Here is a 121896-nt window from a genome sequence, read left to right as displayed (position 1 = left end):
TGGGCTGGTCCATGAGGTCACGAAGAGTTGGAGACGACTGAACGAATGAACAACAACAACTACAGTCATATGCACAGGCCCAGCGCGCGACAGCACAAAGACAACAAAAACCCGATGGCTGAACTGTAAAAGGATGCAATTTCGTGACGCGCCCACAAGATGGCGCCAAAACCCCACATTGGAGCCGCAAAAGGCGCTTCTACCAAGGGTGCTGTTCTCGTTGTGTCCACTGGAGGGAGGCAAAGAGAACGGCCAGTAGGGCATTGCAGTGCTGCTCAGGAAGAAGCTCATTGGGAGAACTAGCCATCTTCTGCGCTGCCTGGGGATAATGGGGACTGATGTCCAACACAAGCCCCTCAGGAGAAAGAATCAAAGGAGGCTGAGCCATCAGCCCTCCATTGTGACGGAACTAATAACCAATTATAACAGGCACGGGCAAACTTGGGCGTTCCAGGTGTTTTTGGACTTCAACTCCCACCATTCCTAACAGACTCAGGACCCTTCCTGAGGGCCTGAGTCTGTTAGGAATGGTGGGAGTTAGTCCAAAACACTTGGAAGGCCCAAGTTTGCAAGGCCTACCTTATGAAGAAGCTGATTGGCGGCTCGCGGTAGGGGCGGGGCCTGTAGCTGGCCTATCCCGAGCGCTGCTTTTTGCGCGCGCCTTGCTGAAGAAGGAGCGCATGCGCCAGGGGAGCCCGCTGATTTTCTTTTGCCGGTGGGACAAGGTTGCCATTGCTGCGTGTCGCGGACTTTCTTCATCGTCGCGGGATGTGGGCCGGGACCGGTGAGGGAGCCGAGAGGAGGGAAAGCGGGGCCGAAGCAAGGGAAGGCTGTGGGGGGGGAGGAGGAGGAGGAGGAGGGGGGGAGGGGGCTTCTTTGAACATGTCTGAACTCAAGGGAAATAGTTGAAGCCCTCAAAGGCTTGAGGCCTAGATGTCGGGAGGATGGAGTGCCCCTCCATTGAAGGGCCTGCTTGAGGTCTTAGGCCTGGTGGAGGGGTGGCTTCTCCTTGTGCTCTTTTCAGAGCAAAATACTGTGATTTGGGGCCTTCTGGGAATTTTAGTTTTTGAAAAGACTCTTACAGCAGGCATGTATAACTATTATACTATGATTCTATGACAGGCCTGGGCCAACTTGGGCCCTCCAGGTGCTTTGGACTTAATAGTAATAATAAAACTTTATATATATCCCCTCCCATCTCCCCAAGGGGACTCGGGGCGGCTTACATGAGGCCAAGCCCAACAACACATCAGTAAAACAAGACAGCAAGCAAATAAAACAGTACAATTAATATAACTCACATATAAGCAATAACACAAAAAATTAAAAATGTATGGCCATAAATAGATTAAAATTTTAAAATAAACACTACGCGAACAGAGGTAGGATGTCTCTAAGCAGAAGGGTTTTAAAGGATAATGTAGGAGATCAACCCAATGGGTAGTTAAGGTGCTTCTGAGGACATTTTGCTGGGAATTGGTCAGAGCAAGGCATCCTTTAAGCGGCTGAGAGGGAAAAGGAAGGGGCCTGAGGCTGTTAGGAATGGTGGGAGTTAAAGTCCAAAACACTTGGAGGGAGGGCACAAGTTTGCCCATGCCTGGTTTAGAGGGCATGCTTATCAAGTTTCCAAATGACACCAAATTAGGAGAGATAGCCAATACTCCAGAGGACAGGATCAGAATTCAAAATTACCATAACAGGCAGTGACAGACTTTGTATTTCTAGGTGCAAAGATTACTGCAGATGCAGACTGCAGCCAGGAAATCCAAAGACATTTACTTATTGGGAGGAGAGCAATGACCAATCTCGATAAAGTAGTGAAGAGTAAAGACATCACACTGGCAACAAAGATCCGCATAGTGAGGAAGACCGAGCGAAGGAAGATAGATGTTTTTGAACTGTGGTGCTGGAGGAAAGTCCTGAGAGTGTCTTGGACCCTGAGAAGACCCAACCAGTCCACACTTCAGGAAATAAAGCCCGACTACTCATTGGAGGGAATCTATTAGAGGCAGAGATGAAGTACTTTGATCACATTTAGTGCCCAGATCGAGGGAAGTCATGGTGCTTCTCTATTCTGCTTTGGTCAGACTTCACCTGGAATACTGTGTTCTGGTCACCACAGTTTAAAAGAGATATTGACAAGTTGGAAGGAGGGTGACTAAAATGATTGAAGATCTGGAGACCATGAATCCCTATGAGGAGTGTCTTGGAGAGCTAGGTATTTTAGCCTGCAGAAGAGAAGGTTATTTATTTCCTAATGGAGACTCAAAGTGCCTAAAATTACAAATCATACAATTAAAACCCACAGAAGCAATAAAATAGAAATAACCGGACTTTAAAAAAAAACATGGTAAAATCACTTAAAAACCTGTTACTCACGTAACATAATTGTAAGTTAATAAATAATTTTAGCATGTATATTTACATTTGTGTGTTGTTTTTCTTGCCTGCCACCTGAGATTTCTGTACAGAGGGCATGCTATAAATATTTCAATTAATAACTGAATTCCTTTGCCCAGCTCTTGATGTCGCAGGTGGAAGTGTGACATCTGGCCTGCACCCATCTGCCATCTGTCAGAATGTGCAGTTGGTACTGATGGATACACTTTAACCTGTTTCTGATCTATTTCCAATTTGCTCCCTACTCTTAAACCCCAGAGACTGAGAAGTATGAAAGTAACTTTGCAGCTTTGCCCTATTATTTTTATCTTTTGAATTTCAGGTGGCTATGACAGTGCATATGGGGGAGGAGGAGGATATACACAATCGCCTGGAGGCTTTGCATCCCCTTCTGCGACACAAGATGAAAAGAAATCGGTAGGTTTCAAGGTGCAGGTTATGACCTACAAAGCACCTATCTTTGTGACTGCATCTCCCCCATGAACTGGTGTGGGTCCTTAGATCCATTGGGGAAGCCCTCCACTTGCTCCCACCATTTTCACATGCACAGTTGGTGGCGATGAGGGAGAGGGCCTTCTTGGTGGTGACCCCACAACTTTGGAACACCCTCCCCAGGGAGATTAGGCAAGCCCCTACACTGTCCTCCTTTCATAGGGATCTGAAAACCTGGATGTTCCAACAAGCATTTGGGAATGACTAGTCTCTACTTATAAATGCCCAGTCCCTAGTTCTCCAGATAGTACTCTGTTCTCGGCACTTTTCCCAATCCCCGACCTTATGCTATGCTGTTTTGCACTATCCCATGCCCAGTCCTTTTTATAGCCTGATCAGGTCCATCTCAGTATTTTTAGTTATCGTTTTTTGTCATTCATTTTTTGAACGAGTCTTAATGCTGTTGTTTCATACCTTAATGTTTTACTTAATTGTGTTTTTATCTGATTGTTATGCTTTGCTATGTTTTATTTTAATCGTGTTTTTTGTTTTAATGGATTGTTTTGTTTTGATGTTTTGTGGACATTTTGTCCTATGTTTACGCCGCCCCAAGTCCCTTCGGGCAGATTGAGGTGGGGTATAAAAATAAAATTGTTGTTATTATTATTAGCTTGCATGAAAAAGCCAGGACTTCTTTTCGAAATGGGAATGGAGGTTTTCCTTTGAAATAGTTTTCTTTTTTTCTGAAAGCATGGCCTTATAAGATGTTGAGGCATAAAAATAATTCCTTTTACGGAATAACATGTTTGTGTTATTCCACTGAGCACAACACATTAGTATTATTTGTTTTCAGAGTTAATTGTTAAGGGTGACTGGAAGAAAACAGATGGGATAAATGTTTCTGAAACTTACGTAGTTCTCATAATTTTACAAAAATATTGACATAGCTTTTTTTTGTTATCCTGGATTATTTGCTGGCATGTTCTGGCAATAGCTGCCACTTTTTGTTTCTTCTGTCTGATTGGATTTTTTTAAATTCTAAGATATATCAAATCAAAAGCATATTTGTTTTTGTGACTCATGCAGTGCTTTGTGGAAAATTTTTCCAGTAGTGTGGACATCGGCAGCAGGATGAATATAATGGCTGCTCTCTGTCCCACCACCTTTGTAGGTGCAACTGGTAGGGACGAGAGGCAGGACCTTTTCAGTGGTGGCCCCTCGACTATGGAACTCCCTTCTAGTGGGATTCGGTCAGCCGCTTCCCTCTTGGCCCAGCATAATTATCTGTGCAGTACAGTTGGAATTGGCCCTGGATTGATGAATATGATTATTTGATTATCTGGCTTTGGATCTATGCACAATAGTAATCTAATATTTACAAATCCTAACACCTTGCTGTATATCTTAAGAATGTGGTTGTTGTTGTTGTTTTTTTAAGAAACCCTCATAGAAAGGAGTGGTGCCATTTCAAATCATAAGGGCTTATCTTTAGTTCTCATTCAGGAATTCTCTACAGCTTTAGTTAATTGTTGTGTGGATCACTTGGTTGCATCTTGTCCAGTGATGATTATTAAAAATACAGTATTTCTGATATTCTTGTGTCATTTTTCTTCTGCTTCTCTTTTAAATTGATTTAAAACCTGTTCTAGACTATGTGTTCTTTTGATAGAGGAAGTAAAGATTTTGAGTTTTTATATTTCCTGATTACAGAGGACAAGATCACAAAGTATTATTCCTTGTACAGTGTCTCAGTTACTTTCAGCTGAACAAGTGGATGATGCTTTCAGGGTCCGAGAAGTTGAACTTTCACAGGTAAGCATTCTCCTTCCCACACTATTATTTATTTATTTACGACATTTATATGCCGCCCTTCTCACCCCAAAGGGGACTCAGAGCGGCTTACAAGTAAAAAGTAAATACAATATATTATATTATTATCATAGCACAATATTAATATTATATATTACACTGTACTATAACATTATACTGTAATATTATTAGTAATATTACATTTAATATAAAATATGTAATATACTATGGAATCAATGGGCCTGGGGAAGTCTGTGTATTGTGCTAGCCATCTGGATTCTTCTACCAAAGAGGATTAAATTGCAGTAGTAACATGTACACTCATTTATAAATCAACCTCATGTATAAGTCAAGGGCAGATTTTGGGTCCAAAATTATGGATTTTGATATGATCTGTGGATAAACCAGCATCTCCTTGCCCATACATTCAAAAGGGTAAGAAGCATTTTCACAGCAGAAAGAGAAGATGCAGTCAGTGTTTCTTTTAGGTTTTCCTAGGAGGGAATAGTTCTTTTTTATATAACTGCTAGCGCTGACCTGTGAATAACTTGAACCAGGATTTGGGGGCTGATTGTTTTGACTAAAATTTCTAGACTTATACATAAGTATATAGGGCCTCCTGGTGGCGCAGCAGGTTAAACAGCTGAGCTGCTGAACTTGCTGACTGGAAGGTTGGCGGTTTGAATCCGGGAGTGGGGTGTGTTCTTGCTGTTAGGCCCGGCTTCTGTCAACCTAGCAGTTCAAAACATGCAAATGTGAGTAGATCAGTAGGCGCTGCTTCAGTGGGAAGGTAAAGGCACTCCATGCAGTAATGCTGGCCACATGACCTAGTAGGCATCTACGGACAACGCCGGCTCTTCGGCTTAGAAATGAGATGAGCGCACTACCCCCAGAGTCAGACATGACTAGACTTAGGGGAAACCTTGACCTTTATTTACATGCGTATATACATAATATAACATGCAGAAAGCAAGAGTTTTAACCTGAAATTGTTTTTTTACAACACAGTGTGAGATCAATCAGTAACTGGTTGTATCTGGGTTTATTTCTTGAAGGTTCTTATTGTGGGCATAATCAGACAAGCTGAAAAAGCGCCAACAAACATTCTATATAAAGTGGATGATATGACTGCAAGCCCAATGGATGTGAGACAATGGGTTGACACAGATGTAAGTATCTGCTGGTGTTTGTATGGTTAAGGAGAGAAGCCTATGTGGTGTATTGCTTAGAATAGGGTTTGTTAAACGTTTCCACTTGTTACCCCTTTTGGCCCAAGGAAATGTTTATGTGAACACAGGTATATCGGTACATAAAACAGGTATAAAAATCAAACATTTACTGATAACAAACAGGGTGATTTTCCTTTTTATGAAGTACAGCTGAAGCATCTTCTGCAAATTCCCCTGTAAACACTGCACAACACATTTGTGTACATCTAAAACAAACACTAGGTGACATACAGAAAACTTTTTAGGACCCCAACATTGAGCTAAGGCAATCCCATTTTGGACTGAGACCCACAATTCAAGAAGCAGTGGCTTCAAAGACATGAGTAGTCCTGGGAAAGGTTCTGATCCTTTCTTGATCATGAATCTCACAAGGTCACTAGGATTAATTCTCTGATAACATAGACTGGATATACACTGCCCTATATCCCAGGATCTGATCCCAGATTACTTGCCTTGAACTGGATTATATGAGTCTACACTGCCATATAATCCAGTTCAAAATAGATAATCTAGATTTTATATGGCAGTGTAGAAGGGGCGTAGTTAGAGCAGCACTTGAAGTGTGTTTTGGACATAAAACTTCAGAAAAGTATTACAACTGCAGGTGGCTATGCCACGTGAGTGAGTCTGAGATTTGTAATCCAGAAAAAGCTTTCCAACTTTAGAGTTAGAGATAAATGTGAAATAATTGCTCATACTGTTTATTTCATATTTTCTGAATGTTTACATGTAGAGATATTTAATGTTCTAGGAAATTAATATATTAGCATTATTGCTAAACACAACAAAACTATTACAATAGTTTCTCCCATCTTTTCTTTTAAAGGAAGAAGGCAGTGAAAATGTTGTGGTACCACCTGGGACATATGTGAAAGTGGCTGGCCATCTGCGATCTTTTCAGGTAAGAGTAATAGAATTGAAGGATTTGAGAAAGAAAGGTGCCGTTTAATATTCAACATGTTTGCTGAAGACAAGATTATCCATCACCCCCCCCCCCCCCTCCATTCCCCATAATTAATGCAGATGAGTTTTTGCCATCCAGAACCTTTCCCATTTTCTGTACAATTCTTTCAGGTTATGTAAATGGGAAGAATAGCACGTAGTATTTTGCTCTTGTGAAATATAACCTCCTGATTAAATTGAAAGTAAAACACATCTTTAATGAAAATAACATTTCTTGATTTTTGTTTATCATTAAATAATTTATTCTTTGAGTACAAGACTTGTTTGATGTTTTGTCTTATGTCCGTTATAACAGGCTGCGTTTTTTATTTAATTTTAGTTGTTAAGTCATAATTTGTTTTTATATGTTTGGTTGCCAAATTTCGTTACTATGGATGTATTGTTGTGTTTGGGCATTGAATATTTGCCTTTTATGTTTGGAATCTGCCCTGAGTCCCTCTGGGGAGATAGGGTGGAATATAAATAAGTTTTATTATTATTATTATTATTGTTATTATTGCTTCCAAGACCTAATAAGTCTTCCCATTTCATTCACATGTACAGTCCCTCAAAAACTAGTGTTAATCCTGTTATTAGAGACAATTATTGTTTCCATATTTTATATAAGGACGCCATTTTGAAAGATAAAGGTTTCCCCTGATGTTAAGTCTAGTCGTGTCTGACTCTGGGGGGTGACGCTCATCTCCATTTCTAAGCTGAAGAGCCAACGTCCGTAGATGCCTCCTAGATCACATGGCCAGCATGATTGCATGGAGTGCCATTACCTTCTCGCAAAAGCAGTACCTATTGATCTACTCATATTTGCATGTTTTCAAACCGCTAAGTTAGCAGAAGCTGGGGATAACAGTGGGAGCTCACCCCGTCCCTTGGATTCGAACCGCCAACCTTTTGGTCAGCAAGTTCAGCAGCTCAGTGGTTTAACCTGCTGCACTACCAGAGGGCCTGACACCATTTTACTTCCCATTATATATCTAATGGGATTTAAGCATCCATGGATTTTGATGTGTAGTTAGAGCAGTGTTTCTCAAACTCTGCTCCTCCAGGTGTTTGGGACTTCATTTTCCACAATTCCTAACAGCTGGTAAGATGGCTGAGATTTCTGGGGGTTGAAGTCCACCTGGAGGAGCAGAGTTTGAGAAACACTGAATTAAAGAAATAGTCAAATGAGTGGAGGGAAGATGGAATGCATTTTTTTTAAAAGACACTTGTTTCAGATTCATTATAATTTTTTTAGAATGCAGTTAGTAGCTTCAAAAGATAAAGTGTTATTGAACTCTGAAGGTCTATTGAAAATCAGAATGTTGGAGTCAATGCCATAGTGCTGAACTCTTCGGTTTTCAAAAGGAGAATGTGAGAGGAAGAAAGGTTTCTTTTGGACATGGTCAGTGATCTCAAGGCCTTACAATAGAGCAAGGTCCCCTATGGAAGCAGTTGCATATTTTTGTTAGAGGAAGATGGTCCAAATTCAGTTCAAGGTTGTGGAAGCTTTGTGCATATAGTGCTTTTGTGCTCAGATGCATGTTGGTTGTACATTTACTTCACATTCACTGCCTTGGCTTAGTTGCACAACATTGCCATTCAGCACAAAAAGATGTGCAGCATGCTTAATATGTAATTATGCATGTGGGATTTTGTGCTCTAATAATAATACTTTTTAATGTATTGCCTGTGTACTTTTGGCTTGAGGTGGGACATAACACAGTCAAAGACATCTGTAAAAGCACATATGTAAACACTAATGCAGACATTCACTATTCGGTCCTTGTAAGCGGCTGAGAGGGAAAACGAAGGGGCCTGAGGTTGTTAGGAATTGTGGGAGCTGAAGTCCAAAACACCTGGAAGGCCCAAGTTGGGTCATATCTGGATTAGAATGTTTAGAACTCATTTTGTAAATAGTAATTGATTGACTTACTTTCTGTTTCCTTTCTGACAGAACAAAAAGAGCCTTGTTGCTTTCAAGATCATGCCGCTGGAGGACATGAATGAGTTCACTACACACTTGCTTGAAGTTGTCAATGCACACATGATTCTCAGAAAGGCCCAAATGGTACGTGTCAAAACAAGGCACACTCTGAGCTTCCCTGAAGAGCAAAACATTGAGCAGAGGAAAGCTTTAGCTCAAGGGGTTATACTGTTACAGCTAGCTTGGATCTAATTCAACTAACTTCCAAAATATTAATTTAGACCAGTGTTTCTCAACCTTCCTAATGCTGCGACCCCATAATACATTGCCCCATGTTGTGGTGACCTCTAACCATAAAATTATTTAATTGCTACTTCATAACTGCCATTTAACTACTGTTATGACTTGTAATGTAAATATTTGATATGCAGGATGCGTTTTCATCCATTGGACCAAATTTAGGACAGATACCCAATATGCTCAAATTTGAATACTGATGGGGTTGGGGGGATTGATTTTGTTATTTAGAGTTATAGTTGCTGGGATTTATAGTTCACTTACAATCAACGAGCATTCTGAACCCCACCAATGATAGAATTGGGCCAAACTTTCTACACAGAACCCCCCATGCCTTGAAGGGACTCGCTAGCATGAGCCTCCCTCCAGGCTCGCATGCTCTTCCTCGCCCGCACATGCACACCATGCTGCCATGCGCTGAGCATGCCTCCTCTCTCCTCCCCGCTTGTAATCTCAGAAACAGCCCTCCTCTTGGCTGGGAGGCTGGCCAATCACAGAGGAGGAGAGCTTTTGGTAGGAGGATTCCCATCTGTTTCCAAAAAGGAATAGAAGAGCAGGCGAAGAGATCTTCAGTCTTCTCAGTCAAAGGGATTCCTAAGACCATCAGAAATATATTTTCTGATGGTCTTTGATGACTCCTCTGAAACCCCCAGGGGTCCCGAACCCCAGGTTAAGGAAAGCTGATGTGGTTCTTCTTCAATGCTAAAACTTAATTTCACATGTGCAAAATTATTGACGTTAATGATTATTTCTTTTTTCTGTATTTCAGTCTCCGAAGATGCCAGAGTCACTTCCTATGCAAGGGATGGGCAGCATGTCAAGCTATGGAGGAAATGATTCCATGCCAGCGGGCGGACTGACGCTGCATCAGAGTCAGGTAGATATCCCAGTGACAACAAGTCAGAATATCCTGTCTTGTGTTCTTACTTTGTGGGGAATGCATAGCATCAACACAGTATTGAGAGAGTCAGTATTTATCCTAAGTCCCACTTCATGGATTTATTTAGTTGGAAGTAACATTAGATTTAGGACTGAGAATTGCCAGCTCCTGGCTTTGAACTATTTGCTCTCCCTATTGAAGCTACAAAAGCAGGCAGACACTGGTCTACATTATAATTCATAGATAAACTTTGTCAAAATCCTTGATGTGTCCAGCGTTTTTTAAAAGCAGGCGACTGCCATGTTGCTTTCCTGTTAAAGGAAAGCAACAAAGAGTTCCAACTCTTTGGAACTCCCTTCCCAAGGAAGTTAAAACAGCCCCTTCCTTGATGTCTTTTAAAAAGCAACTAAAGACCTTCCTGTTCACACAAGCTTTTGAAGAAGACAATTAGTTGTAATGACAGCAAGGCTAATTTTTATTGAGTCATGTTGATGTTTACCATCTGTCTTGTTGAGTTGGCTGCAATAATTGTGTTAGACAAATGTTTTTAAATATGTTTATTTATTTCTTATTGTAAATTTGTTTTTATAGGTTTTTTACATATGCATATTGTTTTGTATGGTCTTTTATATAATGTTGGGTCCCGTTTAGGGAGAAAAGCGGGATATCAATGAAGATTAATTATTTTTATTATTATAAAGAAGAATAACAGAATAATGTCCTGCTTGGTCCATACCCTAATAAAGGTTTAAACAGTAATAAAAACAGTAAATAAGAATTATTGTTATTAAACCTGTTATTATAATATATAAAAGGCTTCTGTTTAAAGCTGCAAGGAGAAAGAGGTAATAGATGTATTATATTATTTCTGTTTAAACCTTATTATTATACAGAAGAACCTTAAATTGCCTTCTCAGTTTGTGCAGACTTAACTGTTAGATGTCCCTTTTCTTAAATATGTCAAAGTTGTATGAGATGAAGTTGATATATTTAGAAATGTTGCCTTTTCTTATTTTTTTAATCATGGTAGCTAAAAGCTTAAAATAATTTTTCGTATATTTTTAAAGAATGTTCATCCTGATAACAGGAGAAATTAATTGCATCCTTTCACTGTGAAATAAATGGTATAATGGGCCTTCTGCTAGGCATTGTTCACAAAAGTTTTATTAGGCCTTTTTGTTTGGTTTGATATTGTGATATGGCCTAGTATTGTGATATGGCCTAAGGGCTAATAAATAAAATTTATTATTGCTATTTGTGTTTGAATAACACTGTCTGAATGTTTGCTTTTTCAAGGTCCTGAATTTGATTAAAAACTGTACAACGACAGAAGGGATAAGTCTTCAAGATCTGAAATCCCAGTTACATAATATGAATCTGCCGACACTGAAGTATGTACTCAAAATTAGCTGGAACTTCTTAAAAAAGAGAGCTGCCCCTTTACTTAGTGTCATGTATCTTCCTTCAGTAATGTCACACCTAATGGAGATTGCCACTCTAATCTTCAACTTCCAACCAGCCTTTTTATTGCTATTTATTTTATACTGTTTTATTTATATTATAGCCTTTTAAAAATAGGCTATAGTATAAATAAAACAGTATAAATTAAAAATGCATTTGAGGAAAGTTCATCTTTTCTCATTAGAGTATTCCCTCACTTATTGCAGGTGATCCGTTCCAGGACACCCCCCCCCCCCCCCGCAATAAGTAAAAATCCGCAAAGGACGCTCTGCCCACCTGGTAGCGGCCTCGTCCTCTTCACTGAGTCTGCTGCTCGCCACCTTGGAGGCCTCTTGGGCAAGTTGTTGGCCTCCGAGGCGTTGAGCAGCAAACTCAGTGAAGAGGATGAGGCCACTGCCAAGTGGGCCCAGGGTAAGGCCTAGGGCCTGGCTCCCCCTCCCCTCCTCCTCTTCCTACCCCCCCCCCCCCCCCCGGTGCTTATTGCAGACCCAGAAACAGCAAGTTCACAATAAGCGAACCGCAATATAGCAAGGGAACACTCTATGTATATTTGGTTGTATCAATAGCGTTAGATGAGTATAATATTCCATTTGCTTTGTGTTATCATGTGAGACCAAAAGTGAGAATAATAGTCACTGGCTTTCTCTCTTTCAATTCAGTGCATGTGCAGTTGGCCCTTGGGATCCATTGCGCTTTGGATGCATACTGTTTTCTTTTATGTGCCCTTGGTATCCATTGCACTCTGTATACAAGCTGTTTCCTCCTATGAATATCGTAATTGTGGGATGCTGAAGACCCGTTATATACCATGGTGAACTAATAAGAAAATAGCTAAATCAAAAGTTTGCTTTTAGGAGGGATATTTTCAAGCCAGCAATGGTGGAACATATGAATTCAGAATCCATGAATATGTAGGGTTGACTGTATAATCAAAACGGACCCTAATGAGCACACACTCAACATAGTCAAGTTTCAGTGGAATTAAGAGCAAACTCATTAAAAAAGCCATCTTGGGCCTTAAATATTAAGACAGTTTGGTAGTTCTACCTCTTCTCCCCATTTCAGCTTCATTCACACTAAAGAAAAATATTTTGTGTTTGAGGAAAGGGAATACGCAAACCATAAAATACAACTATATTATGTGGAAAAACAAATCTTTCCTCCTTTTTTCTCTCCTTCCATCCAGGAAAGCTGTTGAGTTTCTTAGCAGCGAGGGACATATCTATTCCACAGTCGATGATGAGCACTTTAAATCTACAGATGCCGACTAAGTATTAGTTCCATAATAATGATTGCTCTGTAGTGGACTGGGATCATGATGGTTGCATCGGGCCTAACAGTATTTCTGAAGGACACTCTTACAGACCAAGTGGATTCAGTTTAGAATAGAGTAAAAAATGATGCATATGTTGACATCACTTTGGAATTTTATTTCAACTTCGGTTTGCTTTAATAAGTACAATAATCAGAAAAAAAGAATTATTTTTGATCATACTGAAGAAGCGCGTTCACTACTGCATTTCAGTGCACAGTGGCCTTATTTCGAGAAACCTCTGATACCTGAAATAAATATATTTTTTGATGTTGTTTTGGTCTTTTTCCTTTGCTGGAGAGAGTTGTTATTGTTTAGATGTTCAGTCACTTCCTGAACGAACGAACCACACTCCAAGGCAGAGAGTTCCACTGCTGAACAGCTCTCAGGAAGATCTTTCTCATGTTCAGGTGGAATCTCCTTTCTGCAGTTTGAACCCATTGTTCCACATCCTAGTCTCCCTGTCAGCTGTCGCCACCCCCAGCTCCTTCAGCATCAAGCCAGTCAATTCAAGGATTACATCCATCCATCTTGCCCTTGGTTGGCCCCTCTTCCTTTTTCCTTCCCTTTTCCCCAACATTATCCTTTCCAAGCTATCGTACCTTCTCTTATGTGGCCAAAGTACTTCATCTTTGCCTCTATTATCCATGCCTCCAGTGAGCAGTCAGGCATTATTTCCAGGAGTATGGACAGGTTTGAGGTCCAAGGTACTCTCAGAATTGAATAGATAGGGAGAGTATACAGTCCTGCCGTACTCCTTTCTTAATCTTGAACCAGTCTGTTGTTCCATGGTCTGTTCTTACCGTTGCTACTTGGTCATTATACAGATTCCTCAGGACACAGACAAGGTGACTTGGTATCCCCATACCACCAAGAACTTGCCACAATTTATTATGATCCAGATAGACAGTCAAAGGCTTAAGAATAGTTTTTTAAAAAAACAGAAATAGATGTACTATGCAATTATTTTACATAGCTAAGAGTCAGTAGGGTGCAGTCATGCTGGCCACATGATCTTGGAGGTGTCTACGGACAACACCGGCTCTTCGACTTAGAAATGGAGATGAGCACCAACCCCCAGAGTCAGACATAACTGGACTTAATGTCAGAGGAATACCTTTACTATAGTTATAGATGTGCCGCAAATTCATAGTTTGGGTATCTACTTTAGATTTAATTATCTGAACATGGGCAATCCTGCTTTTTATTAGTAAAACATCTGTTTGCTCTTAAATTGCTCTTTGTAGTAACTACTGTAAACATTACGAGCTGCAGAATCAATAGGCTTTGCTTTTCATCAGCAAATTTTTGTGCAGACATGGAGACACTGCAATTGTGCATGATATGTACATAGCTATTTGCATATGTATTTGCTAGGGTGCAAAAATGTCATTTTAAAATCCATTGATTCTAGACTTGAAATGTAACTAACAGGAAAGATTTGTATTTTAATATAACTGCAGAAAATGAGTGGTGCCAAGCACAATTAATCCTTGTAGTTTTGAATTAGTCTTCTATCTAACCAAACTTGCTAAAAGTAAAACTCCAGCATGGAATCTACATATTTTATCATTTTCCTTCATTTGTAGCTCTTTAATGTGACAATGTGTCTGGGATTCTGAATCCCATTAAGCAAGGATCCTTCACTGTTTTCTCCTATTGAGGCCTAGGTTCTGTAAAGTTGAATCTTTCTTACTTCTAGATTTCGCTTTACTGATTCAGGGACCCATAATAATGAAATAAATTCTTCTCATGGTAAAACCTAGAGATGTGAAGGATATCTGCAAACTCCTGGTGTTCTGAGAACATTGGGACTTTGGAAAGAAGTGTTTCAGTGTTTAATAAAAGTTCTTCCCATTTTGTGAACAATTCCTTTCACCTCTTCATTAATTTCTTCATAGTCGTGGTCAGGATCATCGGGGAAAGCTATGCAAGAAAAAAAAGTCATTTAAAAAAATTGTGACAGTGATGTACAGTAATAACTATAAATTTCAAAAATCCGATCAAGCAGTAAACAACCAAATGCTTAAACAGGCATATGGTGACTTGAGAAATGTGGGGAAGAATACAATGGCTCTTCGAAGAAAGGTTTTCTGAACCAAGACTTGGAATCATAGAGTTGGAAGTGACCTTATGGGCCATCCTGTCCAACCCCCTGCCAAGAAACAGAAAAATTGCATTCAAAGCATCTCCAACAGATGGCCATCCTGCCTCTATTTATATTTATTTATTCAGAACTTTTATATCCCGGTCTTCTCAACCTCCGCAGAGGGACTCACATTGTCTCTGCTTAAATGCCCCCAAAGAAGGCGCCTCCACAACACCCAGGGGCAGAGAGTTCCACTGGTGAACAGCTTTCACAGTCAGGAAGTTCTTCCTAATGTTCAGATGGAATCTCCTTTCCTGTAGTATGAAGCCATTGCTCCATGTCCTAGTCTCCAGGGCAGCAGAAAACAAGCTTGCTCCCTATGACTTCCCCTCACATCTTTATACATTGTCCTCATTATGTCTTCTCACAGCCTTCTCTTTTGCAGGCTAAACATGCCCAGCTCTTTAAGCCGCTCCTCATAGGGCTTGTTCTCCAGACCCTTGATCATTTTAGTTGCCCTCCTCTGGACACATTCCAGCTTGTCAACATCTCCCTTCAGTTGTGGTGCCCAGAATTGGACACTGGGATTCCAGATGTGGTCTGACCAAGGCAGAATAGAAGGGGTTGCATGACTTCCCTGGATCTAGATTGACCAGTGGTTCTCAACCTGTGGGTTCCCAGGTGTTTTGGCCTACAACTCCCAGAAATCCCAGCCAGTTTACCTGCTGTTAGGATTTTAAGAAGTTGAAGGCCAAAACATCTGGGGACCCACAGGTTGGAAACCACCGATCTAGACACTATACGCCTATTTATGCAGGCCAAAATCCCATTGGCTTTTTAAGCTGCTGCATGACATTGTTGGCCCAAGTTTGACTTGTTGTCTACAAGGACTCCAAGATCTTTTTTACATGTACTGCTGTCGAACTAGGCATCCGCCATTCTGTATCTTTGCATTTCATTTTTTCTGCCTAATCCTTGGAGCATGGAAAATAAGATGAATTTGAACTCCCAATAAAGCAAATACAATATGCATCATTCACACCTGGTGGGATGAACCTGATTGCAATGTAATAACAGGTATAACCTATTTCAGAGAAATAGACTAAAGAAATGAGCAGCAGCATTATATATCAAGTTTTACACCTGTGAAGATAAATAATAGAATCCTAGATTTGGAAGAGATCTCATGAGCCATTCAGTCCAACCCCCTGCCAAAAAGCAGGAAGATCTCAGTCAAAGCACCCCTGACAGATGGCCATCCAGCCTCTGCTTAAAAGCCTCCAAAGAACGAGCCTCCATCACACTCTGAGTAGAGATCATTGTGTAAAATGTAGGGGGAGAGAAGTAACAAGGATGCTAATGTGTGCGTCCACTATAGAAACCCCCAGCAACTTGGATGTCTTCCTAAGATGCAGAAATGAGTGATGTAGTAGTAGATTTCAGTTCTCCTAATATTTGTTGGAAGCCTAAATCTGCCAATAATATCAGGTCCAACAAATTCCTCACTTGCCTTGCATTACTTCTGCCAATTCTAGATGAGTTACATCGCCCAGATAGTGGAAGAATCACCCTATCCAGTACTGGATAATCAGGTGGAAGTGGTAGGATCCTTACGTGGGAACGACCATGTTCTGAAGTTTGTTATAAAGCAGAAAGGAGGAGCCAGACATAACCAGACACACATTTTAGACTTTTAAGAAGGTGAATTCAGTACACTGGGAAATACTGGGTGTGATCCCGTGGTCAGGAATACTGAATGAGAAGGAAGTTCATAATTGCTGGGAGTTTCTTAAAAGTGGGATATTGAAGGCACAATTTCTAACAGTTTCAATTTTTTGTGTGTCAGGAGTGACTTGAGAATCTGCAAGTCGCTTCTGGTGTGAGAGAACTGGCCGTCTGCAAGGACGTTGCCCAGAGGACGCCCGGATGTTTTGCCATCCTGTGGGAGGCTTCTCTCATGTCTCCCGATGAGAGATTTCTCATCCTGTGGGAGGCTTCTCTCATGTCCTCTCAGATTCAATGAGGAGGGAAAATTAGTATTGCAGAATTGGTACTTGATCCTTTCACAATGCCTGCAAAGTAAGCATCCCTGTGTATTCACCCCTAGGTTCCATACATGGAGAAAGCACAGATAAGAAGGGATGTACAGTGTGTCGTCATCAACATTGTAGCCCATTTGTCCATTTAGCTCAATCTTGTTTCCTTTGACTATCAACCTTTAAGGTCCCAAAGCACCAACCACTTGATTGCTTTGGCTGCTCACTTTGGAGCCTTTCATGTGAAAAATGCACTATACTGCTGATTTGGCATCCTTCTCCTTACTTTTAATCTTTAATAAGGTGTTATTTTTATATATTGAGTGCTCACAATTTGCTTGCCCTGTAAGAGATGGAGCTGATCATACCTGTCGGTTTGCAAGGTATGGTAGGCTTCTGGGGTCTTTCAGGTCCATATACAATGGTGTACTCATTTGGGTCGATCAGGGCAAGGTGGTCTACACTTCTTGATTTTGGTCCAAGAAATCTTGCAGAATCTTGAGATGTACTGAACTGGCGCTGGTACAGGAAAATAGAACCACAAGGTAGATTATTATAAGACGAATCACATTCAGATATGCTGTCTCCAAACCAGCAGAGCCACTCTTGCATTTGATTTCCCACCTTGCCCTAACATACCACTAGGCACGGACAATACATCTTTCCAAAGCTATCCTATCAACTTCTATGGATCTGTTCCAAATATTCTTATTTTGATTTTTTGTTTTTCTTACCAATGCCTGGAATTTTAATCTTATTTTTGTAGGCCCCAACATTTTGATAGGCTCTAGAAAGTGTGCTTCAAGTGACTCTGCAAGTAGTGATGCATGTTCACAGATGGTCAGTAGAAATCTGTTGTGTTTCAATTTGATGCCATTCCCAGAAGCCCTTACCAGGAAGCTGCTCCATTCAAACCTGCCTGCTCTCTGTCTCTTGATCAAGGCTTGTTGTGTCTACTTTAATTTCTAATATAACAATAGGAACCACCAGGATCATCCTGTGAAAATACGCATACTGTTGGAACTGAGTAATTCTGAGCCCTGTCAGCCCAGCTTACTGTTTACCTAAGCAGTTCAAAAACAGTTCGAGCTGTAAGTAGAGAAATTAAGTACCGCTAAAAAACAAGCAGGGGAGGTATTTTATGACACCATAAAAAAAAAAGATCAGAAAATGCCCGGTTACCAAAAGGAAGGAGGAAGTTCTGATGGCTCTTCGTCATAGAGGATGGAGCGACAGCACCCCCTGTGCCTGGATTAGAACACAACCTCCAAAGGCGCCAAAAAGCTAGATGTCAACACAACATACCTCCCTTTTGTTTTGTCTGTCTCTGTCCTGTCTGTCCAAAATGGCATGGAATGTTTGCTGTGTATGTGTACTGTGATCTGCCCTGAGTCCCCTTGGGGAGATAGGGCAGAATATAAATAAATGAATAAATAAAATAATAATAACAACAGTACTTTATTTGTATTCCACCCTTCTCACCCCGAAGGGGACTCAGGGCGGATTACAGTACACATACACGGCAAACATTCAATGCCGTTTTTTGGACGGGACAAAGACAGAACAGAAAAGAGGTATATTGTGTTGTATTGACATCCCGTTGAACATCCAGTTTGTTGGTGCCTTTGGAAGTTGCTAGCCACAGGGGGGTGATGTCGCTCCATCCTCTATGACAAAGAGCCATCAGGACTTCCTCCTTCCTTTTGGTCACCAGTATTCTTTGATCTTTTTCTTTATGGTGTTGTAAAATACCACCCCTGCATTAGTGGTACCTAATTTCTCTAATCCTAGCTGTAAGCTGTTTTGGAACGGCTTAGGTAAACAGTGAGCAGGGCTGACAGTCAGGTGCTCATGCCGACCCAGAGCTTTCAAATTGCAACCTTTTGGTTGACAGATCTTATCATTGCTGATGATTTACCAGCTGTGCTAAAGCCCCAGCCCCCAAAGTGTTGTTGTTGTTCTTGTTCTTGTTACTATTATTATTTGGAATATTAGGACACAGCAAACAAGATCACTATGCTGGCTGTTCTATTGGATCACACATTGGACACTTCCCAAGTGTCTAGGACGATGTGATGTATCGGTGAATAATACGTGCAGATCCCAGTAGGGTGGCCTTTTGCAGCTGACCAATGGTAATTTTGTCAGCGCCGATTGTGTTTAAGTGCAGGCCAAGGTCTTTAGGCACTGCACCCAGTGTGCCGATCACCACTGGGACCACATTATTATTATTATTATTATTATTATTATTATTATTGAGTTGATGCAGTCTATCCCATGATTTCTGAATCAGTATCCCAAAGAACCAAAGAACCAAAACACCAAGCATATTTTTGGTTGGGCTGTGTAATCACTTATTTAATCTATGTTTTAATTATTTAAAATATGTTTATTGTATTCAATCTTGAGATCCTCACTTGAGAGTATATTAATACTTTAATAAATCAGACCATCTGATAGTGTTTCTGCTTTACTTTGACATATCTTGCAGCGACTCCACTTTCTCCGCTCTGCCCCCATTCCCCTTATCTCATACCTTAAAGGCTTCTTCAGCTTTTTCCCCTTCTGTGGTCTTCTGGTGACGCCTTTCGAGTGTGGAATTCATTCGCTTCGGAGGTCTTGGAGGTGCTGCTGCGTTGTTGGGCAACTGCTTTAGCAAGTCATAATAAAAGGTCTCGGTCAGCTCTTCTACGCTGGGAATGCTGCTGGGAGGTGTGGCTCTCACTGGCCCTCCAGTGAAGAAGAGAGACATGTCCAGCCACTTGGGTGGGATTTCAAAGATGACATCTGGCTCATTAGCCAAGCTGACTGTTAGAAAGGCTTCTTTGATCTGGGTCTCCAAGGTAAGAACCGAGCCGGTGCTGAGAGGGTCAAGAGCACCATCACCAGCAACAAGCTTTACCTCGCAAGGCAGGCGGAGATGTTCAACTGCTTCAGCAAGTGTATATTTCCTCTTGTCACGAATATCCTCCACAAAGCCAGCTTCCAAGAACAGGGGCAAGTGAATAAACTCCCTGTCCTCATCTCCATTGTCCCGAAGGCACACCAATGTATCCATCACTGAAGGGCTCCTGGCGCTGACAAGGCTCTGCAACTCTAGCCGATCCCCTATGCTTAACAAAGGACAATCATCATCATTGCTTTCGCAGTCCTTTGTGACCACTACTTGCAATCTCTTGGTTGTGGCTAAAGCGGGGACTAGCTCTGAAGTAGAAGAGAACTGGCGTGGATACTGACGGAAACGGCCTTTGTAGTTGCTAGAGATAAGGAAATGGCCAGTACGGCCCTTACTCTTCCGGGAAGTGGCCAGGATCTTCCATGATGACACTTGGTTGTGAATGTGAATCCTACAGCCCTTATATAGGTAGGATATCCAGTCGCTTTGGAAGACAGGCGGGCATTCTGGAGCCCCAAGGACTTCAGCCTCTACTGGCAACACTTTGTCCATAGTCAGGACTTCACTCAGCATCAGTGGTTTGATGAAGTGGATGTGCTGAGACTCTTCTGTGATGTCAATCACCTCAACATCCAGCATAGAGTTGATCTTCACAACATCATTTCTATCTGGAAGGAAAAGTGCCACATTGTTGAGGGTTATTGAGGGCAAGCTGGCCTACCCATTAGGTCAGTGTTTCTCAACCTAAGGGTAGGGACCGCTGGGGGGTCATGAGGGGGTGTCAGAGGGGTCACCAAAGACCATCAGAAAACAGTATTTTCTGTTGGTCATGAGGATTCTGTGTGGGATGTTTGGCCCAATTGTATTGTTGGTGGGGTTCAGAATGCTCTTTGATTGTAGGTGAACTATAAATCCCTGCAACTACAACTTCCAAATGTCAAGGTCTATTTTCCCCAAACTCCACCAGTGTTCACATTTGGACATATTGTGAATTCATGCCAGATCTATCATTGTTTGAGTCCATAGTGCTCTCTGGATGTAAGTGAACTGCAACTCCAAAACTCAAGGTCAATGCCCAACAAACCCTTCCAGTATTTTCTGTTGGTCATGGGAGTTCTGTGTGCCAAGTTTCATTCAATTCCATTGTTGGTGGAGTTCAGAATGCTCTTTGATTGTAGGTGAGCTATAAATCCCAGCAATTACAACCCCCAAATGACAAAATCAATTTCCCCCAACCCCACCAGTATTTAAATTTGGGCGTATTAGGTATTTTGTCCAGTGAATGAAAATACATCCTGCATATCAGATATTTACATTACGATTCATAGCAAAATTATAGTTAGGAAGTAGCAACAAAAATATTTTTCTGGTTGTGAGTCACCACAACATGAGGAACTGTATTAAGGGGTCGCGGCATTACGAAGGTTGAGAAACACTGCATTAGGTAAAGTGAGGTGGGCTAGGATTGCAGGAGCCCAGTGTTTGAATTCCTGTTCAAACAGGGAAACCCACTGGTTGGCAAGTCATACTTTAGAAGAAAGCAATAGTAAACTTTAGCCACATACCTCTTACCAAAGCAATCTGATTTGTGAGAGTAAGTTTGAAAATGCATACAGCTCCAATAAAAACTATGGGGAAAAAGTGCATACACAATACAATGCATGCAAATCATATTTGCTTCTGTCCACTTTCTCGCAATGCATTTTCATTTTTTCATTTTTTTTAATGGTCACTCTACTCACAACTCAAATGTAATTCAAATTGTCACTGTTTTAATTGCCTGGTTTGCTTTTTTTTTTATCTGAGTTGCTACTGACATTTGAATATTTCTGTATTGCCCTTTCATAATATAACATTGTGAGGCAAGGCACAACAATATCGCACAAAGAGGAATATACAATAAAACACTTAAGTTCAGCCAGCGTCACTAAAGGACAGTAACATTCCCAAAGAGAGAGAAAAAAACCCTTGAACTAATAATAACACTTCCTTTAACATATTGTTGAAGGTTTTCATGGCCAGAATCACTAGGTTGTTGTGAGTTTTCCAGGCTGTATAGCCATGTTCCAGAAGATTCTCTCCTGATGTTTTGCCTGCATCTATGACAGGCATTCTCAGAGGTTGTGAGGTCTGTTGGTAACTAGGGAAATGGGTTTATATATCTGTGGAATAGCCAGATAAGAAACAATCAGGGCTCGCTAATCACCTTTCAACAAAGGATTCCCCCAGGTGGTAAGAAGCCAGACCTTGAAACTGCTAGGCCATTCAATGCTAATCAAGGTGGCCAATTAAAACATTCACTGCTACCTCAAACAGAAAACAGTTATTTCTCCCACCCTGGACATTCCACAGATATATAAACCCCATTTCCTAGTTTCCAACAGACGTAACAAAATTTCAGTTCAAGAAGTAACCCACTTCATTAGCATAATGCAGAGGCAATTATGTCGATATTGAGGGAGAATTTCCCTCCCCTTCCTCTTCAGATGTTGTATCTCAGACAAAACAGTTGATGTCACTTCCTGTTGTCATCATTGCAACATAAGGTTATCAGAACACTAGAGACAATTCCTATACCTTGCAAGAGGGAACCTCAACAGGTGTTACGTGGTTGCATGAGAAGCAACCTCTTGCTGTACTTCTCTCTTCTGCATAACCATTAATTTACAGGAACCACTTCTGCATAACCATTAAAGATACACAAACCTCTCCAGATTTCAATCTGGCAATTCTATAGCTGTGGAGATCTTCCTTTCCATCAGATTGCATGACAGGAAGCAGAACTTTGAGTTCTCTTTTCTCTCCAGAGGTAATTCCTGGCTCCAACCATTACTTCCTTTTTTCCCAGTTGCTGCTCTGATTTAGAGCCTAGAGTATTTTAACCATATTTTATAGAAATTTCTACAATTCATATAAATTGCCATGAGGCTGTGACAAACAAAGGTAAGTCCAAATATTCCGAAAACAAACATGGAACAAAGAATAGAGCCTTAAATTGCCTGAAACCTATGGCCCCGAAACCTATGAGGATAAGGAAGCTCTCCCGGCAAAGGGCAGGTTCAATCCTGCTCCTGATCTTCCCAGTTTAGAAGATGTCTAGTTCGTCTCATATACTTACAGTGCATTATTGCTTCGACTTTATACACAGGATACATTTCAAACTCGCCGCTGCCAATTTCAGCACACTTCAGTTTCTTCTGCCATAGGTGTTCTGATTGCAAAATTTCTTGGAGCGTGTAAAGCTTTTGCTTGTAGCTGGCCTTGGAGAAAGAGCTTGTGGAGGAGAAAAGTTTCTTCTGCTTTCGATACGGAGGGTCTTGGCTGGGTTCAAAGAGACCTAAAGAACAGGGATTGCAAGAGCAGAGAGTTCTTAATTTCACTTTCAGAACTTACCTGCTGAGGTTCAACGCTAGCCACATTATCACACCAGGGTTTTAAAGCAGGCAGCCCCACATTTCTGCCACCTGCAGAATTCTGGGAAATGTAGTTTTCTGGGAAATGTAGTTTGAATTCTCAGCGACAGAGATCCTCACCTTCCCAAACTACAGAATTCTGCAGGCAGCAGATGTGTGAGGCTGCCCGCTTTAAAGCTCTGGTGTAATAATAATAATAATAATAATAATAATAATAATAATAAGTTATTTATTTATTTATTTTATTGTGTACAGTATTTGTATACCGCTTTTCTCAGCCTGAAGGCGACTCAAGGAGGTTGGCAACAATTGGATGCCCCAACAGACATAAAAATACAATTAAAACATTTAACATAAATATAAAAAACCATACAAAACTACTAAAACACAACAAAAACTTAAATCATCAGTGTCTCCTTACTATGCGGGGAGGCAAATTTAACTAATTTACGAGGCCATAAAAAATCTCCAGCAAGCATGCAAAGAATGAGGAAGTACTTCATTAGTGTCACAAATGGTCGGTGAAGGAACAGCTCCCCTGGTGGCCAGAATACCCTCAAGAAAGGCTGGAATGGTAAATTGCCTCTGTGTCTGTTTATATATGTTGTGTGTCTAGGGCATTGAATGTTTGCCATGTATATGTACATTGTAATCCGCTCTGAATCCCCTGCGGGGTTAGAAGGGCGGAATATAAATACTGCAAATAAATAAATAAATAAATAATCATTTTCCAGTCGCATCATCCAGTCATTTCATAGTTCCATATTTACCTGTCATGCTGCATTTGTGAAAGCTTGCTTGAATTCCGCTCTATCTCCCCAAGGGGACTCAGAGTGGATTACAGTATACATAAATGGCAAACATTAAATGCTGCTGTACAATGAACAAAGACAAACAATACATCGACAGAGGCAAGGCTTCCCTCTTTTTCATTTCCGGCATTTGGAGGCTGTGCTTGACTCAGCCATGGGGAGGTTCTGTTGTTTCATGAGGAGCCTGTTGTCCATGATCCAGATTGAATTGCCAGCATGTCTACAGGGGTGCCTTTTACCTCCCTGCCACAGCAGTACCTATTTATCTACTCACATTGCTGTTTTTGAACTGCTAAGTAAACAGAAGCTAGGGCTGACGGCGGGAGATCACCCCAATCCATGGCTTGAACTGCCATGGGCTTGAACTGACAAGATTTTCTATAGCTGGTGGTTTAAGTCGCTGTGCTATCCACAGCCCCTACAGTTTTCTCATAGGACGTGCTGAGAAAAACACTGACCTACAGAATGCAAACCATCAGAAAGCTCTATAGCAAGAGGGCTGGTTCAGTTTTGGTGTCCAGACTATAGCTTGAAAACAACCTGAACAAATTCCTATGCACACTGCACATATCTTATTTGCAGTTCAAAACAAATGAAAGAACAATACAAATTTTAAAATGAAGAATTAACCAACATAAACATACCTAGTCTTTCAAAGAGAAGTGTGGGCCTGCTTTGGGCTGATGAGATAGTCAAGTTAATTAGAATTGTTGTTGTTGTGCACCTTGAAGGCATTTCAAAGTTAGACGACCCTAAGGCTAAGGTTTAAATAGGAGGTCAGGTAAATTACATTGGAGGGCCACATTCGGGCCATGGGTCTCAGTTTGGGGACCCCTGGTCTAAACTAATATTTTCTACTTCGTCTATCTGCAACTTTCCAGCTTTTTTCAGATATGGATTATTTTTTTCCTCATCTAATGCCAAAGGCTCCCCACACCCAGTCCTTTGATCTGGTGCCAGTGACTGAACCTGAATAATTTTAACATAAGACACATTAAGCATGTGCACAAAATCCATACCTACCGTTTCTACCATTTGTTTCGTGTCTTCTATTTTTTTTGGAAGCACAAACAGGAAGCCCCTCCCCATACAAAAATTTGCTTGACATGAAAGCCTGCATCCAAACTTGCCTCCTTGCCTTGAAAAGAGAGTGCATGTGTGGCAGGGCGTGCAGGCAGGCCCAGAGCACACCTGTAGCTGAGCACATCTTACTCTAGAGCAGTGTTTCTCAACCTTCCTAATGCCGCGACCCCTTAATACACTTTCTCATGTTGTGGTGACCCCCAACCATAACATTATTTTAGTTGCTATTTCATAACTGTAATTTTGCTACTGTTATGAACTGTAATGTAAATATCCAATATGCAGGATGTATTTTCATTCACTGGACCAAATTTGGCACAAATACCCAAAACACCCAAATTTGAATACTACTGGGATTGGGTGAGGAATTGATTATGTCATTTGGGAGTTGTAGTTGCTTTCATTTATAGTTCACCTACAAAGAGCATTCTGAACTCCATCAAAGATGGAATTGAACCAACCTTGGTACACAGAACTCCCACAACCAACAGAAAATGCTGGAAGGGTTTGGTGGGCATTGATCTTGAGTTTTGAAGTTGTAGTTCATCTACATCCAGAAAGCACTTGGGACTCAAATAATGGTGGAACTGGAGCAAACTTGGCAAGAATACTCAATATGCCCAAATGTGAACACTGGTTGCATTTGGGGAAAATAAACATTGACAGTTGGGAGTTATAGTTGCTGGGATTTATAGTTCACCTACAATCAAAGAGCATTCTGAACCCCACCAACGATAGAATTGGCCCAAACTTCCCATGCACAACCCCCATGACCAAGAGAAAATACTGTGTTTTCTGATGGTCTTTGACGACCCCTCTGACACCCCCTCGTGACCCCCCTAGGGGTCCCAACCCCTAGGTTGAGAACCACTGCTCTAGAGTAAGAGAAGCTCAGTTGCAGTCACTGGCAGGCATGTGTGCTTTCTGGGCCTGCCTGCATGCCCTCTCTCACACACAGTCTTTCCAAGGAGAGAGTGTGTGTGGCATGGCGTACAGGCAGGCCTGGAAAGCACGTGCGCCTGCCAGTGCCTACAGCCGAGCACCTCTTACTCTAGAGTAGAAACAGCAGGTGCCAAGATCACACACCAGGAAGTGGAGCCAGTGAGTGGGAAGCCCCCCTCTGTAATGGTCTGATTTTTGGGCCTTGAAACAAAAGAACCGAAAACAACCCTCCCAATTTCAAGAGGCTTACAAATAATGGATCGGGGGCGTCAACAAAACTTTAGCCACAAAACAGGACAAAGTTTACCCCTAATGCGTATGTCTAGTATGCATTTTGATCCACATATCTGAGATACGTAACATGTTGTGGAGCAGTTCTTACATCTGAGTCAGAGCATTTGAGTGGGTGGTGCAGGGACTAACCCTCTTCTACCATGAGAAATTGTTGGGGCTGAAGGTCTCAACCATCTCTGTACAGATGGAGTGGTTCCAATCCAAATCAGAGTCCATTTGTGTTTATTTTTGACTAAAAGGAAAGAGGGACGGTTTGAACATTGTCTTTTTTACCTTAGCCTTGAGTTAAAACCTAGTACAACCACGGATCATGTATAAATACCTTTAAAATTCAGTGGGAGTTCAAAAGTGTGCCCATCGTTCACATTTTTGCAGGTGATATTCTGAAGCTGAACATCCACAATTTTCATCAGATCTCCTGTTGACAAACAGCATTCACTGCCTGATACTTCATAAACAGATCCTAAAGAGAAACCAAAATGCTTATAAATGCCTCAGAATAAAAAAAGATAAAAGTTATTGACATAAATTAAAAACAGATATAATTTCTATTCCCGTTTAGATCAAATAATAAAACCTGTTGAAAATGTAATCAAGATACAGGTTTCAAAGTCATGAATACAGGCAGTTCCCAGGTTACAAACAAGATAGGTTCTGGAGGTTTATTCTTAAGTTGAAGTTGTATGCAAAGTACATTTTTACTCTGCAACTCTGGCCAAAAATCAGTATTTTTTTAGCTTTGGATCACATAGGGAAGAATTAACACCTCTGTGGGGCTTGTTTTGCTGTCTGTGGTCCTGTTCAGAAGATTTCACCTCCCTTTCTGTCCGTGTGAGAATTGGATTGGGAAAAATGTGACTTGTTGTGGAAAAAAGGATTGGCGATAAAGCTTCAGTGGAAGTTGTTCATAAACACCAGGAGCTTCAAAATACCGCAGCTAAACCGCTCACTGGTGCTGAAACACTTCATAGAATCATAGAATCAGAAGAGACCACATAGACTTTTTTTTTTAAAAAAATGGCTTGTTGTGGAAACAAGTTTTGGTGAGAAAGCTTCAGTTGAGACACTTTTCCCTCATGATAATAAATCTTTCAGGATCAAATTTCCCTTCCTAGGGTAGATTTCTCTCTCTTCCTGTCGTCTCACTTCTGTTCATAAGTATGAGCTGTTTACAGACATTATAAGCGACTCCTGGAATGATTCCATCAGTGCTGCCGCCGAAAAATCCTGCAAATATCTCGGGAAGACAAGCGGACAAATGTCAGCATGCTGGAAGAAGCAAAGACCACCAGCACTGAAGGATGGTCCTCCGCCATGAACTCTGCTGGACTGACCACGTTATCCAAATGCCCGATCACTGTCTCCCAAAGCAGTTACTCTACTCCAAACTCAAGAACGGAAAACGGAATGTTGGTGGACAGGAAAAGAGGTTTAAAGATGGGCTTAAAGCCAACCTCAAAAACTGTGGCATAGACACCGAGAACTGGGAAACCCTGGCCCTTGAGCACTCTAACTGGAAGTCAGGTGTGACCAGCAGTGCTCCAGAATTTGAAGAGGAACAAATGGAGGGTGAAAGGGAGAAATGTGCCAAGAGGAAGGCAAGGCAAGCCACCAGCTTCGTCTTCTACTGTGCTGTCGCACGCTGGGCCTGTGCATAAGACTGTAGACAGGACATAAATTCTGTGTGCCCAACGGGACGCCGGGGCTGCCTCAGATTAAAGGCCTTTGGATTTCCTTAAAACACAGTCTCTAGAATACTTAAAAGTTCAACAAAGTTCTTTTTTTAATAAAAACAAACAGGTACTTCAAGGCTTTCTTAATAGTCTATTGGCTCACTCAATCTTGTTCACTGGGAACAGGCACTATCTTCTTAATTGTAATTTAACTAATGGGGAAATCCTTAACTTCTAATCTGGGCAGTCTGTCTTTGCCTCTGTTGGCGTGGAGCCACTGCACCCGGTACCAACTGCGTCTGGCTTCCGTGAGTGACCCTTACCAAGCAGAGCTTTGTAGACTTCCAAGGGAAAAGGAGTTCAGTTTTCGATGATGGCTGGCTGAAGTCCCCCCACAAAGGAGCTGTAAGGCTGTATGATCCTCGGCCAAGCTGTGGGCTGTATAACCCCGGCCAAGCTGTAGAAGACGAAGCTTTCTACAGGAGCTCTTGGTATTATGTCCTGCATGGAAAGCTTGGACTGCATGGAAAGCGTGGACTGACCCAAAAAGGCTCCTATTCCCTCCAAAACCCCAAAAAGGGGGCAGGACCAGGGCACTTAACTATAATTGACAGGTGGCTTGCCCTATGATTGCAGCCAAAAGAAGCCACCTATCTGCAGAGTCCCTGAAACTTAGGACTACAACAAACATTCAATGCAAAGCAAACAAAATTGGAGCTCCTGGTACAGCTGTACCTGCACAGTGGAAGTAAATTCAGAATAACTGGAAATAAATATAGAATAAGAGCAAATTAAATAACCAATAGTTTGTCGGTACTGCATGACCAATGCCGCTGCTGATTTTTAAAATGGTACCAGTTTTCATCTGCTCACCCACATAAAATCATAACCATATCTAAGAAGCTAGAAGTGATGTAGTCTATCCAATGCATTTTTCTGAATCGGTATCCCAAATCACCCTAGGAAAAGGCCTAAAAACTAAAACACAACAAAAAAAAATGTCTGGTTGTGTTTTCATTATACTCATTAATCTCTAAATTAATCTTCCAAGCTTTGAACACAGTAGACCAGGCATGGACAAACTTGGGCCCTCCAGGTGTTTTGGACTTCAACTCCCACCATTCCTAACAGCCTCAGGCCCTTTCCTTTCTCCCCTCAGCTGCTTCAGCTTCAACTCCCACCATTCCTAACAGCCTCAAGCCTTTTCCTTTTCCCCCTCAGCTGCTTCTGCTTAAGCGGCTGAGGGAAGAAAGGAAAGGGCCTGAGGCTGTTAGGAATGGTGGGAGTTGAAGTCCAAAACACCTGGAGGGCCCAAGTTTGCTCATGCCTGCAGTAGACATGCAGAGCAGAACTCATGGTCCATTTCTCCCCACATCAGTGCCTCTGTTGTCACCTCTCATTATCTGCTGAGACAACTGTGTCTGCCCAATGTCTCACTTCACAACATGGCCCTTTTCATCATTTGATTGGCCTTCACATTATTTGGTGCTCACCCCATTTCCTGTTGACTGTTTGGAGAGGGAAAGAGAGACTCCTTCAAGCCTATAGAATAGCAAATGTCTGCATTCTCTCAACTTGGGCATTCTGCCTAGTTTTGGATTCCTTTTACCCAAACCTCTTGTAACCCCGGAAGGGAGATTCCTGTTTCGACATCCCCAGGCTGCTTGCTTAAACACCACCAGTTCCCAGTTTCTGAAACCAATGTGATACAACATCTGGTTTTCCCCAGCCCCACTTCCTCTTTATAGTTTTCCCTCCATCTTCTGTGCATAGACGGAAAGAAATGCTAAAGTATAGCTAAAGTAAAACAGAGCGAGTGAAAAACGTGTTCAACCTGAGAGAAAAATTATTAAAGGGCAATTATGAGAGCTATCTCATAATTTGACAATGTGTCACAGAGATAAAGTCTATTTGTCTTCTGTTGCTCTAACTAAAGGCAAGGCCCAGAACCAGTGAGTTCAAATGACAAAAAGGGAATTGGAAATGAATATTAAGATGATATTCCCAGATGGTACACAGGTGGCACAGCGGGTTAAACCACTAAGCTGCAGAACTTGCCGGCCAGAAGGTCGGCGGTTCGAATCCGAGGGATGGGGTGAGCTCCTACTGTTAGCCCCAGCTTCTGCCAACCTAGCAGTTCGGAAACATACAAATGTGAGTAGATCAATAGGTACCGCTTTGGCGGAAAACTAACAGTGCTCCATGCAGTCATGCTGGCCACATGACTTAGGAGGCGTCTATGGACAATCCTGGCTCTTCGCATTAGAAATTGAGATGAGCACCATCCACCAGAGTCAGAATCGATTAGACTTAATGTTAAGGGAAAACCTTTCCCTTTACAAAGGCGAACAAAGACTCCAGAAGATGTTAGATCCTCCATTGTTAAGGGTTTTTAGCAGAGGCTGGACAGCTGCTTATTGGGGAGGATATAATAGTAGATTTTCTGCTTTGGCATGACATTTGTCCAGTCAAGGATGGAGAACCTGCTTCAGTCCAAGGGAAAAATTCAGTTGCAGATAATTTCTTAGGGGTTCAAAGGCAAAAGGATAGATCTAAAAGTAATGGTATATTTAATACTTCTACTCTCACTTTTACTACACCTTTGGTGGGGAATTTACAACTTTTAGAAGCCGAGAAAACACAAAACATGTATGGAGATTCCAGAAAGATCCCATTCAGCCTGATGTTTTGCGCTCCAGAGCTAAAAGAACTTTTAGATTCCAGGAGGAAGAGGAGGAGGAAGAGGAGGAGGAAGAAGAAGAGAAAGAAGAAGAGGAGGAGGAAAAATAAAAAAGGGGAAAATAAAAAAATATTTTCTTGCTTTTTGAGAAAAGTATGGTAAGGAGCTAGAACTTTGATGGACTTCTGAAGATACTTTAGACTCAATATGTAACTGTAAGGTCAAAGCAGCTTCAATACCTCTCCATTCCTTTTGTTAATCTATTTATTTATTTATTTGTCGTGTCAGGGCAACCAGTCAATTGTATTACATTTCTAACAGAATAAAACAAACAGACAGACAAAATACAAAATTTGCGAGTTTGGTAGTTGATTAAATGTCATTTGACCAGTAACTGGCCACTTGGAGTGCTTCTGGTGTTGTTGCAAGAAGGTCCTCCATGGTGCATGTGGCGAGGCTCAGGTTGCATTGCAGCAGGTGGTCAGTGGTTTGCTCTTCTCCACACTCACATGCCGTGGATTCCACTTTGTGGCCCCATTTCTTGAGGTTGGCTCTGCATCTTGTGGTGCCTGTTCAGCGCCTTCCAAGTCGCCCAGTCTTCTGTGTGCCCAGGGGAGAGTCTCTCATTTGGTATCAGCCACTGATTGAGGTTCTGGGTTTGAGTCTGCCACTTTTGGACTCTCGCTTGCTGAGGTGTTCCAGCGAGTGTCTCTGTAGATCTTAGAAAACTATGTCTTGATTTAAGTCGTTGACGTGCTGCCTGATACCCAAACAAGGGATGAGCTGGAGATGTCTCTGCATTGGTCCTTTCACTATTGGCTGCTACTTCCCGGCGGATGTCAAGTGGTGCAATACCGGCTAAGCAGTGTAATTTCTCCAGTGGTGTAGGGCGCAGACACCCCGTGATAATGCAGCATGTCTCATTAAGAGCCACATCTACTGTTTTAGAGTGGTGAGATGTGTTCCACACTGGGCATGCCCAGTGTTAATCTGTAAGAAATCTTGTATAAAGGAGCCTGCTATGAGTTTTTATGCCTTAGAAAAGGCAGAGGAACGAGAAACCAAATTGCCAGTATCCGCTGGATAATGGAGAAAGGCAGGGAATTTGAGAAAAACATCTATTTCTGTTTTATTGACTATTCTAAAGCCTTTGACCGTGTGGATCATAATAAATTATGGCAAGTTCTTGGTGGTATGGGCATACCAAGTCACCTTGTCTGTCTCCTGAGGAATCTGTATAAGGACCAAGTAACAACAGTAAGAACTAAGCATGGAACAACAGACTGGTTCAAGACTGGGAAAGGCATATGGCAGGGCTGTCTACTCCCACCTGATCTATTCAACTTGTATGCAGAACACATAATGCAATGTGTGGGGTTTTACATATGAAAGGCCAGGGTTATAAATTGCTGGAAGAAACATTAACAACTTTAGATATGCAGATGATACCACTTTGATGGCCAAGAGCGAGGAGGAGCTGAGGAGTCTTCTAATCAAGGTGAAAGAAGAAAGTGCAAAAGCTGGGTTGCAATTAAACATAAAAAAAACCTCAAAGATTATGGCAACCGGACTGACTGACAACTGGCAAATAGAGGGAGAAAACGTGGAGGCAGTGACACTTTGTATTTATAGATGCAAAGACTACTGCAGACCCAGACTGCAGCCAGGAAATCAGAAGACGTTTACTTCATGGGAGGAGAGCAATGACCAATCTCGATAAAATAGTGAAGAGTAGAGACATCACACTGGCAACGGAGGTCGGCATAGTTAAAGCAATGGTATTCTCCGTAGTAACCTATGGATACGAGAGCTGGACCATATAGGAAGGCTGAGCGAAGGAAGATGCTTTTGAACTGTAGTGTTGGAGGAACATTCTGAGAGTGCCATGGACCACAAGAAGATCCAACCAGTTCACACTCCAGGAAATAGTGCCTGGCTGCTCATTGGAGGGAAGGCTATTAGAGGCAAAGATGAAGTATTTTGGCCACATAATGAGAAGATAGGAAAGCTTGGAGAAGATAAAAATGGAAGGAAAAAGGAAGAGGGGCTGACCAAGACATTTGGGAGTTGTAGTTGCTGGGATTTATAGTTCACCTACAATCAAAGAGCATTCTGAACCTCATCAATTATAGAATTGGGCCAAACTTCCCACACAGAACCTTTGTGACCAACAGAAAATACTGCGGTTTCTGATGGGTGACCCTTCTGATACCCCCTCATGACTCCCCCAGGGGTCCCGACCCCCAGGTTGAGAAACGCTGCCTTATATTAAAAAAAACTCTTAGAAGGAGAGGGAGACACAGAAAAGGAGAAAACATATATGAGGAAGTGGAAGGACAACCTAGGAAGAGAGATAAAGAAAGAAGAATGGGAAGAAATATGGATTAAGAAGCTAAAATACTTGAAAGAAATGGAACTCAAAGAAAATTGGTTTAAGATAGCCCATAGGTGGTATATAACCCCACATAGGTTAGGGAAATTCAACAAAAACACGAACACAAAATGTTGGAAGTGCGGAAAACAGGAAGGGACATATTACCACCTATGGTGGACTTGCCCAAAAGCAACAATTTATTGGGAAAAAATACAAAAATCGCTATAAAGAATACTGATGATCGATATACCTTGGAAACTAGAAACCTTCTTATTAGGGATGCATAACATAAAAATGGGAAAAAAATAAGGACAAAATCTTATTCCTCTTAACGACAGCAGCCAGAATAATTTACGCAAAACATTGAAAAGAAAAAGACCACCTGGAGGAAGAGGAATGGCTAACGAAGATTCTTGATATAAGAAATATGGACAAATTAACTTATATACTTTAAAAAAAAGGGGGTACTCCAACAGCCGAAATAGACTGGAAACAAGTAACAACATATTTAGTAGAGGAAAAAAAAATGAAAATAATTACATGAAAGAACCGATAGAAGATACAAATTAGGGGAGAGCAGAAGAGAAACGAAAGAGAAGAAGTAAAATTGAGGGAAGGAACGAAGGAACAGGAAGAACCTCCGAAAGATACCGGGAAGTCAGCGCCAGATTCAAAACAATCACACCCCACTTCCCTCACAATCATTTTCTCAAATTTCCATTACCACACACTATATATTGTCGGCAGCCATATACCAGTCTACTTTCTATCCTTTCTATGCTGCTAGCCCCCCCCCCCCCCATTTCTTTCTACCCCCTTCTATCTTACCCACCCAGTTACTGTATGTTTTTAAGGAAAATTAATAAAGATTATTTTAAACGAGAATCATAGACTCATAGAATCAAAGAGTTGGAAGAGACCTCATGGGCCATCCAGTCCAACCCCCTGCCAAGAAGCAGGAATATTGCATTCAAATCACGCTGCCTTAGATCATTCCCTAGCAACCGAGGCTGAGGAAAGTGAAACTGCCCTTTCCCTAGAGAAGACACCTTGGGAAGATTGGGGGGGGGGGGCAGGAGGTCTCGCCTCCAAGATAAGGCTTTGAGGCCCAGATGTTTTTGGAATGATTTAATGGGAATCTGAACTGGTTTAAATTAGGTGTTCACTTCCAAGCATTTTAGAGGAGACAGCTTTGCTATTGGGTAAACAGTCTCCTGTTAATGTTACCAAGTTTTCAAGTCCATGGGACTTGTATTGTACAGATTCTTGTTTCATATTCCTGCCTTTGCCTATGTACCTTTGAAGAGTTTCCTGTGTTTGTGTTCCTGGAATTTACCTTGGATTATTTCTATGGTTTTGGATTTCTAGCTTCTATTATGGTTCCTTGGCATTCTTGAATGACTTTTATTGTACTCTGGCTACTTTTGCATATTGCTGGTTATATCCTGTCTACTACTTTTGGATGTAACCTTTCTTCCCCTTTTTACAGTCATTATTTAATAAACACTTTATTATTGGACTATTGGCATGAACAGGTGTCTCAGGGCGAGGGTGCCACGCTAGACAAAAAAACCCAGTCTAGCTGCAAAAAAAATAATATATATATTTTTAAAAAACCTTCTAAAAGGTCCCTGTGGTTGCTGCCTGTTATTATACAATATTAAGGTTAAAGTTAGAGGGAGCTCTTTTTATTGGCAATCCAGTCTGACCCATTATTTGATGCAGTACATCCAGAACTTGGTAATTGGTTCCAATGCTGAATTGTCCTGTACATCAAGAAGTTTCTCTTAATATTTAGTCAAAATGTACTGTTATGTGATTTAAGCTTATTAAATACAGGCCTAGAACAAGAACTAGAAATTTCTACAGCGTGAAGAACTCTGCCCATGATGTCCTGAAGGGAACACATATTATGTCACAAAACAAGCAACATGCTCAAGTGTACCTTATCATAATGGAATAAAGTTTCTGTAAAATAGATAAATTTTTCTAGCCTTGTTTACATACAGAGTATCCTAGTGATAAGTCTTATTTCTGTATTCTTCTATTGGCCTGTATCAAATAAAAGATGAAAACCAGAGATCCAGACATCAAAATAACCTGGTAGAGTTGACCTAGTTGACTAGGGATCTCATCACACTAGAGAATGATTCCACTTTAAATCCAGTTGCTGCCTCCTGCAGAATTCTGGGGTTTGTAGTTTAGGGAGGAACCTTTAACAGACTCACTAAACTACAAACCCTTGAATTCTTCAGGAGGCAGAAACTAGATTTAAAGTGGATTCATTCTCTAGTGTGATGAAGAGATAGATTAATGATTTCTCCACCAATTAACAACTAACTTAGCTCTGCTGCCTTTCCAGTCATATAAGTCTATCACAGCTAAGCATACTATAGCATCATTCAGTTGGAACCCCTGGTGCTGGCAACATTGAAGATCAACAGGTCAGAGGTTTGAATCAGGAGTGAGTGCGGATGAGCTCCCTCTGTCAGCTCCAGCTCCCTGTGAGGAGACATGAGAGAAGCCTCCCACAAGGATGGTAATAATATTTATTTATTTGATCAGTCATATGACCATTTCAAAATAGAACACGAGTAAAAAACAAGATGAAAATAGCAGCCGACCTTCTATTTGTAGTTTATTTTCCTGGTTCTCCTTTCAGGAAATCTGCTCTTTTCTTAATAGCTTTCAGAATAAAAAGGCTTACTCTGATTATGCTGGATCTTTCCCGCCCTTGCAAGAGGGATGTCAGAATATCATTTCTGTTGGGGGACCTGCAGTTGGATAATATTGGATGTAAATATCTGTCTCGCAATTCAGTATATGCTGGGCAGTCAATTAAGAAATGTTCATTGTCTTCCACTGTTTGTTCTCCCCATACGCAGAATCTCTCACTTCTTGGGATGTTACAGTAGTGCCCGGTTTGCACCATAGTACCGAGTTGTTCAAACCTAGCCCTAGTATATATTCTTCTTAAGGGTAGAGGAAGTGCAATAGTTGGGTAGTGCTTTAAATGAATATTCCTTTTGGGAAGCTAAAAACCTTGTGGCTGAAGACCTACCTATGCTCTCTAGGTCCAGCTGTGCATAGACATCCCTAATGCGCCGCTTGAGCACTTGCCCTGCCCCCGGACCCAAAACACCCAGAAATTGCAAAGGCAGACCGAATCCAGCCAGCTCATTATTCAGAGCTGCCATCCACGATGACTTCTGGTCATGCTGGACTTGATCCTCTAGACATAGACAAGGAAGTCTACTGGGATCCATAGAGTTTACTTTTGACCAGTAATTAAACTGTCTCATTAAACACAAGGATGGTAAAACATCAAAAACATCCCCTGGGCAATGTTCTTGCAGACGGCCAAGTCTCTCACACCAGAAGTGACTTGCAGTTTCTCAAGTCGATTCTGACTTGAAAAAAAAAACCGCACATAATTCATAGTCACTTAAAAAACCCTCTGATTAGGGTTTGCAAATGCTACTCTTTCTCTGAGGAATGTTAACAGTTAATTCCCACCCCCACCATTGTCTTATAAATACAGCTGTCTGTTAGGGTTGTGATTGTGTAAAGTTGGTGCGAATATCCCAAGTCTTACATATCTTAGAGCTCCATTGCTCATCTTCATCACCAGCTGTTAAGACAACTCTGATATTGGCAAAAAAGCAGTCACTTGTGCTTACCTTGGAAATAGACTCCTGAGTAGATCTTCACCACTCTAGGCAGGGAACTGAGGTCTAGATGACAGATATAGTGGTGGAAAGAAACAACAGAAGCCATGACTCTTCTTCACAGGCAGCGTTTTGTCACGGGATGTGGAAGTTTGAACTACAGAATGGGACCGTTGAGCTACTTATATGAAAATTCAGCTAAGACTTTCAGTTCTCCTTTCATTTCCCTTTTGTGTGAGTGGGTTTGAAAAAAGAATAAGTGTAGGGCTTAACTTGTACCAACACAAACGATACCAGACACAAGAGGTGCCAGCTCATGGTGATTTTGCATCAGCGACCACAGTTATAGGACACTGCACGTGTGGTTGAATTGTTCTTGTCACCCAATGGCTATTTGAGAGCAGAGGTATAGTTCAACAGCAGATGTTTTACTTGACTCAGAATAAGGCAGCCCAGCTGCAAAGAGCACCATTTGGAGGCAGCAGATGAGCATCCAACCTTAAGAGGGAGAGCAGGGACCTGGTGTGGCCCATCAACATCTGGCCATGGAATAGATACAGGGTTCTCATAGTCACAGTCTTCCCCCACTATGCATTTTATTTCTATTATTCTCTGCTAGACAAATGAGGAATTCTAGGCAAAGTCTGACATACAACTCATATCAGATGGTCATCTCAGTGGCCACTTCTAGTCAAAGGACGCTATTCTGACTCCTCCTGTGTTGAATTTCCATCAGGAGACAACTATTTTTTAATTCAGGAAGGCAGTTGGTTAGTTGCCTAGAATGCTTTGATGTTCTTTTTATTGATTTTATTTTGCTTGAGTTGTGTTTTATTATGTTTAACTAGCTGTACCCGCCACGCGTTGCTGCGGCCAACCTTCCCTCCCTCTTTCTCTTCTTCTTTCCCTCCTTCCCTTTTCTTCTTTCCTTTTCTCCTTCCTTCCTTCTCTACCTCTTTCCTTCCTCACTTTTTCTTTTCCTTCCCTTTCTCTTTCTTCCTTCCCTTCCTCTTTCTTTCTCTTCTTCCTTCGCTCCCTCTTTCCTTCCTTTTCTTTTTTCTTTCCTTCTCTCCTTCTTTTTCTACCCATTTCTTTCCATCCCTCTTCTTTTCCTCTCTCACCTTTCTTCCTTCTCTACCTCTTTCCTCCCTCCCTTTGCTCTTTGCTTCCATGCTTCCTTCCTTCCTTCCTTTTCCCCTTCCTTCCCTCCCTCTTCCTTCCCTTTTTTTTGTATGTCATTTATCTTTTTGTCATTTATCTTTGGGGGGGGGGGGTTAAGTCCTTTCCACTGTTTTTTTTTGGGGGGGGGGCTTATGAATGATGGACACTTATTGGTTTGTTAGCGTTGCTGTGGCCAACCTTCCATCCCTTTCTCTCTCTCTCTCCTTCCTTCCTTCCCTCTTTCCTTCATTCCTTCCTTTTTTCTTTCCTTCTCTTTCCACCCTCCCTCTCCCCTTTTCTTTACCTTCTTTCTCTCCTTTCTTCCTTCTCTACCTTTCTTTCCTCCTTTCCTTTGCTCTTTGCTTCCATCCTTCCTTCTCTCTTTCCTTCTTTCTTTCCCGCCCTCACCCAGCACCGCCGCTTCTTCTTTCTGCCATGGCTGAGGGAAGCCTTCCCTGTTTGGTGGGTGGGCATGCAGGCAGGGTCACATGGAAAGTGCCTTGCGGCTGAGGCAGAAAGAAGGGGCCAATGTAGGTGAGCAAGGCCCACCTTGAAAAATGCCTCCCACCCCCGCTGGGCCCTGCAAGGCTGAGGGCTGCAGAACTCCCTTCTCGTTGGTGCCCAGGCAAGGGAAGGTGAAGCCTGGTGAGCAGCGTCCACATGGAGCAGCCACCTGCCCGCCTCTCCAGGGGGGTGAAGGAGGAGAGGTCTGTGTTTGGTGGGGCCAACAAAGAGGAAGGAGACCGGGAGGGAGGGAAGGAAGGAGGGCCCATGCATGGAAAGGGACTCCATGGCAAGGCTTCTCTTCCCTCACAAAGGTTGGTGCTTCATTCTCCTCACACAATGGGGAGAGGGGCTTTTGAGCATGCTCTGTAAGGCATTTTTATTTTGGGGGAGTTTTAAGTTATTTCCCCTTCATTTTTTACGGGTTTTTTGTCTGAAAGACATAGATCGGATTAGAATGTGTTTTGCTGCCAAATTTGGTGTCATTTTGTCCAGTGGTTTTTGAGTTCTGTTAATCCCACAAACAAACATTACATTTTTATTTATATAGATTAATTAATGATGATATATTACAAATGTTTGTCCTTTTATAGCAACATTTTTTAAAAAATTAGTATTGAGTCCCAATCAGGAGCCAGACAGGATGCGAATCAAATGAAGAAAAATAAATACTTGGTATGTAGTCAAAGGCTTTCGTGACTGCATGTTTAGTCATCTGGTCAAGGAAGGCTTCATCCACTTCCATCTGGCTTGGAGGTCTGTAATAGACCCCCACAACTACATCTTTTTCAGTCCTTGTTCCCTTACAATATCTTTGGAATATTCTTCTATAAGACCATCACTGGATATCAATAATGCTCTTATTAAGGAGTCAGTGTATTTTGCTGGCATTTAAAAATTTAATTCTGCTTATTGCTGTTGGCTTTTAACTTGTTATTCGGGTTTTAACTTGTTATTGATTGACTGATCTTGTGTTTATGATTTTATAAACACGGGTTGTGGCGCAGCTGTTTGGGAGTCGGCTGCATTAAAATCAACACTAACCGAAAGATCATGAGTTCGAAGCCAGTCCGGGTTGGAGTAAGCTCCCAACCATTTGTCTAGCTTGCTGCTGACCTTTGCAGCCCGAAAGACAGTTGCATCTGTCAAGTAGGAAATTTATGTACCGCTTAAGCAGGGAAGCTAATTTAACTAATTAACTAATTTATAACACCATAAAAATCTCCAGCAGTGTGCAAAAGAATGAGGAAGTACTCAATCTGTGTCACAAGTGGTCGGTGAAGTAACAGCTCCCCCAGTGGCCGGAATTCGAGCATACCCTCATGAAGCTGGAAAGTTAAATAGCCTCTGTGTGTCTGTCTATATATTGTCTGTCTATGGCATTGAATGTTTGCCATGTATATGTGCATTGTGATCCACCTTGAGCCCCCTGCGGGCTGAGAAGGGCAGAATATAAATAATGTAAAATAAATAAATAAATAAAATACCATAAGTAGCCATCAGTGTTGTCATTAATGGGAAAATAGAGCTATTTAGATTATAAAAGGAAGTGGAAACAACAATAACACTTTCTTGACTGCAATGTAAAATTTAGGAACATTCATGAAACTATTTGGCAAAACGTTCATTTAATTTACAGTGTAATAAAGGTTACAGGTAAAAAGCTCAACTGAGTGTGAAAAGGCCTATTACACAAATGTACAAACGTCTGTACAGAGACCCACATGTTTTACCCTGCCTCCCCGATGCTCAGTATCAGCCAGGCTTGGCTTCACAGATCTAAAATTAAAAGTTTGCATTATCCTGGGGAGATGAAGGGCTAAGATCAGCACTCAATAAAATCCCAACATATTTACCTTGCAAAACAGTCACTTTTTTTAAAAAAAATTTAAAATCCAGGAAGGGAAAGCTCAACTGCTTTAAACTGATCGTATTCTGAAGAGCCAATCACAGAGCAAAGAACTGCTCTATCGTATGGAAAAGTATTAACTAAACATATCACAAATTAAGTAACCAAGATTGGGAATATGGAATACTAAAGCTTATAAGCCATTCATTGTCACAACCGAGTATATGATGTTATATAACCACACAATAAAGAAAGTGTCATCCTCACAAAGGACCCCATGTAAACTATAAGATGAAAAAGAGAAAAGCAGAAATGAAGTAAATTCTATTCATTTCACTGACTCCCAATATGGTAACATACATTTTCATTTTTTTTTTCTACTGCAAGCAGCAATTACTATTTATTTGGCCCCCAGGATCTGTCTGGACCAGTACTTTGAGGGGCCAATGTAATTTTGGAGAAAGGTAATCTTGCTGAAACAATAGGCAAACCAATCTGGGTTATGCATTTCTTGAAGAGTTCCACTGATTTCACCAGCTGAATGAGAACTTGCAAGTTGGTTAATTTTCTTAATAGAGTCAACAGCAAAGGGCTTGACGGAGGCTATTACTGCCATGGGATAAGGAATTGCTAGTGAATCTAACTCAATTTAAATATACACAACCAGGAAGATCTCAATCCAACACTGGGATTAACCATTTGCACAGTGTTTAGAGCAGGCATGGGCAAACTTTGGCCCTCCAGGTGTTTTGGAATCCAGCTCCCACAATTCCGAACCGTGGAAGTTGAAGTCCAAAACACCTGGAGGGCCAAAGTTTGCTCATGCCTGGTTTAAAGTCTGGATACCGAACCAAGACACCATGTGTACTAAATATCAAGGACTGAAACCAAGTACTTGCTGACTTAAATTCACTTTTGCTCAAACAGGGAAGTCAAAAGATCGAATTGTCATGCAATAGAGCTGACATCACGAAACTTAACTTGTGCCACATCCCTATCTGACTAAGCTGCACATGTTATAATATTTCAGAGACTGGGTGACTTTCCTTGGGCTGCTGTTTTTAGGTTATCCCAGAATAGGTGACACACAGATAATGGCATAGGCCAGTGGTTCTCAACCTGTGGGTCCCCAGATGTTTTGGCCTTCAACTCCCAGAAATCCTAACAGTTGGTAAACTGACTGGGATTTCTGGGAGTTGTAGGCCAAAACACCTGGGGACCCACAGGTTGAGAACCACTGGCCTATGCCATTATCTGTGTGTCACCTATTCTGGGATAACCTAAAAGCAGCAGCCCAAGGAAAGTCACCCAGTCTCTGAAATATTATAACAAAGGGACCCACAGGTTGAGAACCACTGGCATAGGCAAAACAAACCATGCAGGCCACTTCTGGGTATTCCTAATCACATCCTAAGTACTGGTCAAATGCCACTATTCTGTCATTTATTTTGCCAGAAAAAAATTCTGCTACTACTTCATCACACTCGGGAATGAATCCAATTTAAATCCGGTTTCTTCCTCCTGCAGAATTCTTGGGTTTGTAGTTTAGTGAGGCTGCTAAAGGATCCTCCCTAAAGTACGAACCCCAGAATTCTGCAGGAGGCAGAAACCGGATTTTAAGTGGATTCGTTCTTTAGTGTGATGTCGTCTCTAGACTTCTATATAATATCAAATTCAGTTAAATTCATTTTCTCATACTTACGATGCCTTCAATCTATGATGCAAAGGAGCAACTGATCTCTTGCATTCTAATTTACTGATCACTCCAATTTAAATCCGGTTTCTGTCTCCTGCAGAATTCTGGGGTTTGTAGTTTAGTGAGGCTGTTAAAGGCTCCTCCCTGAACTACAACCCCCAGAATTCTGCAGGAGGCAGCAACCGGATTTAAAGTGGATTCATTCTCTAGTGTAATGAGGTCCCTAGACTACTATATAATTTCAAATTAAATTCCTTTTTTCATACTTATGATGATTTCAATCTATGATGTGAAGGAGCAACTAATCTCTTCCATTCTAATTTACTAATAGCTCCATTCCATTCCCGGTTCTTTCAAAATGGCGATGCGTGTTTACAATGCACATAAATAAGTGCACTAGACTGAAACCACCTCATGATCTTGAGTTTAAAAAAGCAAACTACTGCTTTTTTTACTTACATGGAAATCATTTGATAAAAGCCCGACAAAGTGCTACTTTAGAACGTATCTGCTGTGAAAGAAAAGTGTTAGTCCAAAACCAACCGGTTACAAATGAATACAATCAGTACCCAACAGTTCTGAGTTTGTGTAGCTGCAAAAACTGGGAAGATTAACTGTGAATTACCTGAAGTGTCCCTTAAATGTATGAATAACGTCAAAATAAAAACAGCAATGGGCCTGTAAAGGAAGGGTAATAAAGAAAAGTGTGTGGTTCTGCAGGGAGTGGAAGATATATGTTTGCCTCTCTTTTCTTGACACTGGCAGAACTCTTTGGGAGGGAGTTCAGCCCTGTAACTGAGCTATGTATGACATACACAGTTAGGATCCAAGTCTGAGAGCTGCCAATACACTTGTGCAGTTTTTTTTCTCTCATTCCAACGGCTAGTTGGTCCTATCCCACCCACCAGAAGAAGCCAAACTTCTCAGATCAAGAGAGAAGGGGTGGGCTTCTTGCCTGGCCAAGCTTCTTTTGCATACTTCTTTTTCTTCGGCTCATTCACACCTTCGGGATTAAACACAGTTGGGTTTGGAGCTGGGTTCATGGTGACTGTTGAAGGAGCAACAGGAGTCAAGTCCACATCTGGGGCAAGGTTTGGATAAGGCATGGGCAACCCTCCAATGAGAGCCGTGCCATGCACGCCATGGGACTGAGAGCCCGCTTCACTGTGAGTGGGAGGCAAGCCGCCATACAATCCCCCGCTGTAGGGAAAGTTCTGCATCCGCCGCATTGCAGCTTCATCCACACTCAGGGAGCCAGCATTTTCCAGGCGCTTCTTCTGAAGAAGAAAAGGAATCTGTTTCACACAAAGATCTCCCAATACAAGCAGCAGGAGGGGAACTCCTGTTCTCTCCTCCTTCCAAGTATGAAATGCAGCCCACATTAATTTTGGGCCTTGCAAGAATGCTTGGATGTGTTTGTTTCCAATCCACCCTTTTGTTTCCAAGACTGTGGGCAAAATTTGTATTTTTAAATGTTTAATCTTGGTAGGGTGCTGAGAAACCTTTAAGTACAATTAACAGTGAATAAAAATTCATTTCAAGAAAGAAGGAAGGAAAGCAATTGGATTTTCAAAGTTTTAATTCTAATTCAGTGTATTTTTTCTTCAATCTTAGTCTATATTTAGATTTGAATCAGGCATTTTTTCTGACTGTCCTATCCAGGCAATTTTAAACTATACATTTTAAATTGGAGTTTATTGGTATTTTAATCTTTTTTCTGTATCTTTTAATACATGAGTTTTTAATGGTTTTGTTTTTATTTATGGGTTTCAACTATGCGGGTAAGATGTGGGTAAGATGATCATAATATAAGTAAAAATATTATTGTTCTTTTAAAAAAACCCTCAAGTCAATTGCTAAATTAGCAAAGCTAAATTCTTTGTTTTGCTTGTTAGTTTGTCTAACTAGAGCCCCTTGGTGGGCAGCAGGTTAAACCGCTGAACTTGCTGACCAAAAGGTTGGCGGTTCAAATCCAGGGAGTGGGGTGAGCTCCCGCTGTTAGGCCCAGCTTCTGTCAACCTAGCAGTTCAAAAACATGCAAGTGTGAGTAGATCAATAGGTACTGATCCAGTGGGAAGGTAACGGCACTCCATGCAGTCATGCTGGCCACATGACCTTGGAGGTGTCTATGGACAATGCCAGTTCTTCGGCTTAGAAATAGAAATGAGCACCACTCGCCCAGAGTTGGCACGACTAGACTTAATGTCAAGGGGAAACCTTTACTTTTTCCTTATGTTATGACATGAAGTTACACCATTAATCTTGCATGCATACTGTAACCCACTATATATGTATTTAAAAGGCAAATGGAAGATAATGTTATGTCCTGGTGTTTAAATAATAATAATAATAATAATAATAATAATAATAATATCATCTTAACCACCTCTCCTTACAGTTGAGGTGGGTTACAACATACGGGGTAATATATATATTAAAATGTTTTTCTATGAAATTATATGTTGAAATACACAGAATAAAGATTAAAATACAGTAAACACAGGACATGAGTTTAAAATTCAGTTAAAAACTGGCTGGATAGGCTTGCCAGGAGAGGTAGGTCTTAAATTGTTTCTTAAAGTAGTCAAGTGTCAGGCATCAATTTTAATATTTCAAAATACTGTACAATTCTTCGACAGAAGGCACCAAACAGGCTGCAACTCTGTTCTGATTCCGCATCTTACCTTCACTGGGACAACTGCAGTCTGTACCATGTTTCTGAAACGTCCAACAGAAGGGTCCACATCCTCTGTATGAGCAATCAGATTGCGGAGCAATTATTATTTCAAAATGGATTTTTAAAGGTATAGCCAGTATTCATTATCCTTTCCCAAATAAAGAATGACTAAATTTGAAAAACAAGCTCTTGAAACAGCAACCAAAAAGCCCACTATATGGTTCAGATATGTGGATGACACTTTCACCATTTGGAGCCATGGAGAAGAAGAACTCAACAGGTTCCTGGAACATCTTAACAGCATCCACCCTAACATCCAGTTCACTATGGAAAAAGAAAAGGAAGGAAGATTGCCTTTTCTAGATGTCCTAGTCATCCGTAAACCAGATCAACAATTGGGTCACACCGTTTACAGAAAACCCACACACACAGATAGATATCTACATAAAAACTCCAACCATCACCCAAGTCAAAAAAGAAGCACCATTAAAGCCTTGGCAGACCGTGCAAAAAGAATCTGTGAACCCCACCTCCTCCAAGATGAAATGAACCACCTCAACTGGGCTCTCCAGGCCAATGGATATTCCACCTCAGACATCAGAAGAGCTGAAAGACTAAGAACAAGCCACAAGAATAAAGATGAAGATCCACCCAGAGGAAAAGTGTTCCTGCCATACATCAAGGGAACCACTGATCGCATAGGAAAGCTGATGAGGAAACACAACATACAAACAATCTACAAACCCACCAAGAAAATCCAACAAATACTACGTTCAGCAAAGGACAAGAGGGATCCTCTCACCTCTGCAGGAATCTACCGTATACCATGCAGCTGTGGACAAGTCTACATAGGGACCACCAAACGCAGCGCCCAAATAAGAATCCAGGAACATGAAAGGCACTGCAGACTACTCCAACCAGAGAAATCAGCCATAGCAGAGCACCTGATGAACCAACCTGGACACAGCATTTTATTTGAGAACACCAAAATGCTGGACCACTCTCACAACCACCATGTCAGGCTACACAGAGAAGCCATTGAAATCCACAAACATGTGGACAATTTCAACAGAAAGGAAGAAACCATGAAAATGAACAAAATCTGGCTACCAGTATTAAAAAATTCTAAAATTAAAACAGCAGAGAGAAAAACAGGCAGGGACATCTAAGCACCTTTCATTAAGAGTTTGCTCCAGGCACAGTCAGCCCATTGTATGCTAATCAAGGTGGTCAGTTGAAAAGATTCACACCTAGCCCAACTTACAAAAGCCTTTTGTCTCACCCTGGTCAGTCCACAGATATATAAACCCCTTTTTCCCAGCTCCAGCAGACCTCTGAGGAAGCCTGCCATAGATGCAGGCGAAACGTCAGGAGAAATGCCTCTAGAACATGGCCATATAGCCCGAAAAAAACCCACAAGAACTGAGTGATTCCGGCCATGAAAGCCTTCGACAATACAATGACTAAATTCTTCACAAAGCCTGATGCTCACAGAACACAGAATGGGTCTATAGTACAGGCCGTCACCAAGTTACAGATATCTGACTTACATACGATTCATAGTGAAGAATGGGGGTGAGACAACAGGAAGTGAGAAAAAAAATGTACTCCTAGGAAGGGAAATCCACTCCTGGAAGAGTTATTATCATGGGAAAGAATGTTTACACTGAAGCTTTATCACCAATCCTTGTTTCATGACAAACCAAAATATTCAAAATCCAATTGTCATAGGGTCAGAAAGGGAGGTAAAATCTGAGCAGTGGCACAGATGGCAAAACAAATGTTACAGGGATGTTAACCCTTATCCAAAACTATAAAAATATATATTTTTGGCTGGAGTTACACTTTAAAAATGTATATGTTCTGACTTACATACAAGTTCAACTTAAGAACAAACCTACAGAACCAATATTGTCCGCAACCCAGGGGCTGCCTGTACACACCTGGATTGATTATTTCATCATCATCACTGAATGTTACTCTTGAGTTCTTCCGTTTCCGTTTTGGTCTTTGTATATCTAAATTTCCTTCTTCTATGGTTAGTGTGGAGATCCTCTTGTTGTGTGCTGTGTTAAATTCTGTCAGATTCTAAGAAACCAAAGAGGAGATTGTTAACACAGTAAACGCTTTCAGATTAAAGCATTTATATATTTTATTCCCATCTGCAAGCTCTTATCAGAAGTAATTACAACGCGCTGCCAGAGAACAACAGAATCAGCCTGAATAGTGACTTGCTTTAGTCAAGAGAATAGGGCCACCTGGTGGTGCAGTGGGTTAACCAGCTGACTGAAAGGTTGGCGGTTCAAATCCGGAGAGCAGAGTGAGCTCCTGCTGTTAGCCGCAGCTTCTGCCAACCTAGCAGTTTGAAAACATGCAAATGTCAGTAGATCAATGTCGGGAAGGCAATGGCGCTCCATGCAGTCATGCCGGCCACATGACCTTGGAGGCATCTACAGACAACACCAGTTTTTCGGCTTAGAAATTGAGATGAGCACCAACCCCCCAGAGACAAGCACAACTAGATTTAATGTCAGGGGAAAACTTTACCTTTACCCTTATCTTAGCTAAGGGATCAATAATGCTGATAATGCTAAACCAGGGAATGGATATTAACTCAGAAGGGCCTAGGAGTCCAGTTATCAAGATTATGTTTTCCACAGAAATATGCCCTATATTCAATGCTAATTAGCTCTCTTTAGAGCAGGATGTACTATTATACTATTACTTATACTCATTTTCATGGAAGGCCATATCTATCTTATAGCCACTTTTGAGTTTCCTTTGGAGGAGATAAAGGGGGGGGTATAAATGAATGAATGAATAATGGTTGCCTCCTCTATGTATTCAGGGGCACTGAATACATAGAGGGAGAATCTGTGGATACAGAGGGCCAACTATATATTATTTTTCATGGTGATCAGTGCTCTTTCGTTTTTAACCTATTTGGGTTCCCAGATGTTATTGAACGACAATTTCTATCACTTTTGATTATCCGCCATGTGGACTGTGGATAATGGAATTGCAACCCAAAGCACTTGTGGCTCTGAGGTTGGGGAAAGATTAAAGGATGGTTTAATATCTGACATCATATCCACGAGCCTTGTATTCACATTCAAACCTCACTCTCCTTACTAAACAGAACAAATTGCAACCTTCCAGATGTTACTGCACCACAACTCCCATCAGTAGATGTGATGGGAGTTGTCATGATGTCTAATGATGGAAAATACAAGAGTTGTAGTCCAGCATCTGGAGACCCACATAAAATGTTATGGTGGGCACATTCATAGAACGGGCTTTCAGCTTGACACATGTGCTTTAGTACTATCGCTGATTATTTAATTCCAGCCACGAGACCCGAATTCTCTCTGAAAGACACAACATGACATGACACAAGAAATTGATCCTAAACTACAAGCGAAATACTCACATCTAATTCAGTTTCCTCTTCTGGTAAACCAAGCAACCCTTTGAGTTCGTCGTCTTCACTGGTCATTTTCTCGTCACCTTTTACTGCAGAGGGCAACGTTTGAGGTTTTTCTCTGAGTGTGTAAGCCCGCGTGGAGGCACCAAATGAAACCGTAGAGTCAATGGGAATCTGTTGAGGTTTGTGAGGCTCCAACCGAATATGACCCAGGAATGTGCCATGTGCTAACCATTTTGGAATAAAAACAAAAGAAATACCAACTGTTCACTGCCATCATATTATTTAAAGACACACTGGGCTGCTGAAAGTGTTAAAATTTCATATCTTCCCAAGCTTAACCTATTTTATTCATTTTTATAGCTCAAGGTTTCAAAAACCTTTCACAAGACTAAAGAAACCCACCTTCTTGTACTCTTGTGCTCATTTGGCACGGAAGAGTTTCAAGGTTATAGTTAAAAACAACTAGTGCCCCCTAATTTTAATGCTTTTCTTTGTAAGTAAAATGTGAAAATAAATTAAAAACACATAAAAAATAATCCCAAACATTCCCTTCTTTACCCACACAAGCCAAGTATATTACCTGGTTAATTATCAGTCAACTTACTGCTGTTGAGATCTATTAGAAAAACCCGCTTCAGATGTTTATGGTAGACCAAGGCAGCATGGACCCGAGAACATGACTGGTGATCAATGGTAAAATCGCAAAGGTCAGGATTTCTCCCAAAAAGATAGTATTTTTTCTCATCAATGATCAGTTTCTGTGGTAAAACATCAGACAGAAAGCAGTGTAAAACTCACACTTTTCCCCGTATCTTCTGTGCCAAGTACACTAAAGCGGAGTATATTAGCCAGGAGAAGAGACTGCAACCCATCCAAAAAAGAGATCCCCAAACTTATCAGACTGAGGATGTTTCCCTTTGAAATGCTAAACCACAACATTAACTGTCAGCAGCAGGAAGATAGACCCTTTCCCCCATTTTTTATCAGTGCCTATTCCATGGTGAGACAATTTACTAACACCTGTGAAAGAAACAACTATCTGCTTTTAATCTTCAATACAGATATTCTGTTTCCTCTTATTTTGTGTCTGGATTGTTTTTAGTACTGTCAATTGCATTACCTGCCTTGGAAATGTCAACATACAAGAAAGACTTCAAACAAAATCATTATCTCATCACAGAAAATGAAATTTTAGGGACAAAGGTGTGGACATAGCAATCTCCCTAACATACCAGATTTCTGTAGGAATGTCTCTTTCCAGAGGAAATCCTTCCACCCATGAACTCCTACCTGTAGTCTGAAGATCTACAATTCACATATCGTGGAGAGAACTAGATAATTGTGAAGCAATAAATAAAGAAAAATAAAAAAGAAGAAAAGAAAGAAAGAAAGAAAGAAAGAAAGAAAGAAAGAAAGAGACTTCAGATGCCTCCCACTGGTCCAGTTTTGGCAGTTTGGCTGCTGGATTGCTGAATTTTCCCAAATCCAGTACCGCAAAATGGAATTGTGAACACCCCTAGTACTAAAACAACTTTTAAAAGGCAAAAAGCAAATGAAGCATCAGTCACTGCTCCACTTTTCTTAAAGGGTACATTTACACTATGCAGTTCGACACCACTAACTTTAATTGCCATGGCTAATGTTATGGAATCATGAGAGTTCTGGTTTAGTCAGGTGCCAGGACTACTTGGAAGAGAATGCTACAGACTCCGTAAAACTGCAACTCCTATGACTGCATAGCACTGAGTCGTGGCAGTTAAAATAGTGTCAACCTGTATTAATTCTACAGCATAGATACCCAGTCATGTGCAGACTTGTATGTACCGCTGTGTTATAACCCAGTGTGATTCTGCACACATTGAGCTAAACCACATGGCTTACTTTCATGTTGCACTTTTTAGACCCAGCCAATCACTAGTTGTACCTCTGCACTCTATATAAGAGAACAAAAGTAGAGATGGCTTGGTTAGTATCAAGTGCTTAAACCTGTAGGCATTTCAAAAAGTACATTATTTGCAACTGCCAATTTATAGTACGTTACTTACACTTTTATGGTGCTCAAGAGATATTCCCAAGAGTATAGTCCATCCACACAGACAGTTCAACTGCATATTTGTTCTCATTTTAGAAAGCTGAGATACACTTGAGACATTTTGTACCTCCTGCCTACTTGGCGTGTTTCAATTAATCCAGGAAATATTCAATTAGTTATAGCTTCCCATTATGTCTAAACCGGATTACCAGAATAGAGCAAGCAAGAATCGTAAACCACTGTTTGATAAGCATGGTTTCTTGGTTCAGATGTAATGGGAGATTATGACATTTTTTCTGGGTTTTCTGAGAAGGGCGGAGAGATGGGGTAGCATGAAGACTGACTGTTAGAACAGAAGAATGGTGTACATTATAGTTTACTACAGTGAGATACATACATGTCCAAAGGAAGTTGGTATAGTTACAAACATTAAACGTAGGACAACATATACATTCTTCTCTGTCACCACTAAATAGTTTTGGGTTTTGTTTTTTTTTTGTCATGTCAGGAGTGACTTGATAAACTGCAAGTCGCTTCTGGTGTGAGAGAATTGGCCATCTGCAAGGACGTTGCCCAGGGGATGCCCGGATGTTTTATCTTCCTTGTGGGAGGCTTCTCTAATGTCCCCGCAAGAGGAGCTGGAGCTGATAGAGGGAGCTCATCTGCGCTCTCCCCGGATTCAAACATGTGATCTGTCGGTCTTCAGACCTGCCAGCACAGGGGTTTAACCCACTGCGCCACCACTAAATAGTGACCTTTATGAACTTGGGAGACTTTCAAGTACATCACTTCTCTCTGACTTCTGTGAAATTCATAAAATCATAGGTTTGGAAGAGGCCACAAGGGCCATCTAGTCCAATTCTCCACTATGCAAGAACACACAATCCAAGCACCTCTGACAGATGGCCATCCAGCCTCTGCTTTAAAACCTCTAGAGAAGAAGACTCTACCACCCTGTGAGGCAGCATATTCCACTGCAGAACAGCTCTTACTCTCAGGATGTTCTTTCTAATGTTTTGAATCTCTTTTCCTATAGTTTGAGTTGACTGCTCCATGCCTTAATCTCCAGATCAGCAGAAAGCAAGCTGCCCCCTTCTCAATATGACATCCTTTGAAGTATTTAAACATGCCATTATGTCACCTCTTAACCTTCTGTTATCCAAGGTAAACATACACAGTTCCCTAAGTCACTCCTCAAAGGGCTTGGCTTCTAGACCTTTAACTGTTTTGGCCACTTTTCTTTGTACATGTTCCAGCTTGTCAATATCCTTCTCGAATTGTGGTGCCCAGAGTTAGACACAGTATTCCAGATGAAGTCTGACCAAACAAAACAATAGAGTGGGACTATTATTTCCCTCGATGTAGTTATCTTACTCCTACAATCACATTGGTTTTTTAAGCTGCTACATCACACTATTGACTCATGTTCAACTTGGTCTACTAAGACTCCTAGATCCCTTTCACATGTATTGTTTTCAAGCCAGGTTATCACCCATTTTATATCTAAGCATTTCATTTTTTCATTCCTAAATATAAACATTTCTCAGTTGAAATGCATTTTGTTTGTTTTGGCCAAGCTCTCTAATCTACTAAGGACATTTTAGATTCAGGTTGAATGGAGATGCCTGAGAAAAGGGTTGGGGAGAAGCACACATTGCACATCTATGCAATGGCAGTCTCTGCCCTGGTGTTTTGGATACCTGCATATAAAATCTTTTGCCAAATATAATAAGGAGCTTGGGATATCACCAGAAGTGCTCAAATACTCTGGAACACAAAGGCAGAAGAAAAATGCGCTATTTGCTGTGTGTGTGTGGTTTTTTTTACCACTTAGTGTTTCTACAGCTACCCAGTGCCAAATGAATCATCCTGGTCCATGTTCAAATGCTCTGTATTTATTTTCATACCTCAATAAGTTTGTCTCCTTTGACTACATCCAGGTGCAACCCTTGGGGAGGTTTTCCTGCCCTAGAAAACAAAACAGAGACAGGTTTTGTTTGGGAATTGTTGAAGTAGTCTTTACAACCTCTAGTTATCAACAAATCAAATGTTATTATTAAAACAAACGCCACCTCTCACATTTTTTTCTGAAGAGGTACAACAATTGTAGCTCCTGCAACACTATGAGTTTAAGCAGACAAGGAACCACAAACTAAGTACTGAAATTTAGAAATCTGGTGAAAATTTTCTGTGCATACAGCATTTAGTATTTAATCATCACCTTTCGACTCATTTAGACTGCTGTGAATATGATTCTTAGATGACACAACTAATGTGAAATTGACTGCCACTAAGATGTGGTACAGTCACTAGTTAAAACAGCTTTAAAATTCAATTCAACAAACACATTATTTGGGATTACTCTGGAATCTCCCTTGAGGTAATATGCTACTCAGTAGTGGTTTTTAGCCTGTGGTCATCTATATGTTTTGAACTTTGGCTCTGAGAAGCACCTGCCGGCATGGCCAAAGGTGAGGGTTTCTGACAGAGTAAGACTCATCATAAGACTTGTCAAAAGTTCTACTGAACATCACCTGCTTAGGGTTAAACAGTAAGATAAGGCTACTTCTTGATGTTATACTTCTCAGCTTTCTAGATGCATCTTGGTTTGCCACTGTGTGAAACAGGAGAGTGGGCTAGAAGGATCTATGGTGCCACCCAACCTGGCTCTTATATACAGCACCACAGAACTGCATAAACTTTCATGTCAATGAAGCTAAATCGGAAAAGCAACAAAAATGATCCTTTAAGGGGAAAAAAGAAAAGAGCGTATTTTTTAGAAAACAAAAGAATATTACCACCAGGATATTTTTATTTCACCTATTGTATGGGGACAAAATCAAACAAGTGCTATTCACCAGTATTATCTGAGGTATATGGGTTTTAAAAAAATTATTTGGGAAGACATGGATGTTTTGTACAGTAGCTAAGATCATGAACATCAGGAAAGCATCAGGGATCTCATTCTTGGTATCGCCCGCTCCTATCTGTAACATGGAAATAGTAAGCTTCATTTCACCAGTTATCTGTAAGTTTCAGAAGAGAAGAATGTGAAGTGCCATGAGCACCGAAAGGCACATTCCCTTTTTTTAGTAACGTGAAATGTAGGTCATACTAACGTGACATATTCTGGTCCTTTTCCTCTCCTTTGGATTGAATAAATTCCTCTTTGATGTGTGTAATATTATATGTATTTGGAAGCAGTCTATGTGCTAAAACTTTGAATGGCAGTTATTTTTCAAAGAGGCCCTGATGCCCCTATAGCTTTTCAATGCTGTCTCTGACAGACATATAAGACATATGCATGTAAATTTGGAAGTATTTCATATCCACCACTCAAAGAGAAGATTAAATAGTTTGGCTGAAAGGAGCAAACGCCCATTATTTTAAATAAACATTCCTATACTAACACTATATTATTCGAAAGCTATATTCGCACAGTTTCATAATCTACTACAATTTGACACAGGAAAATCATGATTTTCCCTTAAAAGAACCAGGAACTATGGGAGCTAATTGCTTAGTGGGCCCTTCCTTGATGGAAACATCACACAAAAAGCAAAGTGACAGATTCAGTTCCAGAACATCTGAAGAATAACAGAACTAATCAATGAAGGAATAATTCCTTCTCTCAATAAAACCAAGTGTCAGAATTATATCTGCATAATAGGAATACAATCAACACAAAAACTATCACTGCTGTTGAAAAATATCACATAGTAAAAATTATACAAAGAATCATAGAGTTGGAAGAGACTCCAAGAACCATCCAGTCCAACCCCCTGCCATACAGGGGCACAAAATCAAAGCCCTCCCAACAGATGGCCATCCAGCCTCCACCAGACTCCAAGGCGATGTGTATTCTACTGTTAAACAGCTCTTCTTACCCTCTGGAAGTTCTTCCTAATGTTTGAGTGGAATCTTTTGCTTGTAATTTGAATCCATAGGTCTACACATTAATAAACAAGCTCATCTTTCATACTCTGTTCATTGCCTTTTACTCATAGCTGTGCATGTTTCTGATACATTTAAAAGAACCATCTCTGTCAACTGTATGGTTGCTTCTCCTCTAAAAGTCTGCCATCACAGGACCACAACTCTGTTGTGAGGAGGAAGAGGGGAAATGCTCCGTATTCCTGTACAGGCATAGGTTCTGTAGGTTTGTTCTTAAGTTGAATTTGTTATGTGTTATGTTATGTTTATTTAAGTTTGGTTATTTTTCTGGTTAGATTTTATAATTTTATAGTGAGATTGTTTCACCCATTGTTTAGAATCATAGAGTTGGAAGAGACTTCATGGCCCATCCCATCCAACCTCTTGCGAAGAAGCAGGAAAATCACATTCAAAGCACCCCCAACAGATGGCCATCCAGCCTCTCTTTAAAAGCCTCCAAACGAGCCTCCACCACACTCCAGGGCAGATAGTTCCACTGCTGAACAGCTCTCACAGTTAGAAGGTTCTTCCTTCAGGTGGAATCTCCTTTCTTGTAGTTTGAAGCCACTGTTCTGTGTCCTAGTCTCCAGGGCAGCAGAAAACAAGCTTGCTCTTTCCTCCCTATGACTTCTCCTCACGTATGTATAAATGACCCTCGTCATGTTTCCTCTCAGCCTTCTCTTCTGCAGACTAAACATGCCCAAGCTCTTTTAGTTCCTCCTCACAGGACTTGTTCTACAGACCGTTGATCATTTTAGTCACCCTTCTCTGGATACATTCCAGATTGTCAACATCTCTCTTCAATTGTAGTACCCAGAATTGGACACAGTATTCCAGGTGCGGTCTGACCAAAACAGAATAGAGGGGTAACATGACTTCCCTGGATCTAGACACTATACTCCTATTTATACAGTCCAAAGTCGTATTGGCTTTTTTAGCTGTCGCATCACATTGTTGGCTCATGTTTAACTTGTTGTCCACAAGGACTCCAAGATCTTTTTTACAGGTACTGCTCTCGAGCCAGGCATCCCCCATTCTGTATTTGTTATTTTCGGCACTGAATGTTTGCCACTCTGTTATTTTAGCTAGAAACCTATCTGAGTCCCCTCAGGGAGATAGAGCGAGTTATAAATAAATAGATATTATTATTGAATTTTTATGTAAGTCAGAACATGTACATCTTAAAGTGCAACTCCAGCCATATAGATAGATAGATAGATAGATAGATAGATAGATAGGACCCAAAACTCTTGTCCTTAAGCACTTTACGATTGCTATACCCAAATCTTTAATGGTAAATTGCTCTTATCCTCATTGCTGCTATATATTGCACTTTAAACATTAGCTCTATCCTTTAATGTTGTGGCACCAGTCCACCCACCCCTGACGAAATATTGAACTTTGCTTCTGATTGCTTGGTTTTGATGTTGTTTTATATACTGTTCAATGTTGTTGTTTATTTTGTTGTATTGTTTTTGTTATCATGTTGTTGATGCACATTTTAATGTATTATGTTTTAACTGTTCTGTTGGGCATGTAAGCCACCCCGGGTCCCTTCGGGGATATGGAGGCGGGGTATAAAAATAAAGTTGTTATTATTATTACTACTATTTATTTCATATACTTGTATCCCGCTCTTTTCACCCCCGAGGGGGGACTCAGGGCGGCCTCATAGCAAACACCATTCGGTGCCACCGTAATGATAAGAACAATCAACAAATTCATTAAAACAAAACATTAAATAAACAGTTGTTAAAACACGCCAATTAAAATCCGGATCCGGGTCAATTCATTGTCACTTCAAAATTGCTTATGTCTTCTTCATACAAGCCGCTGTTCAATGGTCAAATGCAAGGTTCCACAGCCAAGTCTTGAGTTTCTTTCTAAAGGACAGGAGGGAGGTGGCCAGTCTGATGTCTTTGGGGAGGGGAATTCCACAGACGGGGAGCCACTGTTGAGAAGGCCCTGTCTCTCGTCTCCAGCAATCGCGTTTGCGACAGCGGTGGGATCAAGAGCAGGGCCTCTCCAGATGATCTTAAACATCGTAATGATTCATAGTAGGAGATACGTTCAGACATGTAGTTTGAGCCAGAACCGTTTAGAGCTTTAAATGTTAAAACCAGTACTTTGAATTGTGCTCGGAAGCAGATTGGCAACCAGTGGAGCTGGTGTAACAGAGGAGTTGTATGCTCCCTGTATGCTGCTCTGGTGAGCAACCTGGCTGCTGACCGTTGGACCGTTAGTCTTCAAAGGCAGCCCCACGTAGAGTGCATTGCAGTGGTCTAACAAGAGCGTGGACCAATGTGGCCAAGTCAGACTATTATATACATTTATTTTGGATAGCACAGGGAAAGCTTAACACCCCTGTAGTGCTTCTTTTGCCATCTGTGGTCCTGATCAGAATATTTTACCTCACTTTCTGTGATCACTTGATTTTGAAAAAAAAAGGCTTATTGTGGAAACAAGGATTTGTGAGAAAGCTTCAGCGGAGACTCCTTTTCCACATGATAATAAGGAGATTCCATCTGAACATTAGGAAGAACTTCCTGACTGTGAGAGCCGTTCAGCAGTGGAACTCTCTGCCCCGGAGTGTGGTGGAGGCTCCTTCTTTGGAAGCTTTTAAGCAGAGGCTGGATGGCCATTTGTCAGGGGTGATTTGAATGCAATATTCCTGCTTCTTGGCAGGGGGTTGGACTGGATGGCCCATGAGGTCTCTTCCAACTCTTTGATTCTATGATTCTATGATTCTATGATTCCAGGAGTGGATTTATCTCACTTCCTGTTGTATCACCCAGTTCTTTGTGATATTATACATTTTTCTCAGGAGGAGGCGGTGGTTCACAGTATCATAGGCTGCTGACAGGTCTATGAAGACATGCTGCCTTTCAAAGCCATCTTTTATGTGCTGAGTCAGGTTCAACACTTGTGATGTGCAGCTTTTGCCTTTTCTGAAGCCAGCTTGCTGTGGGATCAGACATGGGTCTATTTTTTCTGTAATTCTATGCAAAGTAAGTCTCTCCAGAACTTAATATCATATCAATATAATATCACAAAGGACTACCACCTCACCCGTCTCATAGGAAACCTGCTACAAAACAGGAGCTTTTTTGTTGAGTTCCAGGACCAGAAAAGCAGATGGCGGAAACAGAAGAATGGCCTGCCTCAGGGGAGCGTGCTTGCTCCATCCATGTTCAACATCTACACAAATGCCCAGCCACTGCCAGAAGGGACAGAAAGGTTCATCTATGCTGATGATCGTGCCATTACTGCTCAAGACGGTAGAACAGAAGCTCTCCGAAGCTCTAGGTGCTCTTACTGCCTACTCCAGGGAAAACCAGCTGATCCCTAACCCATCTAAAACACAGACATATGCCTTTCATCTCAAGAACAGAGAAGCATCCTGAGCTCTGAAGATCACCGGGGAAGGAATCCCACTGGAGCATTGCAGCGCACCCAAATACCTGGGAGGCACTCTGGACCGTGCTCTTACCTACAAGAAGCACTGCCTGAACATCAAGCAAAAAGTGGGTGCCAGAAACAATATCATACAAAAGCTGACTGGCACAACCTGGGGATTACAACCAGATACAGTGAAGACATCTGCCCTTGCGCTGTGCTACTCTGCTGCTGAGTATGCATGCCCAGTGTGGAACACATCTCACCACACTAAAACAGTATGCATGCCCAGTGTGGAACACATCTCACCACACTAAAACAGTGGATGTGGCTCTTAATGAGACATGCCGCATTATCACGGGGTGTCTGCGCCCTACACCACTGGAGAAATTACACTGCTTAGCCGGTATTGCACCACCTGACATCCGCCGGGAAGTAGCAGTCAATAGTGAAAGGACCAAGGCAGAGACATCTCCAGCTCATCCCGTTTGGGTATCGGCCAGCATGCCAACGACTTAAATCTAGAAATAGTTTTCTAAGATCTACAGAGACACTCGCTGGAACACCTCAGCAAGCGAGAGTCCAAAAGTGGCAGGCTCAAACCCAGCACCTCAACCAATGGCTGATACCAAATGAGAGACTCCCTCCTGGGCACACAGAAGACTGGGCGACTTGGAAGGCACTGAACAGACTGCACTCTGGCACCACGAGATGCAGAGCCAACCTTGAGAAATGGGGCTACAAAGTGGAATCCTCGACATGCGAGTGTGGAGAAGAGCAAACCACTGACCACCTGCTGCAATGCAACCTGAGCCCTGCCACATGCACAAGGGAGGACCTTCTTGCAGCAACATCAGAGGCACTCCAAGTGGCCAGATACTGGTCAAAGGACATTTAACCAACTACCAAACTCACAAGTTTTGTATTTGTCTGTTTGTTTGCTTTGTTCTGTTAGAAATGTAATATAATGGACTGGTTGCTCTGACACGACAAATAAATAAACCCAGTTCTTAACTAGGAGTCGTTTATAAGTCAGATGTTTTTAACTCGGGGGCTGCACATATTTGGCTAGAGCAGGCATGAGCTAACTTGGGCCCTCAAGACGTTTTGGACTTCAACTCCCACCATTCCTAACAGCCTCAGGCCCTTTCCTTTTCCACCTCAGCCACTTAAGATGACGAATGGTGGGAGTTGAAATCCAAAACACCTGAAGGGCTCAAGTTGGCCCAGGCTTGGGGTAGGCAGTGGTTCTCAACCTGGGGTCCCCAGATGTTTTTGGCCTCCAACTCCCAGAAATCCTAACAGATGGTCAACTGGCTGGGATTTCTGGGGGTTGTAGGCCACAAACATCTGGGGACTCCAGGTTGAGAACCACTGGGTTAGAGGCCACAAGAGGCCCCTTCAGGGAAAGAGAGGCCTCTTTCAGCACCATGGCGCATCCTGTCAGTATTCAGAACTGCTTTCCACTGGTGTTTCATGATGGATGCTTTGCGGTAAAGAAACAAAACACACACACAAATAAATAAATACCCACGCTGTTCATGCTTCACACATGATTACGAAATAGGCACCCGTTCATTCACAGAGGCACACTTTTAGTGTATACAGGAAAGCCAAGCTTTTCTGCTCATGCTCAGAACCCTTTCAGGAGGCCTCGGCACACAGCCCCTCCCTCTCCGGCGCGGCGGAACCAGGCCTTTCTCCTGCCCACGGCAGCTGCCCCGCCCCGGAGCCCAGCCCCGCTCCCGCCCTGCGCCGCCTCCAGCCTCACCAGCTCGGGCAGTCGAAGAGCGGGAGGCCGCCTCCTCCGCCACCGCCGGCAGAGTTCGCGTTCGCCGCCATTTTGCCTCTGCCCCATTCAGCCTGGCGCGGGGCAGGCCGGGAGTCTGGGGGAGGGGTCCCAGCCTGCACCGCGCGAGGAGGAGTGCCTGGGCTGGAGACCCGGGTTGGCTCGGTGGTGACGTCACCGGCGAAAGCGCGGGAAAAGTTCCTCCCTCCCTGACCAACTCTGGTTAAACTCGCCAACATATCCAGTATGAAAAGGTTTTGCAGTTGAGAGAGCCACAGAACCGCCCTCAACAGGAATGGGCCTTGGAGGTACTGCTTTGCAGTGGCTCCGGTCCTTCCTGGAGGGTCGCACTCAGGTGTTGTTAGGGGACACCTGTTCGGCCCCACAACCATTGTCTTGTAGGGTCCCTCAGGGATCAATACTGTCCCCTATGTTTAACATCTACATGAAGCCGCTGGGGGAGATCATCCGGAGTTTCGGGGTACGATGCCATCTGTACACGGATGATGTCCAACTCTGTCACTCCTTTCCACCTGCTACTAAGGAGGCTGTTCAGGTCCTGAACCGGTGCTTGGCCGTTGTGACAGTCTGGATGAGGGCGAACAAATTGAAATTGAATCCAGACAAGACAGAGGTACTCCTGGTCAGTCGAAAGGCCGAACAGGGCATAGGGTTACAGCCTGTGTTGGACGGGGTTACACTCCCCCTGAAGGCACAGGTTCGCAGCTTGGGAGTGACCCTAGACTCATCGCTGAGCCTGGAACCCCAGGTTTCGGCGGTGGTCAGGAGAGCTTTTGCACAATTAAAACTTGTGCGCCAGCTGCGCCTGTACCTTGGGAAGTCTGACTTGACCACGGTGGTCCACGCTCTGGTTACATCCCGTTTAGACTACTGCAACGCTCTCTACGTGGGGTTGCCCTTCAAGACTGCTCGGAAGCTTCAAATGGTCCAGCGCTCGGCAGCCAGGTTACTAACAGGAGCGGCACTCAGGGAGCATACCACTCCTCTGTTGCGCCAGCTCCACTGGCTGCCAATTTGCTACCGGGCACAATTCAAAGTGCTGGCGTTAGCCTATAAAGCCCTAAACGGTTCCGGCCCTACTTACCTCTCCGAACGCATCTCCACCTATGAACCGACCAGGACATTAAGATCGTCTGGGGAGGCCCTGCTCTCGGTCCCGCCTGCATCGCAGGTGCGTCTGGCGAGGACGAGAGACAGGGCCTTCTCAGTGGTGGCCCCTCGGCTGTGGAATGCCCTACCTGCAGACATCAGACAGGCCCCCTCGCTGTTGGCGTTCCGGAGGAAGGTGAAGACCTGGCTCTTCGAACAAGAGTTTGGCTAATCAATGCAATGGAATATAGGAACACGGTGCAATCGAACATAGGAATATGGAACAAGGATTACGAGAAAGGATTCTGATTTGTTGTTGAGGCGATATGATGATGATTATGATAATGATTGTCTTTTGATATTGATTGTTATGTAGAATGTATAATGTGTTTTAACCTGCTTTCGATACTGTCTTGTGATTTTGTATTATGTAAACCACTTTGAGTCGCCTAAGGGCTGAGAAAAGCGATATAGAAGTAAAGTAAATAAATAAATAATAAACAGATCATTGACCTTCCAGCTCAGGACCTTTCTACGCTGCCATACAAAATCCAGATTATAAGGCAGTGTAGACAAGGCATGGGCAAACTTCGGCCCTCTGGACTCTGCACTTGGAAGGCAATCATACTTGGCTACAAGTAATAGCCTATGCCCCCTCGATGGACTGTCACCTTGTCATGGTGAGGGGGCTTGCGTGTTCCAATGAACCTGCAGGCACAACTGGAGTTGTTGGAGTAAAGCCACAACTTTATTCTCCATCTTCATCGCTATGATGCTTCACCTTGTTGACGGGAAGCTTCCCACCGGTGTGGAAATCATCTATCGAAGAGATGGGAAGCTGTTTAACCTCAGCAGACTGAAAGCCAAAACCAAGGTTACAATAACATGTTATAGAATTCCAGTATGCTGATGACAATGTTGTCTGTGCGCATTCAGAAGATCTTCAAGCCACTCTAAACACCTTTGCAGAAGCATACGAGAAGCTCGGCCTGTCATTGAACATCGAGAAAACCAAAGTGCTCTTCCAGCAGTCTCCAGCCAATCCCTTTCCAATGCCAGAGATACAGCTTAATGGTGTAACATTAGAAAATATTGACCATTTCTGCTACCTTGGCAGCCATCTCTCCACCGAAGTCAACATCGACACCGAAATACAACACCACCTGAGTTCTGCGAGTGCAGCATTTTTCGAAATGAAGCAGAGAGTGTTTGAGGACCGGGACATCCGTAGGGATACCAAGGTGCTTGTTTATAAAGCTATTGTCCTCCCAACCCTGCTATATGCTTGCAAAATGTGGACTGTCTACAGATGTCACATGCAACTCCTGGAACGATTCCATCAGCGCTGCCTCCGGAAAATCCTGCAAATCTCTTGGGAAGACAAGCGGACAAACGTCAGCGTGCTGGAAGAAGCAAGGACCACCAGCATTGAAGCGATGGTCCTCCGCCATCAACTCCGCTAGACCGGCCACGTTGTCCGGATGCCCGACCACCATCTCAAAACAGTTGCTCTATTCCAAACTCAAGAACGGAAAACAGAATGTTGGCGGGCAGGAAAAGAGATTTAAAGATGGGCTCAAAGCCAACCTTAAAAACTCTCACATAGAAACTGAGAACTGAGAAAGCCCTGGCCTGTGAGTGCTCCAACTGGAGGTCAGCTGTGACCAGCAGTGCTGTAGAATTTGAAGAGGTACGAATGGAGGGCGAAAGAGAGAAACGTGTCAGGAGGAAGGCGCGTCAAGCCAACCCCGACTGAGACCGCCTTCCACCTGGAAACCAGTGCCCTCACTGCGGGAGAAGATGTAGAATACTGATCCTGGAAGACTATCCTACTTGGCCAACGAGGGATCGCCTAAGTAAGTAAGTAATAGCCAATGATGATGATGATATTTGAACATTATCATACATGAAGGCAAGCCCCTGGTGGCACAGTCATTTAATGAAGGAAACTAAGCTGGAGTGATTTGTTTATTTATTTATTTAAAATTTTTATATCCCGATCTTCTTTACCTCCATAGAGGGACTCAGACCGGCTAACAGCAAGGATTCAGTGCTAACAGTGCAATCTAAAATATCAAAACACAGCAATTTTAACCTTAGCTGTGTATTCATCAAGCCCCACAAATTGCATGATGTGTTCTGCATAGAAGTTGAATAGGTTGGGTGAGAGTATACAACCCTGCCAAAGTATATGGATTGTTGTTTACTTTATTTTAATGTGTTGTAAGCTGCTTTGGGTTCCGTGAGGGAGAAAAGTGGAATATAAATAAAGATGATGATGATGATGATTATTATTATTATTAAACCCTTGTGCTGGCAGGACTGCTGACTGATAGGTCAGTGATTCGAATCCGGGGAGATTAGGTTGAGCCCCCTCTGTCAGCTCCAGTTCTCCATGCTGGGACATGAGAGAAGCTTCCCACAAGGATGGTAAAACATCAAAATGTCCAGGCATCCCCTGGGCAATGTCCTTACAGAGGGCCAATTCTCACACCAGAAGCGACTTGCAGTTTCTCAAGTTGTTCCTGATACACATTAAAAAATACATGAAGACAGCAATTTTCCCAGGCAGTTAAAGAGTTTTTAAAACTTTGATCTATGGTGAACCCAAAGAAAAGACAATGTCAAATACTTTTTTAAACGTTTATTGTTGTTAAGAAGATGGAATGATAGAGAAATAGTGCAAAGAAAGATGTGCAACTGAGGGCATCATTCCTTTCCAACACCAACTTTCACAGTTTAATATTTTTTAAATTCATAATTTTTTTAAAAAAAGATGTGTGTCAGTGGAAAGATGTAGCTATTTTTCTGTATAAGAACCTTTCAATTAAAACTTTTTCAATAAGTTATGTCTGAGGAGTGGGATCATGGTATGAGCTTTTCCGGATACTCTAATTTTAAATCTGAACAAATTTTCAAAGTAGATACATCAGGAAACCAGGTTTCCATCTGAGAATGTGCATGGGTTTATAAGCTCACTTCACTGAACCCTTCATACACAAAGAAAAAAACTTAAACCTTCCTTTTATTGTTAAGGAATGGAGGTTTCGGTTATATCAAAATAGGAGAAATAATCAAGAAATTGGGTTGTTGTGAGTTTTCCGGGCCATGTGGCCATGTTCAAGAAGCATTCTCTCCTAACGTTTCTCCTGCATCTATGGCAGGTATCCTCAGAGGTTATGAGACCTCACAACCTTTGAGGATGTGTGCCATAGATGCAGGTGAAACGTCAGAAGAGAATGCTCCTGGAAAATGGACATACAGCCCGGAAAACTCACAACAACCCAGTGATTCCGGCTATGAAAGCCTTCGACAATAAATCAAGAAATTGATTATAGCTTCTACACTAAAATAAGCCATTTTCACCTTTCATATGTGAGAAATGAAGAAATGGAGTGAGTACAAGCCCAAACAATGTTGTAGCACATTCCTGTGGTTTCCGACTATATTTGAAAGCCATTTCTCGCAAACGATAGTGAGAAAAGTGATAATTCTCAGACAGCTCTACTACAAAGACCAGAAACCTTCTATCAGAAGGACACAAATATATGCCTTCATTTTCAATGAAATGGCTGACTCTTTTCTATGCTACCTTGGTTATCACCTATTTCATACCCTGTGCAATTTTATAAATGGTAGTGTTCAATACATGTGCTACCGGTCCACAGCTGGGAAGAAGAGCAGCTCACCAACAATTACAACCTCATTGGGCAACAAGAAGTTTGGACACTATTAAATGATTTACTATCACCACAAAAATGCAACTAGGAGAAGGCCTGTTAGACGACACTAAGCTGTCTGCTAGGTGAACTAGATATTACTAAGAACATTTTTCAAACCCAGATGACCCCAACATTTTTCACTACGTTTGCCATTTTTAAATGGAGGTGCTTAAGTTTTTTTGACAAGTTAAAAAAATCCTGCAATATAGAAAACGTATTTACTTCTGTATGCCATGAGAGGTTAGACTTTTCTCTGAGCCCACTGTGCTGCCTTATAAAACATCTGAAGTTTCAGAAGCAGTGCATGAGGGATGGGAAACATCCCTCCTTGAGATATTTTTGAATTGCAATTGTCATAAACTACTGGCATTGGCTGTTTTTGCTGGAACTGATATTGCAGTGTAACATGGAATATCACACATTCCCTGCACTATTATTATGGTGTAGCCCAGGAATTGTTTTAAAAGAAACATAGATGCCCACTGCCAATGAGCACAGACCTAAGCAGCACTTTGGATCACAAGAGATTTGTACAAGAGTTGGTGAGATTTTGCCCTTCATGAAAGTTATTCCTATGCAATTCATTTGTAAAAAGGAAGTACATATTAAAAATGTTACATCTGTAGTGCATATGTCATTAAATCATATAGATTATCACACTTGTTAACGCGTTTACATTCAAAATGGCAATATATTAAACAAAAAAAATACCTCACAAGATAAGTTCAGTTACATAAAATAACCTTACATTAGCTGATAAATACTGCCTTTGTGGTTTACTAAGTCCACAAACTACCTATCTTCATGTTAGCTTCTATATAGTACAACTACTAGAGGAAAACCAGATTTCTGTTCCATCTCATCATAATCAACTTATTCCACAGGCCCGTCTACCCATTTTTCTCTGGTGGGGAAAAAGCAACAATAACAAATTCAATTTCATGTAAAACATTTCATTTTGCTGTGTACCAGATCAGTAATCCCAAGATTAGAACAACCACAGCCAGACCACTAATCAGGATGCAGATCTTCTTACGAGATTTTTTCTATTAAGGGGAAACAAAAACAGAAAAAAAATCTATACTAAGAATATGGCAAAAGAAACAATTGGAAAATTACTTTTAAAATCGTAACAGTAATAGAAACTACCTACTTACACCTTGAACAATGAACTGCTGTTAAAATGTAACTGAACTTCCAAAACTGTTAACATTTTCACTACTAAAAGCCTCAAGCACATTGGAATGTTATGAACTCAGATACAAGTCGCAATACAAATACTTTTCCATTCTTTCATTGCCTCAACAACTACAATAAAGCACAAGGTAGTATTAGGAAGGACAGGACAAACTCAGTTCCAAGAGTCCACACGAGGATGAAGCTGTGACTTAGTAACACGCAATGTAATGCAGACATAAAGAACATGTCATCTCAAGACAGCGTTTATTGTTGGGACCCCTGGGGGGGGTTGTGAGGGGGGTGTCTAAGGGGTTGCCAAAGACCATCAGAAAACAGTATTTTCTGTTGGTCATGGGGGTTCTGTGTGGGAAGTTTGGCCCAATACTATCATTGGTGGAGTTCAGAATACTCTTTGATTGTAGGTGAACTATAAATCCTAGCAACTACAACTCCCAAAGTCAAGATCTACTTTCCCCAAAACCCACCAGTGTTCACATTTGGGCATATTGAGGATTCGTGCCAAGTTTGGTCCAGATCCATCATTGTTAGAGAGTCTACCATGCTCTCTGCATGTACGTGAACTATAACTAAAACTCCAAAACTCAAGGTCAATGCCCAACAAACCCTTCCAGTATTTTCTGCTGGTCATGGGAGTTCTGTGTGCCAAGATTGGTTCAATTCCATCGTTGGTGGAGATCAGAATGCTCCTTGATTGTAGGTGAACTATAAATCCCAGCAACAACAACTCCCAAATGACAAAATCACCCCCCACAACCCCATCAGTATTCAAATTTGGGCGCATCTGGTATTAGGGCCAAATTTTGTCCAGTGAATGAAAATACATCCTGCATATCAGATATTTACATTAAGATTCATAACAGTAGCAAAATTAGAGTTATAAAGTAGCAACAAAAATAATTTTATGGTTGGGGGCCACCACAACATAAGGAACTGTATTAAGGGGTTGTGGCATTAGGAAGGTTGAGAACCACTGTTTTAAGGAAACACTGGCATTTCTCAATAAATGCTTATGCCACGAATGCAAAGCATTTATAGGATTTGTTTTGCGATTGGTGCCTACTTAAGAGATAAAGGTGAATCTGTATGCAAAGTGTAGCTCCCTTTTACTCATTTCTTCTAAGGACAGCTTCCACGCTATATTGATGCCTCATTTTTTATAACTCTCTAGCTTAATGAAGTAAGGGAGGAAGCTTGCAGGGCTTTCCTAGTAGTAACACTCTTAAATTACATAATGATCGTGCTCTTGGGATGCATTGCTCTTTTGTGTGTGTGTTTCTGACTTACACTGACCCTGAGGTGAACCCATCACAGGATTTTCTTGCCAAGATTTGTTCTGAGGAGGGATGCTTTTGCCTTCTCTGAGGCTAAGAGTGTGAATTGCACAAGGTTGCCCAGTGGATTTCCATGGCTCAAACCACTTTACCATGCTGGCACTGTTATTATTTTGATACCAAGGAAACATCTACTCTTCATAGAGAAAAAAACTATTTTTCATAAGTTTGAGTCTAAAAGTGTCCACTAGAGATTGAAACAACAAGGAGAAATATATATGTTATACCTCTTTCCTTTAGATTGAATATGTATGACAAGAGGGTAAACTATTTTGTCTACAGAAAGTCAGCAAGGGTAACTGATTCAACTCTCATGTAAGACTTATGGTTTCTTGTTTCATTGCTAAGTGACAATAAATACATGGTTGCAGACGTGTTACCTGATAATAAGCAGCTCTCTGTAACTGATCATTGGCATTTTCCACGTGGACTTCTGCATTTTCTACATTTGCTTCTATGCTATCTGTACAAAAGAAGAGAAACAATAACAAAATACAGATGTATGACTTTATTACAGAGTAGACTATATACCACTCCTATGATAAACTCTGTGTCACACTATAAAACCATTGCAAAAAAAATAAAAAAATAACAGAGATACCCAGATAGGATTAAAGAATATCTTTTATCTCACCCACGATAACTAGTAAAGATTTCCCCTGATGTTAAGTCTAGTTGTGTCTGACTCTAGGGGATGGTGCTCATCTCTATTTCTAAGCTGAAGAGCTGGCATAGTCTGTAGACACCTCCAAGGTCTTGTGGCCAGCATGACTGCATGAAGCACCTCATTTGTATGTTTTCAAACTGCTAGGTTGGCAGAAGCTGGGCCTAATAGTGGGAGCTCACCCTGCTCCCCGGATTCGAACCATCAACCTTTCATTTAGCAAGTTCGGTAGCTCGGCAGTTTAATCTGCTGTGCCACCAGCCCCCCCCCCCCCCCCCAAAATGATAACTAGTGGCCTGTTATTAGAAATGATGGAGAACAACTATGCCTGATTATTAACTGGGGATGGCTACTGGGAGAATGCCACTCCTTTCTTTCAACTGCTTCACTGGCTTCTGGTTTGTTTCCAACCTGAGGTTATCTTATTGGCCTTATTTCTGCATATGACCCAGCTTATGCTTTTGACATCTTCTAGGGATGGATTTCTCTCTGTCCCATCACCTTCAGAGGAACATGTGATAGGAACAAGGCACACAGCCTTCTTAGTGACTGCTCTGGTGCTTTAGAAATCACGTGAAAACAAAACACAAAAAAACCTTGCAAAAGTAAACAAAAACATTGTGAATTTTCTAGAGACCATTTGTAGCTTATCGGTTCTTCTTTCTATTGTGCTGTCTACACATGCTCTGTAAGAGGTTCTGGAGGAAGATGGTGTTTATCTTGTGTGCTATAGAGCAGCCTTGAGATCAGTTAAAGTCTTGCTCATTCCCAGCTCAAACTATATTGCACTATTTACTGCAGACCCCCCCCCCCCCCCCCCAAATTCAAATGAAACTTGGCAAGTCATCTGGACAACCAAAAACATTAAAACATAAAAAAGCAGATGAAGTGCCCCAGCCAACATGAAGCAAATGCTGGTATACACTTACCAATCATGTCTCCCTGATCATGGATCATCATAGCCAAATCTTTAAATATCTGATTCACATCCAGGATATCTGCCTGACAGGAACATTGAAAAGATTTATTGTATTTTTTTCTGCATTGCCCATATATTTATAGAAATATAATGAAATGAAAACTAAGAAAATGAGTAATTCTCGAATGTGCCTCAACTCTAAAGAATCAACAGACAAGAGTGGTGCATGTATGACAAGTCTTTTCCACTCATTTTCCTCCTACAGCTATTTGAGCTCCTAAAAAGCCACTTTTTTGCAACTTTATGACCAGTAACAATCAATTAAAATATGATGAACAGGCACTTAATAAAGTTACTTAATCAGGAATAAATAAATTACAATATTTATTTAATCATTAGGATTGCAGAAACATTGTAAAGAACGCCATGCAAACTGCTATAATGCCATTAAAAATAGCGGAAAATGATTATTAGAAGATTCATCAGAAAAGGCTAGGTAAGAATTGGATTAGATTGCCCTTCCAACTCTATAGGTTTATGTTTCCGAACCTCAAAGATGGTATTATAACTGCCTCCTCTTTGTTTCATTTAGTTGCATTCGTACAAAATTTCCATTAAGCCACTGACCAAATTCTGCAGTTCTACTGAACTGCTAATAATTGAGAGACATTCTTCCAATGCCGAGAAAGCTCCAGTCTGCTGTGAACCTCAGAACAACTATCAGTTTGTTGTCAAAGGCTCCATATGGCACCATGGACACCATGGCGCAGATCCACACCTCTTCTGCATTAAGTGATTGATGTAGATGTGTTGAACTGCATTAAGTTCATATAAAATTTAAAGGACATTGGTTTGATGCAAATAAGATTTGATTTGGGTAAGTGGAAGGAAAGGAAGACCTCTTGTTTCAGTTAACTCTTCCTTACCCAACTCCAGCAATAACAAAAATTCACACAAAGAATATCCTGGGTTGGACTGGATGGCCCTTGTAGTCTCTTCCAACTCTATGATTCTGTCCTCTTAAATAGGCTTCAAAATGTTTATAAAGTTCAAAACGCAGGTGACATTTTGTCCTTTTCTTCCATTCCATTCCAAACCACAGGAATTTGACTGAGCCAACAGATCTGTCCATCTAACCCAGGGGTCCACAAACTTTTTAAACAGAGGGCCAGGTCATAGTCCCTCAAACTGTTGGAGGGCCGGATTATAATTTGAAAAAAACATGAATGAATTCCTATGCACACTGCACATATCTTATTTGTAGTGCAAAAAACCCTTTAGAACAATATAATAATTAAAATGAAGAACAATTTTAACAAATATAAACTTATTAGTATTTCATTGGGAAGTGTGGGCCTGCTTTTGGCTGATGAGATAGGATTGCTGTTGTTGTTGTTGTTGTTTGCTTTCAATTCGTTTCAGACTTAGGTTGACCCAGAGCGAGGGCCAGGTAAATGACCTTGGAGGGCTGTATTCGGCCCCCGGGCCATGGTTTGAGGACCCCTGATCTAACCTATTTTCATCATATTCCAATTGATTGCTTTCCCTTCCATACACTTTGCTTTACAAACGGAGAGAACTATATCCTCCACGTTTTCAGCAAATGCAAGGGGATCACCATGCACTTGGAAGCTCCTGAACCTGGAGTACATGTAGACCTAACACGTGGAATAATTTATAGCATTTCTCAGCTCACTGGTGCCTGATCCCTCCTAGTTCAAAAATAGTGAGTTATGAACAATGCTGAAAAGACATCTAAGCATCAAGCAGTCTAACAATGCCAAAAATAACATGAGCACACTATTTTTGCTCATTTCTGATGATCCTGAAGAAAGCAGCTAATAAGACAGAGAAGACAGTGCAAGTGGAATAAAAAAATAGTGGGGGCAACTTCAAAGGACATCAGCTCTCCAGAATATCTATCTTAGGACTTCTTTCAACAAAATAATGTAAAACCCTACGCCACTTACCTCTATTTTTCTAATGGCAGTTTCTCTCTCTTTAATTAGTTCAAGGTCTTGTTCTGTTATTGCCTCATATTCTTCTTGAGACTGCATCTGGTTCCATTCTTCATTGCTGAGGAAGAATGAGAAATAACAATTTACACCTCTATTACTGCAGCTGCAGTCTTCCTAAATTGAGTGTCCTTCAACTATCTGTGATTTCAGCTCGCATAGTCTTCCACTCACCATGATTGTTGGCCATGCTGGCTAGATGCTATGCAGGCTGTTGGGCATCCAGTCAGTGAAGGTTAAATTATTTTTTGTTCAATTGAATGTAGGACCTTTTGATTGTAAAAGAATACTGTCCAATATCGTTTGCATTTACTGTGATCCATTTCTTAGAATGTAAATGTGTTCACAAGCACATCTCAGAAGCATAGAATCTCTTTAAGGTATACCATGATAATCTAGAAGCAGCTGTGAATGCTTTTAACTATACTGAAGTGGTGTTGGCATGCGGGATGTGGTATATTTGAAATTATTTATTTACTTATTTATTTTATTTGGGGTGCTTCTACCCTGCCCTTCTCAACCCCCTAGGGGGGATTCAGGGTGGCTTACAAAAGGCATAATTCGATGCCTAACAATTCACAAAATACAATACAATATACAATACACAAATTTACCATATAATGTCACAGTTATAACTAATTAAAACAATCAAACAGTATACTAGCAGCAATAAAAACATCTTGTGGTCAATGTTCACCAAATCCAAGTCCGTAAACCATCTAGCATCGTCATTGTCCTTTCCTACTCTGGTCATATTGGTTGTCTTTGTCCATTTACCAGCTTACCTGAAGGCCTGGTCCCACATCCAGGTTTTTAGCTTCCTTCTGAAGGAGAGGAGGGATGTTGATGTCCTAATTTCCCCAGGGAGCGCATTCCACAGGCGAGGGGCCACCACCGAGAAGGCCCTGTCCCTCGTCCACACCAGTCTCGCTTGTGATAAAGGTGGGGCAGAGAGGAGGGGCCCCCTCAGCAGATCTTAAACTCCGAGGTGGGACGTAGAAGGAGATACGTTCGGACAGGTACGCTGGGCCGGAGCCGTAAAGGGTTTTGTAGGTCAAAACCAGCACTTTGAATTGTGCTCGGAACTGGATCGGCAGCCAGTGGAGCTGACATAGCATACAACTCCTCTGCTGCACCAGCTCCACTGGCTGCCGATTTGCTACCGGGCTCAATTCAAAGTGCTGGCGTTGGCCTATAAAGCCCTAAACGGTTCTGGCCCAAGTTACCTATCCGAATGTATCTCTGCCTATCAGCCCGCCAGGACCCTAAGATCTTTTGGGGAGGCCCTGCTCTCTATCCCACCTGCTTCACAGGTGCGGCTGGCGGGGACGAGAGACAGGGCCTTTTCTGTGGTGGCCCCCTCGGCTGTGGAATGCCCTTCCTATGGAGGTAAGATCAGCCCCCTCGCTAATGGTGTTCCGAAGAAGATTAAAAACTTGGATGTTTGAACGGGCATTCGGTTAAACAGTGCAATGAATGTGATGATTACAGGAATGGAAATTTGGACGACGGATTGGATCACGACTCTAGTTATGAGATGCATTGTGTTGTCTATTGTTGTGTCAATATTGTATATTATGCTTTTATGGTTTTAAATTGTATATCGTTGATTGATTCTTATCCTTGTTGTAAACCGCGTTGAGTTGCCTGTTGGGCTGAGAAACTGCGGTATACAAGTAAAGTAAATAAATAAATAAAATAAATAGCAGGGGGGTGGTATGCTCCCTGTATGATGCTCCAGTGAGTAATCTAGCCGCCGCCCGTTGGACTAATTGAAGTTTCCGAACAGTCTTCAAAGGCAACCCCACGTAGAGCATGTTGCAGTAATAAGAGACCTGTTTATCTCAAAACACCTGTATCAATCTTAGAGGAGAAGCAGCACATTTTAAAATATACTGACAGGTACTCTCCAAGGTGGCTAAACTTGTGCCCAGCCAGCTTTTCACAACCTGATGTCCTCCAGATATTTTGGTTTATTTTCAGTGGACACACCATCTTTTACTTTCAATCCAGAACTTCATCCATGATTTAACTTGGATACCCAATTCTAATTTGGATAGATGCCGTGGTTTAAGGATACTATATCTTGCCAAGATGAACTTTTGCAAACTCGGATGCAAGTGAGGGATCTACTGGTACAAAGAGCCCAGGGTACATCCCAATCACATATACAGGGTTAGTCAAAATGCATAGGCCAATAAGCCATTCAATTGAATGGCTTATTGGCCTATGCATTTTGACTAACCCTGTATAATGACTTAGTTGCAACTTCAGAATCCAACCATTCTTGCTAAAAATCAAAAGTTTGAAAAGTATTTGCAACAAGAATGAGTATACCAGGCATGAGCAAACTTGGGCCCTCCAAGTGTTTTGGACTTCAATTCCCACAATTCCTGGCCTCAGGCTCCTTCCTTTTCCCCCTCAGTCGCTTAAGCAGCTGAGGGAGAAAAGGAAAGGGCCTGAGGCTAGGAACTGCGCAAGTTGATGTCCAAAACACCTGGAGGGCCCAAGTTTGCCCATGCCTGAGTTATATGCTGTGCATGTCTTCCTTCTTAAGAAAGGAAGATTTGGCCACGGTAGTCCATGATCTTGTCACATCTCGAATAGACTACTGCAACATGCTCTATGTGGGGCTGCTTTTAAGGTTTACTGGAAGCTTCAAGGAGTCCAGCGGGCAGCAGTCAGGTTTCTATCTGGAGTGGAGTACAGGGAGCATACAACTCCCTTGTTGCACCAGCTCCACTGGCTGCCAGTCTTCTACCAAGCACAATTCAAAGTGCTAGCTTTAGCCTCTAAAGCCCTAAATTATTAGGGTAACTAAGTTTACCTGTCTGAACATATCTCTCCCTGTGAACCATCTTGAAGGTTAAAATAGTTGGGGGAGGCCCTGCTCTCGATCCCACCCCTCTTGCAGTTGCAACTGGTGGGGATGAGAGACAGGGCCTTATTGGTGGTGGCCCCTCAGCTATGGAAGTCCCTCCCCAGCAACATTAGATCAGTTCCCTCCCTCCTGACCTTTAGGAAGAAAATGAAGACATGGTTATGGGACCAAGCATTTGCACAATGATTCCCAGTGCAACAATGTGCAATAATGAACAATGCAAATGACAATTGGAATGGCTCCTGGAATATGCTTTTGGACTCTGTGATTTTAAGTAATTGCTTTAAGTTATATGTTTTAATTATGTGACTTTAAAGTATATATTATTTTAATTTTTATATATATTCATGGCATTAAAGTGTGCCTTTGTTGTGAGCCACCCTGAGTCCCCTTCGGGGTGTGACGGGTGGGATATAAATGTGATAAATAAATAAGTTGAAACATGAATATTTTTGTATTTGAAGGGACAGAGGTAAGGACTTTCTCAAAGCAACAGATATTACCTGTCAAATGACATCAACTGTTCTTCCCTGCTCTTCTCATCTGCCTGTAAAAACAAATTGGTTCTAAGTCAGGCAAGGCAGGATTTGTATTACAACAAGTTGGGAGAATGTGATGTAACCATAAGAACATTTAGTACAACACTAGCCTGAACTTCCTGCTGATTTCAATAGACATAACATTAAACACACACACACACACACCAGAAGATTTTGCAATATCTCATGTCCAAGAGAAAATAACTCACAAGGCTGTCTTTTTGACCAGGTTTCCAAAGTCAATAAACAAAGTCACTGCTCATATGGATTAGTACCAGTAGTCATAGTGGTAGTAGTAAAAAAGTTTCCTCCTGATCATATGTATAGTCAACTGAGGTTTGAACACAAAACCTGTTTCTCTTACATCATTCAGCCAACTTGTACAATATCAATACTAATGGTGGAATGGCTCTTGAATTTTGACAGGGTCAAAAAAGGAAATGAATGAAGGAGGGATGGTCATGTTCCAAAAATATTGTAGGGCAAGCCACTTCAAATCCACCACCTCCAAACTGGAATCCAGATAGATTTTTGAACCACGTCATACTGAATCCCTATTTCAGTATCATGCCTGCTGAAAAGTGGAGAGAATCACTTCAGCCTTCACAAACAGGCAGCATGGAGGATCAGTGATGGAATCTGGCTAAAACTAGAACCAAATATGGCCAGATCAATAAGAGACTATGCAAAAGAAATTTCATAAAAAGTAGCTATATTTCAACAAAGCATCAAAGCCAGACATTGCATTTAGTAATGGATTGGCCAACAACTTACACTGAGTCGGGAACCAGCTCTTGCCCGGGCGACAGTTTCCTTCTCTTTTTCTGACACTCTTCTCTGCACTGCTTGGAAGTTATTTAAGGCTGCAGAAAAGTCATTCATTAAGCGCTCCTTTTGAAGCTTCTGCTGGCGCTACAAAACAGAGAATTGTCTTGTCATTTATTGTACCAACAATACCAAAGAAAACTCAACAACTTCATACATTTCTTCTTCCCTTATTTCTAGCCCAACCATCTTACATCTGTTACTGTAACTCTAGAGCAATGCTTACCAAATGTTTAATGTTGGTGACACTTTTTAGACCTGTATCATTTTGATACATAGTAATTCAGTTTCACTGGCAAACCAAAGTTTAAACCAACCACTTATAATAGATGCAGACACATACATAAATTGTAAATACAAAATTTTGGGGGACAAATCATTGCATTTATATATTTTAAAATATATGATTGATTGCTTATTTCACATAGACCAGGGATTCTTTAACTTTGACTGAAGCCCATCTACACTGCCATATAAAATCCAGATTATTTGCTTTGAACTGGATTATATGGCAGTGTAGACTCATATAATCCAGTTCAAAGCAGATAACCTGGATTGAAAATTTGATTATTTTGATTATATGGCAGCATAGATCGAGCCTGGCTTTTCTTGCTGGGGAGAATTGGATTGAACTGGATGGTTCTGGGGATCTCTTCCAACTCTACAGTGCCTCAAATCTAAACTCTGTTTCTGGGTATATTTGACTCTGATTCCAAAAATAGCACCAGCTTTCCCCTACCAGCTCTAGTTTTTGAGATTCAGAGCATATGCCATCAACCGGTTACCCTCTGTTAGGCCATACAAAACTATGATAACCATATCTAAGAAACTAGAGCTGATGCAGTCTATCCAAAACAGTTTTCAGATTCAGTGCCTCAAATAATTCAAGGAACAGGCCTGAAAACCAAAACACCAATAATTTTTTTGTTGGGCTGTGTTGTTGTTATTTGTTACCATCCTCCCTGCAAGGTTTGGGGTAAGGTACAACATAGATAAAATCACAACAACAACAATTATTATTATTCAGACTGATAGAGTTTTGGATCACAATATTCCTGATCTCATGATCGTGTTAAAAAACAAAGCATGGACTCATCGATGTTGCAATCCCAGGCGACAGCAGAATTGAAGAGAAGCAACTGGAAAGCTTACAAGATATGAGTATATAAAGATTGAACTGCAAAGACTTTGGCACAAGCCAGTCAAGGTGGTCCCAGTGGTGACTGACACACTGGGTGCAGTGCCTAAAGACCTTGGCCTGCACTTAAAAACAGTTGGCACTGACAAAATTACCATCTGTCAGCTGCAAAATGCCACCCTGCTTGAATCTGCATGCATTATTCGCTGATACATCACATAGTCCTAGGCACTTGGGAAGTGTCTGATGTGTGATGTGTATCAAATAATAATAATTTTATTTATTACCTGCCTCTCCTGATGGCTCGAGGCAGGGTACAACAAATTCAAAAACATATGAACATAAAATATATACAATAAATTACACAAATAAAAGCATACAACAAATAAAAAACCTTGCACCAAACACATTAAAAGGCAGGCATAATTTTAAAACACATTAAAATCATTTGTCGTTATAAAATGCAAGTTTAAATTCAGAATTAAAAATTGGCTGCCAGAGAATTAGGTTTTTAATTGTGTTTTAAATTCTGACAGCTTGTTTGGTATCACTATTAGCAGTGTGTGTGTGTGTGTGTGTGTGTGTGAAGAAGAAAATTCTTAAGAGCAAGCCAGAGTATTTGATCACCTTAACAGTTTAAAGGTTTTTAAGTGTTTTAATTGGATTTTAATAAATGGTTTAATTTAATTCTATTCTAATATCTTGTGGATTTTAAATTGTATTTTTAATGCTGTGAGCTGCTCTGTATTTTAATTGGGAAGAAAAAAAGCAATATATAAATTAAGATTTTACATGTATAGATATATACATACATACATACATACTCAACTTAATAGGAAGCAAAACAAACACTGAGCAATAAGGGGAATAACAGAGGAGGAGAAAGGCTGAAAGGAAAAGCAGGGGGAGAAGGAGCAGCATCAGTCAAGGTGCCTCTGGAGATGCGCAGAGCACCCTTCCCTAGAAAAAAAAAGCTCTCTCTTCCCCATTTTTTCCTGATTGTGTGCCTGAGGGTGGCCTGAAAGTGGCCTCTAACACTCACCAAACATGTTTAAAACCAAACCAAGAATGTGCAACTTGGAAGTCCCTGAACAGACTCAGAAGTGGAGTGGGAAGATCAAAAGACAACCTGAAAAAATGGCACTACCTAAAACAATCCTCCACCTTGGGTGACTGTGGAGCAGAACAAACAACTCTGCATCTGTATGCTTGTCCACAATGTCCTGCCTCACGTACAGAGGAAGAATTGTTTAAAGTTACAGACAATCCGGTCATTGTTTTCCATTTATGGTAAAAAAATATTTTGCTGCTTGTACTCCTATTTTTATCAGTTTTATACTTACTTATGCAATGCTTTGATACAAAATAAATAAACCCATCAAACATAATGCCTGTACTCTCAAATATCTAAAAGCACAACAAGTACCATTAGAAACAATAGTTTTCTTTCAATCCATCAAAACTACAGAAAGACTTCACAAACCTGTTCTGATGTAGATAAGGGGAGTGGTAAGGAACCCAATTCCTTCAGGTATTCATTGGTCTCTTTGGCGAGTTGGTTTGCTGTGTGCTGCAACTGTTGCCTGTGAAAAATGCATTGTTTAGCTTTGGTTTCTAGATTCTTCAAATTGTAACATTATGTCAGAACTGGAAGAATGTTACTCATATTTTTTTGTTTAGTTTCCTTATGCAGTGAGTTGTGATGGCCATACAATCCCTGTTGTGTGTCCTAAAATGTTAACATTTCACATGCTACAGAGTTACAGAGGTCAACAAGCACTCCTAAATTGAAAGCCTTTTTATATCAGGCTATAAAAGAGAGGCCGCTTTACCTTTGCCCAACTGTTATCCAGAAGCCATTACACTTGGCTGAGAAATTTCATAACATTAAGACCTTATGCCTGACTTTGGGGGTGTGGCTGTAAGTGAAAGTCCTCTCACTTTAGCTCTCTGTGGGGGAGAAGCAATTCGCACAAGAAAGCTAGTTTACGGGATCTAAAACTGGCAGTAACTCTTTCTAGGAATAGAAGGAGAAAGATTGTCCACATGAGCCAATTTCTCTTAGTGATCCATGAATCCAGAAAAGGGAGTAGCAGTCACAGAAAAGACAGTGGCTTGAGTCATCATCACAACTCTCTGCAAAATACATCCCAACTTTCAATCTGGACACTCCAGGAAAAACACACCCTTTCAGTATAATAAATAAACTGAAAAGAAGAGTGAACATTGGGCATGTCCTCAATTTAAGACAAGTTTTTTTTACTTGAACCTTTACATCTAGGACCTTAATATTCTCCAGGGAGGCCCTGCTCTCGGTCCCACCACCATTGCAGTCGCATTTGGTGGGGACGAGAGACAGGGCCTTCTTCGTGGTGGCCTCTCAGCTGTGAAACTCCCTCCCCAATGAGGTTAGATCTGCCCCCTCCCTCCAGACCTTCCGGAAGAAACTTAAATCCTGGTTACGGGATCAAGCATTCACAGAACAGTTTGTTTATTGGGGAAGACAAGATTTTATTGGATCGTACTTGGACTGATTTGGGTGACGATTTAAATTCTGGTGATTTTAATATATATTTATAATTATTTTAATTGTATATGCATGTATTTATGTGTTTTATATTATGTTTGGCATTGAATTGTTGCCTGTTTGAAAACTGTTCCAGAGGTCGAGAAGGACGGGGTATAACTGTTTTAAATAAATAAATACTTCTCCATTAACTCTAATAATTTGTTCCATCAACCCCAGACATTAGTGCTAAGAATTTCAACATCTCACTCAATATTCTGCTTTGACACTATAATGTCAAGGTTAAGGATTGTGTAGAATGATGATACTTACAGGTTTTCCTGCAGTTTGCTGGAGTCCTGTTTGGTTCCCAGCTGGTTTATCAAGTTCTTTATCTGTGATGCTATAGAAGCAAAAGTAATGATCTGTTATAATTTTGCCATGCATGTTATCCATGAAGCAGGTGCTGCTAAGAAAATATGTCTCAACTCATATTCTGATAGAAACTATGCTTATCTGAATAGATTGCATTGGCTTCAATTTCGGTAATGTGCAAAGTATTTCAAAATGCAATTTTACTAGCCAACACACTTCCCAATGTGTTGAATTATTTGATGCAACACAAAGTTGTCTTTCAATGAATGAAATATAGTCAAATTCAGAGAATTAAAAAAACCTCTCTTGCTATTGTAAAGATAATGATTACAAAACACAGGCTGACAAAGCCTGTCAATCCAACAGATCATTTTGGTGCCTGTGGGAACCAATGGCAATGCAAGGCCGAGCCTTGGGTAGATCACATAGGATTATGAGGCTATGGGTAGGAAAACGAAGGATCTTGAGGTCATAATTTCATCTGTTCTCCCAGTTCAAGGCTGTGACCCAGGAAGGGAGAGAAGGATAACAGAAGCGAATAACTGTATTTGCAGATAGTGCCAATAGAAACAAATTGACTTCCTGGTCTGAGGTTTAATAAAGTTGGACTTCTGGCAAAGGATGACTTCCACCTCCCAGAGGTTGGTAGAAATGTTTTTTGCTAGGAGCCTCGCACATTTGACGAGAAGGGCTTTAAGCGGAGTTATCTAGGAGAGTATTTGCATAGGCAGGAGTTTATCAAATCTTGGAAGCCAGGTTGAGTGTATCTGGGGAAAAATAAAGTGGAAAAGAAACTAAATGAGTGTTGCTGAGGTCTACAACAGACCTCCAAGCTAGACTGAGGACTTGGATAAGCAGCTCCATTGGCTGCCTATATGTTTCTGGGCCCAATTCAAATTGCAGATTATTACCTATAAAGCCCTATACGGTTTGGGTCCTGACTATTTATGCAACCACATCTCTGTTCAGACTTTAAGATTTGCTTTGGGGGAGGGGGGTCTTCTCATAGTCCCACCTCCATCACAAGCGCAGTTGGTGGGGATGAAGGAGAGGGCCTTCTCGGTAGTAGCCCACTAGCTCTGGAACACCCTCCTCAGGGAGATCAGGCAAGCTTCTATGCTTTGATGTTCCAGAAGGAATTGAAAGCCTGGCTTTATAAACAGGCTTATGGCAATAAAATGACAAAGGTTTCCCCTTGACATTAAGTCTAGTTGTGTCCGACTCTGGAGGTTGGTGCTCATCTCCATTTTTAAGCCAAAGAGCTGGCATTGTCCGTAGACACCTCCAAAGTAATGTGGCCAGCATGACTGCATGGAGCACCATTAAATATAATAACATCCAGCGGTTGATTTAATGGAAACAACTTTTAACTGGATTTTATTATCTTTATTTAACCAGACCAGTGACTGAGATGTTTTAATGGGTTTTAAACAACATAATTATTGTTTTATTGATGGATGATGGTTTGGTGTCAATTTAATATGTTTGTTTTCACTTTATATTGACTTTGTGTTGTTAATTTGTTGATTTAACTAGCCGCCCCCTGCCACGCGTTGTGTTGGGCCCAGAATGTGTATATGTGTTTTGTGTGTGTATATATTTGTGTATATGTGTATATATGTGGTTTTGCGCATGCGTTCTAATGTGGGTTTTTTTGGCCTTTAGTCTCTCCCATTGTGCTTTTCGGTGTTTTTATGAGTGATGGTCACTCGTTGACCTGAGAGGTGTCTTGTATCCACATTTGGTGTCAATTCGTCCAGTGGTTTTTGAGTTATGTCAATCCCACAAACGAACATTATATTCGGTTGTTGTAGGTTTTTCCGGGCTATATGGCCATGGTCTAGAGGCATTCTCTCCTGATGTTTTGCCTGCATCTGTGGCAAGCATCCTCAGAGGTAGTGAGGTCTGTTGGAACTAGGAAAATGGGTTTATATATCTGTGGAATGACCAGGTTGGGACAAAGGACTCTTGTCTGCTGGAGCTAGGTGTGAATAGGTTCTTGTAGGTTTTTTTCGAGCTATAGGGCCATGTTCTAGAGGCATTTCTCCTGATGTTTCGCCTGCATCTATGGTAAGCATCCTCAGAGGTAGTGAGGTCTGTTGGAATTAGGACAATGGGTTTACATATCTGTGGAATGGCTGGGGTGGGGCAAGGAGCTCTTCCCTGCTGGAGCTAGGTGTGAATGTTTCAACTGATCACCTTCATTAGCATTTGAAGGCCTGGCTGAGCCTGGGAAAATCCCCTGTTGAGAGGTGTTAATATGTGCCTGATTGTTTACTCTCTGTTGTTTTGCTGTTGTAATTTTAGAGTTTTTTTTAATATTGGTAGCCAGATTTTGTTCATTTTTCATGGTTTCCTCCTTTCTGTTGAAATTGTCCACATGCTTGTGGATTTCAACGGCTTCTCTGTGTAGTCTGACATGGTGGTTACATTTTTATTTATACAGATTAATAATATGTGTTTACATTTTAGTAAAGCTGTAACCCCCCCCCCCCTTGAGCTTGTGAGAAGAGGCAAACAAGAAATAAAACTAAAACTATTATTATTATTACTACTAAGCATCTTGCATGAATAGCCGAAGCTCATTTGCTCACTCACTAGGCACCTTGCAAGAGCAGCTGAAACTAACTTTTTGAACCATCCAAGGATTGGTCTGGGAACAGAAGGGAGCCTGTAGTAGGAACTTTTTGGTGATGAGAGGAAACCATCAGTGTAGCTACGTGGTATAGTGCAGGCATGGGCCAACTTGGGCCTTCCAGGTGTTTTGGACTTCAACTCCCACCATTCCTCACAGCCTCAGGCCCTTTCCTTTCCCCCCTCAGCCGCTTAAGCGGCTGAGGGGGGAAAGGAAAGGGCCTGAGGCTGTGAGGAATGGTGGGAGTTGAAGTCCAAAACACCCGGAAGGCCCAAGTTGGCCCATGCCTTGTATAGTGTTTAGGCATTTAAATATAAGCTGCATCTTAGTCCCATAGACTCACTGCTCTGTGCCAGGCGCTGGACATTGGTGCTGCAGATCTGGATGATAGCGTTGAAATCCCGGGGCGGAAAGCCCCCGGGCCTGTAAGTCTCCAACGGCCCGTAAGACATGGTTGAAGCGGGAGCTCACGAAACCAGAAGCGCCGAAATCGAAGAAGAAGAGCCAAGCCGGGCAGCCACCACCTTGACCGCGACGCACGCGCAGAACGAAGGCCTGGCTCTTCCCCTCTCCGCGCAGGCGCACAAAATAAACCCGGAAGTGACCGCTTAAGTCGCAGGGCTTAGGCTGAGGGCGTGACGGGCAGTGGAGGAGGAGACATGTGCGCATGCGTCGCGCCGGGTGCCTGACGCGGGAGCGCTTCCTGGTTGCCATAGCAACGCAGTGTTGCGGCCTGGAGTCATTTCTGATTTTAGAGCCTGGTCATGTTTTTTTTTTAAATATACTAGTTTGGGCGTTGGCTGGATTATTTGAAAAAGTCAGTTTTTAATTGTGCCAAATGCATAAGATTATAGGTGAACTACAACTCACATCAAGAAAGGAGACCCACTACAAAAAAAGAGATTCCATCTGAACGTTAGGAAGAACTTCCTGACTTAGGCAGAAAAACGAAATGTAAAGATACAGAATGGGGGACGATGAGGCCTGGATTGGGAGCAGGACGTGTGAAAAAGATCTTGGAGTCCTCGTGGACAACAAGTTAAACATGAGCCAACAATGTCATGTAGTGGCAAAAAAGCCAATGGGATTTTGGCCTGTATCAAGAGGAGCCTAGTGTCTAGATCTAAGGAAGTCATGCTCCCCATGCTCTATTCTGCCTGGTTAGACCACACCTGGAATATTGTGTCCAATTCTGGGCACCAAACTTGAAGGGAGATGTTGACAAGCTGGAATTTGTCCAGAGGAAGAGGGCGACTAAAATGATCAAGGGTCTGGAGAACAAGCCCTATGAGGAGCGGCTTAAGGAGCTGGGCATGTTTAGCCTGAAGAAGAGAAGGCAGAGAGGAGACATCTGAACATGAGGAAGTGAGAAGGACGGCATATAAATGTCGTAAATAAATAAATAAACTTAATGACTGTGAGAGCCGTTCAGCAGTGGAACTCTCTGCCTCGGAGTGTGGTAGAGGCTCCTTCTTTGGAAGCTTTTAAACAGAGGCTGGATGGCCATCTGTCAGGGGTGCTTTGAATGCGATTTTCCTGCTTCTTGGCAGGGGGTTGGACTGGATGGCCCATGAGGTCTCTTCCAGCTCTATGATTCTATCATGCCTGGTTAACCCCGAGAAACTCCATAAGTACTTACTTACTTAAGCGATCCCTCGTTGTCCAAGTAGGATAATCATCCAGGGTGGGTCCGTAGGTGACTGTGGAGCCCTATTCTTGATCTGCATCATCTCCCGCAGTGAGGGCATTGGTTTCCAGGTGGAAGGCGGTCCCAGTCGGGGTTGGCTTGACGTGCCTTCCTCTTGGCACATTTCTCTCCTTCGCCCTCCATTTGTGCCTCTTCAAATTCTGCAGCACTGCTGGTCACAGCTGACCTCCAGCTGGAGCACTCAAGGGCCAGGGCTTCCCAGTTCTCAGTATCTATGCCAGGTTTTTGTGGTTGGCTTTGAGCCCATCTTTAAATCTTTTTTCCTGCCCACCAACATTCCATTTTCCGTTCTTGAGTTCAGAGTAGAGCAACTGCTTTGGGAGACAGTGGTCAGGCATCCGGACAACATGGCCGGTCCAGCGGAGTTGATGGTGGAGGACCATTGCTTCAATGCTGGTCCAGGTCCATCATCAGTGGAGGTCAACGTTTCTCTGGTTGCGGGTAATTTATTGTTATCGTTTACATGTGATTTACTGTCAAATTCTCTGTTTTGTTTATTTTGAATTGTTTAAGTCTATTTTTGTATTGTACAACATTAAATGTTTTCCTTTTATGTTGTGAGACACCCTGAGTCCCCATAGGGAGATAGGGTGGAATAGAAATTTTGTTTACTTAATTTTACTTAAGTACTTCTTCTGATGCTGAGGGGGTGCAACTTTCCCGAAGTTACCGAGCAGGCCCATCCAGGCAGACCCTATATCCTAGGATCTGATCCCAGGTTTTCTGCTTTAAACTGGATTATATGAGTCCACACTGGCAGATAATCAGGATTAAACATAAAACCTGGTATCAGTTCCTGGGATATAGGATCTGTCTGGAAGGGCCTTGAGTGGAGATTTGAACCTTGATTTTCAGAGTTATACTCTAGTGATCATACCACTACACCAGGGGTCCTCAAACTAGGGCCCGAGAGCCGAATACGGTCCTCCAAGGTCATTTACCCAGCCCTCGCTCATGGTCAACCTAAGTCTGAAATGACTTGAAAGCACACAACAACAACAACAACTAGTATTTCAATGGGCCCACACTTCCCATTGAAATACTAGTAAGTTTATATTTGATAAAATTGTTCTTCATTTTAATTATTTAATTGTTTTAAAGTGTTTTTTGCACTACACATAAGATATGTGCATTGTGCATAGGAATCCATTCATGTTTTTTCCCCCAAATTATAATCTGGCCCTCCAACAGTTTGAGGGACTGTGACCTGGCCCTCTGTTTAAAAAGTTTGAGGACCCCTGCACTACATCATGCTGCCTATTTAGCATTGCAGTTGGAGAATTTCATTTCGAAAGGAATCAAGCAGCAGAGGGCAGCAGCAGCCTCTGAAAGTTTGTGCACATCTGAAAAGGGTTAAGTGTACTTCCTTTCTTGTGTTTATTTTCATGTGCTTGCTAGTTTCAGAACAGCAGAAGCAGGTTCCAAGAGTATGCATTGGCTTAAGAAAGCTACTACCTACATGTGAGAAATAAAATCATCTCTAAAAATAACTAGGGCTTGTTCTAATATGTACACTACTATCACTTCAGCAGTGAACTGATTGCATTCTAAAGTTCAGGCTTTCATCAATGCATAAAAATTTGAAATATGCAGGTAGCTGCCTTGATTCTTGCCAACAAGTCAGTCCAGCAGTATACATCTCTAGCACTTGCAGGTGTTTTGTTAAGCTGTGGATCTAGAATAGGTCTTCAAAGTCACTTATGGACTCTTTGCCAAGGCTCTACTGTTGGAAGACTAGACCATGAGTGATCGCCTATAGTATAGTATTCTATAGGCAGTCCTTGAGTTGCATTCTTCTGACTTACAAGCAACTCATAGTGAAGAACTCGGGTGAGATAACAGGAAGTGAGAGAAATCTGCCCCTAGGAAGGGACATTCATTCCTAAAGTTATGGGGGGGGGGGGGGGGGGATGTGCCTCCACTGAAGCTTTATCGCCAATCCTTATTTCCACAATAGGCTCTTTTTTTTTTTCAAATTCCAATTATCACAGGGACCGAAAGTGAGGTGAAATCTTCTAAACTGGGGCACAGATAGCAAAACACCACAGGAGTGTTAACCCTTCCCTATGCTATTCAGAGCAAAAAGAAAATATAGATTTTTGGCTGGAGTAGCACTTTAAAAATGTACCTTTTCTAACTTACATTCAAATTCAACTTAAGAACAAACCTACAGACTCTATCTTGCTTGTAACTTGGAGACTGCCTGTATAGTTCTTCTGACTGACTGACCAGGAACGTCTTTCTAATCTAAGTTGATTTCAACTTATGTAACCATATAAATGAAAGACCCACAAGTTGTCATATGACTGGGTTGTTATGAGTTTTCCGGGCTCCATGGCCATGTTCCAGAAGCATTCTCTCCTGACATTAATCTGCATCTATGGCAAGCGTCCTCAGAGGTTGAGAGGTCTGCTGTAAACTAGGAAAATTGGGTTTATATATCTGTGGAATGTATCCAGGGTGGGAGAAAGAACTCTTGACTGTTTGAGATAGGTGTGAATATTGCAATTGACCACCTTGATTAGCACTTAATGGTCTAGCAGTTTCAAGGTCTGGCTTCTTACTGCCTGGGGGACTCTTTTGTTGGGAGGTAAATAGCCGGCCCTGATTGTTTCTTGTCTGAAATTCCCCTGTTTTTGAGTGTTGTTTTTTTATTTACTATCCTGATTTTAGAGTTTTTTAATACTGGTAGCCAGATTTTGTTAATTTTCCTGGTTTCCTCTTTTCGGTTGAAATTGTCAACATGCTTGTGGATTTCAGTGACTTCTCTGTGTAGTCTGACATGGTGGTTTTTAGAGTGGTCCAGCATTTCTGTGTTCTCAAATAATATGCTGTGTCCAAGTTGGTTCATCAAGTGCTCTGCCATGGCTGACTTGTCTGGTTGAAGTAGTCTGCAGTGCCTTTCATGTTCCTTGATTTGTGTTTGAGCGCATTTAATGGACTAGCAGTTTCAGGGTCTGGCTTCTTACTGCCTGAGGTAGACTCCTGTAGAGGTGAGAGGATTCCTCTTGTCCTTTGCTGAATGTAGCATTTGTTGGATTTTCTTAGTGGTTCTGTAGCTAGTTTGTAAGTTGTGTTTCTTCATCAGCTTCCCTGTGTGGTCAGTGGTTCCCTTGATGTATGGTAAGAACACTCTGAGGATGCCTGCCAGAGATGCAGGTGAAACGTCAGGAGAGAATGCTTCTGGAACATGGCCACACAGCCTGGAAAACTCACAAAAACCCAGTGATTCCGGCCATGAAAGTCTTCGACAATACGTCATATGATCAACAGCCCTGCTCGGCTCTTGCAAACTCAAGTCTGTGGCTTCTTTGCTTGAGTCTATCGGGCTGGAATGCGGTCTTCTTCTTTTTGTACTATCTTACCGTCTTTTCTAGTGAGTCATATCTTTTCATTATATGGCCAAAGTACCGACATTCTCAGTTTAGTAATCCAGGCTTTTAGGAAGAGTTCAGACTTGATTAGCACGCATTCATTTGCCTTTTTTTTTGAGCAATCTGCTATCTGTAAAACTATTCTCAAGCACATTTCAAAGGAGCGGATTTTCTTCCTATTAGCTTTTATCACTATCTAGCTTTCACAGCTGTACATAGAAATGGAAAATGCTATGGCATGGGCAATCTTAGGTTTAGTATTCAGTGATGTATCTTGAAACTGAAGGATCTTGTCTAGTTCTTTCATAGCTGCCCTTCCAAGTCCTAGCTTTCTGCCCCCCCCCCCCCCCCCCCCGTATTATCCATTCTGATTAATGACTGAGCCAAGGTGTGGAAAATCTTGAACTATTGAAACATCTTCATAATCTACTTTAAAGATATGTAGATCATCTGTGGTTGTTTTATTTTTTGCGTTCCACTGTAAACCTACCTTTGCACTAACGTCTTTCACTTTCTTCAGTAATAGTTCCAAGTCTTTGCTATTTTCTGCTAGTAATATAGTGAAATGCTGTAAATGCTCCCCTCTTATCCCTCTTTAGAGCCTCCCAGTGGTTTGATATTTCCTATTAGCCACCCCCCTCTTTTAGACTCATATCTGCACTTTAAACTGTAAGTTTAGTTTGTTTTTTAAATATCTGCACTTTAAACTGTAAGTTTAGTTTGTTTTTTTAATCTGTCTATTTTATAACATGTTTTTAATCTGCTTTTTTATCTGACCTACTTGGGAACTGCGATTTCCTTCCTTGGGCACCTGGGCCCCATTCTACAGTGTGCTGGTCATAGACTGTAATAAATCATTGATTGATTGATTGATTGATTGATAGTGAAATCTGCATATTTTAAATTACTGATGTTCCTTCCTTCAACATTATTTATTTATTTATTTCTGGTATTTATATCCCGTCTCTTCTCTACCCCAAAAGGGGGACTCAGGACGGCTTACATAGGCAGCAATTCAGTGCCGTTACACGAACATTTAATACAATAACCATTAAACAAACCACTAAAATACATAAAATACATAAGCCATTAATTAAACAATATAAAAACATTTGTGACCAAATAGAATCGTATCCTCATGTAAATCGCCTTTCCAGTCCATTTCCACTAAAGTGCTAATTTATGTCTACTGACCGAAAGCCTGGTCCCATAGCCATGATTTTACTTTCTTCCTGAAAGCCAGGAGGGATAGGATTGATCGTATCTCGCTCGGAAGCGCGTTCCACAGGTGGGGGGCCACCACCGAGAAGGCCCTGTCTCTCGTCCCCACCAGCCGCATTTGTGATGTTGGTGGAAGTGAGAGCAGGGCCTCTCCGGATGATCTTAAGTTACAAGGTGGGACGTAGAGGCAGATGCGTTCTGACAAGTAAGCTGGGCCAGAACCATATAGAGCTTTATAGGTCAGTAACCAGCACTTTGAATTGAGCTCGGAAGTGGACAGGCAGCCAGTGGAGCTGGCGTAGCAGCGAGGTGGTATGCTCCCTGTATGTAGCTCCTATTAGTAATCTGGCTGCCGCTCGTTGGACTAACTGCAGTTTCCGAACTGTCTTCAAAGGCAACCCCACATAGAGTGCGTTGCAGTAATCTATTCAGGATGTGACCAGAGCGTGGACCACCGTAGCCAGATCAGACTTCCCAAGGTACGGGCACAGTTGGTGCACAAGCTTTAACTGTGCAAAAGCTCCCCTGGCCATTGCCGAAACCTGGGGTTCCAGGCTCAGCGATGAATCCAGGATCACTCCCAAGCTGCGAACCTGCATCTTCAGGGGGAGTGTAACCCCATCCAACACAGGCTGTAACCCTATGCCCTGTTTGGCCTTTCAACTGACCAGGAAGACCTCTGTCTTGTCTGGATTCAATTTCAATTTGTTAGTCCTCATCCAGTCTGACACAGCAACCAAGCACCGGTTCAAAGTCTGAACAGCCTTCTTAGTAACAGGTGGGAAGGAGTGACAGATGTGGACGTCATCTGCATACAGATAACACCTTACTCCGAAACTCTGGATGATCTCCCCCAGCAGTTTCATGTAGATGTTAAATAACATCGGGGACAGTACTGAACCCTGAGGGACTCCACAAGACAATGGTTGTGGAGTCAAACAAGTGTCACCCGGTAACACTTTCTGAGACCAACCCTCCAGTAAGGACTGAAGCCACAGCAGAGCATTATCCCCAAGTCCTATTTCTGTGAGGCGTCCCAGAAGGATACTGTGGTCAATGGTATTGAAGGCTGCTGAGAGGTCCAACAGAACCAACAGGGACACACTCCCTCTGTCTAGTTCCTGCCATAGATCATCTACTAAGGCAGCCAAGGTTGTCTCAGTACCATGTCCCAGCCTAAAGCCAGACTGTGCCGGATCTAGAAAATCGATGTCTACCAAGAACCCCTGGAGTTGCGAAGCCACCACACGTTCCATGACTTTGCCCAAGTAGGGAAGATTGGAAACTGTCCGATAGTTGACTAATTGAGTGGGGTCCAGTGATGGTTTTTTCAACAGCGATTTTATAACAGCCTGTTTTAGGCTGGCTGGAATCTTGCCCATTTGTAAGGAGGCATTAACCACCACCTTAACCCACTCTGCCAAACCTCCTCTGGCTTCTTTGATCAGCCAGGATGGACAGGAGTCTAGGATGCATGTGGTAGGCCTCGCCTCTCCAAGGATCTTGTCCACATGCTCGAGCCTGCCTTCTCTGAATCTAATCCTGCTATATGTATGATATGTTCAGCATACAAGTAGCTCACTAGTACCCATAACGAAAGTATAGGACTCCATTACCTACATACCAGGAATCAGGAATGTGTCAGGAATACTAATCAAATTAGACAGAACAGAATGCTCTCAGCAAGATTCTGTCTCATTCAGTTTGACAGGCTGGAGAAAACAGCGAGGGTCCTTCCAGACAGGCCCTATATCCTAGGTTTTCTGCTTTAAACTGGATTATATGAGTCCCCACTGCCACTTAATCTGGGATAAACAGAAAACATGGGATTAGATCCTGGGATGTAGGGCCTGTCTGGAAGGACCTTTAATTGTAGACAGCAGCTCTCATTTATAGGAAAGGTCACCTGTACAACAAGAGTTGTTAGATCAACAATAATAATCTATGTCAAGTGAGTTTTATAAAAATGATAATGCAGGGTTATAAAATATGCAGGCCTGAGGAAATCTTAAGAGTCTTTTGCCACCTCAAATGCCCCTGGTGATGCAATGGTTAAACCCTTGTGCCGGTGATATGAATTTCTGTGGATTTCTGTATTCCCCCATGTATTTTCCTTATTCTTGCCCTGACACCCAAACCTATCACTCCTTCACCCTCCCCTTGGGTAAATAAATCCAGGAAGCGGCCAGCTGTTGAAAGCGCAATCAGGGGCAACAAAAGAAACTCATATCCCAGAACTCTGGCGAGGACAATAAGACCTGGAATCCCTATGTGGTTCCAGGATTGAGGCCATCAGGCTGGGATCTCCTTCTGCAGACTTTTGGCCATTTCACAATAGGAGCGAGACGCCCCTCAGGGGGCCGCCTTCCCAATTTTGTTTACTTCATTCAAAACCGGACATTTCCCCAGCCTCCCCTTTTGTGCCTTATCTGATTGTGGCAGGAAGGCCAGGATGAAAGTAATCAAGGATCATCGCAACTCCACTCAAGGACAATAGACTGGGCATCGCACCCATTGATTCATTTGCCGGCTCATTGTTTCTGTTTTCATCCCGCCTCCCTCCTCCTGATTTGTCAAGGCGCTGAAGCAGGGAAATATCTCCCATTAGCTCCTGTGCAGCGGAGGAATTGTGATTGGCCCTGACGCAGGGAGGGCAGCTGCGCCTCCTCCCAGCTGGAATCCCATCAGCCAATCACCTGCAAGCCGGGCAGAGGGCAGAGGGCGGGAGTTTTGGAACTTTCAAACCTGGAAATTCCTATAAAAATGCCTCTGATCTTTGTACTGGTATGCCTTGCATGTGAGCTATCACTGCATTGCATCCGCTTCAGCTGAATCGCTCATTAAACCTCGATGCCTCTTCTTCGCTTTGGCAAGAGTCTCATTTCAATTTTTAATATTAATAAAATTGCTGGAATCAGGCTTCTCTGAAGGCTCGCCAAAGTAGTGTTCCCTCTTTGGTGGGAACTAAGGGTCCTCTCACCTTGGAGTAGACCCTCCAAAAGTTCCCATTGACTTCATTTGGCTTATACCACAAAGGGACCTGGCTTGGAGTTCCAAATAAATTATAGAGCAAATTTCCAAGCGGCTACTTGGTCCAGAATTTCTGGGACAGCTTGACAGGAGGAACGGCTGGGGAAAAAGAGGCGCCTCAATCAGAATCTTTGCAAATAAATTCTCCTACAGCACCTTCCTCTTGGTGATTTGTCTCGGATTTTCGGCATCAACGGAGCCAAGGGAAGCTTTTCAAAGACTTCCTGGAAGAAGGGCCATCGACGTGAACTAGAAGACGTCTGAGGGTAAGAAAAAGCAACCGCGGGCCACATCAAGATCCCCAGGTGGGAGGGATCCCCTTTGAAGTTTGGAACTTCTGGTAAACGGGGATTCAGGAACAAATTCCTGGGTGAGGTGTGGGGAATATCTGGCATTTTTGGGTGAAGGTGTTGCAGTCCAATTTGCCTTTGCATACTTGGGGGCTCTGTAGGGAGGGGAAGCATCCTTCTCTTCACCTACAAGTCAGCCAGGCGTTGGCCACTCAGTTCTCAGTGGAAGGAACCTTTGGTGGGAAAGCTCGTGTTGCGGTTGGCAGAGCAGGTCCCCCATTAACTGCTAGGTGGGCAGGGGCTGAGCTCAGAAATGGGTGCTTGCAAATCTAAATCCGGACGTCCCATCCCAAGAGAGACAACTCTTGGCAAGCTCTTGGCCAATTGGGATGGGCTGGCATCACGTTAGTTGGTGCAGGCCAGGATGGTCAATTTTTGTGTGCATAAGTGGCCCCTAAGGCCCTTGGGAGGTGGTGCTACCTGGCTTCGCCATGGCAGCCTAGATCAGGAGCCTCTTCTGAGGTCCCAGACCTGCTGCCATGGAGGGACCAGATGGACGAAACTTGCTTGTGTTTCACGCTTCTTGGCCTCATGCCAGAGAAGAAATGGACAGAGAGAAGGTGCCCAGCTTCACCATGCAAAGAGGGGATCACCAATTCCCCCCCCTCTAGAATTACCTCTCTAGACCCTTTGCCTCCACCTCCAGAGGAGGATCTCTTAGAAACATTTGCTTGGCCCCCTCCCTATCGTCCCAGTCCCCCCTACCTCTCTACCACCTCCCCCTCCTTCCTCAACCCCAGTCTGATACCCTCCACTGCCCAAGGGAGCCCCCCCTTGACCAGCCTCTCCTCCCTGGGATCCCCACGCTCCAAGCCTCCCCTGCCCTGCCTCAGGACTGCCTCAGCTTCCTGCAGCAGGAAGTTCCTCTTCCCAAATCCCCTGGCTCCTCAATCCAAAGATCCCCTACCTCCCTGTATCTTCTTTCCCAGTCCTCTCCTGTTCATCTCACCAGCCCCATTCCATTTCCCCTTGCCCAGTCCCCCTCCCTTCTCCCATAGGGTTCCTCTCAAACCCCTTCCTTGACTCTCAGCCCCTCCACTTCCCTATTTCCTATTCATGTAATGTCTGAATTGTATGCCCCTTCTACTTTTTACTGCTCCTTGAGGGAATGCACTGGGGGTGGGTAGTTCTCTGGAAAAGGGGGCGGGAAATAAATTCTTTGCTCTCTTCCTCTCCTTCTTTCTCCTGTTCCACCTTGCCTTTCTCCCCTTTTCCTCCCTTCAGATGGGGGAAGAACACATTGCTAATTCTCTTATTCTCCAATCTACTACAAAAACCTCACGTCACCAAAGAGCCCACTTCCTTTCTAAGGCTAAATCCTTGGCTTCCCCCTTTCTTTCAACCCCCCTCCCTTTCTCCTCCTGCAACTGTCTCTCTCTCTCCCCCTCTCTCTCTCCCCCCACCTCCTCAAACTCTAGAATTTTGTGGATTCTCTTCTCTATCCTCGAGAGAAAGCCTGCTGCTTCCTCTTATCTCTTTCTTCCCAAACCTAAGAGGGAGGATGGGAGAAAAAAATGTGTTTCTCTCTTTCCCCTCTTCTCCCCATGCCAAGGGTGTCGTTCACACCTGCCTCGAGCGGGCTTCCTCCCACCCTGAGCATCATTCCCCAGGGAAGTTCCAGAAGCATTCTCTCCTGACGTTTCACCCACATCTATGGTTAAGGCTCTCTCTATCTCTCTCTCTTACTTTCCACAGCCCCTCAAATGCCTTTTTCCCCCTTCCTGGCCCTTCCTTCCTCCTTTTTCCCTGAGTGCACGTATGTAGATGTTTTAATTATCCCTCTAACTGCCTTAGTTATGAGGGGGGCAGCAGGGTCTGAAGAGGTCTTCCCCGCACAGTGGAGAGACACAGGAAACCACCGAAACATCATCTCGAACTGTGGGACCCGTAATCCACTCCTGCCACTGAGGACAACTACCTGGGTGAGGCGCTCTATGGACTTTCCGTGTGGCAGTTGGGACCCAGATGACACAGGAAAATCCTAAAAGAGCAGGACCAGACCTCCATGCCACCCAGAAGAGACAGCCTCCCCCTTGAGGCTGATCTGAGTCCCCATTGCAGGAGGAGCATCCAGGATCCCACAGTGAAGGAAGGATGTCCTGGCTGTCCAGGGCTGTGCAAGGGGATGACCCTAAAAAGACCACTGCAATCCTCACTTGGTATGGAAGTTTTCCCTTTGTTTCCCTACTAACTACCCTAGGGCCGGGAAGAGGGGTGGGGGTGGGCTGTAAACTTTCTTTCTGACTGTCCTAGACATTACCCCTCATCCTCTGTGACGATGGAGAGCCAGACCTGTCTGCGGTCACCAGGAAGCGCAACGCCAGAAGGGGTAGCAAAGCTGTACCCCATCTTCTCCCCCAAGTTCCAAGGGAGGAGCCAGCGTCCCCAGGAGGCCTGTGGACCACTGCCTGTGGCCAAATGGGAGAATTCCACCATGTGCCATCTTCTCCATTGGGGACTCACTCGGGACCCCTGAGTACTCCATGCTGACTACCATCACAGACTCCATCATCCCCTGCCTCCACTGTCTCCACCTTCTTACTTCATTCCTTATCACTCCAAACCAAAGGACACTCTGCTACTGCTCTCTCACACCCTGCTGGGTCCTGCTGTTGCAAGCTTATGTTGCTTAAATTGGGCCTCAAAATAATCAACAGAATACAATCTAATCTGTCTAGAGAGAGGCCCCGGGTGCTAAAGCATTGTGGAGACTTGGGGAAAATGAGCATGACCATTTTCCAGCCTTGAAAGAAGGAATGAAGTCGAGCACCCCCCCCCCCCAAATAAGGGATAGTGACTTATAGTTCTGCAAAGGGCAAGGGCACCAGACTGCACAGTAGGGGTTAAGTCTTGGTCACATTGCAAAGGCACTAACAACAACAAGGACCCCACGAGGCTTTTGGGGAACGGCTGGATCTTGGGATTTCTGCCCTTCATGAGAGTTGTAGTTTCCCAAGGACCAGCTTCGATCCCAGCGTGGCAGAATTCCACCCAATGGCTCAGTGGGAAATCAACAGACTTTCCTTTTGGGCTTTAAGAGCTCTGCCTAATGTTTTGGACTCGCAAGGACATCTTTCCCGCTCATGAACTTTCCTCAAAATGAACTATGAACTCATATTGCTTGAAAATAATTTCTTTATTAAATTTCTTTGGCAGGGTGGGATGGGGAAGTAGATATTTGAATTTCTGTGGATTTCTGTATTCCCCCATGTATTTTCCTTATTCTTGCCCTGACACCCAAACCTATCACTTCTTCCCCCTTCCCTTGGGTAAATCAATCCAGGAAGTGGCCAGATGTTGAAAGGGCAATCAGGGGCAACAAAAGAAACTCATATCCCAGAACTCTGGCGAGGACAATAAGACCTGGAATCCCTATGTGGCTCCAGGATTGAGGCCATCAGGCTGGAATCTCCTTCTGCAGACTTTTGGCCATTTCACAATAGGAGCGAGACGCCCCTCAGGGGGCCGCCTTCCCAATTTTGTTTACTTCATTCAAAACCGGACATTTCCCCAGCCTCCCCTTTTGTGCCTTATCTGATTGTGGCAGGAAGGTCAGGATGAAAGTAATCAAGGATCATCGCAACTCCACTCAAGGACAATAGACTGGGCATCGCACCCATTGATTCATTTGCCGGCTCATTGTTTCTGTTTTCATCCCGCCTCCCTCCTCCTGATTTGTCAAGGCGCTGAAGCAGGGAAATATCTCCCATTGGCTCCTGTGCAGCGGAGGAGCTCTGTGATTGGCCCTGACGCAGGGAGGGCGGCTGCGCCTCCTCCCAGCTGGAATCCCATCAGCCAATCACCTGCAAGCCGGGCGGAGGGCAGAGGGCGGGAGTTTTGGAACTTTCAAACCTGGAAATTCCTATAAAAATGCGTCTACTGGTATGCCTTGCATGTGAGCTATCACTGCATTGCATCCGTTTCAGCTGAATCGCTCATTAAACCTCGATGCCTCTTCTTCGCTTTGGCAAGAGTCTCGTTTCCATTTTTAATATTGATAAAATTGCTGGAATCAGGCTTCTCTGAAGGCTCGCCAAGGTAGCGTTCCCTCTTTGGTGGGAACTAAGGGTCCTCTCACCTTGGAGTCGACCCTCCAAAAGTTCCCATTGACTTCACCGGCAGGACTGAAGACCAACAAAATAAATAAACAAATAAACAAATAAATAAATCATGAAATAATTACGAATCAATTGGCATCAATTGGCATCAACTGATATATATATATATGGGGAAAATAGACAAAAAAAGATAAATAAATAAACAAAATAAATAAAACAACATAAACTAACAATAATAAACTTGCGTTTCAGACTGATCTGCAGTCCTTTGCTGCCATCACATGGCCACATAGAGAAGTGCACACTTGCTCTCAAATTCTCATCTGCAGTCCTTTGCTGCCATCAAGTGGCCACATAGAGAAGTGCATGCTTTAGCCCTGGAGGCGCATCTGTGCTGCCATCCTGTGGACGAAGTGGGAAACTACACCTCGATATTATAATAATAATAATAGTAGTAATAATAAAAAGGGAAAAAATAAATTAAAATAAATAATAATAATGATAATAATAAAATAAAAAACAAACAAACAAATAAACAAATAAAATAATATATAAATAAGATAAGATAAAATAAAATAAATATAAAATAAATATAAAATAATAATAAAACAAAATAAAACGAAATAGACAAGACAAACAATAAATTGACTCACACGTAATTCATAGCTTTATCTATAATAAATTCAGCAACTTAAGAACAGCAGAATTAAGAAAGACAATACTAAAGAATATGGAGAAAAAAGGAACAGGAACAGAAACAGGATCGACCAAAAAAACTCTCTTACAGAAGAAGTAGGAATAGAAGACCTACTGAAAGAAATTTGGAAACTCCAGTCAGAAGTCAAGAAAGTACAAGACAACCAAGCAGATCAAAATGCAATACTAAGAGAGGAAATGAATGGGATAAAGAAATAAATAAAGGAAGAACTGAAAGTACTAATCAAAGAGAAGATGAAAACCATGGGAGATAAGATAGAAAAATTAAAACAAGAAAATAAAGAATTATTGAAAGAAAACAAGAGTATGTAAACAGAACAAGGAATCATGAAAAAGAAAATTGACAACTTGGAGGAGAAAGTAACGACAATCGAATCCCAACAGGAATCCTTAGAAGCCAAAGAAAAAGAACATCAGCTAAGATTTAGAAACATTAGAGAGGAGGAAGAAGAAAACATCAAAGAGACTATAGTGGAAATGATAACAAATATCTTTAAAAAACCAAAATAGAAATTGAAACAAACTTAGACAGAGTGTTTAGAATCCAGACTCAGTACTCTAAAAAATTCAAAACACCTAGAGACGTAATAGGCTGTTGCTCTAAGAAAACCACGAGAGATGAGATACTGAAAGAAAGTACAAAGGAACCAATACATCACAAAGGAAACAAAATTGTAATCCTAAAGGAGATACCTTCAACCACCTTAGAGAGAAGACGGAAGTACCATTTTTTGACAGATTAATTAAAAAAAAGACATGTAAAATTTAAATGGGAGAAAAAAGAAGGAATAATGGTTACATGGAAAGAAACTAAATACTGGCTCACATCTGAATCAAAAGCAAAAGCTTTTTGGGAAAAATTCATTAAGAAGGAAGGACATCACGAAGAAGAGAAATACAGAGAAGAAGAGAGGAAACACAATAAAGTGCAAAAATCAACAGACGATGAGGATGAAACACCTGGGACATCAGAAATGCAAGAGAAAGAGGAACGTGACAACAGAAGAAAGAGATCCAGAGAAAAATCGCCAAATGACTATGCCCTTTACCTGTGTGAAGCGAAGAAAGCTGTGGACTTAGAGGACAAAAATAAAAATAACTATGGATCGGAAAATTAAATTGTATATGTATAATGTAAATGTTCTCAACTCACCCAATAAAAGAAAAAAATTGGCACCAATTAAAAAAAAGTGGCTATGATCTGATCTATCTACAGGAAACAAACATTACACACAAACATATCGCCTATTTAGAACAAAAAACTCTGAGAAAAATGTTCTATGCAGCCGGTCCCTCCCAAAAAAATGGCATAGTGATGTACATAAATGAAAAAATCTCACCTAAACTTTCATTCAGAGACCAAGAAGGAAGAATACTAGGGATAAAAACTGAGATAGAAGGTAAGGCGATCTTGATCTGTTCCATATATGCCCCCAATGCATCCAAAGACAATTTTGTTAATAAGTTTTAAAAATATATATCGAAGAACACGAATATGAAGAGTTGATAATTATGGGAGATTTCAACGGGGTGTTAGATCCAATGAGTGATAAATCCACAACTAAGGCAAGGATAAATGTAAAGCAACTGCGAGCACTGCCTAGAAACTTTATAAATTTAAAAGAGGACCTAGGGTTACATGATGTATGGAGACACCAACATGAAAAGGAGAAAGACTACACTTTCTTTTCTAATAGATATAAAACCTGGTCTCGCATCAATATGATATGGGCAACCAAAACATTACTATCAAACATAATGAGATCCAGGATAATGCCAATGATTAATTCGGACCACTCCCCAATAGAAATGATAATCAATTTACAACAAGAAAAAGACAAGCTTTACAACTGGAAATTAAAAGATAATCTTATAATAGACCACAAGCAACAAGAGAAAAACATCACCCAGATGGAGGAATACTTTAAATTTAACACAGACAAAGAAACATCTATGGATATTGTGTGGGATGCCAGTAAATCCTTCATGAGAGGGTACCTTATAGAGCAGGGAGCAAGGTTAAATAAGATCAAGAGAGAAAAATACACAAAACTCGAGAAGGAAATAATAAAATTCGAATCACAGGCCAAGGAAGATCCACATAACAAAAAAATAACCCACCAACTAGACATACTAAGGAAACAAATGAATATACTCCAACTGGAAGAAATAGAGAAGAAACTTAAATATGTAAAACAGTACCGTTTCGAGAACGCCAACAAAATAGAAGAATGGCTAGCGAGAAAAATTGCTATAAAAAAGTAGACATATATCAAAAATAGAAGAGAAAGGGAAAATCTACTTCCAAACCAATGACATCATAAATCAATTTGTAAAATACTATAAAGAATTATACAAAGATGAAAATATACTGGGCGAGAAAATACCAAGGAACATAACATATACCAAGACTAAAGGAAGACCAAAGGGAAGAATTAAATAAAAAGATCACACAAGAAGAAATAAAGAAAATAATACAAAGTATGCCAACAGACAAGGCACCAGGCCCTGATGGCTTCACACCTAAATACTGTAAGATCTTCCAAGAAACACTAACACCACACCTACAAAAAGTGATGAATAACATAATGGAAGGAAGGAAAATACCAGATTCATGGAATACAACAACAATTTCCCTAAATCACAAAGAAAATTCCAATAATACATTAGTTAAGAACTACAGAACTATTTCTCTACTTAACGTAGATTACAAAATATTTACTGGGGTACTTGCCAGAAAATTAAAGGAACTTCTAAATGATAGGATAGAAGAAGATCAGGCAGGGTTCCTTCCTAAACATCAACTAAAAGATAATATAAGATCCGTAGTTAATGTCATAGAGTATTACGAAAAAACAAAGCAGAAGGAGATAGCACTAATGTTTCTCGATGCCGAAAAGGCGTTCGATAAAGTCAACTGGAACTTTATCACCACCGTATTAAAAGAGATGGATATTGGATATTACTATTTAAACACGATTAAGGCAATTTATTCAAAACAAGTGGCAAAAATATCAATCAATGGCCAACAATCATCAAACATTCCCATACTAAAGGGAACAAGAGAGGGGTGTCCACTTTCACCGTTGATTTTCCTTTTGACTCTCGAGACATTATTAACTAACATAAGGAAAAACCCCGAATTAACGGGACTGAGAACAAAAGGCCAATCTTACAAAGTACGCACTTTCGCGGATGACATTGTGTGTTTCATAGAAGATCTGCTGAATGATGCGAACAAGTGGCTACAAGAAATAGAAAAGTGCGGGGAAGTGGCCGGATTAAAGATAAACAGAGAAAAAACACAAATTATCGTAAAAAACATGAACAAGGAAAAGAAAGAACTACTACAGGAAAAGACAGGAATAAAAGTAGCCACGAAAGTAAAATACTTAGGAGTTATAATTGCCCCAAGCAATATCCACCTGATAAAGAATAACTATGAGAAAAAATGGTCGGAAATAAAAATCAAACTGCAGAAATGGAAATACCTGAACCTCTCCCTGCTAGGCAAAATAGCAGCAATTAAAATGAACATCCTGCCAGACATCCTGTTCCTATTCCAGACATTCCCGATACTTAAGACAAATACACTGATACAAGAATGGCAAAAGGAAATAGTTAAATTCATATGGAATGGTAAAAAACACAGGATAAGCGGAAAAAACTTAATAGACGATATAAAAAGAGGGGGACTCGCTTTACCAGAACTCCAATTATACTATGATGCCGCTGCCTTAAGCTGGTTTAGAGATTGGGCAACATTAGGGGGGGGAAGATTCTAGCCCTAGAAGGTTTCGACATCAACCAGGGATGGCATGCATATCTCTGGAGAGAGAAGGGAAGAAAAGAGAAATCTTTCAGAAACCATCCTGTAAGAGCTGCTCTTATCCATACCTGGAACAAATACAAAATCAGACTATATCAAAAAAACCCAATGTGGTTTTCACCTAATGAGGCCTATCATAAAAGAGAACTTCCTCGGAACATATTGCTGACATACAACCAACTATTAAAGGTCAGAGGATAGGAGATAATACTTAAGTCACAGGAAGAACTGCCCCTGTTGGACTCCTCCATCTCATGGTTTCATTATCACCAAATTAAGCAAAATTTCCAGATAGACAACACAATAGGATTTGGAACGAAAAAAACCTTTTGGGACAAAATACTAGATTCAGACACAAAAATCATAAAAAATATACAACCAACTCCTAATATGGACCACTGAAATGGAGCAAATAAAAAACAATATGATAAACTGGTCAAGAGACATAGGCCACTCCATACCCCTAGCGGATTGGGAAGAAATCTGGCAAAGAAAAATTAAATATACATACGCTATCGACCTTAAAGAAAGTGGGTACAAGATTTTTTATAGATGGTACCTAACACCAGTGATATTATCAAAAATCTCCAAAGATAAATCAAAAGATAGTTGTTGGAAATGGTTGGGAAAGGTGAATTCATCCACATGAGGTGGAACTGCAGTAAGGTTTGAATCCGGGAAGCTTATTGAATAATGTACTTTGCTATTCCATATACTTTGCTATTCCATATACAATATATTGTGTATATATAATGTAGGTTTTTATTTTATTTTAATGATATTGCATTTTAGTTAGCAATATCTATATGCCAACCGCTTTGAGTCCCCCTAGGGGTGAGAAGAGCGGTATATAAATGCTGTAAATTAATAACTATTTTAGGGAGTACTTTTGTATTGTATTTATTGGTATGCAAATAGCCTATAGTCTTAAGTATTAATAAACAATTGCTCATTGGGACCGGGCTGTGGTGCAGCTAGTTAGTAGCCAGATGCATAAAATCACCACTGACCAAGAGGTCATAAGTTTGAAGCCAGCTCAGATCAGAGTAAGCCCCGACCATTAATAGTCTAGCTAGTTGTTGACCAATGCAGCCCGAAAGACAGTTGCATCTGTCAAGTTGGAAATTTCTGTACCGCTTTCTGCGGGGAGGCTAATTTAACTAATTTACGACACCATAAAACCGTCCAGCAGCTGTGCAGAAGAATGAGGAAGTACTCCATTAAAGGACCAGGTGTCACAAGTGGACGGTGAAGCAGCAGCTCCCCCTGAGGCTGGAACCGAGCATACCCTCATGAAGCCGGAAAAGCTGAAATGTTAAATTGTCTCTGTATCTGCCTATATATCTTGTATGTCTAAATGGCATTGAAGGTTTGTCATATATATGTGCATTGTAATCTGCCCTGAGTCCCCTGTGGGGTGAGAAGAGTGGAATAGAAATACTGTAAATAAATAAATAAATAAATAAATGAACAAGAGCTCCGATTCCTAAGAAGGTGCTTGACTGCTCCTGGAGACCTTATTGAATCACTGTCAAGGTCCTGTGCTTCACGCTTTTCAAGCTGAGTACATTCTCCTAGAACCAGGATTTTTGGTTAGAGAATCGTTTTAGTTCATTTTCTTTCTTAACCTAGTCTTGCTTGAAGTAAAATATGTGTACCCATGCATGCAATACTCCGTGGCTTTTCTTTAAGAAGATCCAGTGGAATTAGAATCACCAGACTAGATTTCCAGTGAGCAGTGAGGTGGAAGAAGTGCTTCGGCAAGAACATAATTAGGTGCTCCTTTAAACCCCTCCTCTCTCTCTATTCTTGTTATTTGGGGCTTTTTGTGGCCTTTTCAGGAGCATCTTTCCCTTTCTTTTGAGGGGGATAGGATTTTTAAATAGAAAATTGCACAATGAACAACTATATTTATTTATCAACAATATTTTACTTTTGGAGATCTTTGCAACAACTTATTAATTTCTTTTAAAAAAAGAAAATAAAAGAATTTCCATAATTCTGCTTTTGTCTATGAGAGAAGCAATCTCTGTGTTGTTTTACATTGCCTTTGGTCCTTCAAATCAGCAGCCATCTCTGATTTTAAGGATGAAATGCAATGTAAAACAACACAGTCTTCATCGCTTACCACAACAAACTCAACAGGAATGGAGACACATTGACTTCTGTTGGGAGGTAGCAGAGAAATGCCAGTCATTTGTGTATGGTATAATGATTTGGTTGATGGTTGGATCTTGGGATGTTCAGATTCTAGTCCCCATTGAGCTGTGAAACTTACCATGTCACCCTGAGCTAGTCAGACTCTGTTAGCTCGCTGAAGGAAATTTAGAATATAGATATCACAAGCAAATCATCTTCAGTGGAGTGGTTGGAAATGGATAGGCATCGGAAACACAAAAACAGATGGATGTGAATGCCCAGTCCCTTTAAAAATGGACTAGATGTGGAGCTTTACAATGGAAAGGAACAGGCAGTCTATCTTTTTATTTCCTGCTCAAAAAAAGCTGTTGATTCACAGTGTTCTGACAGCCAAGCGGAAAGAGCCTTTTCCTGAACTTGACTATTTATATACAAGAGCTGGCTTCTGCTCACACTAGGGGCCAGCACTGCTTTCTCACAAAGTTATTTTTTCTTTTCCACTTAGCACTCCACCCACCCACTTGCTTTCTTTACACAGGGATGCTGCAGACTGGGGTGGAAGAAAATAGAACTTGATTATGATCTGCTGCAGGCATTCAGTAGAACAAATGCATTCACATAGTTGTTTAGAGTCTAATAAAGTCCAATTAATACCTAATTACATTTCCAACTTTGTCTTACAGTCAGAAGGGTTTCGAAACATGTGCTACGTTGTTGTTTCTCTCTCTCACTGGACGGGTACAATTAGTAATTGCCTTAATCACTCCTCCAGTTCAAAATTGTGTCACTGGATTTCTTCAGAAAGAGTTCCAGAGGTCCACGGTATTTTTTTGTCATTTTTATATCCTTTCTTTCCTCCTCCCCATTTTTATTGTTATAACAGCCCTCTGAGGGTAGCCACCTTTATTTTGGGGTGTTATTATTTTATTGATTCACTAGCCATCCCCTACCATGCATTGCTGTGGCCCATTCTGTGTATATGTGTTTTTTTGTGTATATATGTGTGTATATATTTGTGTATATGTGTGTTTGTGTATATATATATGGTTTTGTGCAAGGTTTGTAATGTATTTTGGAGTTGTTGTTTTTTTGCTTTTTAAGTATTTTCTACTATGTTTTTCAGTGTTTTTATGAGTGATGGTCACTTGTTGGCCTGATATGTGCATTGTGTCCAAATTTGTTGTCAATTCGTCCAGTGGCTTTTGAGTTATGTTAATCCCACAAACGAACATTACATTTTTATTTATATAAGATCACACTGTTCTCAACGAATTGAGAGGCTAAATTTGGTATGTGTGGCTAGTTCTTCCCTCCCATGTTTAATTGTGGTTTAGCCAACATAACCTGTTGAACTTTGTCAGCAAGTAGGGCATCATAATTGAGGCCCAAATCTATTTGTTATTTCCAGCTGGCACAGATCTACACACACACGGTGTACATAGTTTTAGATTCCCTTTGCTTAGACATTTCTGAAAGTGTTTGTGATGCCCCCTCAAGAAGGCCTTAAAAGCAACTATAAGCCAAATCATGTTTGGCACTGTAGTATATTTTATTGATTAGCCCATTGGCCGTATCAAAAACATTTGACAAACATATACACATACAGTACAACATAAGTTAAAATAAGCAAGCTGTTAACAAGATCCCGATCCAGATCATATATCTGCATCACCTCTACAGTTACAGGAGCCCCGGGTGGCGCAGTGGGTTAAATCCTTGTGCCAGGAGGACTTGAAGACTGACAGGTCGCAGGTTCAAATCCGGGGAGAGCATGGATGAGCTCCCTCTATCAGCTCCATCTCCTCATGTGGGGACAGGAGAGAAGGCTCCCACACAGATGGTCAAACATTAAAACATCTGGGCGTCCCCTGGGCAATGTCTTTGCAGACAGCCAATTCTCTCACACCAGAAGCAACTTGCAGTTTCTCAAGTCGCTCCTGACACACACATACATACACACACACACACAAAACCCCTACAGTTTACCCTAATAAACTTTAAATATGCAGTTCTTAGCTGTGTTGCTTTAATTTAGAAAAAAAGCCAAAGCATGTTTGGCAGTTCAACTGATAAACAGATACTCTTTTGACTATTTTGAGAGTATCTCGCTTGAGACTATCTTGCATACACTGCCCAATCTTGATAAATAGTGAAGAGTAGAGACATCACACTGGCAACGAAGACCCACATTGTTAAAGCAATGGTAATAACCTATGGATGTGACAGCTGGACCATAAGGAAGGCTGAACAAAGGAAGATAGACACTTTTGAACTGTGGTGTTGGAGGAAAATTCTGAGAGTGCCTTGGACCGTAAGAAGATCCAACCAGTCCAGATTCCAGGAAATAATTCCCAGCTGCTCACTGAAGGAAAGGATATTAGAGGCAAAGATGGCCACATCATGAGAAGACAGGAAAGCTTGGGGAAGAGAATGATGCTGGGGGAAAAGGAAGGAAAAAGGAAGAGGGGCAGACCAATGGCAAGATGGATGGATGGTATCCTTGAAGAGACTGGCTTGACCTTGAAGGAGCTGGGAGTGGTGACTGACAGGGAGCTCTGGTGTGGGCTGGTCCATGAGGTCATGAAGAGTCAGAAGAGACTGAACGAATAAACAACAACTGTATATTGTGCCATTTCACCTGCTGGCATGGTTTCTTTTAGATCAGTTGATAAGACATTGTAGGGCAGTGTTGTTTTATTTACTCCTGTTTGGCTTGTAACAGTTTAACCAGAATAATACATCTATATGTCTATACAATAATACGTCTCAAAAGTTAACTGTGTATCCAGTAATCATCTTCTTTGAATCTATCATTTGCTGATAGACCTGCACATTGTATGTTTTTACCTTATTTCCCCTTCCACTCCCTCACCCCTATTGTGCTTCAGTATTTATATTGTTAATGTACTAAACATACAAAGTTTGTATGAAACTGTGACTTTTATTTCCTGTGCTGGTCTATGACCGAAATAAATGATTTGATTTGACATCTTGGCTTCTCATTAGATAAGTGTCCTCCTCTATCTGCAAAATGTCAAGAGGGGATGTAGCTGCCTGATGTCAGGAGGCAAAAGTGCTCTCTGCGTTCTCAGAGGCACTTATCCTTTTATTCACAAGCCCTGACATTGGCGATGACTGAACCCTGTAGAGCAGAGGGGAGCTATGTGTAATTCCTCTGACATCATCAAAGTACAAGTCCTGTCACGATTCACCATTTGCTACCTTGGCTGTGGCTGATGCAAGTTGCATTCCAATAACTTCCCCAGAACCACCTATTCTCTTGTCCCTGCTATAAAAACCAGGGAGTTCAGTTTTTTGGGTTCTGAGAAGCCTTGGAAGGAGATATCAAGATTGTTGCCTACCTTCCATTATTATTGAGTTATGATCTTTGAGGCCAAAATCTGTTTAACTGTCTACAGGAGTTACTGTTCAGCTGTACTTGATGTTGCAACAAAAATGTGCAATGCCAGCGGGAGCTTGCATTGAAGAGACAGAGAGAGAGAGAAAATCAGGCATGGCTCAGCAGGATCCAGTTCTTCCATCTGATTCCCCAACCATTTCATGAATTACAACTAGATTACTTCTCCCTTGTGTCTTATCATAGTTACTAGCCATTCTAGAAGACTCTGTCATGTTTCTATATTCCGCTCAGAGCCAAACAATGAGCTAACACTCTAAGGACACTATAATAGTAGAAGCAGAAGCTCAATTGCTGCCAGGGATGTGCATAAGATCAGGGTTGGATCAGGACATTTTGTTTTCTGAGGGCCAGGAAAACAAACTGGTACTCTCATCCAATGTAATATTCAGCAAATGTCCAGATTGTTGGTTGATTTCACAATCTTATATTGCACCTGGTGCAAACATGTTGCTGCTTCTGTAATGTAATTATACCACTTATTCAGCATTACTAGGCCTTCTTTATGAGAAAAAAATATGCTGTATATACTCGAGTATAAGCCTAGTTTTTCAGCCGTTTTTATAGGCTGAGAAAGTTCCTCTCGGCTTATACTCGGGTCAACGTTAGTTAATATTTTACTCTGTTATTATTATTATTATTATTATTATTATTATTACATGTATTATTTTACTATATTTATTATTATTATTATTGCATTTATTATTTTACTCTATTATTATTTTGATTACATTATTATTTTGCTTTATTATTGTTATTATTACATGTATTATTTGACTTTATTTATTATTGTTATTATTACATTTATTATTTTACTACATTTCCATTATTTTACTCTATTATTATTATTATTACATTATGTTACTCTCTTTATTCTTATTGGAAGGATACATAAGCACATTTACGTTGAAGAAGGTTAGAATCAGAATTGGACAGCCTTACCTTAAATTACAGTGTTATGTAATTCAAAAACATTTAACCTTCTGATGCCTCAATTAATGCAATTTTCTTGGTATCTGTTTTTATTTTGAAACTGACCAGTAGCTGCTGTATTTCCCACCCTAGGCTTATACTCGAGTCAATACATTTTCCCAGTTTTTGTGGTAAAATTAGGTGCCTCGGTTTATATTTGGGTCGGCTTATACTCGAGTATATATGGTACTGGTAACATAAGAAAAGGAAGTACGAGTGTGATTAGACCTATCCATATGGTTACTGAGTGTTTCAGATAATGAAGTTTCCTCCTCCATACTTATATTTGCTGCAGCTTTGGGACATTTTTAAGTTGTTACACAGTCAGAAAAAAAGGGGCCAAGTTGTAGATCAACCTTTGCTAGCAATTCAAGGGGAACAGCAAAGCTGATTTATATGTTAATTTTGCTGCACTCTGAGTAACATGCAAAAGTACGTAATGCTACTGACTGCAGCTACTTATTCCTTCCCACGCAGTTGTATATGTATACAGTTTTGCAGGAGAGTACTTAGGAGTGAATATCTTTGCACCCACCATCCTAGCTACCCAGCTTGCAGATCTTGGGGGTGTGCTTTTTGAATTAGAACTTCCAAATCCCCAAAATTAATACAATCATGTTGGTTGTGGGAGTCTAGGAGCTGAGGTCCAAAAAAGGGGCAACATTTCCAAGCTGTGGTCCTCAATGGCTTAGGGCTGCCTGAGAGTATGCTTTTAATTTGTATACAGTGAGAATATTGCTTATTATCAGCATCTAAATTTGGCATTGTACTTCCCCATGTGGGCAACATTTGACCCAAAGCCATTGCAGTCCAACATAGGCTATTCAACTTTGGACACTGACAAACATTTGAAGATGATTTTAACTGCTTCCAACTCTCTTTTTCCATTTGTAAGAGAAAGAGGAAGAAAAGACTGTCAGTTTTTCTTGCTAGACCACCAGTGAGGCAACCTAACAGAGAACGATCACCAGCATTTCATTGTTTTCAACCACATCTTCCTCCTGTGTTGCAATAACAAACCAGAATCCAAAAATGTTATGAGGAGTTGAAAAGCATCTGGATCCCTTAATTGTGTATAGGGACTTTTACGATGTTGTAGTAGAGTTTGGGTGCACATGGTCAGTGGTCCAGCATGTCTGAGGACTTCTAGGTTAAAACCACACAGTTGGAAGGGACTGGAATTTAGTCCAACCCTACCACACAAAAATATCACTAGAATATTTCATTCCTCAATAAGGACCTCCAAGGAAAGAGAGTCCACCACCTTCTGGGGTAGTCTTTTGAACTGTTGATCAGCAATTACCATCAGGAGGTTCTTCCTTCTGTTTAAGTAGAATCTCTTCTCTTGCAATTCAAATAATTGCTTAGTATCTAAAACAGCATCTAAAACAGTGGTTCTCAACCTGTTGGTCCCCAGATGTTTTGGCCCTCAACTCCTAGAAATCCTAACAGCTAGTGAACTGGGTGGGATTTCTGGGAGTTGTAGGGGACCCACAGGTTGAGAACCACTGATCTAAAACTACTCTGATCTGTCTTCTACATGGCATCTCTAGATATTTAAAGATGGCTATCATGTCACTTCTCAGTCTTCTATTTTGTGAGCTTCCCAAGTTGATCTTCATAGGATGTGGTTTTCTTTTGATCGCTGTTTTCTAGACATATTCCAGATTGTCAATATCTTCTTGAATTGTCATGATAGGAACTGAACATAGATTCTAGCTGAGATCTGACCAAAATAGAATAAAGGGCCATTATTACTTCCCTTGGTCTGAACTCTATTAGCAGGAGTAAGGACATAATCTACTATCCACCTGTTCCTGGGCTTCCCTGATTCTCCTTAAGCTTAGCTGCAGTTCACACAAATGCAGCTAAGATATTAACTTGAGTGACTTTAATGGCGATTATAAGCATTTATTGAGAATGAGGGTATCACTAGCAACTGGTTGCAATGGTTATATATTATTTTCAGTGTCAGAGACAGTATGCCTCTGCAATATGAGCTGCTTAAAATCTTCTGGGCTCCATAAGTATCTGGTTTGGATAAGTTACTGACCTGGATAGGCCTTTGGCGTGATTCAACATCACTCTTCTTGCATTGTACAAGAGGAGTAAACACAGGGTTTTAGATCAAGCATAACGTTGTGTCTGCATAGTTGTGCATCTTCCCCCAAACCTTAGAATCATAGAATCATAGAGTTGGAAGAGACCTCGTGGGCCATCCAGTCCAACCCCCTGCCAAGAAGCAGGAATATTGCATTCAAATCACCCCTGACAGATGGCCATCCAGCCTCTGTTTAAAAGCTTCCAAAGAAGGAGCCTCCACCACACTCCGGGGCAGAGAGTTCCACTGCTGAACGGCTCTCACAGTCAGGAAGTTCTTCCTCATGTTCAGATGGAATCTCCTTTCTTGTAGTTTGAAGCCATTGTTCCTTGTCCTAGTCTCCAGGGAAGCAGAAAACAAGCTTGCTCCCTCCTCCCTGTGGCTTCCTCTCACATATTTATACATGGCTATCATATCTCCTCTCATCCTTCTCTTCTTCAGGCTAAACATGCCCAGCTCCTTAAACCGCTCCTCATACGGCTTGTTCTCCAGACCCTTGATGATTTTAGTCGCCCTCCTCTGGACACATTCCAGCTTGTCAATATCTCTCTTGAATTGTGGTGCCCATAATTGGACACAATATTCCAGGTGTGGTCTAACCAAAGCAGAATAGAAGGGTAGCATGACTTCCCTGGACCTAGACACTATGCTCCTATTGATGCAGGCCAAAATCCCATTGGCTTTTTTGGCCGCCACATCACATTGTTGGCTCATGTTTAACTTGCTGTCCATGAGGACTCCACGATCTTTTTCACACGTACTGTTCTCGAGCCAGGCATGGTCCCTCATTTTGTATCTTTGCATTTCGTTTTTTTCTGCCTAAGTGGAGTATCTTGCATTTGTCACTGTGTTGTCGCACGCTGCTCCTGTGCATAAAACTGTAGACAGGACATAAATTCTGTGTGCCCAACGGGACGCTGCGGCTGCCTCAGATTAAAGACCTTTGGATTTCCTTAAAACACAGTCTTTAGAATACTTAAAGGTTCAACAAAGTTCTTTATTAATGAAAACAAACAGGTACTTTAAAGCTTTCTTAACAGTCTATTGGCTCTCTCTCAAGCTTGTCCACAGGGAACAGGCACTATCTTCATAAACTGTAATTTAACTAATGGGGAAATCCTTAACTTCTAATCTGGGCAGTCTGTCTTTGCCTCTGTAAGCGTGGAGCCCCTGCACCCGGTACCAACTGCTTCTGGCTTCCGCGAGTGACCCTTACCAAGCAGAGCTTTGTAGACTTCCAAGGGAAAAGGAGTTCAGGTTTCAGTGATGGCTGGCCGAAGTCCCTCAGCAAAGGAGCTGTAAGGCTGTATGATCCTTGGCCAAGCTGTGGGCTGTATAACCCCGGCCAAGCTGTAGGCTGTATATCTCCCCGGCCAAGCCGTAGAATACGAAGCTTTCTACAGGAGCTCTTGGTATTATGTCCTGCATGGAAAGCTTCTCTGTGTGGACTGACCTCAAAAAGGCTCTTATTCCCTCCAAAAATCCAAAGGGGGCGGGGCCAGGGAACCTAACTATAATTGACAGGTGGCTTGCCCTATGATTGCAGCCAAAAGAAGCCACCTATCTGCAGAGTCCCTGAAACTTAGGACTACAACAAACATTAGATGCAAAGCAAACAAAATTGGAGCTCCTGGTACAGCTGTACCTGCACAGTCACTGTTGAACTTCATTTTGCTAGTTTTGGCCCATCTCTCTAATCTGTCAAGATCGTTTTGAATCCTGCTCCTGTCCTCTGGAGTATTGGCTATCCCTCCCAATTTGGTGTCGTCTGCAAACGTGATGATCATGCCTTCTAGCCCTTCATCTAAGTAATTAATAAAGATGTTGAACAGGACCAGGCCCAGGACGGACAGGACCTTGTTGGTTGTCAGACTCCAGGACGGAGCCTCCTATTGCTGCTGCATATTGCTGGATAAAGTAAAATATGGAGGCTATTGAGAGAAAGAAGCAGCAGCTATTTTTGGTTTAGAGGGGAAAGAAAGAAATGTTTGACTATAGAGTGCACCATCTTTATCTTTTTCTTTCCCCTGGAAACAGTTTTCATTTTTAAATTGCCTCCCAACAGGTAAACAGCCGTGGGCACTCCTGGAGCTCAACAACTGCAGATGAATGTTTTGGACTGAGCACAAAAGGAAAAATAAAAACTCCTTACACCACATCTAAAAAAGAAACATATCAACATGTAAGGCATATTTACATACTTTATCTCACCAAGAGAATCCCATGCCCAGAATTTGACAATGCTTTCTGAAGTAGCATGTTGCATGGGGGATTTTTTTTTTATATCTCCAAAAGTGCAGAAAGATGACTGTGGAAATAGAATACAGAGCAAGCAACAATCCAGGAGCAAGCTGTTAGGGCTGGAGGGAAGCTCTGGTTCACATACCTGGCAACAACTAGAGCAAGTCAAACACTGTTTAGAGAAAGTTGTTCATGTGAGAGGAGCAGAGAATAATCCCATCAATGAACAATTGTTCCAGGCCAAGAAGCACATGAAGTAGCCTTTTGTCATAAGCATTTCCTGTTGTTAAGCAGCAGACTGATGTTTGTGTATGTTGAGTGGTGGCCAAGAGCAAAGGGAAGGTGCTGAACTTAGAATGAGCCATAGTATTTAAAGCAGAAACTGATTCTGGAAGTCATTTTAATAACACACACCACCTGCATGTTATTAATAAACCAAGATCTAGTCCTGGCCCACATCCTTTGATGCTATTGGAGGCTTACTACTAAAATGACAGGATGTTTTCAAACGGATTTGAGTACATCTTTACGTTCAGAAAGAGACAAGTTGAGGCCTTAGTATCAGTTTCTTTATAGAAGGATTAATTAGTGGCTATGGGGGGGGGGACCTTTGCTGGTTCTAAAATTCTAGAAAACTAGAATGGGTTTGATTGACAAGTGGTGTGATTTGGTACAGAGTGGTTTATTTTATTCCCATAAAAAAATACATACCATACCTGTATTTACTCGAGTATGATTCACCATCCAGTGTAATGTATACCTCAATTTTGAAGGTACAAAAAAAGGATTTGCCGTCAAATATAATGCAAGACAGCTAAACATTTAATAAACCAAGATTACGGCAACCAGACTGGCAAATAGAGGGAGAAAATGTGGACGCAGTGACAGACTTTGTATTTCTAGGTGCGAAGATTACTGCAGACGCAGACTGCAGCCAGGAAATCAGGAGACGTTTACTTCTTGGGAGGAGAGCAATGACCAATCTCGATAAAATAGTGAAGAGTAGAGATATCACACTGGCAATAAAGGTCACATAGTTAAGGCAGTGGTAATCCCCATAGTAACCTATGGATGCGAGAGCTGGACCATAAGGAAGGCTGAGCGAAGGACGATAGACACTTTTGAACTGTGGTGCTGGAGGAAAATTCTGAGAGTGCCTTGGACCGCGAGAAGATCCAATCAGTCCATACTCCAGGAAATAATATTCGGCTGTTTACTGGAGGGAGGATATTGGAGCCAAAGATGAAGTACTTTGGCTGCATAATGAGAAGACAGGAAAGCCTGGAGAAGACAATGATGCTGGGGAAAATGGAAGGAAAAAGGAAGAGGGGCCAGCCAAGGGCAAGATGGATGGATGGTATCCTTGAAGTGACTTACTTGACCTTGAAGGAACCGAGGGTGGCCACGGCCGACAGGGAGCTCTGGTGTGGGCTGGTCCGTGAGGTCACAATGAGTCAGAAGTGACTGAACAAATAAACAACAAAACAATGCAAGGTAGTGGTGGCCATGAAAAGGCTGGCATGAAGCTGCACCTCTCTGCCTGGACTTCCCACCAACCTTTTCACGGCCACCGCTGCCTCTACCTGCTCTGTCCCTAGCTGGGATCCCTTGTGGTTTTGTATCTTTGGTATCATGTGGTACTTAAAGCATTTTTTCTGGTACAGATAGTTAAGATTTATGACGTTAGTGAATTTCGAGAAAGTAAAAAAATAAGTATTTATGCAACTTTAAGCGCTATAACTGGGATGGGAAGTCCTCTTGGAATTATGTCTGTAACTATTTCAGAATAACGTGTTAGGCTGTATCAAATGTAATGGTTTCCCCCCGTCAGCTGCCTCAAAACTAATAACTTAATTATTGCAGATTTTCTTAAAGTATTCAAATTGATTGCTTACCCGGATGCCATTATTTACAGCTGTTAAATTGTTTTAGTCACTAAGTAACAAGAAATATTATTACCGTACCTTCCTAACTAAAGTCAAGTTAGAGCAGACTTTTCGTGTGGTCTCTCATACATTGTCACACAATGAACTTTCACCAAAATTAAGTGACTAAGGTAGGTCTGAGAGAGTGTGCACCCAAGTGATGCTATGGCGCCTTTATGCATGGAATGCGATGCTGTCTGTGTCTCAAAAGAATCCACATCAAATACATTTGTTTCGACTTCTCCGTCCAGAAAATAATCTTCAAACATGAAACCAATACATCTTCAGGAGAGTTAGGAGATATCACCTCCTCCAACAGCCAACAAGTATGAAGTGGTAAAAATAAACCCGGTCTCTTCCAGTCTACAAATATTGGAACACATGGCCCTTTGGAAGTGTTTCCTGCTTGCCATAAATGGACAGTGGCTTTTTAATGTAGTTCTTAAATCATAATTCTCACTGTGATGGAATTCAAAGTTGTTGTATTTTAAAGTTGCCTAGTTACAACCTGTCAAAGCTCAGAACTGTGCTATAGTCCAACTTTAGACTTATTATGTTTAATTATTTCTCTCCACAAGGAGACTCAAAGTGGCTTAACTTAAGCACAAAGAATTATTTTTTGTTCTACTATTTTAATGTATTTACATCATTTTAATTTGCAACGTAGAATCAGAGTTGAAAGTGCTCACAAAGGGCTATTCAGTTCAACCCCCTGCCATGCATGAAAATACAATCGAAGTACTCCTGACAGATGGCCATCTGTCTCCTGTTTAAAAACCTACAGAGAAGGAGACTGCATCACACTCCAAGGCACCATATTCCACTGCCGAACAGCGCTTACTCTCAGGAAGTTCTTCCTAATGTTTAGGTGGCATTTCTTTTCCTGTAATTTGAATCCATTCCTGTGTTCTAGTCTTTCAGCTTATGATCTACCAAGACTCCTAGACCCCTTTCATATGTACTGTTTTCAAGCCAGGTGTCATTTTTATTATGTTCATATTTTTTGTTAGTCATCTTGAGTTTCTATATCAGGAGAAAGGCAGGATAAGCACTTAGTGCTGAAACAAAAAACAAACACAGTGGGGTACACCTTAAGATATTTTTCAGAGGAGAGGAAAAATATGATGAGGGATGCCAGGGGACTGGGTTTCTCTTAAAATATGTTGGGCCACAGAATTGAGAGAATGGTATCAAATTTGTCATGGACAACAAGATTAAAATCCTATTAGGCAAAGTGCAGATTATGGGATTAATAAAGCCCCACAAAGATCTCATATTTCCCCTTCTAAAAACTGCAGATCAACCTGTTTCTCTAATACCTAGCTTCCTTTCACAAGTTCTGCGCATGTGCCTCTCCTGCCTCTTAGCTCTCATGATTGTATCAATGCATTATACTAATTGGAACCTTGTTGACAAGTGGGTACTTAATTATTGTTTATTCATTCAGTCACTTCCAACTCTTTGTGACCTCATGGACTCCAGAGCTCCCTATCGACTGTCACTACCCTCAATTCCTTCAACGTCAAGCCAGTCACTTCAAGGATACCATCCATCCATCTTGCCCTTGGTCGGCCCCTCTTCCTTTTTCCTTCCATTTTCCCAAGCATCATTGTCTTCTCTAAGCTTTCCTGTCTTCTCATTATGTGACCAAAGTACTTAATACCTTCAGAAAATCATTCTCAGCCTTTGGATTTTAGATCATCAAACCTACTCATTGGCCATGTTGGCTTGAATATCTGTCAAGGGGCTGTCTACAGCAGCAAAATAAATAAATAAATAGGGTTTCATACTCTGTTTCCCCCAGTGTCCAAGTACAACACTCAAACACTATACCATACTGGCTGTCTCACATTGTATAGGCATTCGCATGATCAGAAAATGATATATTTATCAAGGGATTATGACTAGTTGTAGCAATAACAGAGTGATTAATGCTGGAAGTCTTACATGCACATAGAATATGAGACTTCACTAGTAATTAAGGATAGGTTTTGCATGATCCAGGAAAATTTGGATTATAGCAGGGGTGGGAGAAACATTTTGCTCTCCAAACACAGATATGTACATGGCCTAGTACCTTGCTTGCATGCATAAATACTTGTAATACATACATGCACTTCCTGAAGGGATATTAAAGAATAGAACAGGCAACACAACTACCTTAATCAAGAATTCAAATGTCTAGCAGAAAATAAAAAAAGGGAATCACTTGTAGATCTTGGGCCAATCAGCCTCCCCAACTTATTGTACTTTACATGGTTTGGATGTTAACTCACACCAATTCCTCATCACCATAGCCAACTGTCAGGGATTCTGGGAGTGTCAATACAAAACATATATAGAGGGATTTCAGTTGAAGAAAGTCAGTCTATTAAATGTGGACATTACATTAAATAATTGGACCAAATTATCAATCAGTGAGCATAATAACAACAAAGTTTCCCCAGTAAAAATAACCCCCAGTATTAACCTACTTGGAGAATATCAAAAAAGTAATGGCGTTAACATTTACATTCATCAATAAAAGGATAAAGGATTCAACCATTATTAGACAATGCCATCTGATTATTATTTTTTAGGTCAAAGAATTCAATTTGGATCAAAAAGTATGCAATATTGACTCAGAAGGCATTGTAAACAGGCTCAAAGTATCTCATATCTACTCATTGGCATAGAAAGCAGAAGTACACAATTTTCCTTGTGCAAAACCATTCTTAGTAGCAGAAGTAAATAATTCACCTAAAGGAACCTTTGGCCCTCCAGTTATTTTGAGGATCAGCTCTAATTAGAACTGCCAAGGGTAGAACGCTATGGAGAGTAAGCATGGTATAGTGGTTTGAGCACTGTTCTAGGACACTGGGAGACCAAGGGCCCTTCCACACAGCCCTATATCCCAGAATATCAAGGCAGAAAATCCCACATTATCTGCTTTGAACAAGAATATATGGTAGTGTTGTTGTTGAGCAATTTAGAGTGGCTGACAAAGGATTTCACCAATCCCATTTGCATGGACAATAAGTCAATGGTTCTGTCTGACCAGACCTCGGAGAGCTAATAGCCAGGCCATCCGGAATGATGGGGTCTATGGACACTTTGGATCACCCAACACAAAGGACACCTCTCCATCTGCAAGGAACCGGGGATTTGTCATCCGCCTCCCTGCTGTGCCACATCCTGATCTCCCGAAACTAGTATCTACTTCATAAATGAACTCCATATTTGCAGGACAGTGTGACAAAGGACCTAGCCTCTTGGGGCTAGATAAGAATGTTTATTCAAGGAATCAAACAATAACTCAGGCCAGGCTTGAGAGCCTAAAGCTATTGCCCAGCCATTTGGCAAACACCGGCCATTCTTAATCCAGTCAACTAGACATTTCTTCATTGTTTCCCTGTTGCCCACCTCCCTTCCACCTCAGTGTGGGCTCAGATAACCCAGTTCAGAGCAGATATTGTGGGGTTTCCTGCTTTGATATTCTGGGATAGAGGGCTGTGTAGTATGGCCCTAAGATGTAGATCCCTGCTCAGCCATGGATACCCACTGGGTGACCTTGTGCAAGTCGTGCACTCTCCACCTTCCAGGAACACAAGGGCTAACCATCTCTGCATACATTCTGCCCAGAAAGTCCATGACAATTTTACCCTAGAATCACAACTCAGAAATGACTTGAAAGCACACAACAAAGCACAAAGAACCCTTCCACCCTGCCTCTTTATCCCAGGATGTGATTCCAGATTATCTGTTTATTCCAGGTTATCTGGCAGTGGGGACTCATATATTCTAATTTAAAGGAGATAATCTGGGATCGGATACTGAGATAAAGGGCAGTATGGAAGGGCCCTCAGGGAGATGAACAGCAAAACATTTTGAGAGCTCTGCATGCATAGTAGGAAGTAGGCAACAATATATGGTAGTCCTTGCTAATTTCACATGAAGCTGTTTTGGATAATCTGATTTTCCTCACTATCTTCTCTAAAAAAATCAACCCCAATCTGATATTATCTTGATGTTTTGGACTAAACGCCCCACCTATGATCAAAAAAGTCTACTCTGTCTAGTGAGGTAACAATCATACGCTTTGCCTGGCATCTACAGAATACTCAACATCCTTCACTGAAACACGACAGACGAGAAGGCATACATGATGGCCATGTATAAATATGTGAGGGGAAGTCATAGGTAGGAGGGAGCAAGCTTGTTTTCTGCTGGCCTGGAGACTAGGGCACGGAACAATGGCTGTAAACTACAGGAAAGGAGATGCCACCTGAACATTAGGAAGAGCTTCCTAACTGTGAGAGCTGTTCAGCAGTGGAACTCTCTGCCCTGGAGTGTGGTGGAGGCTCCTTCTTTGGAGGCCTTTAAGCAGAGGCTGGATGGCCATCTGTCAGGGGTGCTTTGAATGTGATTTTCCTACTTCTTGGCAGGGGGTTGGACTGGATGGCCCATGAGGTCTCTTCCAACTCATGATTCCATGAAGAAGTATAATGACTGGAGAATTTTTCATGTGCAGAAAAGGTGCTTTACCTTGTCTTATTTTTAAAAAGGAAGTGGGATTACACTTTAGATCAGTGGTTCTCAGCCTGGGGGTTGCAATGGGGTGTCAGCGGGGTACCAAAGACCATAAAAAACACAGTATTTTCTGTTGGTGATTGGGGTTCTGTGTGAGAAGTTTGGCTCAATTCTCTTATTGGTGGAGTTCAGAATGCTCTTTGATTGTAGGTGAACTATAAATCCCAGCAACTACAACTCCCAAATGTCAAGGTGTATTTTCCCCAAACTCCACTAGTGTTTGCATTTGGGCATATTGAGTATTTGTGCCAAGTTTGGTCCAGATCAATCATTGTTTGAATCCACAGTGCTCTCTGGATGTATATGAACCACAATTCCCAAACTCAAGGTCAGTGTTTACCAGACCCTTCCAGTATTTTCTGTTGCAAACTGTGTCAAGTTTGGTTTAATTCCATCATTGGTTGAGTTCAGAATGCTCTTTGATTGTAGGTAAACTATAAATTGCAGCAACTACAACTCCCAAATGACAAAATCAATCCCCTGCGCCCAACCCCACCGTATTCAAATTTGAGCATATCGGGTATTTGTGCCAAATTTGGTCCAGTGAATGAAGATAACATCTTGCATATCAGATATTTACATTATGATCCATAACAGTAGCAAAATTACAGTTATGAAGTAGCAACGATAATAATTTTATGGGTGGTGAACATGAGAAACTGTATTAAGGGGTTGCAGCATTAGGAAGGCTGAGAACCACTGCTTTAGATCTTGGGAACATCCTTGATCTGTGTTTTCTTACTGTGGATATTTAAAGCAAGAGACACAGCCCAAACAAATCGTATTTGATTCCCAAGTGGTTCATTTTTATTTGGAAAAAAAAGAAGAGAAGAATCACCTGTACATTCTCACAAGCAACAATAACATGCTGCTGTCTGCTTGCAACAAGAAGGGTAGCAGTAGTTCCTGTACTCAAGCTTTCCACTTCCTCAAAGCATCTGGAGATAAGGCTAGGCAGAAAAACTAGCCACCAACTCCACCCCATCCCTCACTATTTTACCTCCCCCTCCCCTCTTTTTTGTAGAAAACAATTAGAATTATATAAAATCTTAGAGGAGAGAGGGTGCCAAATTGTGATTTTTGCAACCTTGGTTATTGATAGCAATCACAATTTGGGCCATAATTGAGCTCTTCCAAATAAATAAGGATCACACATACAAGTGATAAATAAAACACTTTTTTTCAAAATAAAATCAGTAATATACATAATTACAACTTTTTTTTTTTTTGGTTTAAGATGCAGAGAGCTAGATGACAACTCAAAAGCTCATGGTGGCAAAAACCTGAAGGAAGTCCTCCAACAGCTTCCTTCCCCATAACCAGCTGTCTGATGATTTGGACTACAACTCACTTAACGTCAGTGGAAGTTGGGAGTCCACCAATCTCTAGCTAACAACACCTTGGGGAAGGCTTGTTCTATAAACTAAATGGTTCATCCATTCTCGTGAACTGACTCCACTTTGAAGGAGGCCTGTTCATATTTTTAAAGATATTTTGTATTTGTTTTCTTTTTTTTCTAAAGGAAAGAAAAAAAAATAGGAAGAGGGGAGAGACACCAAACAAAAGACTTGAGGCCAGTGATCTCCCTTGAGCCAAAAAGGAGAGCTATTTCCTAACTCAGCGGTTCTCAACTTGTGGGTCCCCAGATGTTTTGGCCTTCAACTCCCAGATATCCTAACAGCTGGTAAACTTTCAGGGATTTCTGGGAGTTGTAGGCCAAAACCCTTGGGGACCCACAGGTTGAGAACCACTGTTAACAGCATTGAGAGCAATAAAGCAAAATTGGGCAAAATTACTTTGATTACAATTTATAGAATTCCCGCCCCCTTCTGCATGCCCAGTCTCCTACATGACCAGCAGATTACTCTGTGAACTGTATTCCAAAAATACTGTATACTTTTAAAAAAAGATGGTGGACAATATGAAGAGCACTCCCCCTGACTCACTTTCCAATGGGAGTTTAAAAATGCCACCAAAATTACATCCAATGGAAGTATATTCAGACCAGCTTGCTGACAGTATAGCACAGGTTTCAGTGCCCATCCACTACTTCCACACAGCAGTCCAAACACAGAAAGCCTGCTTTCCTCTGGGTCAAAAATGATAAATCTACCACATTTGTTTCCTCTGCAGAGGAACTCCATTTCCATCCATTCCTCTTCTTTACACACACAAAAGGAATAGCAATGCAGTGCAAGCAGCAACAGCAAGGAAAGTCCAATTATTGTCCGTTGTGTTTTGGAGAAGTGGGGTAAAGTAGAGTTGGAAAAGCCCGTTTGTGCACAAGGAAGATAAAAGTAAAGTGTTTTGGAGAGGGAAGAAACCAAACCATCATTTAGAAACATCAGTGGTCCAGTAGAAGCATTCAACAGCTGATTGCACTGGGCTGCTGTTTGCTCACAAAGTCCGAGATGAAGTCAAATTCATTTTGCCCCAGGAAAAGCTCTGGCAGCTCCTGAACTCTGTCCAGACCCAATTCCATAGCCAAAGAGGTCAAAACATCTTCGTCAATCAGTTCTGTATCCATAACGTTCAAAGTCAATGCAGGAGGAGGCAGGTGCTGCATGACCGGATGCTGACTGGGCCCCATCCGATACTGCTGAGCCCCCGTTCCCAAGGACCCATTGTTCATCCCCATGAGAGGATAGCCCTGATACTGTGTGTTGAGTTTCTGTAAATGCATGCTGGCCATAAGCTGCTGTGCACCCACGGGCCCCATATACTGTTGTTGCTGTTGACTTGGACTGTTGAACATCATGGTGCTTGTCACCTGGTGGTGACCCATCTGTCCACTGATGTTGGGCCTAGGCCTGATAGTTCCATCCATGGCGGGGCCTCCATACTGTGTCATCTGATGGTTAGCTGGTAGCGTTCTTAGAACATGCTGCCCATGCTGTGGAGAGCCCTGCATCCCATTCATCCCTATCCGGTAGCCCTGTAGCCCGTTTGCACTGTGGTTCATTGGCATCATCATGTGATCAGCCATGACGACCTGAGCACTGCAAGAGAAGACAGGACAGGATGCATGTGATTAGAACAGGAACATCAATCTCAGATAAGACTCCCCAAATGGGCTCCCTCTAAGCCAGTGGTTCCCAAACTTTTTTTGACCAGGGACCACTCTCCAACATTAGTACCAGAATGTCAGTTTTTGAATCAGTTTTTGGTCAACTTTAGATTCGGTTTGGTTATTTGGGGTGCTGATTCAGAAAACTGCATTGGATAGACCACATCAGCTCTAGTTTCTCATACAGAACATATGCCATCCAGGAGTTGCCACTAGCTCAGCCACAGAAAATCATATTTAATAATCTAGTGCTGATATGGTGCTAGTAATCTTTCACGGATAATCAGTTCTCCCCTCCTGACATCCCCATTGCCTTGGTACTATAAGAGGGTTTCGCGAAACCAGTCACTCTCATTACTGCGTAGTTTCGAGGCAATGGTGCAGTAATGGTGAGGCCGCGGACCATATTTTCATTCTTGGGGACCACTGGTGGTGCACGGACCACAGGTTGGGAACCACTGCTCTAAGCAAATAATTCCCAAGGCATACCTCCTCCTTGTGAAACCAAGAATAGCAGGTGCAAAATGGCTCTTTGCATAGTGTTATGGAAATTCTCCAAAATCAGAGTATTTACAAATACAAAACCGATACTTAACAGAGCAATTTCAGCTCACAGCAAACAGAAGCAGTAGTGGTGTGACTGCAAAGTCTTTTTGACTCAAGGAGGCAAAGATGCAGAGTTCAATCTTTAAAGTTTCAAAAGGTTTCGTAAAAACATAGAAAAACTACATTTCCTGATAGAAAGGATTTGAGTCTAAGCTTTCTAACTGCATTCTAACTGCATTACTTCTAAGGTTCAAACGAAAGGAGAAATATCTAAAGACTACATAAACTAGAGAGAGGTCAGGATGAAAAGGAGGTGACAAAGGAATGAATGACCACATGGTCTTTTTTTGTGTCAGGAGCAACTTGAGAAATTGCAAGTCGCTTCTGGTGTGAGTGACCACATGGTCTTAAAACAAAGAAACATGCACCCTGTAGAATTCCAGTCTATCTCGTCAATTAGGATGGGTGGAGAAAGGTCAAAGTGAAAGAAAACAGACAACTACAGACATGACAACAACTTTATTTTTGTACCCCACCACCATCTCCCCGAAGGGACTCAGGTTTACATGGGGACAAGCCCAACCAACATAGTTAAAATAACACATTAAAATTAATAAAAACAGCAACAAGCAAAGTAAAACAACAATGGCATAACACAATATAAAAACAACCCTCAAACAGACATTCAGGAATGGGGGGAGGGAGGGATTCCCTCAGCCTAGCTTAATACTATCTATCTGCTTCTCATTGAGGACTTGAGCACTGTGACATTGAATTCGAACACATAGAACATACCTTGCCAAGGTGGCATGGAGTCTCTCTTTAGGTGCACAAGCAAAATAATAATAATAATAATAATAATAATAATAATAATAATAATAATAACAACACTTTATTTATACCCCGCCACCATCTCCCCAAGGGACTCGGAGCGGCTTACATGAGGCCAAGCCCAACAACACATCAGTAAAAACAACAAGCAATAAACAAATAAACAATACAATTAATATAACTCACATATAAACAATAACACACAAGGATTTTTAAAAACCTAAGTCTGCAAGGCAAGCCAGGAAAGGCAAACCATTCTAAACTTGGTCACTGCCTGGATGGAGAGGAGTATATGGACACTCCATACACAGGGAGACTATTGAGAGTCAATGTGGTGCCATTTTTAGCCTACTAGGCTCAGGTCTGGAAGATCCATTCAACTGTGAAATTCATGAAGTCATCTTGAGCCGGTTGCTCTCTCAAGGCTTAACCTAACACACAAGATGTTTGGGGGGGGGGGGGGAACCCAGGAAGGAGACAAAACTACGTATGCAATCTTGATCTCAGTACGAGAAAGGGGAAAAGCCAAGTTTGCCAAATAAATAGCTAAGGATAATGCTAATATAGTATCTGCTGAGCCAGAGGTTCCCACACCTAAAGCAGCACCATGAAAGAGCATCCATGTGTAATTAGATGCTGTGCCTAGAGGAGCCAGAGTTCTACCTTAATGGAAAGTCAACCTATTCAAAGGCAAACTATACAAAGACCAGGCCTTGTAAATACCAAGGAGTCTGCCAGGAAAAGCAGGTAGCGTAGGCTTTATTCAGAAGAAGGCAATGACAAACCACCCAGGACAGGTTAAGGTTTCCCCATGGCATTAAGTCTAGTCG

General features: G+C 41.7%; 5 protein-coding genes and 1 non-coding gene across 9 annotated transcripts in view; 1 reads left to right on the top strand and 5 right to left on the bottom strand.

The window, feature by feature from the left end:
* Positions 1 to 679: 679 nt before the first annotated feature.
* RPA2 (replication protein A2) lies at positions 680 to 12961 on the top strand. Its single transcript, XM_067460653.1, has 9 exons — positions 680 to 784; positions 2723 to 2817; positions 4543 to 4644; positions 5697 to 5810; positions 6697 to 6771; positions 8767 to 8880; positions 9803 to 9910; positions 11210 to 11304; positions 12561 to 12961. Exons 1-9 carry the CDS (start codon positions 769 to 771, stop codon positions 12643 to 12645), a joined length of 804 nt encoding a protein of 267 aa, XP_067316754.1. The 5' UTR covers positions 680 to 768; the 3' UTR covers positions 12646 to 12961.
* Positions 12962 to 13881: 920 nt separating this feature from the next.
* THEMIS2 (thymocyte selection associated family member 2) lies at positions 13882 to 36809 on the bottom strand. Its single transcript, XM_060783975.2, has 6 exons — positions 36659 to 36809; positions 26574 to 26714; positions 22826 to 23044; positions 19348 to 20375; positions 17180 to 17330; positions 13882 to 14612 (listed from the first exon to the last, which is right to left on the bottom strand). Exons 1-6 carry the CDS (start codon positions 36753 to 36755, stop codon positions 14518 to 14520), a joined length of 1731 nt encoding a protein of 576 aa, XP_060639958.2. The 5' UTR covers positions 36756 to 36809; the 3' UTR covers positions 13882 to 14517.
* Positions 36810 to 39922: 3113 nt separating this feature from the next.
* Positions 39923 to 59213, bottom strand: PPP1R8 (protein phosphatase 1 regulatory subunit 8). 4 transcript variants are annotated; one of them, XM_060783977.2, is made up of 7 exons: positions 59093 to 59213; positions 51900 to 51960; positions 48565 to 48718; positions 47964 to 48184; positions 46477 to 46621; positions 44541 to 44605; positions 39923 to 43133 (listed from the first exon to the last, which is right to left on the bottom strand). In XM_060783977.2, exons 1-7 carry the CDS (start codon positions 59161 to 59163, stop codon positions 42780 to 42782), a joined length of 1071 nt encoding a protein of 356 aa, XP_060639960.1. In that variant the 5' UTR covers positions 59164 to 59213; the 3' UTR covers positions 39923 to 42779. The 4 variants fall into 4 exon arrangements, with proteins under 4 accessions (XP_060639960.1, XP_060639961.1, XP_060639963.1 ...); XM_060783978.2 differs by having other exon boundaries at positions 39923 to 43130; XM_060783980.2 differs by lacking the exon at positions 51900 to 51960 and having other exon boundaries at positions 59093 to 59212.
* Positions 49777 to 49942, bottom strand: LOC132782230 (small Cajal body-specific RNA 1). The gene has a single exon (XR_009632063.1). It is a non-coding gene; the product is annotated as a small Cajal body-specific RNA 1 (non-coding RNA).
* Positions 59214 to 62849: 3636 nt separating the features above from the next.
* STX12 (syntaxin 12) lies at positions 62850 to 81561 on the bottom strand. The gene is made up of 9 exons (XM_060783982.2): positions 81314 to 81561; positions 78294 to 78363; positions 76938 to 77037; positions 74266 to 74403; positions 73456 to 73499; positions 70027 to 70132; positions 68067 to 68139; positions 66854 to 66936; positions 62850 to 64988 (listed from the first exon to the last, which is right to left on the bottom strand). Exons 1-9 carry the CDS (start codon positions 81420 to 81422, stop codon positions 64896 to 64898), a joined length of 816 nt encoding a protein of 271 aa, XP_060639965.2. The 5' UTR covers positions 81423 to 81561; the 3' UTR covers positions 62850 to 64895.
* Positions 81562 to 117406: 35845 nt separating this feature from the next.
* CITED4 (Cbp/p300 interacting transactivator with Glu/Asp rich carboxy-terminal domain 4) overlaps positions 117407 to 121896 on the bottom strand; it is an 11836-nt gene continuing 7346 nt past the window's right edge. Inside the window, exon 2 of the mRNA XM_060783984.2 lies at positions 117407 to 119621. Coding sequence (XP_060639967.2) covers positions 118988 to 119608 — 621 coding nt within the window. The 5' untranslated portion in view covers positions 119609 to 119621 and the 3' untranslated portion in view covers positions 117407 to 118987. The remainder of the gene's footprint in view (positions 119622 to 121896) is intronic.

This window comes from Anolis sagrei, chromosome X (assembly GCF_037176765.1).
Source record: "Anolis sagrei isolate rAnoSag1 chromosome X, rAnoSag1.mat, whole genome shotgun sequence".
Classification (NCBI taxonomy): Eukaryota; Metazoa; Chordata; class Lepidosauria; order Squamata; family Dactyloidae; genus Anolis; species Anolis sagrei.
Note: the sequence above shows the minus strand (reverse complement) of the source record. Positions and strands in the feature narration are given on the sequence as shown.

Excerpts from the sequence above, each read along its gene's own strand:
- THEMIS2 (XM_060783975.2), bottom strand. The coding sequence starts at position 36,755 with ATGGCTTCTGTTGTTTCTTTCCACCACTATATCTGTCATCTAGACCTC. Across the intron at positions 23,045-26,573 it reads ACTCCCACTGAATTTTAAAG|GTCTCTTTGAACCCAGCCAA; the intron begins GTATTTATACAT and ends CCTGTTCTTTAG. Across the intron at positions 14,613-17,179 it reads CATACCTTGCAAACCGACAG|CTTTCCCCGATGATCCTGAC; the intron begins GTATGATCAGCT and ends TTTCTTGCATAG.
- RPA2 (XM_067460653.1), top strand. Across the intron at positions 4,645-5,696 it reads GAGAAGTTGAACTTTCACAG|GTTCTTATTGTGGGCATAAT; the intron begins GTAAGCATTCTC and ends TATTTCTTGAAG. Across the intron at positions 6,772-8,766 it reads GCCATCTGCGATCTTTTCAG|AACAAAAAGAGCCTTGTTGC; the intron begins GTAAGAGTAATA and ends CCTTTCTGACAG.
- STX12 (XM_060783982.2), bottom strand. The coding sequence starts at position 81,422 with ATGTCTTACGGGCCGTTGGAGACTTACAGGCCCGGGGGCTTTCCGCCC. Across the intron at positions 78,364-81,313 it reads CCAGCGCCTGGCACAGAGCA|CATCACAGATAAAGAACTTG; the intron begins GTGAGTCTATGG and ends TTGCTTCTATAG. Across the intron at positions 77,038-78,293 it reads AGCAAACTGCAGGAAAACCT|GCAACAGTTGCAGCACACAG; the intron begins GTAAGTATCATC and ends CATTTTTCACAG.
- PPP1R8 (XM_060783977.2), bottom strand. The coding sequence starts at position 59,163 with ATGGCGGCGAACGCGAACTCTGCCGGCGGTGGCGGAGGAGGCGGCCTC. Across the intron at positions 44,606-46,476 it reads TGATGAAATAATCAATCCAG|AGGATGTGGACCCTTCTGTT; the intron begins GTGTGTACAGGC and ends TTGCTCATACAG. Across the intron at positions 43,134-44,540 it reads CTGCAGTTGTCCCAGTGAAG|AAGAAGCGCCTGGAAAATGC; the intron begins GTAAGATGCGGA and ends TTTCTTCTTCAG.